This window comes from Carya illinoinensis, chromosome 11 (assembly GCF_018687715.1).
Source record: "Carya illinoinensis cultivar Pawnee chromosome 11, C.illinoinensisPawnee_v1, whole genome shotgun sequence".
NCBI lineage: Eukaryota > Viridiplantae > Streptophyta > Magnoliopsida > Fagales > Juglandaceae > Carya > Carya illinoinensis.
The window spans coordinates 43,226,239-43,350,733 of record NC_056762.1 but is presented as its reverse complement, the minus strand read 5'-3'; the positions used below and the strand labels follow the sequence as shown (position 1 = coordinate 43,350,733).

At 34.9% G+C, this 124,495-nt stretch overlaps 17 protein-coding genes across 34 annotated transcripts; 10 read left to right on the top strand and 7 right to left on the bottom strand.

The window, feature by feature from the left end:
* Window positions 1-7,239: 7,239 nt before the first annotated feature.
* Window positions 7,240-9,935, top strand: LOC122280410 (3-ketoacyl-CoA synthase 20-like). The gene is made up of 2 exons (XM_043091299.1): window positions 7,240-8,355; window positions 8,904-9,935. Exons 1-2 carry the CDS (start codon window positions 7,633-7,635, stop codon window positions 9,687-9,689), a joined length of 1,509 nt encoding a protein of 502 aa, XP_042947233.1. The 5' UTR covers window positions 7,240-7,632; the 3' UTR covers window positions 9,690-9,935.
* A 12,393-nt stretch (window positions 9,936-22,328) lies between these two features.
* Window positions 22,329-23,593, top strand: LOC122281494 (heterodimeric geranylgeranyl pyrophosphate synthase small subunit, chloroplastic-like). Its single transcript, XM_043093010.1, has one exon. The coding sequence runs from the start codon at window positions 22,493-22,495 to the stop codon at window positions 23,405-23,407; it is 915 nt and encodes a 304-aa protein (XP_042948944.1). The 5' UTR covers window positions 22,329-22,492; the 3' UTR covers window positions 23,408-23,593.
* A 1,038-nt stretch (window positions 23,594-24,631) lies between these two features.
* On the bottom strand, window positions 24,632-25,919 carry LOC122281495 (DNA topoisomerase 1-like). Its single transcript, XM_043093012.1, has 2 exons — window positions 25,691-25,919; window positions 24,632-25,500 (listed from the first exon to the last, which is right to left on the bottom strand). Exons 1-2 carry the CDS (start codon window positions 25,762-25,764, stop codon window positions 24,915-24,917), a joined length of 660 nt encoding a protein of 219 aa, XP_042948946.1. The 5' UTR covers window positions 25,765-25,919; the 3' UTR covers window positions 24,632-24,914.
* A 2,970-nt stretch (window positions 25,920-28,889) lies between these two features.
* On the bottom strand, window positions 28,890-31,584 carry LOC122281491 (ATP synthase gamma chain, chloroplastic-like). 3 transcript variants are annotated; one of them, XM_043093006.1, is made up of 5 exons: window positions 31,432-31,584; window positions 31,259-31,321; window positions 30,745-30,956; window positions 30,298-30,367; window positions 28,890-30,156 (listed from the first exon to the last, which is right to left on the bottom strand). In XM_043093006.1, the coding sequence occupies exons 3-5, from the start codon at window positions 30,775-30,777 to the stop codon at window positions 29,021-29,023; spliced, it is 1,239 nt and encodes a 412-aa protein (XP_042948940.1). In that variant the 5' UTR covers window positions 30,778-30,956; window positions 31,259-31,321; window positions 31,432-31,584; the 3' UTR covers window positions 28,890-29,020. The 3 variants fall into 3 exon arrangements, with proteins under 3 accessions (XP_042948940.1, XP_042948941.1, XP_042948942.1); XM_043093007.1 differs by having other exon boundaries at window positions 31,259-31,314; window positions 31,432-31,548; XM_043093008.1 differs by lacking the exon at window positions 31,259-31,321 and having other exon boundaries at window positions 31,432-31,583.
* A 1,368-nt stretch (window positions 31,585-32,952) lies between these two features.
* LOC122281496 lies at window positions 32,953-37,555 on the top strand. 4 transcript variants are annotated; one of them, XR_006230240.1, is made up of 10 exons: window positions 32,956-33,263; window positions 33,618-33,674; window positions 33,902-33,954; window positions 34,874-34,925; window positions 35,649-35,717; window positions 35,800-35,859; window positions 36,492-36,534; window positions 36,696-36,740; window positions 37,006-37,231; window positions 37,363-37,555. XR_006230240.1 is itself a non-coding variant. In XM_043093014.1 (9 exons), the coding sequence occupies exons 1-9, from the start codon at window positions 33,152-33,154 to the stop codon at window positions 37,067-37,069; spliced, it is 549 nt and encodes a 182-aa protein (XP_042948948.1). In that variant the 5' UTR covers window positions 32,953-33,151; the 3' UTR covers window positions 37,070-37,349. The 4 variants fall into 4 exon arrangements, 3 of the variants coding, with proteins under 3 accessions (XP_042948948.1, XP_042948949.1, XP_042948947.1); XM_043093014.1 differs by lacking the exon at window positions 37,363-37,555 and having other exon boundaries at window positions 32,953-33,257; window positions 37,006-37,349; XM_043093015.1 differs by lacking the exon at window positions 37,363-37,555 and having other exon boundaries at window positions 32,954-33,267; window positions 37,006-37,349.
* A 315-nt stretch (window positions 37,556-37,870) lies between these two features.
* On the top strand, window positions 37,871-47,099 carry LOC122281497 (aconitate hydratase, cytoplasmic-like). Its single transcript, XM_043093016.1, has 20 exons — window positions 37,871-38,659; window positions 39,374-39,478; window positions 39,792-39,952; window positions 40,043-40,135; window positions 40,505-40,690; window positions 40,920-41,081; window positions 41,697-41,841; window positions 41,980-42,122; window positions 42,256-42,321; window positions 42,379-42,458; window positions 42,559-42,634; window positions 43,065-43,250; window positions 43,338-43,405; window positions 43,617-43,735; window positions 44,156-44,277; window positions 44,617-44,715; window positions 44,849-45,328; window positions 46,002-46,100; window positions 46,277-46,519; window positions 46,663-47,099. The coding sequence occupies exons 1-20, from the start codon at window positions 38,347-38,349 to the stop codon at window positions 46,729-46,731; spliced, it is 3,015 nt and encodes a 1,004-aa protein (XP_042948950.1). The 5' UTR covers window positions 37,871-38,346; the 3' UTR covers window positions 46,732-47,099.
* LOC122281493 lies at window positions 47,016-50,799 on the bottom strand. The gene is made up of 6 exons (XM_043093009.1): window positions 50,593-50,799; window positions 50,143-50,267; window positions 49,150-49,319; window positions 48,406-48,483; window positions 47,747-47,891; window positions 47,016-47,642 (listed from the first exon to the last, which is right to left on the bottom strand). Exons 1-6 carry the CDS (start codon window positions 50,717-50,719, stop codon window positions 47,229-47,231), a joined length of 1,059 nt encoding a protein of 352 aa, XP_042948943.1. The 5' UTR covers window positions 50,720-50,799; the 3' UTR covers window positions 47,016-47,228.
* Window positions 50,800-51,449: 650 nt separating this feature from the next.
* LOC122281751 (AUGMIN subunit 4-like) lies at window positions 51,450-59,217 on the top strand. Its single transcript, XM_043093512.1, has 15 exons — window positions 51,450-51,496; window positions 52,904-53,143; window positions 53,324-53,371; window positions 53,476-53,592; window positions 54,304-54,645; window positions 54,813-54,912; window positions 55,231-55,276; window positions 55,559-55,652; window positions 55,765-55,836; window positions 56,143-56,201; window positions 56,584-56,652; window positions 56,736-56,787; window positions 57,263-57,340; window positions 57,421-57,524; window positions 59,077-59,217. Exons 2-14 carry the CDS (start codon window positions 53,009-53,011, stop codon window positions 57,496-57,498), a joined length of 1,290 nt encoding a protein of 429 aa, XP_042949446.1. The 5' UTR covers window positions 51,450-51,496; window positions 52,904-53,008; the 3' UTR covers window positions 57,499-57,524; window positions 59,077-59,217.
* Window positions 59,114-59,672, top strand: LOC122281752 (protein translation factor SUI1 homolog). The gene has a single exon (XM_043093513.1). It carries the CDS (start codon window positions 59,114-59,116, stop codon window positions 59,450-59,452), a length of 339 nt encoding a protein of 112 aa, XP_042949447.1. The 3' UTR covers window positions 59,453-59,672.
* Window positions 59,673-60,151: 479 nt separating this feature from the next.
* Window positions 60,152-65,489, bottom strand: LOC122281748 (calcium-dependent protein kinase 2-like). 2 transcript variants are annotated; one of them, XM_043093506.1, is made up of 8 exons: window positions 64,160-65,482; window positions 62,911-63,054; window positions 62,653-62,805; window positions 61,822-61,937; window positions 61,459-61,626; window positions 61,253-61,380; window positions 60,675-60,774; window positions 60,152-60,593 (listed from the first exon to the last, which is right to left on the bottom strand). In XM_043093506.1, exons 1-8 carry the CDS (start codon window positions 64,875-64,877, stop codon window positions 60,519-60,521), a joined length of 1,602 nt encoding a protein of 533 aa, XP_042949440.1. In that variant the 5' UTR covers window positions 64,878-65,482; the 3' UTR covers window positions 60,152-60,518. The 2 variants fall into 2 exon arrangements, with proteins under 2 accessions (XP_042949440.1, XP_042949441.1); XM_043093507.1 differs by lacking the exons at window positions 60,152-60,593; window positions 60,675-60,774 and adding an exon at window positions 60,781-61,060 and having other exon boundaries at window positions 64,160-65,489.
* A 2,841-nt stretch (window positions 65,490-68,330) lies between these two features.
* LOC122281749 (serine/arginine repetitive matrix protein 1-like) lies at window positions 68,331-73,126 on the bottom strand. 4 transcript variants are annotated; one of them, XM_043093509.1, is made up of 6 exons: window positions 72,968-73,121; window positions 71,981-72,135; window positions 71,603-71,788; window positions 69,791-70,928; window positions 69,403-69,633; window positions 68,331-68,655 (listed from the first exon to the last, which is right to left on the bottom strand). In XM_043093509.1, the coding sequence occupies exons 4-6, from the start codon at window positions 70,891-70,893 to the stop codon at window positions 68,526-68,528; spliced, it is 1,464 nt and encodes a 487-aa protein (XP_042949443.1). In that variant the 5' UTR covers window positions 70,894-70,928; window positions 71,603-71,788; window positions 71,981-72,135; window positions 72,968-73,121; the 3' UTR covers window positions 68,331-68,525. The 4 variants fall into 4 exon arrangements, with proteins under 4 accessions (XP_042949443.1, XP_042949444.1, XP_042949442.1 ...); XM_043093510.1 differs by lacking the exon at window positions 71,981-72,135 and having other exon boundaries at window positions 72,968-73,117; XM_043093508.1 differs by lacking the exons at window positions 71,603-71,788; window positions 71,981-72,135 and having other exon boundaries at window positions 72,968-73,126.
* A 583-nt stretch (window positions 73,127-73,709) lies between these two features.
* Window positions 73,710-77,276, top strand: LOC122280887 (NEP1-interacting protein-like 1). 3 transcript variants are annotated; one of them, XM_043091991.1, is made up of 6 exons: window positions 73,710-73,851; window positions 75,226-75,407; window positions 75,697-75,848; window positions 76,580-76,663; window positions 76,762-76,929; window positions 77,046-77,276. In XM_043091991.1, the coding sequence occupies exons 2-6, from the start codon at window positions 75,266-75,268 to the stop codon at window positions 77,187-77,189; spliced, it is 690 nt and encodes a 229-aa protein (XP_042947925.1). In that variant the 5' UTR covers window positions 73,710-73,851; window positions 75,226-75,265; the 3' UTR covers window positions 77,190-77,276. The 3 variants fall into 3 exon arrangements, with proteins under 3 accessions (XP_042947925.1, XP_042947926.1, XP_042947924.1); XM_043091992.1 differs by lacking the exon at window positions 73,710-73,851 and having other exon boundaries at window positions 75,159-75,407; window positions 76,799-76,929; XM_043091990.1 differs by lacking the exon at window positions 73,710-73,851 and having other exon boundaries at window positions 75,172-75,407.
* A 991-nt stretch (window positions 77,277-78,267) lies between these two features.
* On the top strand, window positions 78,268-81,192 carry LOC122280654 (reactive Intermediate Deaminase A, chloroplastic-like). 6 transcript variants are annotated; one of them, XR_006229973.1, is made up of 6 exons: window positions 78,276-78,575; window positions 78,995-79,101; window positions 79,229-79,402; window positions 79,717-79,790; window positions 79,884-79,933; window positions 80,910-81,192. XR_006229973.1 is itself a non-coding variant. In XM_043091631.1 (5 exons), the coding sequence occupies exons 1-5, from the start codon at window positions 78,386-78,388 to the stop codon at window positions 81,002-81,004; spliced, it is 531 nt and encodes a 176-aa protein (XP_042947565.1). In that variant the 5' UTR covers window positions 78,276-78,385; the 3' UTR covers window positions 81,005-81,192. The 6 variants fall into 6 exon arrangements, 4 of the variants coding, with proteins under 4 accessions (XP_042947567.1, XP_042947568.1, XP_042947565.1 ...); XR_006229974.1 differs by lacking the exon at window positions 79,229-79,402 and having other exon boundaries at window positions 78,274-78,575; window positions 78,988-79,101; XM_043091631.1 differs by lacking the exon at window positions 79,229-79,402 and having other exon boundaries at window positions 78,980-79,101.
* A 1,345-nt stretch (window positions 81,193-82,537) lies between these two features.
* Window positions 82,538-86,911, top strand: LOC122281016 (OVARIAN TUMOR DOMAIN-containing deubiquitinating enzyme 2-like). 2 transcript variants are annotated; one of them, XM_043092203.1, is made up of 10 exons: window positions 82,540-82,687; window positions 82,892-82,959; window positions 83,434-83,515; window positions 83,617-83,662; window positions 84,127-84,235; window positions 85,248-85,339; window positions 85,435-85,497; window positions 85,921-86,033; window positions 86,444-86,519; window positions 86,629-86,911. In XM_043092203.1, the coding sequence occupies exons 3-10, from the start codon at window positions 83,451-83,453 to the stop codon at window positions 86,683-86,685; spliced, it is 621 nt and encodes a 206-aa protein (XP_042948137.1). In that variant the 5' UTR covers window positions 82,540-82,687; window positions 82,892-82,959; window positions 83,434-83,450; the 3' UTR covers window positions 86,686-86,911. The 2 variants fall into 2 exon arrangements, with proteins under 2 accessions (XP_042948138.1, XP_042948137.1); XM_043092204.1 differs by lacking the exon at window positions 82,892-82,959 and having other exon boundaries at window positions 82,538-82,687.
* A 164-nt stretch (window positions 86,912-87,075) lies between these two features.
* On the bottom strand, window positions 87,076-91,758 carry LOC122281015. Its single transcript, XM_043092202.1, has 3 exons — window positions 91,152-91,758; window positions 90,341-90,469; window positions 87,076-89,104 (listed from the first exon to the last, which is right to left on the bottom strand). The coding sequence occupies exons 1-3, from the start codon at window positions 91,581-91,583 to the stop codon at window positions 87,539-87,541; spliced, it is 2,127 nt and encodes a 708-aa protein (XP_042948136.1). The 5' UTR covers window positions 91,584-91,758; the 3' UTR covers window positions 87,076-87,538.
* Window positions 91,759-114,394: 22,636 nt separating this feature from the next.
* LOC122282533 lies at window positions 114,395-114,811 on the top strand. Its single transcript, XM_043094470.1, has one exon. It carries the CDS (start codon window positions 114,395-114,397, stop codon window positions 114,809-114,811), a length of 417 nt encoding a protein of 138 aa, XP_042950404.1.
* Window positions 114,812-117,218: 2,407 nt separating this feature from the next.
* LOC122281703 (heat shock 70 kDa protein 16-like) lies at window positions 117,219-123,549 on the bottom strand. Its single transcript, XM_043093440.1, has 10 exons — window positions 123,391-123,549; window positions 121,686-122,983; window positions 120,836-121,048; window positions 120,229-120,324; window positions 119,986-120,135; window positions 119,381-119,581; window positions 118,468-118,614; window positions 118,259-118,387; window positions 118,038-118,168; window positions 117,219-117,698 (listed from the first exon to the last, which is right to left on the bottom strand). The coding sequence occupies exons 2-10, from the start codon at window positions 122,853-122,855 to the stop codon at window positions 117,608-117,610; spliced, it is 2,328 nt and encodes a 775-aa protein (XP_042949374.1). The 5' UTR covers window positions 122,856-122,983; window positions 123,391-123,549; the 3' UTR covers window positions 117,219-117,607.
* Between the last annotated feature and the right edge of the window lie 946 nt (window positions 123,550-124,495).

The following is a 124,495-nucleotide window of genomic DNA, read 5'->3' as shown; positions in this document are numbered from 1 at the left end:
TTACCAAAAGGTTTTTAAAATCTTTAACCATTTGACATGTAACTCCCTTGTAGAATTTAATGAAAGATCTTGTTTTTCTAAAAAGATCCTTAATAGCCCTGCGGCGCACATGAATTGATATTTTTTTCATATCCTTTTTATTCAAACAGAGTACTCATTTTTCTTTCTTTTTGTTTCAATTTTTTTAAATAAAAAAAATTAAAATGACTTTATTCTTTTAAACAGAAACGCTTTAAAGCATTCTCATTGTAAAATTTAACTTTAAGTAAATTTAACTAATAAAATACTTAAAATGCTTAATATATAATATTAATTTTTAATTTAATAAGAGTATAATTATTATTAATATTTTAATTTGTAGAACTATAAAATGTGATAAAAATAAAAATTAAGAAAATTATTAAATAATAATATTTTATTTTTATATAGAGAGTAAATAGATAATCTAATATGGATACAGACTAATACTCATATTTTGTTGAAATTTAATTTTTTTATCTTATTTTTTGTCTTTTTTAACTTTGTATTTTTTTTAAATAAATAAATTACTATTTTTTTATTTTTTATTTTATTTAAATCATTATGTCAAATGTATCTTAAGGATAATGCACCCGGAACCATTCCCTAAATATGTATATATCTTTATATATAAAAAATGTGTATGTAACGGAAAATCTTGTTTTAAAGATTTTTTATATTTTTCTATTAAAATTAACACTGTTTGTTTAAATTTTTGTGAATGTAACTAGCGTATGGAATGAATACATAAATGACATTCAATGATATAAGATGAAAAGTTACATGTAGAGTATTTCAAGATGAAAAAAGTTACACTACGTTTTGGGGACCAATTCGCATACGAAGTAGAAGTGGCCTGTTGCAGTCAATTTTTTTATATTAAAAAAAAACACAAAGAAGAAGAAAGTATAGACTTTCCAGATCTATTTTTGATTGAACATTATACTCATAAGTCCTATACACTACACACTTGATATTTTTTTATTTTTTTAAATTTTTTTTAAATTTATTCTTTTTAAACTAATTCATTTTTTCTATTTATTATGCATATGCCAAACATTTGATAAAAGAAAAAAATTAAAAAAAGAAATGATGTGTGGTGTATGTACTTATATTTAGAATTTTTCTTTTCAATCACCCCTCTGTCTCCCCTCTCCCAAATCTCTTATTTCCCATATTTTTTTTAATTTCTTTTTTTCCATTCTATTTTTCATGCCCTTGAATAAAATAGATGACTCATTCACTGTCTAGAAACTTAAGCACAAGATCGCCAAAGTTTGCTCTAAGATTCAAGAAAAACCTAACTTCCCAATGGCACTCACGTGGATTTTTTTTTTCTTTTTCTCATCTTCCACGACCTTGATTAAAAAAGAAATGTAAGAAGTCTTTGAAAATTTCTCTTTCATCTTTCTTTGGTTCCTTTTGCTCCAAAAGAAAATTTCCAATCGGTAGGAGGCAATATGCATCCCTCCTTAACTATCTTCAAGAGAGAGAGAGAGTGAGAAAGAGAATTTGTGTGTGAGAATACACCCGTTGGCACCGTTTACGGTGGCTTTTCGTTGGAGGGGATGACTCAAGTTTAATCTTTGGGCATGTTTTCTCTCAGGGATGAACTCTATAAGGGAAGGAGAGATGGTAATTCTTTCTGAAAGAGTAGAAAGGTTGAAATAAGGGGACAAGGTAGATTAAGAAGAAATAAAATAAAAAATGAAGTCATGAGTAGCAGATGAGTAATTCTTTCTAGAAAGGTAAAAAAGGGATTTAGATTTATGCCGGAGGCCGGAGTTTTATTTTTCATCTTCATTGTTTTTCTTTTGAAAAATAAAAAATAAATAATAATGACACCAGATTCGTGCACATTTTGAGTGCACAAGTTGCATGTATGTAGCGGGGCTCAAGATGCTAGTAAAGATAGGGTATCTAAATATATATGGATGGCTGGGTGAACCACTTTGTCTGGAGAGTCATGAGTGATTAATAAACGTACACAAATTTTTAATAAAAGACATATAAATTTTATATAGATCATAATTTTTATATTAAAAAGTTACATGATTTTTATTTATTTAATGTTAGTTTAAAGCCGAGAATAATAACAATACAAATATATATTCTGAATTTATTTTATAAAATAATTTATTAATTACAATAATGAATAGTTTATATAATAAGTAATTAAAGATTAGTTATTATATTTTTCTCTTTCTCCTTAACATATACACATGTATTAGGTGCATAAGATGTGAATCCCTAAGTAAAATACACATGTATTATACGTTTCCTTAACTTATATTATTGAGTATTTCAAATTTAAAAATTCCATAAAATACAAATGTGTTTAATCAAAGTTTTTTTTAATTAATTAATTTATTTATTTTTAATATTAGTATGACGTAGCTTTCACTAAGTCATATTCTACACATGGACTTGCTATGATGGGCACGTGACAAAGGTCGTGATCCTTGAGCTAATCAAGATAGAGTAAATTTGACAAACAATTTCAAAATATATTTTATCATTTATATATATGCTATATATAGAAAATTTTATAGCATAAATTTTATAAAAATAATGGATGATTTAACTTTATGTTGACCCTGATCAACTCAACCAACATAAACGTAAGAATTTCTATATATTCTCTATTGATCCTCTTCAGGATGACACAAATTGATGGGTTATAATACAAATATCAAATGACACATATTTTGAATTACTGTTTGTATTGGACTTTTATTAAATTTTTTGTATGCATCTTTGTTAAAATTATAGATGTTATAAATATGTATTAGATTATATGATATTTCAAACTAATTTTTTATTTTCTCTAATATGTCTTAAATTATTAAGTGAAATTAATTATTTTTATAAAATATATATTATTTTTTATAAATAATTATTTAATAAAATTAAATAAATATGTTTTGCACATTACTCCCGTGTATATATACATATATATATTCATCATCAGTCGCTGTTCCTTCCTTTTCCTCTTCTAATTTTTTACTCAGCAAATATCGATCGATCGTACATGCATGGGTTAATAAATGAAAGTGGCAGCTAAAGTTAGCATGGAGTAGTAAATGTGAACGGTTGATGAGTTGCGACATAATGATAAGGTACAAGTACTAAATATCAACACCGTCGCCTAGTACTAGCTAGCTGGAGCCATTGCTGGTTTACTCTAGAATAACATGTTCAACGCTATAAACAATTTTATTGGGTCTAGCTACTTATTTCTAATTGATTTTACACGAGTAGTACGTTTTCTCTCTTGAATGGACCGGTAACCGAACATTACGTAGATCGAGGTGCATGCATTGATATGAGAATAAGGACCATGCATGCATGTTTATCCAATGACAAGTGTATAGTTTTGACTGTTCATAACTGCAAGAATTAATCAGATATGGTACGAGTGTTTTCTGTATATATAGATAGTGGTTGTTAAGTAGTTGGGTGATTGTGCTTGATCATTAAAACTACGGCATGCATGCCATCTTTTTCTTTCCTGAGTTCCAACATTGTTGAATAATACCTAAGGTGAGGATAGTGTGCCTTGATTATTGTACAAGTACTGTTTGCTTCTTCTAGTCGTGTTCATTAATGTTCAGAACATGCATATAGATTTTCTAGTAATTAACGTCCTTTCCATATATATATATACTGGCCGAGGTTGGCCAGCTCATGATCGATGTCGTTGATCATCAGGACATTTCAGATCATGTATATGTTAGGGGTGGCTTGGATAATGAAACCAGAAGAGACCATTTCAGATGAAAATTAAAAAAAATATTATTAAAATATTATTATTATTTTGAGATTTAAAAATATTAAATTATTTATTATATATTATGTGAGAATTTAAAAATATTATAATGATAAAATAAAATAAGATAAAACACATTTACCATCTAAACGAGGCTTAAATCTTCGTCATCGAACGTCCCTCCTTCAATTGAACCAAGAATGAATCAAATATTTATATTACAATTCTAATCAATATCTTTTAAAATTATTGTCCAATTTTTAAAGCTCTATTTGGTTATGCAATTTAAATAAGATGAGATAAAATATTTTAAATAGTAGTAAAATTTTTGAGTTAAGATGAGATAAAATAATAGTGAAATAGTTTTTACTGTTTATTACTATTTATTTAAGTGGATATTTTTAAAATTTAGATATGAGATATAATATATTTAGATAGGTAAAACTCCTCTTCCTTATATCACCATATGAGATAGTTTTATCTCATTTTGCTAGCCAAATCTGGCCGTAAGAGTACCAAAAAATAAAAACATAAAATAGGCACGCAATATTTATTTAATATTTAATATTACCCGAATTAAAGATCATTACACGACAATATATAAATGTTAGAGAAACTTATATATATGTGTGCATTTATCTCTCTTCACCCTAAAATTGGAAACAAGACACAAAATTACATATTCTTACAATTCGATTCAAAGACGACGACAAAATTAAGTGGATGGAGTACCATGCATGCATAAGTACGTACGCCGCATGTGGTATACAAGCAGTCTGCAGATCTAAACGCATAAACCCTAAAGCAAGAGTAAAATTAGAACAAGAATAGAAGATGCCAGGCCAGTGGGATCATTTCGTTACACACACACATATATATATATATATATATTGTACGGGCCGCAAAGAAGCCATGGGTGGGCTAGGAGGGCGCAGATCGAGATCAGAGCAATAGCTACGGTGCAGATTAGTAGCTATGGTGCAGAACAATAGTAATGGTGGTCGGTGGTACGTTTGCATTCAGATCAGCAGGACCAAGCACGTACATAGCTAGCTAACTATGATGCAACAGCTCGATCCTCGAGGATCTCCTTTCCAGTCAAGTTTTGCAGTCAAGACCCAAAGGGGACGTCAATAGTGATTGAAAGAATTCCTACTTTGTTTTCTTTTTTGCCTTTTAAACGAAAGCTACAATCTAAAACAATATTATCAATAAAAATTAGTTTAATAAAAAATAATGTTACATATATTTATAAAATATATAAATATATAAATATACAAAATTTATAAAATATATTAATATCGTATAATCGTTTTTAAAAAAATAAATTTTATTATCAAAAAATTAATATTTTTTATATAATTCTCTATATATTTATTTTTTTAAATAATTATACGACACTATTATTTCTCTTTAATCAATAGGAGAAACGCCTACAAATCACCCGTTGGTCTCTCTTTAATTTTGGACAGAAGGATCGATCGACTATTTTGATATTGTAAAACAAATTTGGTTAAGAGGAAAAACTTAAAAAAATACATAGATTAATTAATATATAGTCGAAGCAAAAACTACGTGGGTTTACGTACGTCCATACGTGACTACGTCGTCGTTCACCATTGTACTTAATTTGTTTTTATGTATTACACGTTAATTTAGATAATATATATTACTATTATTTTGAATAAACATTTCGTACATTTTATTTAATAACTTTTACACTACACATCATTCACATGATATAATTTAAATTTTAAAATTAAATCTTATAAATCAAATTAGTTATATCATATGAATGGTGTGTGATAAAAAAAACCTTCAAATACCGCTTCTCTCTTTTTACTAACAAAAATTTTATCTGTAATTATTTTTACATATTCATTATGTACTTTGTTAATTATGTGATTGGTTGCATATTTTTTTTAATATAAAATAATTAATACTAAGTTTTGCTAAATTAGTATAGTGTGTAAAGAATATGTAAAAGTAATTACATATAAGAAAATTGTTTTATTAAATTGCACATATATATTCAACCATCTCTATATATATATATATATATGAGATCTAATAATCCACTTAATTTTCAGTCAGAATAACTCATGTATCTGTACGTAGTTATGAGTAGGAAGCTAGGATATATATATTAACATCCTCATGCACGCACGACAGATATTCTAATTTTTAAAAGAAATCTTGAGGTCAATTTCATTGATTGTGCGGAGTGGTGCAACACGCGATGGTCACGACTCACAATTTGGAGTTGGGGGGACAGAACACGTGGATTTAAATTCAAGAGGAGGGAATGGCCGGAATGCGTTTCATGCTTTTGCAGGCATGGTTTCTGGTTGGCCGTTCCGGAATAATTAAGTAGTACTGAAGACTTCTGGGCCATGATTACACACTGTAGACCAGGAAGGATGGTTGAATTGTCAATATCACGTAGAAGTAATTATTTTAACGAAGGGGACATATCAGAGAGTGAAAACAATGGAAATGCTCTGTCCGCATAAATTTTTAGCCAAAACTTTCCACCGACTGACTTGACCCCTATCAGGTAGATTGAAAAAAAAAAATAACAAACTGAAAATCTCCAATCTCCCTCGTCTTCCTCGTCTCCACCTGCGGAGACTGAAATTTTTTCTTCAATCTCCTCATCTCCACCTACGAATCTTAAAAATCGAAAATCCCTCATCTGCCTCATCTCCGTCATCCCCACCTAAGAACCCGAAAATCTCCCATTCGTTTTTACTTTCTGGTGAGAATGAAAAACGGTGAAATGGTCAAATTCCCATTCGTTTACTTCACAAAAACTGCTTTTTTGGGACCGGTGAAAGTGTTCAAAGCTCAACTCGGAGACTTTATCTTTTTAAAGTCAAGTGACAATGTGAACGACATGTTGTGAAATAAAGTAAAGAAGCTTAACAGGCCATTGTTAACAATGAGAAAATTGTTCCTTTTTCTTATTTATTTTTTGGTGAGTTTGTGTTTCCAAACAGATTTTATGTTTTTTGAACACTTCATTTTTCCTAATATTTGTAGATAAATACACTAACATTTAAGTAAAAATAGAGAAGAATATGGAAGAAAAACTACCGTTTGAAAGGAGGGAAAAGCAAGACCGGCGGGAGGCAAGGTCTAGACACACAGGGTGGTGCCGCAAATAGAGATATATATGCTAGTGAGGACTGGAGGAGGAAGGTGGGAGAGGCACCTGTAGCAATATTAGCAATGTGGGGAGGGTGACGATGGCTGGGTTTGCTTTCTTTTTTGTTTTTGTTTTTTTTGTTTTAATTCCCGTGACATGGCACGTTGTGGGACATGTCAGCCGGTATAAAACTTCTGTAAAAAGTTTCGGTGACTGTAGCAGCTCCGAAAACAATATGGCCGAGAAAGGGCGCTAGCCAGTAGTAGTACTAGTACTCCGGGGTTATGGACAGCAGCGTATCATGAAGGCTCTAAAAAAGGCTATAAATAAGGCCCTTCACATGATTCCAAATGCATGCATTCTCAACACTTGCGTTTCTCCATCTTGTACTCTCAACATCTGTACGTTCTCTCAGAATCTCTCTTTTTCCTAGCCTCCCTCTAGCTTCCTTTTAAACTTTTTTTTTGCAAATCCAATATTTGTTTAGAGGCATCTTAATTTTATAAGCATGTTAGAGCTTTGGTTCTTCGGCTAATCTATTTTGCATGCCATTCCAACAATACAAAATCAATCGCCAGCTTGATTGATCCTTTTCAGCTCAACTTTCTTTTTTATTGACCCAAATTAAGTTTGTGCCATTAACTCACCAAAAAAATAAGAAAAGAAGGAGAAGGGTAAGTTTAAGTTTGTGTTCACAATGGGGTATGATGAGAAGAAGCAAAAGCTAGATATGAAGCAACCAAATTCAGTCAGCTACGGGAAGCTTGCTTTTCACTACTTAATCTCCAATTTCATGTACCTCTTTCTCGTGCCACTAATCACCATAGCTTTTGCTCATCTATCTGTCAAGGATTTCGAGCATTTGTTTAGCCACCTTTATGAGCTCGATCTCGTCTCAGCAACCCTAGTCACTGCAACTACGGTTTTCCTTGCAGCCCTTTACTTAATGAGTCGTCCTAGACAAGTTTACTTGCTGGATTTTGCATGTTTCAAGCCCGACCCATCTCTGATGTGCACCAAAGAATATTTCATTAAACGATCTGAGCTTACTGGGAGTTTCTCGGAAGAAAGTTTACTGTTTCAAAAGAAGATAATGGAGAGGTCAGGCTATGGCCAGCAGACGTACGGATCAAAAGCGTTGATGGAAGTCCCGGCGACAGTGAGTGTCGAGGAGGCTAGGAAGGAGGCAGCGATGCTGATGTTCGGAGCCATAGACCAGTTGCTAGCAAAAACCAAGATAAAAGTTAAGGATATAGGCATTCTTGTCGTTAATTGTAGCGTGTTCACTCCAACGCCGTCCTTGTCCGCCATGGTTGTGAACCAGTACAAGCTCAGAGGGAATATTTTAAGCTATAATCTTGGTGGGATGGGCTGCAGTGCTGGCCTTATTTCCGTAGACCTGGCCAAACGTTTGCTACAGGTTTGTGTGCATGTTATGCAAAGCTTTGGGATAAATTTATCTTATTTTTCCTTTTACTTACTAAATTGAGGTGAAAAACGAATGGATATATGAGCCCCGTTAAGAGTAATGTATAGTAATTAAGTTCATACTCTAGTTTTGCCTGTTAAACACTGCTGTGCTCCCCTATTTTGCACGCACAAAAACTTTCTTATACTTAAAATGGCCTTGGCCTACGGAAAAAGTTCTTAAAAATTACTTGCCTTTTCTGACCTGGTTGAGATCCTTTAATTTTAATCATTTAAATACAAGCATAACATTAGATGTCCAGGTGGATTTCATGCTGCCGGGAAATTCAACAAAACAATTAACTAGAGATGCATGGTATAATTTATTCCCTTTCCTCTATCTTTGACTCATAGGTACTACTGATGGATAAGCTTGGATTATACTTCTTTCTTGACAGTACTAACCATATAAAGTGGTCTTATTCAAAGTGTTTTTGGCATTGGTCTATCATTGTACAAACTGAAATAACCATAGCTTTACTCTCGATCGCTCTGTAACAGAGCCTGCCCAACTCCTATGCGCTATTAGTGAGCATGGAAAGCATGAATCTCAACTGGTATGGTGGCAATAACCGCTCAATGCTCGTTACGAACTGCCTCTTCCGTCTGGGTGCGTCCGCTGTTCTCTTGTCCAACCGGTTATCTGATCGCCGGCGTTCAAAGTATCAACTGATTCACACTCTACGCACCCACAAAGGCGCAGATGACAAAAGTTACCAATGTGTGTTCCAAAAGGAAGACGAAGACAAACAAGTCGGGATATCACTGTCTAGGGATCTATTGCCGGTTGCTGCTGAAGCCCTTAAAACCAACATCACATCTTTGGGGCCTTTGGTCCTTCCCATGTCTGAACAAATCCTATTTCTCGCAAATTTAATAGGGAGAAAGGTATTTAAAATGAAGACAAAACAATATGTTCCGGACTTTAAGTTGGCTTTGGAGCATTTCTGCATCCATGCTGGTGGGAGGGCAGTGCTTGATGAGCTAGAGAAGAATCTTGGGCTGAGTAAGTGGCATATGGAGCCTTCGAGGATGACTCTTTATAGGTATGGGAACACTTCTAGTAGTTCTTTGTGGTATGAACTTGCGTACTGTGAAGCCAAAGGAAGGATAAAGAAAGGTGATCGGGCATGGCAGATTGCATTTGGGTCAGGATTTAAGTGTAACAGTGCTGTGTGGCGTGCATTGCGCACCATTGATCCAGCAAAGGAGAAGAATAATGTTTGGATTGATGAGATTGATGGGTTTCCAGTAGATGTGCCTGCAGTGGCATCCATTATTTATTAGATCCTTCGATCAGCTCAAGGAAGATCAATATGCATGCATGCAGTGTCTTATTTAGTACGTTTATGTTTCTATTTTATCCCTAATTCCCCGCTGAAAGTGTCTCTTCTGTTTACGAAAATGTAATAAGTTCGCATCTATTGGGGCTTAATCTGTTCGATCTGCAAGCTCAAAATCACAATATATGGGCTCGATCGAAGGTCTTTTTTCATCTGAAGGATAATATAAGTACGAACCACTACTTAATTATTTTCATGCATACATGCAATCACAAGCATCCAAACAAATAATTCTTTCGAACTAACAAATGAGTAACTCGACGGCACTACAAGAAAAATACTTATTTATTTTATGTCAAAATAAGTTTATTCTTCTCATGAATAGTCATTTTTTTCGTAAATAATTTATCATAAATACTCTTTTTATTTTTATAAGGTGGAAACTTAAATCTATCATTTGAACGCATGTCTATCGGCCTTAATCTCAAGTACTCGTTCTTGGAAAAAATCCTGCCCTATTCCAATGTGACATGCATACCTAATTAGGATCATTATTTTATATATATATATATATATATATATGCATGGCAGCCTAAAGCTATTGGAAAATAAAAAATAAAAATACAATTCATCATCGATATATAAATAAGAGATATTAACCAATCATTTACTATCATTTGAACGATGAATAAACAAATGAATGGCGCATGAACAGTACCTTTTAAAGAAAAAGTATCTGACCAAAATGAGTTGATTCCATTTCGCACGGTTTTCACTTTTATTTTCAAAATGGCCGGAGATATAATATTGCAGGAAACCGAAATCACATCATGAAATTAAACCTTTTGCTCTCAAATCCAATCATATCTTAGGTCATGTGTAATTAGTTCAAAAAGTAGTGTACTGTTAGAATGATCTGCACCACGTATATGTCTTCTATCTTTTTCTTTTCCTTTATTATTATTATTATTATTATTATAAAGGAAAACTATATAGGACCAGGACTCCTTTATTTCTTAGTATATATAGAGAGAGAAAATATCAATTAAATTATATAGGAATGTGTAAGCCGGGATGAGTTTACGTCACCCCCCCCCCCCCCCCCAATTAAAGCAAGTAATTCATCGAATTGATCATTGTTAGACGGTTTTTTTTCCCAAGCAAGCAATTAAGAAAACTTAATTTAAAATAAAAAAATGATGCATGAAGAGAAGGTAGGATTTCCCAACAAAATGCTTCAAAACAATAACAACAATGTGAAGTGTTAGAGGAAAAAAAAAAAAAAAATAGAACCAATTTCTTTTATCTCTGTCCACAGTGACGGACCTATTAAGGCCCTATGGGCCACTCCCAAAAGTTTGAAAAAAAATAATATATATTAATATTTTCTGATTTAATAAGATAATATTAATTTTATCTTGTATTAGCCCATTCTCTAAAAAATTAATTTGGCCCTCCTTATAAAATTATTTTGATTTTATAGATTATTGACTTATATTTTTTTTTATTATCTTAATGATATATTGTTCTTAACACATGATATATTTTTATTTAATACATAAGTTGTATTAAACGTATTTTATATTTATTTTAGATCTTATTATCTAATAGTTCTATACCGCAAAAAAAAATTGCATAGAAATAAAATAAAAAACATATTATTATACTTTTAGCTTTACTTGACCCTCCTGAAACATATTTGTGATTCTGCCACTGCCCACCCATGTCCTACAAAGAGGACTTCGTCTCATAAGATGGAAATAAGCTGTTTGCAAAAATATGCAAACAATGGAACCACCGCTGGTGGTGGACCGCCACTGAAAGTGGTGAAAGTGGCTGGTGCACTATTTATTTGTTGTCTTGATATGATTTTTAGAGAGATCCACGATCTATTTTTTAAGATCACCGGTTAGAAAAAATAATAACATAGTAGAAAACACGACATCGGGTGAACTGATTTGTGGCCATTCATCTGTGTTCCCTCACTTTTGTGATGGCGCATGACAGCCATGAATTGGTGCAATGGAGAATGGGTAGGCCAGATTTAGAAGATCTCGATGTGAGGAATCTATTGGTATGGCATGTGTAACAGTTGGAGGCATCAGGGTGTGATAGCACGTGAGGACCACGCGCCGAGCTTTTTGGCTCGACTATATGTCATCCTAGTAGATTAGTAGTTTCAGGATGCGATGGTGGGGCACGTATCGATGGATCGCAGCAAGAAAGTAGCAGATTTAACCAAAACAGAACTAGTGAAAAGGGAAGAGAAAAACGCTAACATGAAAGTGTATACACAGCACAGAAAGGGAAAGAGAAAGCTCCAACCTTCTCTCTGGAGACAACACTCGAAGTGATGGAGTTTTCTAGAGAGAATAAGGAAATTCTCTTAAATCGTGCCTAATTACTAAAAAAGTCTCATAAATATTTTTTTCTCCTTTGGACTGTGATTAAAAAGTCTCATAAACAGGAGTCCTCAATAACACCACCTGAACATAGAAGCACGACGATCTCTGGATCGAAGTGATGCCATGTCTCGTCGTATTCAAATAATTTTACTGGATCGTCGCATTAATAGTAGTATAGATCGAGAACTCAAACAACACATTCTGAGCATACTTGCATGGCAGGCAGCCGAGGCTTTAATACTTGTACTGTGATCGAAGATTTTCGGAACTGGTGCAAGAAATTGTCCTATTAATTAAATAAGATATTAATGGGTACGTACGTAGACGGTGAATTGAGGTCGATCATTTTGCTATATATTGACAAAATGAACCAGTGAAAGCCTCAAAGGTACCAATTAGAAGGACGTGCTATATATACTTATAATCGAGACAAGAACTTCAGAGTCAAGACTGGCAGTTGAGGAGCAAAAGGTCAAATGGTTTTCTCCATTGATTTTTGAAACCAAGGAAAAGCGATGACGACGAAGTTCTGCTACAACGCTTTTGCTAGCCACATTAATTTTTCTACCAAGAAAAAGTAATGATGCCGAGTGCAGAGCAACATTGAATATTTGATGCTGCATGTAAGTACTACTGCTCGCGTCTCCTTGCAATTTAAATTTTGCTGGACCGGAGAGAGTAAATTAGGCTGAGTTACGCAGGTTTGGATGAGAGCTACGTTGTAAGATAGCAGTGGCTTTCTTAATTTCGGGATGTTGGAAATGAAAATATTGTCTGCAATCACATGGTTTGGTTGGCAATTCTGGAACAGACATTCAGAGAAATTAGATATTCCGCAGGAGACAGGTGAAATACATTGATGATCATCCGCAGAAGGATGGGTGAAATAGGAACTCATGATCTGCATAAATATATATATATATATATATATATGATTTTAACAACAGCAAGCAAGAAGCTGGACCATATTTATGTAACTTTTGATACATTTTTTTGGGTTTACGCCTTCTAATTAATCGTACCTTTATCTTGAATTTAAAACTAATGATTGACTATAAATCATGAACGAAACAATTAGTACGTGCAGGCGTAGTTAAAAGTGGGAAAAATAAAAAATCTTTAAAAATTCCGAATCCATGCAACAGTATTGCAGGACTTGGACATAACAACACGGATAATGTTATACAACATATTTTGATCATTATATTTTTATCATATTAAGTAAGATGTGAAAAATTCATCAACATTAAATGATAAGAAAACATTCAATAAATAATAATTCAATAGTTATAAATGCGGTACATCTTATTTAATGGGATGAAAGTAAGATGGTAGTGTGAAATATATAATTTTCGTTAACACATATACCAAGCATATATATAGCAATAATATCGATCCCTATGGAACTTGTGAATTAATTAAGCAAAAACATGTTTATTTCCCTTTTCGGTATGAGAAATTATTTGTACAAGTTCTAAATAGACAAGCATCATGCAAACCCATGTAAAAAAGTGGACCACACTTGAAAAAAAATGTTAAAAAAAAACAATTATTTGTTAGTAGGATCAACTTTTTTACAAAAGATTTGTATGGATCTTATGATCTATTTAAAGCTTGTACCTAACTTACTCTTTTGAGATTCTCACCCGTTTATGCTCAAAGCCACTTTGAAAGAGCTTCTAGCTTGAATTAATGGAGGAATGAAACACACAAAGAGGAATTAATACTCATATTCCTCAGGAGTCAACACAATATTCATATTCCTCTGGAGTCAACACCAAACAATCTTATACATATACCATTAGTTGCTCGATCAGAATTTTCTAAAATTCTCCATTAATTCACCATTCGAATTAAGGATATAGATGTCAATAACTCGGTATGCATACAGACAGTATTTAATAAGATTTTGTCTATATTTTTGTTTCCTTTAAAAAACAAGGTAAGAGTTATGATTCATGTGGAGTCTTTAGTCTTGCCTTCTAACTTCTACCTCCACCCAATTTCTAAACTTTTATGTGATGTCTATGTGATAAGTGATATATGCATTAATTTCCAATTGGTTTTGCCAGCTACACGCGATGTATCAGTAGACTCTTCACCCTCCAATCCTTCAAATCGGCATGACCCCACTTCCATTCTATTAGCGCGTGGTCCTCACGCGTCACTACAGAGGCGCAGGTTGGCTATTCTGCCACTGCAAATCTACTCTTTCGATACGAGTTTATTCAGATTAATGCTTTTCCTAATCGGTAATTTTGTGAAAGAGACTAAGGACCTCATCAACAAATACTTCAAGACTTTCAACTGTAGTGCTTCCGCTTGCACCGCCTCCAGAGGTGGCTTACCTTCAAAACGTCTTTGTAGGGTCTGGGTAGAGATTAAGAAATTGGTCGCAAAATCTTTTTTTTTTTTTTCCACCTCGTTTGCATTGTGGTGGTTGTTTTGAGGTGTTTTGTCGGGGGAACCCTACCCTCTTTAACTTGTATAATATTTTATTTTAATGAAATTTGCTTGCTTAGAAAAAAAAAATTAATACCACATTTATTGCATTGAGAATTTGAGATGCAATATTGTGTCTTTTTTGGATTGTAGAAAATATTTGGGAGTAGAAAATTTTAAGAAAATTCAAATAAGGGATAGTTTTCGGGAATGTTTAGGCAATGACAAAATTTTTAAAACTTCTCAAAACTTCATTTTTCAAATATAAAACATCTTACAATTTCAAATTTTCAATTTTTTTTTATCTAATTATCATAACATTTACAGACTTTAAAAAGAATATATATATATATATAAAAGATACAAACTTTTCAAACTTCAAAATAAAAATAGTATTAAAAAATAATTTTCAAATAATTTTTTAATTTTATAATAATTTTATTCAAGTTTTACTCTCATCTTTCAAAATTCAATTAGATGTGTTAACTTAAATCATTTTACTATTATTTATGTAAAAAGTGAATTGCACACTTGTACATGAATTGTTTTTTAACATATATAGAGTTACAAAGGTGAACGGATCATTTGGACAACAATGCTATGAGTTGTATAAAGCATAGAAAAGGAATGCACAGCTGCCACCTTTCTAAACTAACCAACATAAACTATGTACAAAGAGATACAATCATGCAAAAGAATAAAATATATAAATGGAGACTAGCAGTGACTACAGTAGTGATTCATGGAGTGATTTGCAAAATTTTGTCTTTTCATGCCCCCCCTCAAGCTTAGGGTGGGACAGGGGCAACGTAGAGCTTGTTGCGGTTTAGAACAAATTTTGAATTGTTGAGGGATTTTGTAAAGATATTTGCTACCTTATTCAAACTAGAGACGTGGGCAAGTTTGATCATGTGTCGAGCTACTTGTTCTCGCACAAAATGTACATCGATCTTGATGTGTTTTGTGCAATGGTGAAAAACGAGATTCTTTGCCATACTCAAAGTACTAATATTGTCTAAATGTAATGTTGGAGGAGGAAGATCATAGCCAATATTTTTCAACAAATGCATGTACCACATCAGTTTTGCCATAGTGGATGCCAAGGCTCCGTACTTAACTTTGATTGTGGATCGAGCTATTGTAACTTGCTTCGTTGCTCCTTAAGACAACAAGTTATTTCCCATAAAGATAGCGAAACTAGTTGTAGAGCACCTGTCATCTCTTGAGGCGGCCTAGTCGGCATCACAAAAGCCATGTAGTGCAAAAACTGGTGCTTAGCTGAAATGAAGGCCAAGGTTTAGAGTCCCTTTGAGATACTTGAATATTCTTTTAACAACAATCAAATAAGGTGAACTTGAAGTTTGCATAATTTGACAAACTAATTTTACAGCATAAATAACATCTGGGCGAGTCAGTATGAGATACTGTACTACTCCCACCATTTGTCTATAAAAAGTTGGATTGGAACGTGGTACACCTTCATTGATAGAAAGATGAGTACTAGTAGCAAGTGTGACGCCCCCAAATTCCGTTTGGGATCGGACGGACATTTGAAGCGTCGAGACATGCAACACAAGGTTACCTGCCCCCGTTCATGACATATAAGATGCAATAATCCTAACATGCATCTAACATTATGCAATATTCGCAGCGGATAATTTTTTTCTTTAGCAATACTATGCACCAAACTGAAAATATCCCAATACTTAAAACATGCTTCATACATAAAGATCCATTGAATAACTAAGATCACAGCACTATTCCAAAATAGTTATGATCCAAAAGTACTGGAGATGCAACTCCATCGTACAAGTAGTAATTTAACTACTATATTAATATTAACGACGCTCCGTCGTTCAGTCGACTGTGTCTAGTTGGTCAGCTCCTGATCCTCCTTCAGGTCCTGTAACAAGATCTACCATTCGGGGGGAATGGTAGTTGGGACTACCACAGTGAGATTTGATTACAAATCTCAGCAAGTTAACAAAAAACTTCCATACAGACTAATGATGCATGTATGACAGTAAAAGCATAAATGCATAATCAAATTCATAAGTAATTAAAGCATAACTTAGCGTACAACATAACATAATTGACATAGCTTAAATTGAATCATGAACTGAACTTGACTTGACATGAACTTGATCTGAAACTTGACTTAGCATGAACTTGCTCTGAAACTTGAATTAACATGAAAAATACATACTCCACAGTTGTTGTGGCTCCATGTATTCTACGTGTAAATACATACTCCACAGTTGTTGTGGCCCCATGTATTCCACACAAACTTGACTTAACATGAAAAATACATACTCCACAGTTGTTGTGGCCCCATGTATTTTACGCATCACAATTGTAGTTAAATACATACTCCACAGTTGTTGTGGCCCCATGTATTCTACACAAACTTGATTTAACATGAAAAATACATACTCCACAGTTGTTGTGGCCCCATGTATTCTACACAAACTTGACTTAACATGAAAAATACATACTCCACAGTTGTTGTGGCCCCATGTATTTTACGCATCACAATTGTAGTTAAATACATAACCAACTTGAGATAGTAACATTTCGTAACATGGCATAACATATAACAGACAACATATTTAACATGACATATTTGTAATGTATAGTAATACATGACAGAATATATTGTGTAACAGATAAAAATTGATGACAGAATAAATTCTGTATAATAGACAATTACATGATAACTTGGCATGGCATGACATATATGATAACATACATACATACACTGTAATTCTTTTACTTAGCACACATACACAGTAGACTGCTAGTAAGTTAAAAGCTAACTTACCTCGATTTCCACGTTTCTTATAAAACCTCAAGCGCGATCACGAGGAACTGTAATTAGTGATTCTAAAAGTTAGAACTAAATCACTAATAATTTGAAATATGGAAAATACTAACTTAAAGAGTAAAATTTTTATTTTACTCTCTACATGTGGGAAAATGACCGTTTTACCCATAACTTAAGGATTTTGCATACTAACTCCAAAAGTTTCCAAAATTTACATTTCTCATGTAAATTTTGTCCTAAATTTAAATATCAACTCAGAAAAATTTAAAACTAATCACAACTATTAAAACTCCATAGGGCCGAAATTCTCATATGCTATTTCTATTGATTTTTGTTTCCAACTTGTTTTGATCAACCTTTTGATCTATGACTTATAAATATGTGATCTTCAAACCAAACCATCACATGGTTTAAAAAGATGTCTTAAAACATATATAAGCTTCTAATTCAAGATCACATGGTTAAAAATTAACCAAAACATAAATTTAGCCAAGAACATTCACACTTTGACTTATCTGAATATCTCTTTACATAAAATTTCATATCTTTGAAACTAACATCAAATATCTTCAAAATAATAATATAACATGTATATAAGATGCTTAGGATCCTCCAATAAAATTATCATAGTCATTAGAATAGGTTTAGACCACCAAAGAGTTAAACTTTCTCAAAACAGAAACTGTTTTTCCTCTTCCAGTTTCTAAGTTTCTAAATCTAAGAAAATCTTTCATCAAAACCTTTAATCATGCAAAAATCCTCAACCAATAGTCATATATACATGTTAACAATACTCCATAAAAATTTCGGACCAATATCTATCCATTAGCTTGGTTAAAAACTCCAAACTATAACATACTCTCCAGATTCACGCCCAGAATGACCTTTCCATGGTTAAAAATACTTTTGACTGACCAAATGACCATGGAATGATACGAAAAATACATCTACGGAAACTAGACTCAAAGAGGAACAACTTATATGAAGGAGACTTTATGATAAAACACTTACAAAAGGTTCGAAATGGGTGTGCAAAAGAACTCCTAAAAGCTGTCCGAGAGAGAGTGTTTGGTATTCTTTCAATGGAAAGCATAAATGAAGATAATTTCGTGGGGAGGGGTGGCTGGAGATACTTGTGGATAAGATATAGAAGAGATGAGGCTGGAGTGAGAGTTAAGTGTAGGACTCTCTTACCCGAAGTGAGAGTTAAGTGTAGGACTCTCTTACCGGAGTGAGAGTGGAGTGTAGGACTCTCTTACCTAATAATATCTACAAAAATTAACTCAAGATATTTTTACCCAATAATATCTACGAAATTAGCTTAAAATATTTTCTAATGTGGAGTAGACTTGGAAGAGTAAGGTGGTTAAAATCTTTCCATGTGTATTTTAAATCTATGTTCTTAAGATATTTTCCAAATGTGTATTTTGCTTAGGTGTCATGATCTCACACCTTGATTTCCTTCACAATTCCATCTAATGGTTTCTCTTTGTGCTAAGTATCTAATACTATTCATTATGTGTGGTTAAGATCTTGCCAAGTATCCAAATAAAATTTCGCTAACCTAATTTGGACATTTCACACTGTGATTTTGAAAACACTGCATTTAGTACGTTTATCGAGATTACTATTCACTCCAAAAATAAACGTAACAAACTTAATACTGAAAAATCCTAAATATTCAATTAAACCTAGTGGTGTAGACTATAATGTATTCTGACACTTCTAACTATCTCAAATAATTAAAATCGCATTTCTGGCACCATAGTGAGTGATAACACTAACTATGTTGACAGGCTAAAACCTATGCGATTAGTCGATTCATGTAAACTTACGGAATTTTCACGAGGTTCTTAAGGTCAAAAGAAATTCCACAATTGAATTTCTAGCGGGCTGTTACAGCAAGTGGCGTCGAGACTAGTTTGACCCCTTCAATACCAAAACGTTGTAGCAAAGGCAAAAGATATATGGTTTGTGTGAGGGTTAAAAATGCACCAGTCCAAGCAACTTGATCGCCAAGAAAATAATGCAAATCTCCCAAGTCTTTCGGAAGGTGGTAGACAAATGAGAAACAAATTTGGTGACGGACAATGCTAACGTTCCTATAAGAATGATGTCATCTACATAAATTAATAGCATTAGTATCTCAAATCCATGGAGACGAAAAAAACTAGGATGTGTCATAGGGACATCGTTGGAAACCTATTTGTTGAAGATAGTTGCTAAACTTGAGATACCATACTCATGGGGCCTGTTTCAAACTATACAAAGCTTTGTGAAGGTAACAAACATAATCTGGATGTTTTGAGCCTTCAAAACTAGGTGGTTGAGTCAAATAGGCTTTTTTCTTGCAAGTCTCCATGCAAAAAGACATTATTAATATCTAGTTGTTTAAGGGACTAACCATGAGATAAAGCCAAGGTGAGGACCAAGCGAATTGTGGCTGGTTTGACAACGGGACTAAATGTTTCATTGTAGTCAATACCTTGAAGTTGTGTAAAGCCTTGTGCCACAAGGCGTGCCTTATAAAGTTCTACCGAACCATCAACACAAGTATTGACTTTAAAAACCCATTTACTAGTGACTAAATTCGTGTTTGGAGGTAAGGAACAAGACTCTTGGTGTTGTTTTGATGAAGAGCACCAATCTTGAATTGCATAGCTTCTCGCCACTTAGGATCTTTCTGGGCCTGTTTATAGGTGTTGGGCTCAATTGGAATTTTAGTCAAGGCTGCCACAAAACAAATGGGGAGTGGATGCCGTGTAGATAGAAATATTCTGGACCTTTGTGTACCATCCTGAGAACGGGTGACCATTTGGTGTGTGTGTGTGTTAGGCTGGGATCACTTGGAAGTTGAGAAGGGGCTGCAGCTATAGGAGTTGGTAAGCTAAATGGATCCAGACCAGAAGATGACAAGCCCGTTGAATTTTTGTTCAAAGTAGTTGGGTCCAGGGACGTTGAATTTGACAAAGCAAACCCAGTTTGTAGATCTTTAGGAAGGGGCCGAACTGAAAATAGCTTCATAGCTTCATCTTATTTGAGGAAGCAGCCTGTTGAGAAGAGAATGAAAAATTATGCTCATTAAAAATAATGTGCCTTGATATATACACACATACATATATACATCCTATATTCAAAGCCATGCATCGGTAGCCCTTGTGATTTGGTGAGCAACCAATGAAGACACACTTAGTAGATTTAAAATCATGTTTGGACTTCCCAGACAATGTAAGATGGGGATAACAAGCATATCCAAAAACTCTAAAGAATGAATCATTTGGAAGAGAGTTAAAAGCAAATTCAAATGGAGATTTTCCTTAAAGAGTAGGAGTGGGCAATTTATTTATGAGAAATACAACAATTTGGAAGGTAGCGGTCCATAATTTACTTGGTAGTGAGGAATGTACTAATAGGGTGAGACTAGTTTCAACAATGTGATTATGCCATCTTTCAGCAAGATCATTTTGCTCTGGGTATTCTAGGCAAGATAATCGATGATTAATTCCTTTGGAAGCAAAATAAGTCTTGGGAAAATTATTCACAAATTCTCCACCACCATCGCTTTGTATAATTTTGACACCCGTATTAAATTGATTTTCCATCAATTTAAGATCCATGAAAATAAATAAATAACATCGGATTTTAGTGCCATAAGAAATAACCAAATATATCCTAAAAATTCATCAATAATCACTCGATAAAAATGAAATCCATCATAAAAAGTAATAGAGGCAAGACCCCACACATCAGTATGAATGGTGTGAAGAAAATGAGGAGCATGAGTGCTATGAGCTTGAAAGGGTAATTTTGCTGATTTTCCTAATGCAACTTTGACAAAAAGTAATATTTTTATTTGAAACAGAGACATGACACTAGAGTATGAAGTGTCCGAGCATGTGGGTGGCCTAGATGTGCATGCCATTTATTTGCATATACTTTAGTTGCCATGTATGTAGCTGGATAAGTAAGATGTAGACTTGAATGCAGAGGATATAAACCATCTTGAACTCTTCCTATAAGTAGCACCTGTCTCGTCTTCAGATCCTTAATGAGAAAGCCCCATGGGTAGAACATAAAATAACAACCATTGTCAGTTATAATGAGATTAAAATATCTTGCTATTCAAACCAGGCCTTAGTATCTCTTTGTATGTGACATTTTAGGCCCAAGTTCCAAACCTTTGGATACACTGGATAAAGGGATTGGGCTTTTGACTTCCTCACTTTGTTGCTCCAACAGCAAGGCCTTGGACCACATATGCAGCCCAACTATGGTAAATTTAATTACATTTTAAATAATATCAAAGAGTTTTATAACCCATCTAGAAGAATCTGAAAAACGTTGGTATTTAGTAAAACCCACTATTAAATTTATCAACTTTCTTTAGGGGAAAATAACTTTTTAAAATCCATTTTTAAGTTGCATGTGAGAAACATTATACAAATGCTAAATTTATCAAAAAAAAAAAAAAAAAAAACAGAAAGTTTGTTACTTGACAGTGGGGAAGAAATCTCATGCTTGATTAAGAGATATATAAACGGTTTCATCCCATCTCATCATTTTAATTTTTTTAAATTTTTATATAAAATATTATAAATAATTCAATTTTTTAAATTTTAAAATAATAATTATATTAAAAAATAATATTATAATAATATTTTATTTAATTTTAACTTTCATTTAAAATTATCTAATTTTACTGTTTAAGCACGCGATACACATGATTAACAAATAAATAAAATAGACATATGCAAGTCTTCATGCACATGGGGGGATGATTAATTCGGAGTCCTGACACGTGTATTTTGTCCACTTGTTACCAAATCCACGTGAATCGTGTGGTCAAGATTTATTTTTCACCTTTTAAAATGGGGTCCATCTGAAAACTAAACATGTTAAACGGGTGACCATATCTAACGAATAATAACAAGAAAACAAATTGACTTGCAGACACACCACCTCCATTCACGCTATAATTGCCCCCTATCATTTTTTTCAACTTTCCCTCACTCACCTGGCTCGGCATTCCACCTAACCCCTCCCCATCTCCTCCCAAAATTAAAGAAAAAGTAGCTCCATTTCTTTCTTCTTCCTCAGCTAGAACTAGCTGTTGTTTCTTTCTTCTTCCTCAGTTCCATGGCTGTGGCTCTCCTCCACCACCTCCTCGATGGCAATCAAACTCTTCATTTTCTGTCAAAATCAAGTGCTTGCAGACGGCCATTCACTCTCAGGCCTATAAGGGTCACCATGTCCCATAACCAATCTTATTGGACCTCCATCAATGGTGAGATTGAGGCCCATCTCAAGCAAACCATTCCGCTACGGCCTCCACTTGAAGTCTTCGAGCCCATGAGACATTTTGTTTTATCAGCCCCTGAAACCACTGCCCCGGCACTGTGTGTTGCTGCATGTGAGCTCGTCGGCGGCCATCGGGACCAATCCATAGCGACGGCCTCCGCACTCCACCTCATGTATACGGCCTCGTTTGTTCACGAGCAACTTCCATTGACAGACAGGCCTAGGCCCAAGTCCAGGCCCATGACCCACCATACTTACAACCCAAACATAGAGCTTCTCATCCCGGATGCCATGGTTCCTTTTGGGTTTGAATTATTAGCTAAAGCAGACGACCCGACCCAAAATAACTCGGACCGTATCTTGAGGGTGATCATCGAGATTGCACGTGCCATGGGTTCACAAGGAATGGTTGAGGGCCAATACCACGAATTGGAATCCTCTTCTCAATGGGACAATGAGGAAGTAAGCAACATTGCATGGATTGAGCATGTGTGCAAGAAGAAAGACGGCGGATTACACGCATGCGCCGCCATGTGTGGGGCAATCCTAGGAGGAGGAGGTGAGGAGGAAATAGAGAAGCTGAGGAGATTTGGTCTATATGTGGGGATGATAAGAGGGATGTCAAGTGGTATTGGAAAAAAAGAAAAAGGATTAGTAAGAGTGGTTGAAGAGCTAAGAAATTTGGCACTCAAGGAATTGGACGAATTCGAGGGAGGAAAATTCGAGGCAATTTCTAGCTTTGTTAATGCTTGAGATGAGAGGTCTTGATGTTGATTTAAGGAAAGAAGAGGAACATATGGGACAGGGCATGACATGGATTCAAACCTCACAAGTTGTGTCAAACTTGTTTATTTCTATGTCGAACTTAGTTTTGTCGTGAAACATGTTTGGCCATGATTGTAATTTTCTGAGAATTTACTGCGATTGGTGACTATTTCACTTCTTGCCCTTATAAGAACCTGTATCTATTTGGCATCATGTGATCCCTTGAATATATGCATGATTTCCAAAATGTAAAAAACGAGCATATACAGTGGCACGCACTTCTGCATGTGGTAGACAATGCTTCTTTATTTTTCTCACAGAAGAAAAAATAATAATAGTAAATGCCTAAAAAAAAGTGGCCAACAATGGAGAAATTTTAAAAAATTAAAAGGATTCACTTCAACTTGATTAATAAAAAGGGTCAAGAATGGTATGCTGATTAGACAATTGAAAACAAAAATCATTGAAGGTAGAAAAAAGTTAAAGGAAGCTTGTTGTTTTCTAGTTAAGCTTGTCTAAAATATTGCAAGGAGCACTGACAATCAAAGAGACTTATTGTTGCACTTGTATTAATATATACAAATGATGTTGGTGGCAGTCTTTTTCAATTGTCGAATAATTTTAGTATATCTTTGGTTTTGCCTTATAGATGCTCTCTGGGGATGCACCCAGTAGCTGAAAAGGGGAGAGCTTGGCTAGCCAGTTTATTAAGCCCAGGTCCAGGCATCGGTTCTTTTTATTACAACCATCATCATCATTGATTCATTTCTTAGTTGTTTTAGTCTTCTACATAATTAAAATTGATAATCAGGAACCATCATCCTCATAGAATAGCTGTGATGTTTTTTCTGATTTTTTTCTGATTTTTTATTTTTATTTTTTTAGAGACAGTGGGAGAGTTTATAAACGTAAATTTTGAATGAAACTAGATCATGATAATGGATAGTCTTATTATCAAGCAATATCTACTTCGACCCATGATATATAATCCTTAAATAATCAGTATATTGTTGTCTTCTTTCAATGCCTTAGCCGACAATCAAGTTAGGGAAGTACTGATCCTTCACTTCAGCTATCACAACACATACCAGAATGCAGGGTTCTGTCGAGATTTGAAAGGCAATGACCATGAATAGACCGACCTTGAAGTTAATTTCGTGTCCAAAACCGTCAACTGGTTTGCAGGGCTGTATTTTGTGATTTACATGATCATTCCTCCTAATTAAGATAAGCATTACTACATCTAATATTTTTACATTTTTTGGTCCCTCAGTAGCCCCTAAATTTTACTACAATCAAGCTTATCAAAGCAAAGGTCACATGGGAGTGGGGGACCAATTAATTGCTTTTTTACATCAAAATAAATTTCTCACACTCTGAACACAAACCAGAAGGACACCTCCAAAGACTAAAGGAACAACCACAAGCTACCATACCTAAATCTTTGAAAAACAAAAGGCACATGGAATCATGTTCATGGAGACACCCTTCCCTGTTATTCAAGGAAACCAGTTTTTGTTAGAACAGCATTCCTGACTTTGCTAAGATCCCTCCCTTTAAGGGTCCTCCCAGCACCTTCAAAAACAGAAAAAGAGGATATGTGACTTCTTGCAAGCCTTTTTGCAATGAATTCATGTGGAGGTAACTTGTAATTGTCCTCATCATCGTCATCATCTTCATCGCTGCCCTGGCCATCATTCAAATCCCCGTCATCGTCGTCATCATCATCATTACCAACCCATGTATCATACCTAGAGATCTTCTTTGACTTTTTTCTAGAAATTTGTGACCAGTCAGGAATGTTTACAGGTGCTGAATTCTGAACAATTTTGGCTTCATGAGAGGAGCTATTGCTACTGCTGCCGCTGGCTGTAGCTCTTGGTATCATTCTTGAAGCAGTTGGAAGTTGTCTAGGAACAGAAATAGAGGGTTGCTTGGGTTTGCCTACCATGGAAGTAGAATCTGTTGTATTTCTGAGAACAGCCCAGACTTCCTCTTCCTCAAAGTCTCCATCTCTCAAGGACCTCCAGAAACCACTGCTCTGCCTCAATAAACCATATCTATTCTCCATCGATGATTGCCTACAAACCCAAATATCAAAACAAAATAACAACTCAAAGCTGCTTCTTTTCACACATGGGTCTCAACCATTTCCACGGTTGATTACACATAAAGGAATTACAAGCTGAGACATACAGAGATTCAAAGATTACTCTAACTAGTTAGCAAATTCATGTTGGGGGAAAACTAGCTGAGAAAACAAGGATCTACCTTTCTCTGGAATTGGATTGAGAACTTCCAAAAGTCGCAACTTTGGTCAGATTCTGAAGCGATATCTGCAGCATGGGTAAGGAAAGTTTAAGGAAGACGGTTTATTAGGTCTGTCACCACTTTCCTGGCTAGCGCTGTATTTCTATATCCTCGTCACTTCTTTCTTTTTTCCTAGGATGTTTCTCTTAATGATGTGGTCGATTTTATGGAGCCAAATTACAAGGCGCCCTCAAGGGGGAAAGGAATAAGACGGGACTATTTTTCTTTTTTGTCTTTCTCGAGATCTCCAATGTGACGGGTATTCATTGTATTTCACTCTGGGAAATACTCACTTCTTTTACTAACTCCAGTCACTCCCTCGTAGATCCGAATAGTGGTTCAATCTATTGGGATCCTCCCATTATACGGTCATGCACAAACGCCACTTTTATCTGCCTCATTGAATCAGAACAAATGTATTTCATTAATATATATTTAAATATAAAATATATTGAGATATATATATTTTTAATATAAAAAATTAAAAACTTAATAAATCTCGTCAATAATCAATTTAAGATGAATTAAAATTGTTTTGACAAACAAACACAGTCTTAAGAGTGGCCAAAGTAAATTAGGCTATGTTTAGATAGTGAAAATATTTCATTTCATTTTTTATTATTTCATTATTATAATTTTTTTAAATTTTTACATAAAATATAATAAATAATTTAATTTTTTTAAATTTCAAAATAATAATAATATTTTATTTAATTTTTAACTTTTATCTCAACTCATCTTATCTCAAGGACACTTAAAAAGGAAAGGAAACATGGGAGTTATGATCATTGATCGGCCGTCCCTATTTAGTATAATAACATTGTTAAAAAAAAAAAAAAAATCAAGTCACAGTATTTTTGGGCACTAAGCCCTTGCTTCCTAGATTTGGTTTCCATTTTTTCCCATTATATTAAACTCTTAAGTCTAAACCCTACTTCTGACTGGAACGAGCATGTGCAATCTCAGTAAATGTGTACTTTAATGTTTATGTCAAGTATTTGATTTTCCTAGTGAAAGAGGTAGAGTTAAACTTATGCTAATCAAGCAGATTTTGAAAAGACTTATGTTGGAAGAGTGTCTGTGTGCGCGGGTACAGTGTGTGTTTGGCTAAGTTTACAACCTGGTCTAGCATTCTGTTCATATCTCCCGGTGACATAATTGTTAAAGAAAAGCACTCTTAATTCAATGTGTTTGTGCCAAGTTGGGATATGATGGCACACCCACTTTCCTAATATTCACAGCTCATAGATCAGTTACTGTCGTGAAAGCATATAAAGTGGCAAGAAGATTGAAGCAAAAGGACAACAGTAAAATTTAAAAAGAGAGGAAGAATGCAGTGTACACAGTTAAAGGGATGCTTTTCCATATTTACATGTAAAAAAAGGAGAGAGAGCATGCAATAGAAATACATTACAAACAATGCGAGAATCTTAGTACTCCTGATCAAGAAAAAGTCCTGTGGCAAGAACACTTTAGATACGACAAAGTTGCTGTGTTAAACAAAAAGACAGAAAAGTGAATAGATTTAAAGACAAAGTTGCCGACTGAAAGGGATTTGGTTCCTGGAAGCTCTCATTGCCCGGCAATGTGACGCACATGCAACAATTAGGAAGCCGTCATTCATCGTATTCGGCTATCAAATTGTGCATTATAAAACAAAAAACCAGACAAACCGATCAGATTTTTTGTTGCTCTCAGCCTCTTGGATTACTTCAAAAAACAAGCAAGAGAATCTTGGTAACCCCTTGGGATTCATTCTACAGAGGCGGGATAGACTTTAGAGTATTAGCATTTGCTTCATCAAAAATCTAGCTAAATATAAAATATAATAAATTTCATCAAATTAGAACTGCATTAGATTAGCTAAAAGGATGAATGGGGGAAGATATGAGCTACAGTAAAACTTGTGGTTCCTTCAAATTTGAAGTTTACTGTTCATCAAGCAAATGTCTTTTTTATTCAATTTTAATCAGTGGATTTTCTTGATCTTTTTCAAGTGTTTTTACAACAAAAATTAGTTATTTCTTTTACCTTACTTTAAATGTTACATAACAGAAAAAATAAAAGCTACATTTAGTTGAAGGTTGATACTTTGTAGAAGGCTCTGGTCATGTTTAAGGTATACTATGGGAGATTAATGTTTTTTTTTTTTTTAACTAGCTTTTGTGAATGTGCTTTCTTGTCAGCATTAAATGATCATAGTAGGGACTACTATTATCATGTTAGTGCACATATAATAGCACCCTGGATGTGCAAAATAATACCAAAGGACTAATTTGCATAAATTGAAAGAAATGCTTTGATTTGGGAATCAATAATTTAAGTATTAAATTAAATTATTAATGTGGTTAGTGTAATTGTAAAATATAAAAAATAAATTAAAAATATTATTATTAAAAAAATATTATATTATTATTTTGATGAATTTAATGACTAATCTAATGTATAATTATGGATAAAAAAATTTTAAATTGTATATTTTTATCAAATTTTAAAAATTACTTTAACAAGCCAATGTGGTGATCATAACCTTTAGCCTCAGGCGTGCACTCCATAAGTGTCTACTCATATTGGCCTCACTTTCCGGAAAGTTCTGACCAAGAATCAGAAAGAAGTCAACTGGTTTCAGTGATATACTTTACTGGCAAGTATTGAATTTTTCTATGACCCTTTTCTGGGACTAATTTTTCTTGGAAAGAGAAGATTTCCTTTGAATGAGCATTGATGGGTTAATAGGCTCGATTCACATCAACGAGTTAAACATTTTTTTTATAAGGCTTAAACTTCTGGTGTGCATTGCTTCAGAAAGGCCGCAATAAAGTTTGCGGTAGCTCCTTGACATTATATGGCCGACACCCTGAATATATGATCAACAGCTACCCTTGTGCGTGAATCAGCTTGCTAGACTACCATGAATAACAACATTCGACTAATGTAATTTTTAGCTTTTTAAGCAGCATCTGACTGAAGTAATATGAAACAGAATCCTGGATACTGAGATAAAGCTAGGAAAAAGTAAACAATTTGAATTCCGATGAGAAATTCATGGTTTTTTTTTTTTTTTTTTTTTTTTTTTTTTTTTTTTTTTTTTATAATTTAATGCGTGGATCAATCAATTAACAAACGAAATGAGGTGATATAATAAACAAAAGGCACCGTATTGTAGAAGATCAAATGTAACGACTTCCAACTTAATTCCATATTCAAGATCTCAATGTGTATTACAACTCAGGATATCATTACAAGAAAAACTGTCTATGAAGATGTCGATATTCGTTACAAGCTTGACAGTCAATCAAGCTGTGTTAGTGCCTCAGCTCCTGCAACAATCTCCAATAACTCACTAGTAATTTTTGCTTGTCTCCCCCGATTGTATGCAATTGAAAGAGTCTTCTTCAACTCCACTGCATTATCCGTTGCATTACTCATAGCATTCATCCTAGAGGCGAGCTCACTTGCCAGTGATTCCTGCAATGCCTTCAAAATCTGGCTATTCAAATAAAGAGGCATCATGGCATCAAGAATCTGAATTGGATCCTGCTCAAACTGCATCAGTGGCGATAACTCCATCTTTGCCCTCACACTATCCCTCTCCACAAAAAACTTCCCCTCCTTAGTTGTCAACCTAAAGAACTCATCCTCCATGGCATCAACACAGTTTCCATTCACATCACACACAACTCCTCTAGGGGACAATGGAAGCAATGTATGAATCACAGGATCACTCTTAACCAATGACATGAATTTAGTATACACTAGCTCAACCTTATCAACCTCTTCACTGACAAATAGCGAAAATACATCATCTGCAATCGCTTGAGCTTCTTTCACCGTAGGGAAACTCCCTCCTTCAATAAACCTATCCACCGGGATGTTATCCCTACGCCTGAAATATGAATTACCCTTCTTGCCAACACTGATTACAGTGTAATCCAATCCAAGATTCTTTAATTCGGAGAGCCGGGTCTCAGCCTTTTTGATAACTAAGTTGTTGAAATTGCCGCAGAGACCCCGATCACCAGTGATAACCACAAGGGCAACTTTCTTGATAGGCCTAACATTTGTTAAAGGAACATCTATGTCTTCTAATTGAAGCTGCTCATTGATATGGTATAACATTTCTACAAGGGTCTCCGAGAAGGGTCGGCCATTGATGACAGCCTCTTGAGCTCGTCGAACCCTTGCGGCCGCCACAAGCTTCATAGCCTCAGTGATTTTATGGGTATTTTTGATAGCATCAATCCGCCCTCGGAGTTCACGAACACCACAATAAACTTGGGTTGTTTGCGAAGATTGAGATAGATCACATGGGAGAGAGATATGGGGTAAAATGCGAAATGGTTTTTGGTGGGAATTAAAAGAAAGTGAAGAAATATTAGAAATTGAAGGTTTTGCAGAGACCCACATAGCTATGATAAAACCTGTTGCTGGTGAAAAAGAAAGGTGTGGGGGAAATGGAAGGATTTTAGCAACTTATCCTGGGGTTTTCTACAACAACATAGATATTTGAGCTTTGAAGATTTTAGGTTTTAGAAAATGTGATGAGAAGGGAATCTGAAGGTTCTTACCCGGAGGAGACTGGAGTACTGGTTCTGCACTCCCCGGCAAGACTAACACACCAATCTGTGTCTGGACAGTCTGATCAATTTGAGGGACTGTTTGGTTAGCGTGATAATCCAGGGCAAAGAAGAAAGGAAGGAGGAACATATATTGACAATAACTAGATAAAAATGCATCTGAACGGCATTACATTTAAGTAACAAATTGAAAGAAGAGTAATGCTACTTATCATCCTATGATGTGGCATTAGATAATTGGAAATTATTAATTACATTTTACTCGTGAACCTATTATTTAATGCCACATCAAATAGATTTTTCCATAATTTTATCAGTTCTGCTAGGGAGCAGCTGAGATTTTAACACACTGGCCACACCGGCCTGTGTGTATAGTGACATGTCTTTTTTTTATATGAAAAATTAATGACAAACCGTAAAAGGGTGAAAAATGCTTACCGAGAACGAAAGAACCACTACTGAGGAGAACATGAATGAGCCACTACCTAGAAACGAACGAAAGCCATTTCAAAGGAGTGAAAAAGCCCCAAGCTCTGCATCTTGTTCCCAAGCTGTGAGCTCACCGTGAAACGTTCCTAAGGCCACCGACGTAACTGCTCCGTGCTCACCTCGCCGCACCGACGTCCACTGTAAGTTTATATACTTATACACTACAATGCACAAGCAATAATCAGACTGTCATAAGCAACAACTAGATGAGAGAGACAGAAAATGGGCCTGCCAAATATTGAAGTGCAAAATTCAAAACCAAATTCCTAACATAAAATCTATTTTCCTTGTTGTCCCTTTTGGTTGCAGAGAAAAGTATAGAACGCCAACTGAAACAAAGATCCTGACAACTTAACCTTCAACCCAATGGAAGTTCCCCAAATATCAAAATTTACCAAAAGTCCTCAGCAAACAAATAGACTAATAACCCAAAAGGAAGAAAAGTTATAAGTAAAGAACTCACAGAAAAAGAGTCAGAGAGAAGTTGGCTTTTCAAACGAAGAAATGTGAGCCAATGAACTGCATACTTGAGATTAGGATATAAGGGAGATAAGCACGAGTTCAATAAATCATAGAAACCCTAAATCATAGAAATCAAACTAAATCATAGAAAACAGTTTAATAATAGGAGCTCACGGCAAGTGTTGAAAATGGGTGCCGGCGAGATGGACCTCTGAGAGGAACGCTCCAGTGGGTGACATTGCCTTCGCGGGAACGGGAAGGGGGAAGGGGAAGGTCACGAGAAGAAAATTTGGGTTTTTATTACTGGACCTCTAGTTTGGTCATTTTGCATTGAGTTTTGCTACATATAAATACAATCGCGTATTAATATGTGTACCAACACTGATTTATTCATACTTAAAATTTAAATTAACACTGTTTTCAATAAAATTTACTTTTTGACCAATCACATCATATTGATACACAGATTAGTACACAATTGTACTTGTAACTATACTTTTCTTTTTGCATTGTGCCAGCGTGACAAATGTGTGCGGCCACGGTGCATTAAAATAAGAGTAATGTTACATACAGTCATTTTTGCGCATTCTCTGTGCACTCCACTGATATGATTGGCTGGATTAATTTTTTTAATACACAATTAATCATATCACTAGAGTGCACAAAGGAATCTACAAAAATGACTCCATATAGAATTTTACTTAAAATAAAGGCTTCAGATAAGAATTATCGTAATTTTATTGAATAATTTTGAACGGAGAAATGCTTAGTAATAAATTTTTAATTAATATATGATTTATCTTTTTAATTTAAATATAATAAATTAGATATTAATTTAAAAAAAGCGCGTGGGAAAAGGCTTTAACCTTGAATTTCTTTGATTACGTGATAAAATTAAGAAAAATATTATACGTCACATCATTATTTTATTTTTATATTTTATTATATAAGATGCAATTTAATGGTAACAAAATTTTTTTAAGGAAAGATTAAATTTTTTAGTATGCGACATATTGACATTTAAAAATTATAAAAATATCAATATATGTATAAAATTAAATCTTGATAATTTGTAATATATATGTAAAAATAAAATTTTAAAAATAAAATATTTTAATATACATTTTAAATTTTTGATGATAATATTTTATGAAATAATATTTATCTATTATTATTTTTATAATACAATATTTAAAATTTATTTACTTTGTATAAACTATCAAGCGATCTTTTAGAATATTATATTTTATTTTAATATATATGTAAGTTAGTTTATTAAATTTCATGTAAATTCTAAATATTTTCATATTATATTAAGCATATAATATTATAATAAAGACTTTAAATAAAATTTTTCTTGTTTGATGAAGTTTAGAAAATAAAGCCTCTTAACTACTTTTCATATAGATCACCAGCCTTAAAATGTTTTTTTATTTTAAATTCTAAATTAAGAAATCTAATATTGTATAATAAAAACTTTTGGATCTATATTAATAAGTTTATTATTATTTTTAAACTTAATTTTAATTTAATTTTGGGGAGATCTTATTCTTAAAAATAAATAATATATAAAAATTATATAAAATTTTGAGATCATAAGATAAAAATTGAAGATATATTTTTAATTATATTAAAATTTTATAGAATATAGAGAGAGTATAAATTTTTTACTGATCTATTAGTATTTGGAGGGGATCCAAGTTGTCCAGTACTTTAAAGTAGTTCGTGTATTTTTCGGACAAACAAAACCCAGGTTCTCCCCGTAACCCTGCAGACGACCATATTCTTTGCACAGAGAGTTCACCGTTTGGCCCCCGCTTTTTCTCCGTTCGATTAGCATTTTCAGAGGGCAACGTGGTATTAGTGGGTCCCATTTGAATCTTTAAAATCAGATATGTCGAAGCTATTTGCGAGGATTGTTGGGTACTTCGGCAATCGGAATCTGGTTGGGGTGGACAAAGCGGGCAACCGGTACTTCACCAGAAAGGAAGAGATTGATGGTATCAGTAAGTGGGTCTCAATCCCAGCCCTTGTTTTTTTTTTTAATGTCCTAGTACTATTTGGTTATTGTTATTGTCCTAGTACTTATCAAAAATGTATTTTCAGTTTTGCATCATGCTGTATCTTTGTATTCGCCAATTGGGTTGTATTGTCTTTGTATTGATTGAATGCTTCACTGGTTTCTTTGTTCTTTGATATGAAATACTGCAAGTATTAAGCTTACATTTTGGTGGTGAAAGGGGTTGTGGTTATATATTAGGGAGTTTGCTTATTGAAGATATGTGGATTTTTATATAATTTATGTGCATTTATTTTTTGTTATGTGTAAATCTTATGCTTTTAATTTATTTACGTGCTAGTGAAAGAGAAAAGATGGGTTCTGTTCAGGGGAGAGGAGGATTCAACTTCTATTCCAGGTGATTATTTCTAGACTTCCTCTAAGTTCTAAATTCTTTCCTACTCTCTGCTTCAACATTATCCCTAAACTAACCATATGGCATTTATTCCTGTGTTTGATGGTTTAGCTGGAACATCTGCTCACAACTTATATTTGAATAGAAAGGCATCTTGTGTGGATTTCTATTGTACAATAAGTTACCTTTGTTTCTTTACATGATGGTTGATTACCATTTTCTTGCTGTAGTTGAATGGATATGCTGGCTTAATGGGCAGCGCAAAATAGCTCCAACCCCTGAGGTAAATTAGAAAGTTTCTGTTAAATTTTCCTTTTTTCCCCCTTCACCATTTGGGGTGAAACCAACCGAGTCTTCAAGATTTCAGATCATCGATTGGTTTGATTTAGATTATATATTGATTACTTTTATTTTTTTGAAAAAAAAAAGAAAAATTTTCCTAAAATTGCTTGTTGTGGAGGAAAATCATGGAGAGTGACTTTGTGTCCTCTCTCTCTCTCTCTCTCTCTCTCTCTCTCTCTCTCTCTCTCTCTCAATTATCTGGAAAAGCAACCTACCAATGATTGCTTCTTCTGAGTGACCTCTATCTTTTTCTGGCCACTTTGATTTCCAGCTTATCAGATATTTTCTTTCTAAAAATTTGTTTGCAAGTTGACTAAAATTGTCAATGAATTGCATTCATTTCATTCTTTTGAGTGCCTCTCAAGAGTTTCTTATTTTTATAATACATGATCCTCAATAAAATTAATGTTACACCACAATGTCTAGGCCATGAAAGTGAAAAGAATGAGTTTATGGAACCTTGAATTCAATTATGTTGAAGTTTCTTGGCATCGATCAATCTGTAAGATTTTCTTCAGTGAACTGATAGCATCGTCTTTCTATAGTTTTCTTTGACAACACTGGGCGTTTTTTGAATTTTGATTAATCTGTTGACCGGTGAATCTTGTCCAATTTAACTTATTTAGAATTTGGCTTGATCAAATGTTTTGTAATGATCAAAACTGTATGATATTGCTTTTTAATTTTCTGCTCCTCTTATTTTGGCTTGGGGGAGGGGAACATAGAATTTTGTACCAAATTTCTGGTTGATTCAAAAAGTTTCTTTTGATTAGTGATCTAAAACTTGGACGCCCTTGCTGTGTTAGACACACATGCAATAACTCTTGCTTAAAGAGACAGAATGTTGATCCCTTCTACAGGAAATTATGGAACTGGAAGCTAGGCGTGAACGAGTTCGACAGAATGTTGCTCGTATGGGTTACTTCTGCTATCACTTGACTGTTCTCCTTTGTTTCTTGTGCTACTCTACCGCAAATGATCTCCTTTATATTTTGTGACGACATATTTTCTGGTTCATGGAATAAGTCAAGTAGCTGATTATTCTACAATGAACTTTTTGCCAATATCAGTCTTCAATTGGTGACTTTCTTGAGTGTATCATTAAAAATTTAGAACCAGATGTGAACATCTGCAAATTTGAGAGTTTACTTTTCTTGTTCTTTTATTGGAAGAATTTGGGTTATGTCTGAATTCTTTGAATATTAGTGAATAACGATCCTATTTTCACCCTTTAACTACCAACCGTTTTACATTTTGCACCCCAAATTACCAAAATTTTGATATTGCAGCCTCTAACCATAAAAAACTGACAAATAGAACTCTTATTCAATTATAGTCATTAACATGGATGAAAATAGGTAATGTGACACAAGCTTGATGGCAGAGTGCAGAAAATACTATAAGGTTAGGGTGCAGAATTGCTATCAAGAACTTTTTTTGTATACTTATCAAAAAAAAAAAAAAACTTTTTTTGTATAAGAAGAAATTTTATTAGAAACGAATGTATAGGTGAAGCCCGTGTACACAGGCATATAAAGGAAGTATACAGCTATCAAGAACTTTTAAGTTGGACTGCTGTACTATCACTTTTCAGCATTATACAAAGACCTTGACAGAGGTTTTTATTTCACAAAGGTCTCAAGAAAGAAGAGGAGGAGGAAAAGAGAGCCAAAGAAGGGAATGCTCGCAAAACCAGCATCAGTGGTCAGCTACTTACCTAAATATTTGCTTGGTAATTGTATGGTGATATTGATTAATAACTTATGCATACACTCCAAATGTCTAGGTAAAGTTGGAGGTCCAGACTTGAAAAGTTTCATTCGACAATTTCCAGATGCATTGGAAGGTATTGGAATCTTTCACAAATTGCTCAAGTGATCATTTTCAATAAACACTCTGAAGGATTTAAAACATGTAAATTGTGTCAAAGTGACAGAAGTTATAAACATATTTTATAAATTCAGTTATCTGTTTAAAGTTTAAACTCAGAGAAATATTATGAGATGAGAAATAATATTTGTAGTTATAGAGTGCGCATGTGCCGCATACTCTTTTTGAGAAAAGTGTGTAAATATGGGACCCATATGAAAAAACTAATTTTTTAATAGTAGACCCTACTCTTTTTAAAAAGAGTGAGCAGCACTTGCACAGCCCATGACTATATTTAGCATTAATTGAGATGAGATATAGATGGATTATCACATGCTGGGTTCTCGACTGGACATGTAATGTTATGCATCATTTCACATGTATGTTTTATAGTTGTTACCCATTTGGACTAATGTTACAACGGTAGTCTGATGCATGTATGTAGGCAAGTTTGTTTGTATTATTAAGAAATGCAAAATGCTAGATAACACAGTCTGTCCACAATTTCTGGGTCATTTAAGTCTTCTCTATTGTTAAGAAATAGGAACTAGATTTTTATCTATGCTTTTGGTTCTCATGATGTTTCCATTATGGTAATTGCTATCAAAGGTGGCAAAGTCAAGGAAGCTTCTGATGCAATGGATGGCACGAGGTGGGTTAGCCCAAATTTTTATTTATAATAGTACCAAGATAAAGTAACAGTAAAGCTGCAATTTTTCAAAGCTTAGAGCATTTAATGTAATGCAGTGTGTGTTTTAAACAATTTTCCTGCGTCTTTGATTCATTTTCTCACATCATATGTTTTGCTTACAGGAACTCTAAAGAGAGAGCGACAGAGAAAGCAGAAACAGAGCAAGAGTAAGTTCACTAAACTTGGGCCCTAATACTTGGAACTGCCAAGACCTTGGAGACATGAAATAACAATGAGATGGAAATGCTTTCGATGTCCCTTTTTCTGTCAATAAAAATAGCCAACACCCAACTAAGAACTAAGTGTCACTTCACTGGACATGTCATATCAAAGGAGGAGGAAGATCGGGGGCGGTTGGAGAGGTTTCATTTTTTCCTTTTTTTTTTTGGTGCAACGAACTAATGGTTCTTCATCTTTAAACCTTATTCTCAGGTCTTCGGAACCTACCGGATCTGGCGCATCGTTTAGGCCAGGGACATGGCAACCTCCATCATGAATGATCTCATGTTCAGGGGCATTGTTCCATGGAGCTAATGTTTTTGGCATACTGCTCCATCTATGTTCTTTAAATCAGTCTTCTCTACAATTTCGGTAGTTTTTGTGTGCAACAGTGCAAGTGAAATTAGGATTCGAATTTTTCTCTTCAACATACAAATGAGTACGTTTTCCCCCAACCTGAAATTACAGTTTATTGAGCGTTACTAAAGTTCCTTGCCAGATGTGATTCTTTCTGCACATATGTTGGAGAATAATAATAAAGAACTTTTTCCCATTTTCTTCGATGTGCAGAGAGAAACTGTGTAACTGTGTATGCTTCTTGAGGAGTTCCTGCTGGAGGACTGTCCGAGTACCAGATAGCCCCAGATGCCTTACTATAATACCATAACCAACTCATTCACAATATTTTATTTTATTTTTTGAGAAATTTAGATGATTCCTAAACATTAAATTAAAGAATAATGTTAGATATAAGTTTGTGCAAGTTTTGCTCACACATTTTTAAAAAAGTAGAATTTATTATTAAAAAAATTATTTTTTATGTGAGTTTCAGACTTATTTATTTTATTTTTTATTTTTAAAAAGAAGAGTGTATGGCTTGCACATTCTATAATTATAGATATCTTTTCTCTAAATTAAAACGTGAAAATCCTGTAATTTTTATTTTTTTTGAAAAATTAATTTATTTACATTGCCAAATATGAAAAGAAAAATAAATATTAGGTTAAATCAATTAGAACATGAATAATATATATAATATTATTTATTATTATTACATAAATAATAATATATATTATAGATTATTTTATTATATTGATCTATAATATAACTTTATATTATAGATTAAATCTATTTCACAAAATATATGACGTCAAGATACTGTATTTTTTATATCAATAACTTTTCTACACGAGAAGGCCACCCACTTTTTGGGGCTTTCCAGAAAACTCGCAGTCCGTCGCGAGCCCTCGATCATCAACGTTGCTTTGATAAGGATGGTCAAACAGAATCCAAATGACCCCCCACGGAGACGGCCCCATCTATCACCCCTCCACTCCAATCCAACGGCCAAGATAATACCAATCCACAAGGTTCGTTCGCGTATTTACACGAATGCCACTATGCCAGAAGCCTCTAGCTAGTACTGCATGGTAGAAAGAGAAGAAGACGCAGAAGTAGATTCCCCCGCCGTGTTTTGCTCGCAGAGCTTCCTTCTGCGTCTGTCTGTCTGTCTGTCTCTCTCTCTCTCTGACTTTTCATATTGATATTGAAGCCATGTGTATAGTCACCTCAATGAAGTCATCGTCTTCCTGTTTGTTCGCTGCTTCTCGAGTCCGCTTCTCCTCGACTCTCTCCAGGCTATCTTCGACGACGGCCTCGACTTCTGTTTTCTCGAGAGCGTCCGTTTTGCTCGCCAATTATAAGCATAGGTCTCTGAGCTTCAATTCGTCGCTTCGCTCGTTGAGATGCTCGGCGCCGCGGTTGAGCCACGGTCTCATCAACTGCAGGTCCCCTCTCAGTCTCCGGTCGGAGGTCCGAGTCGCCGCTACTGTTATCGAACGCCTCGAGCGAAAACTCTCCACTTCGGGTCTCGTTCTCTTGCTCTGACTTATATATGCAATAAAGACACTGATATTGATGCATGCATGTTGTTGTATGCGTGCGTTCCGGGGAAATGGTGGAAACTTGCAATGGTTACAGTTTTGGATCATGTCTGATTACTGAGGAAATGGAAATAATCATTTTAGTACGCGACGTTCAGTGATTTCGCGAACTTGTGCTAGTCTGGTACTATGACTTTTGACTTGGTAGTTTCTTTTAATATAAGTCAATGGTTTTATGATTTTTTTTTAGCTATTGATGTTCGAGTATTTCTGAGCTGTAAAAAATTTATCTGGTTTGTTGCTTGTAAACTGTGGAAAAAGATCAGAGTCGTAAATGGTTGAAAAGTGAGACCTGTGTGTTTATTGGTTGATTTCTTGGTTTTATTTTTTTTAGCTATTCTTTTGTAAGATTTTTAAATGACATTGCATTCTGGTTTTGTACGTAGACATAGGCGAAAAGAAAAGAAATTAATGTTCCACCTTGTTTCTATGTCTCTGAAAACAGAGAGATATGGAATGATAAAGTGAAGCATCATAGAAAGCAGTGTGTATTTAAGCTTGGTAGGAAATTTGTTTTGGTTCGGTAAATTCACTTGATGCCTGTCATTGCGATGGATTAAGAATTTCTATGTATATTTTTTTTAGCCAATCATTGTTGCACAAACTTTTGATATTTTTTCCCCATTCAATCTGTTCAGCTTCTGAACATGCTTTCAAGAAAATATTGACCGGTCTTCCCAAGCCTGGAGGTGGCGAGTTTGGAAAATTCTATAGTTTGCCTTCTCTGAATGATCCGAAAATTGGTATGCAAGTTAAATGTACGCTAGGTTATATTTGCAAATAATGTTTTAATTTTATGCTTTCTCTTTATCCATTTCATGTGTCATTCGGAATCAAGTATGTTGATGGCAGAAATTGGTACGAATGATTTCCTAGTAAAAATAAAAATTTTATTTGTGAATGAATTACATTCAATATATTTTAAGTGGATTTGTTATTTTCCAATTTCCTGGTAAAATCGATATCTTGGTAAGATCATATTCACTATTGCTAGTTGTACATGTTTCTATGGTATCTAGATAAAATCGCATTTGTTCTAATTTTCATCTATTACAGACAAGCTTCCGTACTCTATAAGAATACTTTTGGAATCTGCCATACGTAATTGTGATAACTTCCAAGTTACCAAGGATGACGTTGAAAAGATTATTGACTGGGAGAATTCATCTCTGAAGCAAGTTGAAATTCCCTTCAAACCTGCTCGCGTTCTCTTGCAGGTTCATGGCATGCCTTAGGTGTTTTTTTTTTTTTTTTGTTAAATTTAGAGACATATGGTCCATGTTGTGAAGCTTGGCTTGTGTTGACAGGATTTTACTGGAGTGCCTGCAGTGGTCGACCTTGCTTGCATGCGGGATGCGATGAAGGAGCTAGGCAGTGATCCTAACAAGATCAATCCATTGGTTTGTAAACTTTCCATCATTATGCTTTTTTTTTTTTCTTCATATTAAGTACCAATGAGTTTCATCTGCTGGGATTTTAGTCATCTATGTGTTAGTTTTGGTCTTTATTCCTATCCTCAGGAAGTTATAAATGGTCAGTAATGGAAATTGTCTTTTGATAAATATAGCTTTTGTTGCAAAACAGAGTAATTCTTGCTTTTGTTTGTAGTCATAAATGATGATGTTTCACAGAACATCGAACCTTTTATATGCATTCCAAAATTACAGTACATTTTGCGTGTTGGTTTTCTCATTACGCCTTGCCCATCTTATATGAGTCATCTAGGGAAGTTTATTTCGCATGTCTCAACAATGTGCATTCAAATCCAGGTTCCAGTGGATCTTGTTGTTGATCATTCTGTTCAAGTTGATGTGGCTAGATCAGAAAATGCAGTACAGGCTAATATGGAGCTGGAGTTTCAGAGGAATAAAGAAAGATTTGCTTTTCTTAAGTGGGGATCATCTGCTTTCCATAACATGCTTGTCGTTCCTCCTGGTTCTGGAATTGTTCACCAGGTAAGGAATTTAACATAATATTTAGTAAGAATCCTCGTTTTACAGCTTGGTGAGTTGATAGGGTTGTGAGGTGTTTACCAATTGTGCACCATATCCTTTAGAGTGCAAAATTTGTGGTGCACTACCATGCCTGCCTTTCAGCTCTTAGATAGGTCTTGCTTGCTGTTAAGCCAGTCACTTTGCTTATCAAAATTGATGGATTTGGAACCGCTTTTCTAATGAATTTTAGGTTAATCTGGAATACCTTGGAAGGGTTGTTTTTAACACCGATAGCATTCTCTACCCTGATAGTGTGATTGGTACTGATTCCCACACAACTATGATTGATGGGTTGGGAGTTGCAGGCTGGGGAGTTGGAGGAATAGAAGCTGAGGCAGCAATGCTTGGCCAGGTAAAGTGTGCTGAATTAACAAGGCATTCCTTCTGTCTTGAAGCAAACTGTTATGAAATCTAGTAATCTACTTGACGGTACAGAAAAGCATCAACGTGGCATGTTCTTATTTTCTATGAAATGCATTCCATGGTGGATGCTAAAGAAGAACTTTATCATGCAAATATGTCAAGATTCTCATACTGGATGCCATTGTTCCTTGTTCATACTGTGACCTTTCTAATATTTACTGCTCAGATTGTGAAGTGCATCCTGACACATATCTGTTTTCTTTTTACAGAACGGGTCATGTGCATTGGGCTATCCATGCTTTTCTTTTCTTTTCTTTGTTTCCCTATTATTATGCTGGACATTGTTGTTGGATCCTCTTGAACATGTCTATGAAGAAAAAACATGTGGCTCCTTGTTCGGGTGTTACTTTTGGGCACTTTTTTGTTGGTGAAGATGATTAACCTATTCAATCTACTGTAAAAGAAAAAGATGCCTACACTTTACTGCTTAGGTTAATCTGGGAATACACAACCTGACAATCTTTAATTGACACACACTCGATTTCATTCTTTGGCTAAGATGTGTGCATAATTGGCTCCTCACTCAGTATTGCAAATTTGACAGCCAATGAGTATGGTGTTGCCTGGTGTTGTTGGATTCAAGTTATCGGGGAAACTGCGTGATGGTGTTACCGCTACCGACTTAGTTTTAACTGTGACCCAAATGTTGAGGAAGCATGGTGTCGTTGGCAAGTTTGTTGAGTTTTATGGTAAGCTAATGCCTCTGGACTACAGAATTCTAAATTTCAATGATTGAACTTCATATCTATGGAAGTTAGAAATTAGAGTCATTGGGCATTATTTCTCTACTGTGTATATAGATGTAACTCGTTTCCATATGCATACAGGTGTGGGTATGGGCGAATTATCACTGGCTGACAGGGCCACTATTGCTAACATGTCTCCTGAATATGGGGCAACCATGGGCTTTTTCCCTGTAGATCATGTCACATTGGATTATCTCAAATTAACAGGAAGAAGTGATGAGACAGTGAGATTCTTCTTTTTTCTAGTTTTGGTTTTTTTTTTTTTAATATTAAATTCTCTTTGGAGGGAAGAGGTGCTAAAACTATTGCTCAAATGATGGAATATTATTTGGAATGACCATTTTTTTCCTTTTATAGGTGTCAATGATAGAATCATATTTGCGTGCATGGTCCCTTGCTTCAGGTCAAATTCATTACAAGATAGTGAATTAAAATGAAAGTCATAGATCTGAGGCCATGGATACTATTTTTGTGATCTAGCCTGAACAAGAGAGAGTATACACATCTTATCTGCAGTTGGACTTGGCAGATGTTGAATCCTGTGTTTCGGGACCGAAGCGGTATGCTCTAATCAATGGTCACTTTCTTTTTTCCTCCCTTTTAATTTATATTTATATTTTATTCTTCAATCCATGATTTGCTACTTGTTAACCTTAATAGGCCTCATGATCGAGTCCCATTGAAAGAGATGAAGGCTGATTGGCATGCATGTCTTGATAACCAAGTTGGATTTAAGGTGAGTGCAAATAGACCTGATCATGTGCCGAGCCAGGCTGGGCTTTGTTCTGCCTGTGCTTTATAAATGTGAGAGTAAAATATTGAGGCCTGGGCCTAGCCCAGTCAGCCTATAGGTCAGCCCTTATTTTTCAGGCTATATCCTATGTAAAATTAACTCTTAACTTGTTCTATTTTCTGAAAATCACTTGGACCACTAATTAGGATAATTCTAGGATAGACACAAACTAACAAAATTAATCAAGAAATGCAAAACGTGTAATAGCTATACAAACTATGCTCATTTTATTCAAGTTATCCCCTGAGCTGTATATGACATCATGACAGTGGTGGAACAAAAAATGTCACACTCTCTGGTTTTGTGTGTGCGTGTACATGTTTTAATTGATTATTTCTTATGCATGTATATATGATCTTTCTGTTCCTTTCAGGGCTTTGGTGTACCAAAGCAAGAACAGGATAAGGTGGCGAAATTTCCTTTCCATGGACAACCTGCTGAACTTAAGCATGGTAGTGTGGTCATTGCAGCTATTACAAGTTGTACAAACACATCAAACCCTAGTGTCATGCTTGGTGCTGGTCTTGTCGCAAAGAAAGCCTGTGAATTGGGTTTGCAAGTCTGTTTTGGAATCTGAATTGCACTTTCTATTCCTTATGTGGCAGGTATATTTTTTTGACGTTGAATTAAAATATTTATGAACCAGGTTAAAACATGGATTAAAACAAGTCTTGCTCCTGGTTCTGGAGTTGTTACGAAATATCTGCACCAGAGGTGTGCCATTAGTGTCCTGTCTGCCTCTTGATTGCCTGATCAATATATTTGACTTAATTGAGCCGGCTCCGTTTGCATTCGAAAAGCGTTTTATCTCATTTCATCTCATCATTACAACTTTTCCAATTTCCACATAAAATAAAATAAACAATTTAACCTTTTCAAATCTCAAAACAATAATAATATCATTTCTTCCTGCATGTGCTTGTAGTGGTCTGCAGAAGTACTTGAACGAGCAGGGATTTCATATTGTTGGGTATGGATGTACAACATGTATTGGGAATTCTGGGGAACTTGATGAATCGGTGGCTTCTGCAATTTCAGAGAATGGTATTACTGGAACTTTAATTTTCATTACTTCTCAGAAATATGAATAAATGAAAATTTTATAGTTGTTTTGTGTTAGAACTTTAGAATTTGGTTTTATTAGAGCCGTTAAATATCCAGGTTGAAAGCTTTATGGATATATTTTAGTCAGATGACACAGCTGGTCACTTCATGACCAATATTGACTGCTAAGATCGGCCATCTGCCGTTTCTATGAACTTCTACCATAGCTCTTGTTAGCATTTTAAATTATGCTTCTCTTTTACCTTTTTTGGTCATAAGCACCGACTTGGATTGCTTTTTATCAATCTCTAATTTGAAGTTGTAAAAATTCTATTTTGCTTTCAGGTCTTTAAACTTTATTAGGTTTCCAATCTACTTCATTTCTCTCTTCTATGTAAGTACCTTCATTTACCTTTGCAGACATTATTGCTGCTGCTGTTCTTTCTGGAAACAGAAACTTTGAAGGCCGTGTTCATCCGTTAACCAGAGCTAACTATCTTGCTTCACCTCCCTTGGTTGTTGCCTATGCACTTGCCGGCACGGTATACGGATAAATTTAACTGATAATGGACTTGTTTTTTTACTTCTTTTTTCATACCTGTTCTGAAGGAAGCTCCCTTTTATTGTTATCAAGATATCTTGCAACTGTTCGACAAAACTTTATCAGCAGTGTCATTTTGCATAAGAATGCCTATGTTCACTTTATCTGGTCCTTTAAAGATCGTTTTGCATTCTCATACTGTTTCTACTCCTGTCTCTTCCAGCATGCCCCCTTACCATCCCAACCCTTGCACACACCCACCATACCAGAAAAAAGAAATGTCACTTTTTTCATGTATGGCTATTCAATCTCAATTATCACATCCTTTTGATAATTTCAGGTTGACATTGACTTTGATAAAGAGCCAATTGGAACTGGGAAGAACGGAAAGAATGTATACTTCAAGGATATCTGGCCCAGTAATGAAGAAATCGCAGAGGCAGATATAACATTAAACTTCGATAGTTTAATTTTATAGAAAGTAGTTATGGTCAAAATTATCTAATAATTTTTTGTAAGTAAAATTACCTAATAATTTCATCCCAATGAATGTCAAATGTATATCTTTATAGGTTGTCCAATCTAGTGTGTTGCCTGGTATGTTCAAGAACACTTATGAGGCCATCACAAAGGGCAACCCCATGTGGAATCAGCTGTCAATCCCTTCTTCAACTCTTTATGCTTGGGATCCAAATTCGACCTACATTCATGAGCCACCATATTTCAAGGGCATGCCTATGGAACCTCCTGGTCCTCATGGAGTAAACAATGCCTACTGCTTGCTCAAGTTTGGCGACAGTATAACCACTGATCATATATCTCCAGCAGGGGCTATCCACAAGGATAGTCCAGCTGCAAAGTATCTCCTCGAGCATGGAGTTTCTCCTAAGGACTTCAATTCCTATGGTAGTCGGCGTGGCAATGATGAAGTTATGACAAGGGGTACCTTCGCCAATATTCGTCTTGTCAACAAGCTCTTGAATGGAGAGGTGGGCCCAAAGACAATTCACATCCCGACTGGAGAGAAGCTTTATGTGTATGATGTAGCAATGGTGAGTCTCATTATATCAGCTTATTTTATCTTCTATTCTATCAAATTGATACCTGCTTGCGTGCATAAACTTACATACTTGGATTTTCTGTTTGGTGAAAACTCTATGTGACTAAGTTAGCATGTCTCAAACAATAAATAAGATCACTAAAAAATTTTCAATGTTAACCTTATCTTCAAAGTTTTGGTTGATTTTCAAACCTTGCAAACTTCGCTTGAGCGTAGGGAGTGACTAAAACTATTTGTGCCAAGGTAAAAGGAAATGAGTTGAGAAAACAAAAAAGCATGCATTACAAAAACTAGGACTGTTAAATTTGAATAAAAATTAATAATTTAACTAAATATACCATTTTCATTTGATACTTTTAAATAAAATTTTAAATTTAATTGGATATCTTTTTTTTTTTTTTTATATAATCTATAAATTAACTTGATAATATACATCATATGCTAATATCACAATTCGCAAATGAGGAGTTGATGATGTGGCTTAATAGAACTAATTGTTATTTGGTAACAGTGGGGTAGTTGATGAAGTAACTTCACGAGAGCAAGGTTCTATGCTTTGAAAATTATATAGGTATGTGGATAGTGAACATCCCTGAGTGTAGCATGCCAGACACTGCACAAATATGTTCATTTCTCTCTTGTAACCGTAAGCATCACATTTGTAGAGGTACAAGGCTGCTGGGCAGGAGACAATTGTCTTAGCTGGAGAAGAGTATGGGAGTGGCAGCTCTCGAGATTGGGCTGCTAAGGGTCCAGCGCTACTGGTGAGTTCAAATTTGATGCTCCCCAATGTCTCTGCCAATAGTGCATTGATTTTGATCCACAATCTCTCTCTCTATCTCTCTCTCTCTCTCTCTCTCTCTCTCTCTCTCACACACACACACACACACTGAATATACATATATACTTGGTCCCTTATTAAGTAAAACTTATGTATTAGGGAGTGAAAGCTGTGATAGCAAAGAGCTTTGAGAGAATTCATCGCAGCAATCTGGTTGGAATGGGGATCATTCCACTTTGTTTCAAACCTTGGGAGAATGTAGACACTCTAGGATTGACGGGTCATGAGCGGTACACAATAGACCTTCCAAGCAAAATCAGCGACATAAGGCCAGGCCAGGATGTTACTGTGACAACTGACACTGGCAAATCGTTCATGTGCACTGTCCGCTTCGACACAGAGGTTACTTGCTCAACACTGACTTTTTTTTTTTTTGCTCCGCATGAGAGAAGGGATAAATGGAGTTGGTGTATTTATAATAATTTTGGAGTGTTATTTGCTCACATGCGTTCAGTGTTTGAACTTAAATAAAATTGCTTATGCAGGTGGAGTTGGCATATTTCGATCACGGGGGCATTCTTCATTATGTCATCCGAAGCCTGATCAAACAGTAAACAATCAAACTTCTTTATCACCTATCTCGCACCTTGCGAGCTTCTTTCCATAGGAATTTCCTGAGGGGTGATGCCTATCCTCTCTAGACATCATGAATTGTGGGAGCTTCGGATTTGCTCATTGTTTACTTCCAAATGTGTTGGTGTCATGGCAGTTGCGTGCGCATTAGTTGGGCTTGATATGGTATATCGTTAGGCAAAGCATATGGACGTATCTCAATCAGTTGTGCTGATATTTTCGGTGTAACTTTTGCATGTTATTCTACTCGTTACCGACATTCTTGTGAACAAAAGATTACGCTACTTTCACAGGCAATGGTGTATACTCTCATGGACCTGAATAATAATTGTTTATAATTTCTTTTTTACAGGCATCGCAGCATGCTTATATCATCGACGTGTAAAACTCTTCATATCAACATGAAATGATGTAAAAACAAATTACAAGCGGTCGTAGGACAAAGCTGACACACACGAAGTAACACAGCACAAGAACATTAGTTCCGACTGTATAGAGATTTGCTAACTTCTGAGGCCAGGGCTAGGGCCTTGGCTCTTGTACTCATCGTCATCCACTCCCTCTCGGCACGCCGCTGATGTTGCCTTGCATTTTTTGCTCGCTTTGGGGCTAACCGAGAGTCTCTCTCAACAAACGCAAGTCTAAATTTTTCAGCAATAGGCATTTCAGCTGGGCTTGGGAAAGATGGAGCTATAGCCCTCGGAGTAAACCCACACACTGCCCACGTCGAGGGATTAATATCTTTGACAACAAGATCATCCAGTTTGATATTTGGTAATGCTTCCCTGGGAACTGCAGCTCCCCTGAAACCAAAGGGTGACGGCTTGGGATTTACCATAATGCGTGGGCATTCAGAGGACAAAATCTCCAAAGAATCATTGTCGATCTTTTGCTGGAAAGAGAGTGGAGATTTTCAGTGTGTTTCAGAAGGAGATAAAAATAAAGCACTGGTAAGCAGGAAACGAAGAGAAGAATTATAGAGTAGTTAAGTCATACCCACACAAGCCACCGCAGTGACTCTGCCCCACTCGCAATTTCAGAGGTATCAAGTTCTTCCCATGAATCACCATTCACATCATTCAGCTTTGGTTTAAATATACCCAAGCATCTACGTGCAGTATAGTCACTCCTTGGGGAACCTCTGCAACATTAACTTCAGTTCATAACCTGTTATGAGGTTTGTATCAAAACCCAATATCCTGGGCCAATTCAAGAATGCTCTATGAAATCAACAGCTAAAGTAAAGCTTTATAGTTATGAAATCGAGTGCAAAATTTATTTTTTGTTTATTTCGTGAGGTTAACTCCATACAGAAGGAACTAAAACAACAAAAAATTTGCCTATTTTCTGTTTGTATAATGCTGCACTGACGAAGTACTAAGAAATCACTCTCCGTCAGTATATTTTACATATAAAACTTAATAGAGATTTTCCTTAAAAATAGGTATGGATATATCTCAAAACTAGATTTGAGTATGAAAGTACCTTGGAGCATGTGCTAAGTTCAACTAAATTACTGATGGAAATTTAAGTTGGCAAGAAAAAAAAAAACAGCAGGGGAAATAAATTACATCATAAGGACTGCAATCAAACTCAAATTTTAGAACTAGTGAAAAATAAATTCAGAAGGCAAAAGTTCAATAACAAGAGTGTACCCGCATCTTAATGTCTCTAATGAATGGCAATTCTGCACAAGCTCGGAAAAACCCGTGATGGTTATTTTATCGCACCGACTGTGGGGATAAAAAAGTGGGTTAAAATAACTGAAATCTTCACCAAAATAGAAAATTGATTGCATAAATACTCTGATTCTAATAAGATGACTTAAGAATGTCAAATAAACACTAAATTTATGTGATGAAGAAGGAAAAAGATCTAATAACCGCTAATTTGATCTTGGGAAGTCTAATAGGATAAAGGAGTATATAAGAAAAGTTCATGAGACCTAGCATTTTCAAATTCCACAATCTCCATCGATGAGCCCCTGTGATTAACTTTTCCATCATCCAGCTTATCTTTATTATTTTTAAAAATCATCACATTATCGATAAAGATTTATTTAAGGAGAATACAGCACCTAATTCAAATATCATTTTAATGCACAAAAAAGTTTCGTTGCTGGTACATTTGCCCACCATCATTTGTCCTATCTCTGATGGTCTAACCTAATGTGCCAAGGTTAACTATTATCGGACTCAAGCATTCCCATCCCAACATAACCAACGCTAAAAGCTATAAGCACATTTCCCTTTTTTTTTTCTTTTCTTTTTTTTTTCCTTATAAGCACATTTCCCTTGACAGTCCACTTCCCTGCAAATCCATCCATCATGCCATAAATCTAATGGTCCATATAATTGAAAGATATGAATATAGATGGAGTAAATTTCATATTTGCACACCTAATATCCACAGCTCGGAGAGATTTGCATACTTCCACCACTTTCCCTAAGCCAAGATCAGAGACATCGGAACCAGAAATGTCAAGAATTTCCCAGGAACCATCAGCCAAAGAGACGACGACGTCATCATTGAGGAGCCTTCTCCTCCTAGCAATTGCTGCCATTGCCATCTGTCATTCAATGACATCAGAAGAAGACTTTTTATTTTGATATGTGACATTAAAAAAAAAAAAATTATAAATCAACACGGGGTTTCTTCAAACATTAGAGTTAGATGCCAATCTCGTGCATATGCAACAACTGAAAACCTCAAGGAAACTACGATTATTTGCCAATAATAATAAAAACCAAGACTAGTAAAAAGTGTCACTGTACCAAGTGCACTCAGCCAGGTGATGAGACTTGATGCAGGCCATACCCACAAGAAGGTATCTCCAAAAAACATCTGAGCCAACAACTTTTTTGTACAGATCTGTAAAATTATCTAGTTATAAATCATATGACTTACAAACTTTGAACTTTGACATGCACATAGTTTAATGTTTAGTTTTAACCCGAAGAGTTTGATTGAGATAATGCATACACAATTTAGCTCTCTCTCTCTCTCTCTCTCTCTCTCTCTCTCTCTCTCTCTCTCTCTCTCTCTCTCTCTCTCTCTCTTCAAGTTTCTTGAGAATTTTGTATTATACTGTCCCAGGCTATAACCTGTAGATAAGAATGTGTATTAAGATGTAAAATAAATTATAAAATCTACCACTTCCCATCAGCTTAAGCTTTTGGGATAAGTGGTGATTTTACAATGTGTACTAGGTGTCATCAGAGTGCATAGAGATCTTGCCAACAGTCTTAGTAATTTTACGTTTTATAACAAGGAAATAAGCATAAGGAAACGAGGCTTCTCATAATGAGCTTGCGAGTGACATTTCTTCGTCTAGAGATTAATAGTGTCATGAAATCAACAAGTTAGAAATCGAGAATGCTTCAATGCGCAACCTTAATATCTGCTGGAAAGTTGACGGCAATCTCACTCAAGTCTTCGATGATATCCTCCAAATGCTTCCCGACGAGTCCAAGGCATAAGCTAACCAAACTTGGAGGCTTTGTCTTCTCAGGTAATCCTGTCGTGAACCAATTCAATAAGCAAAGTCCAAAGTAACATGTAATTCGCAGTTTGAAAACAGAAAATAAACCTTGAATCGCCATTTTATGGAGTACCAAACCATAATTGTAAGAAGAAAAACATACACACGCGCATATGCAAGAACGGAAAAAAAAAATAATTAATAACAGCAACATCCTAAGCACGCACTATATATCCAATTAACATCCAAAGGCACTATATGATATCAGATACAGCCACTGAATAGATTTCTAAATACATATAGAGATGCGCATATCGAGAGAGAGAGAGAGAGAGAGAGAGAGAGAGAGAGAGGCACATACTATAGTATTGGAGGGTGGAGATACTGGTGGTGGTAATCTTGGTCGAAGATTTGGAATTTGGATATGCATTCAAATCCAGCTTCTCCAATGATTTTGTTACGGCCTTTACGGCTTCGTCTTTTTCCATCAAAACCCAAAATCGGAGGCAAATCCCAGAGAGAGAGAGAGAGAGAGATCGATCGATCCGGGATGGAAAGGCGAAATAAAAATCCAAGGATTTCGGGAAGCTAATTACGGTTTTGTCCTGACACGTCACACCAGGCTCTCGTTTTTAATTTGTTTAATTTTTAATTTTTATTCAGTTGATAAATTATATTTTATATTTATGATATCGATCTTTTTTTTTTTCTTTTTTTTTTCTTTTTTCCAACAAAGTCTACTTCTATTAAGAGAAAATCCACATTACAAACTATTAGTACCTATCAGTAGGCACAATATTTTAATTAATACAAACAGACAATTGGATCTTTTTCACTATAAAAATTTAATAGACAAGAAGGTACAAACATTAAAGATATCGATCTTATTATTAAAGGAGTACAAAATTGAATAATCGCTAAATAACAACAGTGTTTTAATAATTTTTATTTCATCTATTTGTATTCATTTTCCTTTTAATCAAATATGTTGGATTCAAAAAGGAAAAATCTTCTGAACCTCCCAACATCTCAATACCTTATTTTTTTTTAATTTTTATTATTTTATCTTTTATCAAATATTTAATATATAAATAATAAATAAAATAATTAAATTAATTTAAAAATAATAAATTCAAAAAAAATATTAAAAAAATATTAAAAAGTTGAAAAAAAGTGAAGTGTCAGCGTGTTGCTTAGAAAACCCATTCAAAAATGATTAAACAGGTCCCCGAAGATGATATTTTTTTAGAAGAAATGGTTATGATTATGAATTACAGCAGTGCTAGGTACAACCGGGGTATATCCCCGGTGCGGCCTCGCGGCTGATGTGGCTTGCCATGTCAGTCGATAATATTATATTATATTAAATTTATTAAAAAAAAAAAGAAAGAAAACAAATGCAGAAAGCGGGGAAAGAGATTTATTTTGAAGAAATATTTCGTGGGAGGAAGTCATCTGGGTTTTCATCGGGAGGGAGGAAGGAAAGGCATTCATCTGGGTTTCGTTAGTGACAACACTCCAAGGGTTAGATCCCCCTCCCTTAATACGAGCCAAAAAAAGGTCCTCCCTCTTCCCACCGATTTCACTTTGCAATAAAAGGTCCAGAGCTTCTTCCGCAGGTAACATGTTCATGGGTCTTGACGAGTCAAATGTTCCTTTCTTTTGGCCCTAAAGCTCAACTCCTTTTCAGATTCACCCCTACAAACAAACCCCATCACAATTAATATCAAATACAAAAAGAAATATTCGCAAAAAAGTTATTTTGCTATAAAATAGAATCAATTGGGAAACAGTTGGGATTTGATAACTAACCGAACTTGTGAAATCTGTTTGGTGTTGGGATTTTTGGAGGTGCCCTGTATCAAAGAGATAGCAAGAAAAAAGCTTCAATAAAATTGATTCCTTTTGATTATGGCCTTGTCTATATTTCCTTGACCCAACAAACAAACGGAAACGAACGAAGCTTCAAAATGCCGAGACCCTTTTCTCGTTCCTTTCTGGAGTATCCTCAGCAACCAAACAAGGGGTTAAGGATAAACACGAAATGGACATCGGAAACTAAGCTGGAAAAAAATGCTTACTACGTCATCATGGGGATGAAACTTGTTCTGGCTCTGTTTTTGTTGTTTTCTCGCATCTTTTGTATGACCAAAGCAAACAAGAAAGCAACCCATTTGAGAGGGTTTTGGGAATTTGTGGGAAGGGGATTCGTGGTTTTGTTGGCTCTGGTTCGAGGATGCGGACTGGTTCGTGGCCTTGTGGTTGAAGACGACGGGGATGGAGCTTCTCGGGATTGTGGAGAAGAGAGAACACAGATGGAAATCGAAGGAGAAGGAAATCTTGAAAGAGAGGGAAATCGATTTCGCGGGGTCGAGGAAAAGAGGGAACACAGAGGGAAATCGATGGAGCTTCAGTCTTGGAGAAGAGAGAACACAAGGAAATCGAAGGAGAGAGAGAGAGAGAGAGAGAGAGAGAGAGAGAGAGAGGAAAACTCAGGAAAACAGAGAGATGAGAGGCACGAGAGAGATGAGAGGAAACACAAATGCGGGAAGGGGAAAGCCGAAGTCTGACCAATGGGATTCCAAAATGTAAACGGCATCGTTTACATTATCAAGCCACGTAGGCAACGAGGACGCAACGGGGATAAACCACGGTTGCGTTAAGAATTTTCCTATGAATTATTTTCAGAATAGTGTAGGCACGGCAGCCAATTCCCTAACAACTTCTCTGAGAAATTCGACATCGATTCGGATCTGCAGAACCGAGCGTCCTTTCCAATGGTGAAGGGACTGCTGCAAGGAGCGCAAAATCTGCCGTCCGACGTGGTGCAGGTGATCGATCAGCTGGAACGCCACTGCTTGGCGCCCGGTGGATCACTCGTCCCCAAACCCGCCTCTTACGATCTTCAACTCGTACTCTCTCTCTCTCTCTCGTTTCTTTTGTTGCTAAGAAAAATGTAGTTAAATTTGGACAAAAGTAACTTGCATTTGATTGGTATGCGTCCAAACATGACCTTTTTTGCTTGTTTGAATCGATAGAATTACTGAGAGTAGATAGATTTTCTCTGATTAAACTGACTGAATAATTTGTAGGCCAGAGAAGAAATGTCGAGGGAAAGACTGCGATACTTGGAAGCCATGGTTTGGTCTCACACAATTTCACCTTTTTTTTTTTCCTAAGAAGTAAAAAATGTGAATTCTGTTTGTTCTCGGTTATATGTTTTTTACAGTAATTTTCAATGTAGGCAATCTATTGCGAGGCCATCGCGATGATAGAGGAGTATCAGCAGGCGGTTTCAGTGGCTAACCTGCGTGATGTCCAGGGTTTATACCCGCAGCTTGGCTTGAACAACTCCCCTCATGTATGAGTTTTCAATTTTCTTCCTAGTGATCACTTTTGAAGTCTGATCTTTTGAGCAGGTTCTTTTGATAATAATAAAAAAAAAAAAAAAAAGACACACACACACACACACTTATATCTTCTATTGATTAAAAACTAATTCATGTGGATGGGGAATGCCATACAAACTACTGAAGGGTAACTTGTGTAGAATTACTAGTCCTGAACTCATGCCATGACGTTGGATACTAGATAGATGCACATGCTGTTGACAAATAACGGTGCGGTTTATGTAAATTTTATATGGATTGTCCTTATTGAGAAATGGATAATGCATTTTTTTTTTATTTGTAGCATTGATAGAAGTGTGTCCAATAGGAACTGAATGGCCCTGTTTGCTTGCATTTCATTTGAAGGACAACAAAAAAGAGGGAAGGGGGAGGGGAAGTAAAGTAAATCCACCATCTATAATTACTGAAAAAAATTGGGATTGGCATCAGATTATATGGGTTTATTTATAGTTTTGCTTTCAATTTACTTATAAAAAAAAGTTTTGCTTTCAATCATTTCATCATGCTTTCTTTATGTTAATTACTGAGTTACATGAAACAATGTACAAAAGACATCAGGTTTATATATAATGACAGCAGGGCGATTCAGGTTATGAAGAACATACAGATGTGCGTATGCTATAATTAACAAGCACGTGATTATTTTTTCTTACGGATTTCAGGTATACAAGGCTCTAGAGCATCGAATGATCCTTGCAGAAGCAGCTCAAAAGTTGAGGCTTCCTCTTATCTCCAAAGATGGTGAAATTCAGGAGGATGACATTGAAAAACTGAGCATAATGTCACGAAGCTCCCTTGATAGTACAAGTACTGGTCTCACAATCAGCTCAAGCTCCAACTCAACAAATTATACAACTGCAAATAGTACCACTAGTGTGGCTAATAATGCTGTTAATGCCAGTGATATGGTGGAACCTGGAGTTGGCGGTGTTCCTAATCGCTTTCTTGGTATAACACCTGTCTATTTATGGCAAAGTCAACTCCAGCAAACACCTTTATCCATGGTATGATACCCCGCATGGAGATTCAGGCAACCTACTGCATTTCTTTTCTTCTACTATTATTGTGTGATGTCAACTAATATTGTTTTTAATGTTTTATAGCTCTAAACTCAGAAGCATTTCATTATTAATTAAAATTTTTAGAACTTATTCTGACTTCACAATTGAAGGATATGGCGGAATACCAGATGTCTCTTTCTCATGAGATTGAGGCTCGTTTGAAAGCTAAATGTGATAAGTTAGCCGATGCCTTCATAATGGATGATGTTGGTAAGTTTTATTTGTGCCTATCTCTCTGTATACCAACTCAAAATAGGCCTGTCATGTAATCAAAATGGCATATTTATGATATCCTTGTGAACAATTGGTTTTGATCTGTGGAAAACTGGTGATTTCTGCTTTTCCATTTAGTGATATGGGCTGCCAAATGGCTGGATTAGCTTATGTGATCCACAATTGAAATTGATGTTTTCTGTTTCTTTTTTCTTTCCTTTTCTTTATTTCTTTTTGGGAGGTGTGGTTGTGGAAACCTGAGAAATCCTTTGTATGATGATTGTGCAATTTTTTTGCTCACTTCTGTTGATGCAGACTCATCATCTGGGCATCAAACTTCAAGTGCCCGGCTTCCAGAAAGGTTTGAGCTCCTCTTTTACTGATATTCTTTACAGCATTTCTTTTCCACCTAAAGGGATGGTATCTGCTAACAATTTGCAGTATCATTTGACCAATAATAATAGATTTCTGCTCAAGCTTCTTTTACTTTTTATTCTCTGTATGCTGTTCCTGCATCATCAGTTGGCGTTTTTATGCATTTCACATTGTAATAATTATGCCTGTTCCAACGGCTGGAACCAACATTCTTGATATTGATGTAGACTGTAGCTTACTGTGCTTACATAACTTTCCAAATTATCAGGGTTAAGTTGACAATTGAGGAGATTGAAAGGGAAGAGGAAGCTTTGAGGGAGGATCTCTATTCTGCAGATAGAAAATTTGCTGAATACTATAATGTATGTGAATAAGCAATCTGTGTAACATTCAATAAATAATTTTCCCTTTACCCTTTTTTATTAGGAGAATATTCATGAAGATAATCACATTTTCCTTTCTTGGCTCAACTAGGTCTTAGAGCAGATACTTGGAGTACTTATTAAGCTTGTTAAAGATTTGAAGATGCAACACCAACATAAATATGTAAGAATGTTGTTGCTATATTTGATGGTCAGTTTCTTTTTTCTTTTCTTTTCTTTTTTTTTTAAATATCTGTGGGTATCCGAGCCAGTTTGTGCGCACCTCGACTAATCCTATGGGGCCCTGAAGTTAACGGCCAAGTAAACCTTAGTGGCCCTGAGGGGAATTGAACTGGTAACCATTGGGGAGCAAACCCAAGGCCTGACCAACTGAGCTTATCCTTCAGTTTTTGTTTGTACACTATTCCTTCATCCTGTTCTTATCCTTTTTAAGGGGACCTTGAACTCATTGTATCTAAATCATTTTCAGGATGATTTGCAAAAAACTTGGCTGTGCAAAAGGTGTGAGACCATGAGTGCAAAATTAAGGTTTGTCACACCATTCACTGCAATTTGATATTTTGCTTAGAAACTAAAATGATGTGATTCTGATCCCTTTTACCTACCTTTTTAATTTGACTTTTTTTATATGAACTAATGCATATGCTGACATACATGCTGACTATAAATTTTGAAAAATGACGTACTTTCATTTTCTCCACTTTGTTAGTGAACACAAGCATTGCTAGTCATTGATTGTCTGTATTTATCTTCATATGTTTTCCTTTGATATTACTCTTAGGTATAAGAGAGTCCTTGTATGCACAACAATTGCTTCAGATTGACTATTATTTCTCGAAAGTTCTAAGTCTTGTTGTAAAAATGTGTTGATTTATCTGTGATGAGTATGATATACCCCATCATTTCTCAGGGTTCTGGAACATGTTCTCCTTCTTGAAACTTATACTCAGGAGTCAATACCAGCCCTTCATAAAATAAGGTACTAAATAAAGACTGTTGATTGAATTGGGTCTGCAGATTTTGGTTCAAGGTAAAATATTGATTATTTATACTCGTTTTTAGGAAGTATCTTCTCGAGGCTACAGAAGAAGCTTCTATTGCATATAGTAAAGCGGTATGTTCCTCCTTTTGAGATTTGCTCTTCTAGGAAATTACTAGGTATTCAATTTCATTCTAATTGATATTTCATCATGAGTTGGATTCCTATTTTCCCGTCCATTGGTATACATGAAAAATGTTAAAGCTTTAAGGATTAATCACTGTCTCATACCAGTTTATTGAATGTCGCATGAATAAATATTTTGGTGAAGGGAAATGATGGCAGAATAGCTTATTTATTTCCCCATTATAGTTTCACTGTAGTTGCCTTTGCCAATTAGTCGAGATTGCTAATCTTTGTACACACAATGAAAAAGCTATCAATGGACTTGGCTTTCATGCTTCAGATGAAGTTATTATTACACAGAATTGTTGAGCCGCCATTAATGGGGGCATGCCTTGAATTTATTCGTGCTTCTCATTATGTTTATAACATTTGGATTATCTTTTTCCTGTTCTATAATTTCCTTATGATTCAACTTCTTAACCAGGTGACACGTCTTCGCGAGTATCAAGGTGTTGATCCTCACTTCGATACAATTGCCAGGCAGTACCATGACATCGTGAAGGTAATACAGCTATACTCAAGTTGTTCTTTTTTCAGTTCCTTCTGCAAATGGTAATTCTAATAACTATCCTTTCCTTACAGAAATTGGAAAATATGCAATGGACAATCCACCAAGTTGAAATGGATCTTAATCGCTTACCAGAGCACCAAACCACATGAACTTTTGGCTCCCTTCTCTCTCTCTGGTGTGTGATATAACTACTTTGATGTATCATGACAAAGTATTCGATTCATTTCTTCAACAACCAGTTGGTTTTTGTGCATCATATGGTCAAGGCTAATACCAAAAAAGAAGTCTGAGATATGTTCCCCCTGGTGGGGAGATACAGCTATATTTGTGCCTGCATGGCCACCATCCAAACCTACGATCAAGTTTGGGGCATAGGATGAGACATAAAATTCTCATCTAATATTATTTTATCTCATTCTCAAATATAATTCAAATATAAAATTTTCAAATTAATCGTTACAATTTTTTCAAACTTTCAAATGAAAAATAATTCTGATTTTTTCAAATTTTCAAACAAAAATAATATTATAAAACTATATTTTTACAATATTTTACTTTTATAATATTTTTTATTCAACTTTTTTTTTCTCTTTTCTCAAAACTCAAAAAATACTCAATTCAAACTATTTGACTATTATTTACAAATTATCTTATTACTATTTATAAAATTCTCATTTCATCTTACTTTGCAAATCTGCTTTAAGGCCCCTAACTTACCTGAAAAGTGTTAGGTCTATAAAGAACTTTTTTTTAAAAGTAATTTATAAATTGACCCAGTTTAAAATAATAAAAATTTTATTTGCCGTCGCTTATGTATATTTTTTTATATATTTTATTGATATGATTGGTTGTGTATTAAAAAAAATTGATGCTGTCAATTACATAAATGGAGTGCAAAGAGAGTACGTAAAAGTAATTGTACACAGTATTACTCTTAAAATAATACATCATATCTAATATATAATAAAAAGTATTTTATAATCAATGTACTAAATAGGCTTATATTAGTTTATAATTAATTTTTAATAAAATTCATGTGACCAATTATTTTTCATTTATATAGTTTTGCTGTATATTTTATTTTATTTAGTATTTTCTTGAACATTCTTAAGTCTTATAATTAGGTTTAGAAGATAAATTATAAATTAGGTATATGATAAGGCATTCGAATAAAAGGTATTGCGAATAAAAGCCACCGTGTTTCACTTTTCTCCCGTCTCATCGCGGAGGGGCTGGATTCTTCCCACAACGCATTTCTCACCATGTTTGGATGCCAGTCTGGATGCGTTGGACGTACGCACTCCATCCAATTATTTAAAAAGAATACGAATCTATTAACAAAAAAATCTATTTACCAATTTTCTTTATTTATCATCTTTTTATCACTTTATAATATAATATTAAATAATAAATTCACAAATAAAATAAAATAAAATAAATAGTACCAATCATTCTTCCAACTCATGTTTAGGATTGGTGGCCAAGAAACCGCCCCCCACGAGCCCGAAGACACCCTATAAATACCCAGCAGTCGCACATCACCAACAGTCCCTCATAGAAAGATCCGATAACCGTCTGTGAGATTTTCGCCTCCAACTTCCGTTAGTTACCTCCCTAAAACCCCTTTCTTTTTCTTCTTCTTCTTCAATGATCTTCTAGTTTAATTTCCTTGTGTTCTTGCATACTTTTATTGGTTGATTAATTTTCTTCTGGCTTTCTTGATTCAGCTTTCGTTTCTTTCGGAGTTTCGATCAAACAAAGTACATGGTTGAACTAGAAGTACAGATTCCCACTGCTTTCGACCCGTTCGCTGACGCCAAAGACTCGGATGCCCAAGGAGCAAAAGGGTATGTGCATATCCGTATTCAGCAAAGGAACAAGAAGAAGTGCCTGACTACGGTGCAGGGTCTCAAGGAGAACTTCACCTACGAGAAGATACTCAAGGACATCAAGAAGCAGTTCTGCTGCAACGGTAATGTCGTGCAGGACAAGGTTATGGGCAAGATAATCCAACTCCAAGGCGATCAGCGCAAGAACGTTTCCCAGTTTCTTGTTCAGGCTGGAATTGTGCAGAAGGAGCAGATCAAGATACATGGTTTTTAAGGATTTGGTTCGGTAATAAGATAATAAGATAATTCTAGAAGTTTTTTTTTTTTTTTTAATGATATTTGAGTGCTTGTGGGCTTGTAAGCTAATAAGATAATTATCATTGGTGAAGCTTTTTAAGCTTCACATATTTTGGTTTGTTTTCCCGCTTAGATGACTATGTTTCTCGTTCGATTTCATGTTTTCTTCAATGGGAATTTCGGTGTATTATGATGAAGCTGCAGGTACTGCTTTCTGTTCATTCAAAATCTTTCTCTCTCTCTCTCTCTGTGATTTGGTTTGTTGTCGAAGACGAACTAGCTTCGACAACTTGCGATCGACAAGCATTAAACGTGCAGAGTATGTACACTCTCTTAGCAGCGATATTTGTTTAGGAATAGCTTCTCAAAGGTTCTTGCAGGTTCTATGCAGAAAACGTGGAACAATATGCTCTCCAGAATGTCTCGAATGATGTGATTGATTCGTAGCGAACATCCTTGACCACATAGCGGACCTGGGTGGCATAATTGAATTTTGAATGGCGATGGGGTGATAATGATAGAAGAGATGACTTTTATTAATATCTAGCATTCTGCATCCAATAAAACTACAGAGATCTCTTTCTATGGCATATGGGTGCAGTGACCGCTTAGGATGGCTTTTTAGAACTATTTATCCCGTAAGAACATTTTCAGAATAAAGACTTGTTATCATATCACTCAGCAAACTGTAAAGGATATATTATTATTCTCTCTCAACAGACACTGATAAAAGTTCAGACAGTCTATCCTCCAAAATATCAAACGAGTTACAGAATTACATCGGGAAAAAAAAAAATCAGGAAAATGGTTGATTACTTATGCACAACTCTTGCACCACTCAAAAGCAAGAAACAAAAACAAAAACTAAAAAAAAAAAATTGGAGTCCTTAAACGCTTTAAGGAGCGGGTATTCATACTGGACGGGAATTATTATGAAAGCAGGTATCACCACCAAAGACGGCTCCAAGTCGTCCTCAATCTACAAAATGTTATCTTTTTCAGCAGGAGTTCTTGGGTGTAGCAGAGCAAGGAGAGCTGTTTATCTAGAAGAGCTTCCCCTGCTGTTGGGTTCCACTTTTCATCATGGTACAGAACTCATCGTAGTTGATCCTACCATCCTGTAAGTCCAATAAAATTGAGTGCTAATGCTTTATATTGCACAAGAGTGATTTGCTAGTGAGAATGTCATATCTACTTACATTATCTGTATCAACTTCTGCTATTATTTCCTTGATCGTTGTGTCATCACCCATTCCATATTCTTTCATGGCCGTCTCTAGTTCATCTCGGGTAATAAACCTGTCAGACAATTCCCCAAAAGACCTCAACATATCGATTCATTGACTATCAAAAGTCACATTTATAATTTGGCTGATTAAACTTTTGATCGTTCCTGGACAACTATTTGAAGTCAATTATCGCCAAACTATCAGATTTGATGGTGCCTCAATCAGTAAGCCCTAACCAAATCAGATATGATACCGTATCTTAACACTTATGGACCATTTAAAGGTTTATATGCAGGTCGATGTGAGGTTGTACATATCCTGATCTCAAACTCGATTACTGATAGAATATGGACCTCCTGCAGTTAGTAACCCGTGAATGTATTCAGACAGATTGTAGTACTTATTCATTTTTGTGCATTATTAAGCAGTAAAGATGAAAGGCTTCAGCTGCGCTTGCAGTAAGACTGTTAAAAATCAAGCACGGTACAATCAATTTTCTGGTTACAAGTACCAGTATATTGTTTTAGAGTTTTAAAGAAAAGACTTACCCACTATTATCCGTATCAAAATATAGAAAAGCCTTGAAAAGATGTTCATCCCTTTCTAGCTTGTGTCTATGCATTGTAGCAGTGATAAATTCAATGTAGTCAATTGAACCGTTCCCATCAACATCAGCCTAATCACAAAACCAAGATGTCAGTAAAGTTCGACGCAAAAAGAGTGAAAACAATGAATTTGGAATTCAATATCATACAGCTTCCATGAGTTGTTGGACTTCAGCCTCTGAAAGTTTTGAGCCTAGCCGAGCCAACCCCGCCTTCAGTTCATCATAGGTGATTGTGCCACTTCTATCGGTATCTAAGTTTGTAAACATTGCCTTAAGCCCTTGGATTTCTTCTTCAGAAAGATTCTCAGCAATTACCTATAATTATCAGGATTGTCACTTGGTTTATAAGATAAGAAGCAGGGTCAGATGGGACTTAGAACTGGGCTACAGAATACTGGAGCATCCCAAAATAAATAGCAATTTCTGATGCACATTTTCATCCATACAGATGATCATGCATCACATGAAAGCTTAAAAGTCAAGAGTACGCTGAATTCAGGATGTACACACCTTCAGTGCGAGTTTCTTTAGTTTATTCATTGCTGTGAATTGCTTCATCCTGGAAAGGACAGCACTATCAATTGGTTTGTCCGATGCTTCTCCATCTTCTCTAATCCACGGGTGCTCTAGATAAGCCACACAACTTTTAAGTTGGATTTAGAAGAGAAACGCACAGACAAAACAACTAAAGAATATTACTTTACCATTAGCTGTAGGACAAAATGACAAAATAAATGCATGTCCACAGAGTTACAATATAGAATCATTAGCAGGTCTTGTTAGTGAAGCAAGACAGATGTTCTCAACATTCAAATCATAGAGAAAAAACAGGAAAATGAAGCTGAAACTTTTGAGAACCCTCATTTCAGGTACTTTCAGTCACTAAAGAACTCGAGTTTTGCAAACGAGAAAAATAAATAAAGAAAAAACAAGACAAGAAAAGCACAAAAAGACAGAACAAAAACAAAAAATAAAAGTAACTTTTCAAAGTACTCAAACATATTTTTAGGCATTTTAATCTGTGAAAAAAAAAGGGATTTTCATATATAGCAGACAGACACTCCATTTCTCTTGAAAATTTTTGTGGATATGACATTTAAATCCTCAAACTACTTATATACTTTAAATAAATTATAGAGATACGAACTGACTTTCTGAGTTCAGTAAATTCTTATATTAGCCAACCTTAAAGACTGTATTCCTACTTATGTACATATGAAGGGATTTTCTATAGAAAACACTATTTATATATATATATATATGAGTCAAGTTACCCTCAGGAAAATTTAGTCATGAGATGGCTTGCATCTTATGCCATAATAACCAAAAAGAGCTGCATACCTAGAACCTGAATGGAAGTAATCCTTTTCTTTGGGTCCTGTGTTAGCATCTTGCGGACCAGGTCCTTTGCAATGCCTGAAATAGATGGCCATGGTTTGCTTTCAAAGTCAATTTCTCCTTTCAATATAGCATCGAAAATCCCCTTCTCTGTCTCTGCAATGTAGGTTAATTATAAATCAGTAATTCGACTAAGAAAAGCAAGTGTTTATAGTTATAGACAGTATTAACTTTGAGCAAAAAAGTGTTATCTATTTTTACCAGCCCAAAAAGGAGGAACCCCACTAAGTAATATATACAAGATAACTCCGGCACTCCAAATATCTATTTCCTTCCCATATCTGCGTCGTAATACTTCAGGAGCAACATAGTAAGCACTCCCAACTATATCCCGGTACACCTTCCCTGGTAAGAGTTGTCATAAAAAACATCTAAATGTCAACACTTCAAGTGAAAGCATATAAAGTATAATGAACTTGCTTTTAAATCAAATACGGTCATCTCCAATGACCAGCACTTGGAAGACATACTACAAGTGTCTTCTATGGAAGTGTATAGAAATAAATAGCACATGCCCTTTTATAGATTTAATACAAGAAGAAATATGAAAAAGCAGCAATAGGAGGTCCACTTTCTCTATTAAGGAAAACAGTTCTATCTCAAAATTTACTTCCACGATGTCACTGCTAGGAATTTGCAGGATACTTGAGTAGTGTCTGCAAATGTATTAAGAATTCGCGTAGTCTCAATGGCAAAAGTAAAAACTAGCTTCTATACAAAGTGGGTGAAATACCAACCATAGCTGCAGACATTAAAATGACGAAAATGACTGTAAAGATGAAGGGTGCTACCAAGTTTAGCCGAAACATGTTTAGCTACAAGCAAAAACGGTGCTATAATTTCAGAACTAGTGAAACAGCTATGATTAAAATATTTTTATTTGCTGAGGAAAAAAAGCTATAATTAAATTGCCATCTTCATTCCCAGCCGAAAGCTAGCAATTTTTTTTTTGATAGGTCGAAAGCTAGCAATGTTGAAGGTCAAGGTTTCAACTTTCCCAGTCAGATTTGACCAAAAGACCTAGCAACCGTCTGAATTGGCAGCTAAAAGTTCTCCACATTATTCTTTACTTATTGATTGAGAAAATGGACAATTGACCTTGCTCTTCTAATTAGCTCACCATCAACAACCTCACGAAGACACAAAATTTTGAATAAACTTCGAGCAGGTGCTGGAATTGTTAATCAATAATTATTTACCAGCAACAAAAGTCCAGACGAAGATATTCAAAACAGAAGATATATGCTATAAGAAGAACAATCCTGAAAACATAACAATTCGACCCCCAATTCTCTGAGCAAGAAAAGATTCAATGCCTTATTCAGGACCATGAATTTTAATATCCACATGAAAAATAAAAAAAAAACTCCAAGAAAATCTTTTCATTATTCATTCAAATCATTAAATCCCATGACCACATGATGGAAGATTACAACAAATCAAAAGTTACCTTCTTCAATGAAAACCGACAATCCAAAATCCGTGGCCTTCAAAAGTGCATTCTCATCCTTACTAGATAGCAAGAAATTCTCAGGCTTGAGGTCCCTATGCATCACACCCATAAAGTGGCAGATATTCACAACATTAACAATTGCCCTGCATATTGAAGCAGCAGCCCTTTCACTATAATGCCCCTTAGCAATAATCCTGTCAAAGAGCTCCCCACCAGCACATAGCTCCATAACAACATGAACTGATTGCTTATCCTCATAAGCACCCTTAAACTCGACAATATTGGGCTGCCCGCTCAAATGCTGCATAATTTGTATCTCTCTCTTTATATCCTCCTTGTCGTTCTTACTAACAAGCTTCCTCTTCGATATAGACTTGCAAGCGTATTGCCTGCCTGTTGAATTCTCAGTACAAAGATAAGTGACCCCAAATTGACCTCTTCCTAATTCTTTACCAATGGTATAGTACTGCTTGACATCTTCATATGCCTTGTCAAGAATTGCATCTGGCCTGAGGACAGGTTTTGGGCTTGGAACCGGCACAGACGGATTCAACGCCTGCTGCGCTGGCAAGTGGTATGGTTGTTGGGTTGGGATTTTTGATTGGTGAACCACAGGTTCATGGGTTTTTTGGTGGTACATATCAGAACCACCTATTGATGTATAACCATTATATCTTGGCTCTGAAGTTTTGCCTTTGCTTAGGCAAGTACCCATTTTTAATAATAGCCAGATACAGAGACTGAAACTGAATTTTAAGGGAAGAGAGGAACTCCGAGGTTCGAACAGAAACTCAGTTAAAGTTTGGGAAAAATATGGAAACGGAAAAAGACCCAGATGAAGAATCGGAAAGACTCTGCAGATATACCGAATATTCAGAAGAAAAGTGGAGGAGAATTTTCGGATCGGGAATTTCAGAGCTGAGCTATAGATTGAAGATTGAGGTTTTCAAGGAAGAAGTGGCTATAAAGAAAATTTAGATGGGGATACAACGGGATGTTGAAGAAACCAAACTCTGGATTGAAAATTTTGGGAGGGTGTAATAGAACTGGATCACTGTTTCGGATTTGAAGTCGGGGAGCCTTGAGAGATGTTTAATAAAGAAAGGATAAACCGGAACTTGGTCAACTTTGCAATCAAGTAGGGAGGTTAACTTGCAGGACTTGCAAAGTAGAACTGTAAAGAGAGAGAGAAATTACACTATAAATAAAGCCAGCAAAATGACAAAATCTATTCACAATTTTCTCCATGGTCGGAGGGGGGCAAAAAAACATTTTCTTCATAGTTTAAACTTTAGTTTCTATAGATGCCGAGTGGATACTGTTCGGAAGACCTGAGGTCCAAGGAAATGATCTTTGCAATTCATGAACTTGGAAGCATTCATCTAACGTAGTATACTGTATACATACATGCATGTGGAGTACATTTCTTGTTCTCCATTTTACTTAAAAATTGATATTATTTATATGGATGATGCTACTTAGACCGACGTCCCAATCAATAATCTGACTAATAAATATAATTTTATTTTATTTTTTAAAAATATTTTGTTAACATTCTTAATTTTTATTCTTTTTACAAAAAATACATAAATTCAATAATATTCAATTTTTTAATCATTAAAAAAACTTATAAAAAAAATCATCTATCAAAATCATCTGTTCAAAGAGCATTGCGTGTGGAATTAAAAAATTAAAATCTAGTCTCAACTCCCAAATGCATTTACTTGTTGGTTAAATGCACAATTTAAAGGTATTGAGAGTTAATGATGCTTCCATAATGAACTGAAAACAACAATTTTAAAGATCAACATAAACTTGGAAGATGATCAACAACAGGATCTGTGCTTTGGGACCCAAAATCCACGTAAATCACACACTAGGCAACGCACGAGAAAATTGTACCAGCAAGGTATTGGTATTCATGGCGCATGGGACACGTTGCCACTTATGTGTTTGTCGTATAGTTTGTGCGGATTTTTGGACATCGACTTTTTCTCCTAAATCACCTGCTAATTAGACCTGTAGGCTGCAAAGCCTACGCGGTTTTTGATTTATGTGACACCACGCGTTTTTGAAACGTCTTAATTATGTCAAAATAAATAAATAATAACTACTACCGTTCCTCATAAGCAACAGCCACTGAAACTTCTTGAGGCTGGCCGGATGCTAACATCTGAGGGCAACTCGATCTTTGTCCTGCTTTTTGGTTCTTGTTGTGTAGCAGTTTGATGAGATCCAAAGAAAACGTGAATTTACTCTCAACTTTTATGAAGCAACAGGGACCTAGCTTGTAAGAAATATGAAGCTTTGCCCAGCAGAATGAGCTTTTTCAAAGCTACTTTTTTGCTTTTGGTTTTTTCTATCGTGTTTTACGTGGGAATGCGTTGAGTTTTTTTTTTTTTGTGGGAATGTGTTGTGTTGTGTTGTGTCTTGACTGGATAAGGTTCTGTTTTCTGTGGCATATAGCGATGGTTTCTTTGAATTCCTTCTTTGTTGATGTCGGCTCAGTTTGAAGTTTAAAATTATCTCAATTTATTTTATTTTATTATTATAATTTTTATATTTTAAAAAATAATAATTTTTATAATTTTTATATAAAATATAATAAATAATTTAATTTTTTTAAATTTTAAAATAATAATAATATTTTATTTTATTTTTAACTTTTATCTCATCTCAATTTACAATATCCTAATCTACCCTAATCTACTGAATCTGTAATATTCAAAATAATAATAATAAGAATAAAAGTTATCTTCTTCCACTGAAAAGAAAGATATTTTAAAAAAATCTGCAATATCTTTTCAAGTTGTCATGGTAAAGCTTCCTGACAAAAAGCGTGTTACCAAATTGACTAAAGGTTCTTGTTTTGGGTGGGTGGGCCGTCGAATCGAGTATTTATCATTTACAATTTAAATAATGTTAAGTACAGTCATTTTTATATATTTTTTACATATTATATAATTAACTGAATTAATTTTTTTTTAATACACAATTAATCATATCATTAGAATGCATAAAAGAATTTACAAAAATAACTGCACATAAAATTTTTGTTACAATTTACAGTTATGTAAGAAGGATGATGCTTCAGCAGGTGGCTACCACCGGAGTTATCATTAGGTAAAAACAGTTTTTTGTTTTTTTATTTTTATTTTTTAAATTATTTTTTAATACTTTTAAACATTTTAAAAAAATATAAAAAAAATTATAATAATATTAAAAAAAATTTCTTAATCATTAAGAAAAAAAATTAAAAAAAAAAAACAAATTTAGGCCAGCTGGAGCCACCAGCGGTTGCCTTAGTATTTTCCATGTGAGAATTGAGAAAGAAGCGGGGGAGAATACTTACTTCCAAGAAGCTTCAAAGCTTGGATCAAAAGAAAATATTCAATTTTTTTTTTCCCTATATTTTACAAACATGAATGTTTACTATGTAATTAAATCGTGCCTCGAATATAGGATCGGTTATGAGAATTTGTTCAGAAAATTATGGATTTTAGCTGTGAAAATACAGACCTAGTGCCACTTAATATTTTATTAAGTGCATGCTGCAAGAGTTAAGAGGACAGGTAACCTGGTTGGTAGGCGTACCTAAATCACTAAATGCAGCCCACGCTCTGTTTCATATAGTTACATTAAGCCAGCATTTCAACCCAAAAACAGAAGGTCACTAAAAAAGTAATCATCAATGTTTAATATGTAAGTTGTCTAGCTTCTCCAAAACATATAAGCATTCTCACAAAATAAATGTTCCTAGAAACCAAACACCTCTAGCCACCTGACTACTTCACGTTTACATTATTTTCTCAAAACTGGATCCCACAGGCCTGAACTCTTACCGGAGGGTCACGGGTACACCCAGTCCATCCAGAGATGGAGTGTCTGAGCTATTGACCAGAACTTTTATTGGCTCCAGGCTAGCTACTAATAAACTTCTATAGATTCTTAACTTGTACCAAAATTCGTATTGGATTGGTTTTATGAAGGATGTACCTTGCACTAGTGAATGCATGCCTCAGAGGTAGTTAACATATAATTGCCTGAGTAAAAATACTCCTGCAAACGTACTCCACTAGAAGAAGTCAGGAAGGCAAAAAGGAAATAGAAAGAAAACAAACAACAGAATGAATAAGAAATGCACGATGGCAATAAGCTTGCACCCAAATAACACATTAAAGGATTTGTCTTGTGGTCGAGATAAAATATTTTCATTTAGGTGAAAGTCACATACATAGAGAATTTTGTGCAAGAATATTGTGCGATAAAGAAACAAAATTCAACTGCCGGACAAGATTTCAGCAAGTTCTAACTTGATAACTAGCATCCTAATCATAAGCTTGTACAAAAAACTTCGAGGCCCTTAAGATTTTGATTTCTCCACAAGGATAATCCGCCCATTCCATTCAGTCTCATCAAGAGCTCTTATTGCTGCATCTGCATCTTCATCCCTTTCCAGAGATAAAAATCCAAATCCACGCGAATCCCCAGACCTTACACGGAAAAGAAAAAAAATCAACTCGCAGGAGAACTTTAAGGGTGCAAACAAACAATCCATGTTAGATATTTGACAACAACGCTGCATGCCACTCCAAAAAGGAAAAACCAATTCCAACATGAAGGCTGCAGAAATAAAAGCTCAGGCATCCCTTAACATTTAACTTGCAATAATCACTCAGAATATAAAAGGTTAGATTAATAAAAGTAATAAACATATTTATTCACCAACTGATTGCAGATACTTCGTTTGCATACTTTCCAACTAGGAAGAATCTTCAACATTCAAAACCAAGGGTATGAAAACCTGCTCTCCATTCTATGGTGTAGATTAGATAATAACATATAGAATCATTCAGTTTTAGTAGCTATAATAAATGCAGTGGCATCGATTGTTTGGCCCATCCCATAGATCCAGCTTTTTTACTTTCTTCTCAATGCCATTTTGGGGCTAAGATAAGTGCTTCACGAAAATCAACCTATATGATAGCTCATACTTAGAACATCAACCCATGGTTCCATCCAGAGAGCATCTTTTGTAGCATAAAACTTCACTTGGTATGTGCAAATCAGACTTTAGACTCCCACTTGCTGGTAAGCAGTACAATTGAGCAAACATAGGAATGTGCGTAGTGATATATAATTCTACAGATGAGATATGAGAAGAAAAGAAAAAGAAAAGAATTGTTCTTTTTAGAATATCTAAATTTCAAAAAGAAAATAATGAAACATCGCATACTCACCTCTTGTCTCGAACAATACGGACATCTCGCACACGACCAAACCTAGAAAACTTTCTTTCCAAATCTCTTTCCGTAGTCAAAAAGCTAAAGCCTGCAATAAATAAGTTTCTACCTGGTAACCCTGCTCCAGTACGCCTATTACGAGGTGGAGACCAGGGTCTCTTCTTTGGGGTCCGATGGTGCAAATGATACCCTAATGGAGGAGATCTTCGCCGTGGTGAAGGCCTTCTCCTGTTAAAGGAAAGAATGTATCATTTTGATATAAACCCAAACTCTCAAATTTCAGATTTCTAAAGATTCTACTTCTCGAGGGAACAAGACTGTTGAGTAGTGAGATTAATAAACCTATGATAAAAAAATGTTATCAAAACTGGAGATGGAAACTCACCTTGGGGATCTATAACGAGTTCTTGAATATGGGGACCTCGATAAAGATCTGTCACGATAATCTCTCTTGTGATCTCTTCGCTGAATGGGTGACCTTGACACTGATCTGTCCCGTCTTTTATAGTTTGGGGGTGAGTAACTAGTTTTTTGTGATGCAGATATTCCCTTCTGAGAAGAATCATCCTTACGCCTGGAACTGTGCCGAGACATCAGCGGAGAAGTAGAAGTTTCCCTGGCAGAAGATATATGATCCTGGGATTGAACCCCTTTATTCAGGCTACACCTTTCAGCTGAAGAATGTTTATGCCTTTGTGGCCTGGGTGAATATGATGAGTCTCGAAAACCTTGTTGAGAAGACGATGCCTTCTGACTATTGGCTGAGTGGTGTGCGTAAGGAGACCTTTCAGGTGAAACCAGCATCTGTCTCTCCATCACCAGTGAGGTTGATCGTCTATGCGTTCTCTTGGGAGATTGCATACCAGACTGCATGCCCAGCTTTTTGTTCTCAGCAGTGGAGTTTTTGGAGTGGTATAAACTACCATTCTTAGGTTCATCTTTGCACCAGGGTGACCTTGGAGAAGGTAACAACTGTGCTGTATCAGTACCTCCTCCCCCATCTATTTCATTACAGATAGATGGCCTGCCTAGGCCAGAATCGGTCTCCATTTGTTCTCCTGGGTTTTCCTCAACCATCAGAGGAGACTCCTGTGAATGGGCAGAATCTTTAGTTCCCTTTTCACCACAAAACTTTTGTGCCTTGAACTGAGAGGAGTTAAACAAATTATTGCCATTCAATTCATCCATCTCACCTTGGGAATAGTTGCTCTTGACTGGAGACTGAGTCCTCTCTTGATCACAGTCAAATTTTGTATTTCTAATATCATCAGGATCAAATTCAGCTGGCACAGGATAAGATTTTTCATGAGAAGATTTGCCATATGAGAAATCTACAGGCAGTGAAGGGGAACCCAGTTTCCCATGCTGACTTAGATCCACTTTCAAGTCATCACTGCTTGCTAAACTATCATCAATATAGTCTTGAATTTCATTTCTTTTATCAACAGCAAAGTTAAGGTCAAATCCTCCAACCAAACGATCACTCATTTTAATTCCCTTCTTGGGAGAACCCAAATTAACTCCTGCATAGAAATCCCACTAGAATAATAAATACATATTGAACATAGTCTGTGTGTGCAAGGAAATAATGTTCAAATTCCATCATAGTATCCTCTAGACTATCTCAATGCAATCTTGAGCTTAATTAAAGACGAAGATCGTAGCAACCAATATTAGGAAATCCAGAGAGTTCCAAGTCAAGATCTTGACAATAAATATGTAATCAAAACAACAGGATTTAAAAAAAGAAAAAAAAAGAAAAAAAAAAAAGAAGAAGAAGAAGAAGAAGAAAAAAGACGACATTCAAATTGAGAAGTTCCTTCATGCAGAAAAGCAAAATTCCTTTAGAATGAGTAACATTAAAGAAAAGGACCGCTTCTATATCCAACCCATACAAATTATAGTGGCATCATCTTTCCTTTTGACTTGAACCCCTCAGCTAAAAAGAAAACCAAGAGTTTCCTGTGTATCACACAACTGACAAGTTGAAATCAGGCTTTATGGGAGGTCTGTATAAGCTTTTCCTTCGATAAGGCTTCTAAACGCACATAACCAATTAATTTAAAATGAATTAAGGATAAATCCTCACTCATTGTTCGAAATCTTTACTAATAAATTTTTTTGATAGGTAATCAACAAGTTTTATTCATAAGAGAAGGCAAAGCCCAAGTACACAAGATGTATACATGAGAAGTACCTAACGAAATATTTACTAATAAATACTTGTAACATATCTCAATATGAAGCTTTTCACCAAATCTGCTTTTCCAAGCAGTTAAGGCGAGATTCAACACTGCTGACCCTGAAATTGCTGCAAACCAAGGCACTAAAGCGTCATGTTGATACCAAGATTTAGTGAAGGGATGAGCAGCATCAGCTAAACCTGCCACAAAAGCAATTATTCTAGACGGTGACAGTAATCATATTCATGCAGTGGCAATGAAATGTCTTGCCCTCGTGGCTATAGATGAGGCTCAATTAGGAGTCTGTGAGTCCCCACCCACTTAAAGGCAGCACTTCTCAGTGCACCCATAGAAAATAAAATTAAAAGAAGAGTTTATCCTGACTGGCAAACCTTGATACTACGACCTTTCAAAATCAATGAATCTTATCTCAAATGACAGATGGGCAACTAGCAGCGTCCACCCAAGCCCTTAAAAACGCTCTAACCCAGTTGCCTATTTTGTGACTGCATGCTATAATTGTGCTCTTGCAACTGATCTGTTGAACCTACAATGGCACATTATTAAAAACACCCAACTTTAATAACATGGATTATGATGTTACTTGCACTCTAGCATCACCATTAAGCACAAATACAACAGGATAAATTTCCTCTCTTATCCATCCATCCATCTCAAATTTATCGTCCTACACATTGATAATTGAGTTGTGACTCCATCCCCCGCCTCATTCTTACAGGAAGAAGTAACATTTGACAAGGCCCTACCTATCCTTTTAATCTCTTGATGCAACCCAGAAACCTTTACATTGATAATAACAAGACCCTATCCTTCTACTAGTTTCAATGCAGGACCCTTCAAAAGAGTATTCTGACTTGAAGATGAAAATAAAGGCAACTTCCATCCACACAAGGTGATCCATTCATAATTCATTGCATACGAGTTACAGACAAAGGTTTCAGAACTTTCTAGCGCAAACCTTAGCAGATTCATTTACGTAAATGTATGTAGGTCATATCCTAAAAATGTATCTATTATGTAAATCTATCACAAAAACCAACAATATTATACGTCCTCAGTCGGTGATTACTGCACAACTGAAACCATATCTGCAAAGCCCAGCTCCAGGGTATTATACGCATTAAACCCAATATATATACAAAACATACACGCCCTCACCAAGGACGCCGCTTGAACAAAGGTATTCCTTTTTAATGGAATTGAAATCAGTTTATAATTATACTTTGGAAGAACAAACTAAGCGCTTAAGCATCGAAACATCAAGAAAAATGTTTTCCCATTGGAGGATGACAAAAATGATAAATTTCTTTAAAAGAAAAAAAAAATCCAGGCAATATTAGTGGGGATAGAGAGATTACCCTCGCTTTCTTTTTTCTCGACAAAAGTATGCTTCCCGCAGTTGTACTAGAGATTGATTTCACAAAGGTCGTTAATGGATTCGAAAGAATTGCAGAACGTAAAATGTGAAGGGAAAAAAAGGGAAAGAAAAGCTGTCGTTTTGGGTTCCTAAATTCCATTAACGTAGCCCCTCCTATCGATATAATGGGCTGCATTCCGAGTAATAAAACCTGGACTGGCTAAAGCCCAAACTATATAGGCCCAAAATAATCAGAGAGAATTGTGGAGACAACAATAGTCACGGATGTCGTCCATTGGACAAAGCTTTCGAATTTCGTTTTAACCTATGTAAAATGATCTTAACATACTTTAATGATAGAAAAGAAAAAATTACTTAATAATTAAGAAAGTATTTTTTTAATGATATTATTAATTTTTCTAAAAAAATCTATTTAAAAACATTAAAAAAATACATGAAAAAAATTAATAAACATCATTAAAAAAATTATTAATCATATCATATATAATTATTAAATACTAATTATAGGTCAATATTTTGTACTAATCTTTGTCATCAAGTTTTATGGAACACCCACAAATGTGAGTAGTAAATAAAGGGAACACTAATGAAGGCTGTTGTGATATTTTGGGTTGGTAAACTATGAATGTAAGGAGTTGGGGGGAGTAATGAGGGGAGGAGACTCTCCCAAGTAGGCTTCAGGCCAATATACATATATATATATATATATATATCTCTCTCTATCAAGATATGGCATCTGCTCATTGATTACTGGAATTAATGCTACTGGCAGTCTGGCACAATGCCCATATCTTTCAATTTTTATTAAATTTCTCAACCCACTGAACAGAAGAATCAACCACCATTTTTGGAGAAGCAAACCAGGTAAGGCACTGGTTGCCTAAGGATAGAGGCATGCAGCTTAAGAATCATTTAGAACTTGTTTAATAATTACATCATTTTGGTATTGTTCTTTGTAACTGTTTTTCGGTTTATAGGATAGTCTTTGTTGTAGATCAATTGTATGGGGTTAAAAGTGGTAGATTTATTAGGATTTTTAGACACTTTGGTTTTGGGTTTTGATGATTGTATTGTTTTGATGTAATCACGATTTTTTTATTTTTTCGGTTATAAAGATATTTTATAAAAATAAATTTATAAATTAACGTATTCTAATATGGTACATTATATTATAAAATTATTTTTATTATAAAATAAATAAGTTATTTCAATTTAAAAATTAATTTGATAGAATCTAGCTATATCACTTTTTGGTTAAACCACCGTTCTAGCACGCGGGTTTGTTCTCCCACTTCTCTTTGGCCTCGGTGCTTCGTTAATTGCTAACAGGCAAGAGTAGGGTGGCTGTATTGAGTTTCAATTAATACGACTTTGCCTCCTATTCTGGAAACGCAGGCCTTCAGTTAGCATCTTTGAAGGGGCAACCCACCTTAAACATGCTAGCCTAATTTAAAATAAAGAAAAATAATAATTAAGAAAACAAAAACCATGCTAGTCTAATTGCTTATCTCCCAGTTTGGAGCTTTGAGCTCTTACCGTGAACCAAATCAGAGGTCAGTGAGAACTAGGTGAAGAGACAGCTGAACCCTTTCAAAACATGAATGTTCTTGCAATTTATTTTATTTGAGTATGCATTTTTTAAAATGACATGGACGGGAAGGCTTGTGTGACATACAACATATGATTGTATTTCGAAGAAGGATTATCTTACATCTGTCTGCATTTGACGGAGTCTCTGTCATATCTTTATATATTTGATGGTTGATGCGCATAGCATACTGATAGGCATGATTCTATATCCTGTTTTAGAACTCACCTGCAATACCGAAGTAATCAACAAGAGATCAAGATAAGGTTTTGGGTATATGTTGATTTTAGACTAGAAAATGTACTGTGAATCCCATCCCATATAAGGGCAAAAAAACCAAAAAAGTATATAATTTCCAACATTGTATATGCATGTGTGTGTAGATAAGAGAACGTGACTGATCCATCATTTTTACTGGGTTGCTCAAGTTTTTACCCTCCATTTAGCAGCCGCTTATTGCTCTAAAAATCCTACCAAATCCTGTATAGCCTCAAAAGGTGGACTAAGTCATGTATCTGCTGCAGTGATGCATGTGGGTGGGCCTGAGGTTTAGCCCTCTTAAATGCCGATTCTATTTCTTTGCTTTTATAAATGCTAGCTGATCGTCCAACTTCACTCATTCACAAAGTCAAGCTCTTGGCCCTTTACAGCTAATTCAAACACATCGCACCCTCGAGCTTCTTTCCAGCAATGGAGGGCGGGTGGTTTTCTGGCATAACAAAGGTCGCATTGAGGTCTAAAGAGGCTGCAATTAGTGGTTTTAGAACTGGGTTTTTAATCAGAGTGATGAAGAGAGTAGCTTCTGCTATATTCACCTGCATTTTTGCATTGGGTACGTTTGCTCTTGCTTCTTCATTTTAGTAAAACTTGGTTGAGGAACCCCTAGTGGTTATAAATAAGTGGTTTTTCTAATAGTCACAACCGTTCATCACATAAAGCAGTGCAAATCCAGCCCTACAAACTCGAAACATGTAACATTATCTTCTTGCGGTTCATTTAGTTTGAAGAGTCAAGACCATATCGGTTCTGACAGCTAATTTATAGGAAATAATCAACATGTAAAAAATTACTATTTTTCTATGAGTAAATGATGGAAACTCAAATGCATTTCGGTTTTGTAGGAGGTGCTATGGTGGGAGTATTTATTGGAGTCATCAAAGGCCAGACCACAGAAACTGGGTTCCTAAATGGAGCAGTGATAGGAGCTGTGACAGGGGCCCTTTCAGGCATTCAACTATTGGAATCAGCAGCTGATTCTGAGTCATTGTCTAAGGTAATGGCATATGGGCTATTCAGTTGACATTATGACATGTAAGCAATAATGAGATGCATTATTATTCTGCATATTTTGAAAAATGCACAACATAGGCACATAGCATTATGGCTATGATTCAAGGCAAAGTTGAATCATAGCCTCCCACCCCACCAAACGCCATCAACTCAGTTTTGATATTGTTGTCTGGAATAAATTTCCAAAGGCTTGCAGTTGTATGCCATGATAATCAAAGCCTTCTCTATGGTTGGACCTCTAGAGGCCCACACAATGATCCTAGTGCAGGAAAAGCAAAAGTAGTCCTCTTTACTGTCAAGGAAGTTCAAGTTCTTGGCCTGGATAACCTAATCCCAGAAGGCGATTCTTTAGATAGATGGAAACAGGAAACATAGCATTTCATAATGATGGCATATCATATGATTGGAAAATTGACTCAGTTCATAAAAGACATACTCTCAAGGGCGCACTTGCTCGTGGATAACAACAAAAGTTCATGAAAATGTCCACTTTGTTTTGTTGCACACGATCTTGCTAGCCACCTCACATAACATTATTGAAATCATTCCCATCACAAGTATCCCATCCCCCCATTTTCAACCCTGAATTTGTTATTTATTCCCTTAATCCCTCACTTTTTTTTTTTTTGTTTTTTTTTTTGTTTTCTTCCCTTAATCCCTGATACTATACCCTTTTAACGGTTGTGTTGTATTGATAATTATAAACTTTGACAGACTGCTCTCCTAGTTAGTATAATGAACGGGAAGGTCTTCATGGAATGGGTATGTCCTGCAGTGCTAAAAGCCTATCAGTGGCAAGTAAGTATATCTCTCTCTATGTGCTCTGCCTATATAAGTTCAGTCATTGGGAACTGTTGCCCAATGTTTACTCATGTAATAGCAAACTCAATGAGCAGGATAGGACCCTTGACACAACTAATCGAGAAGTTTCAGATATATATGATATTGGTGGAGTTAGAGGATTATCCTACTGCTGCATCCAAACGTTTCCCATGCATAAGTTCCATTATTCTAGCAAGAAGATCAAATCCTGTCCTGATTTCTGTTGCTCCATTTGCATACAGGTTAGCACAAAATAACCACTTGCCCCCATATTTGGGAGCTAAAACAACATATATATGTATATATATATATAGTTATGGGTTCTGTGTTAACAAGGAAATGGTGTTGATATATGCAGGATTTCAAGGAACAAGACCCTGTGAGAGAACTTCCCAACTGTGGACACCTCTTTCATCAGTACTGCATAGACAAGTGGCTAACCCGACAAGGCACTTGCCCATTATGTAGAGAACATGTTTCTGATGAAATCGATGCATTGTAAACTACTGGGGCTTCACCCTTCCACCAGATCAGAAAAAGGATGATTGGTTTGTAGAAACTGCGAATATAATGCTAGTAGTTGTCTGTCTGTCTCTTTGGGATGAATGCCTGCAAATTTCAAGTTATCTCTTAAAGCTACCAGTATCAGCCTGGATTACACGGTTATACAATTCCATGTGAATGGAGATTGGGTCGACACAAAAAATTAAAAATTAAAAAATTAAAATAAAAAATTAAAATAAAAAAATAGAAAATTGCCTAACAATAACATAAACTCGATGCATCCAAATCCCAATAGTTCGAAATGCTCACTAAAATAACTGGGAACTCAAACATAAATATTCAATAAAGTTGGCTTGGACTCTGGCCCATGCTTGATCTAGGCTCGGTTAGCAGTCTCGGGTACGAGGTTATGTTAAGGCCGAGCCCAAGCTTGCAGCCCACCAAACTATATTTTTCCTTTTGGAAATGCCTAGACCAAAACAGTTTCTCAAAATAAAATAAAAAAACAGTTTATGTCTTGAAGGTGAGCTTAAAGGGAATAATGATTCGGACGTACCGAGTAGAAATAAGAGCCAAAAGAGACTCTTTTCTAGCAAGAAAATTGACTCAAAATATTGATTTTATAAAGTATTTTTATTATTTTATCATAAAGTAAATTTACTTTATCATATTAAATTACATTAGATTATAAATTTATTTGTATGAAATTGCTACTCTTTTTTATATGTTTTTAAATTTTATAAAGAATGGAAAAATCTGATCTGTTTAATTGAATACTTTAGCTTAGGATTAACTTATAGAGGATTTATTAAATAAAATTTAAAATACAAACACACAATAGTGAAGAAAATTTAGGATTTTTATTTTATTTTTGAGGATTATTTTGTATAAATTAAGGAAGGGTCGCATTTCTCAATGTACATAAAATTAAAAAGAATTTTATTATATATAAATATAATTGCGTATTAATTTATATATTAATATTAATTTATTTATATTTAAAATTTAAATTAATATTATTTTTAATAAAATTTACTTTTCAACTAATTACGTGAGCTGTATTTTCCCAATTAGAAATAGAAAAGAATCCAAGCCCGACGAACATCTTCAATTACGGGGTTTGTATAGGGGCAAGATTCTGCCGAGTACTTGCACTACTAGACGAAAAGCGAGACAGCGTGTGATCAGAGAGAGATGGCGTGGTGTGCGGCGAGGTCAATGCACGTACCGATGATCGAAGTGGGCGCACTGCGCAAACAGGCTCATTTCGCCGGCGGCATAGGCTTTGTCTCCGTCGCAGGCACCACCCTGGGGCGCTCTTCATGTTCTTCTTCCAAGCGATCCGTGCACCCCTTTGCTTGCTTGGGCCTTTCCACTGATTCTCGTAAGCTCCCTTCATTTCGTTTTAATTTGATAGAGAACTGTCTCGGGAAGGAAACCGAAATCAACTTTTGGATATGGAACATTGTTCTGGTTTTACCAAAAGTTGGTTCAAGTTGTTGATAATGTGGGCCGAGTTTGAGTGAGCATTTCATTTGCTGATTAAAGTTCGGATTTTATCTTAACCTAGAGTTGAATGATACGGCGGGGGTCTTAGTTCCTCTTATGAAAGAGATTATTTTTTAAACAGATTACTAAATATTAACGTTAACTAAATTCATAATTGTTCTTTACGTCTTGCTCATAAAAAAGGGTTTTCCTCAATGTGTTTTCCCAGATGTTTTTTTATTAGCTTTTAATTTCATTGTGTTTCACAATCCCTGAACATCGATGCTTTTGATTTTCCTGATTGCAAGCATAAAGGAAGCTGTCCAAACAGAAAGGCTCCGGCAGCCTTGGGACCATATTCTCAGGCCATCAAAGCCAACAACTCTCTCTTTGTGTCTGGTGTTCTGGGACTTGTTCCAGAGGTTTGTCGTATGACCAGGATATCTTACGCGCTACTTTATTTTACCATTTTTCACGTGGCTTTACATGCGCACTTGAGTTTACCTTGGGCATCTATGCTGATGATATACAATTTCCACGTGCATACAGACTGGGAAGTTCATCTCGATATGATAGGGATATATGTTGAATCTTTGAGCATTAGCTTGCATAGATTGATATTTATTTCCTAAAGAGAACCATCGGTGGGCATGAAAGAACCATTATCGCATCACGCAGTGTTTGGGATAGCTCACGTGGCTTGAGCAATTGTCTCTGATGAATGTAAGCCAAAGTGAAATAGAAATTTTATTGTTAAAATTGCTGTCTTAGATTCTTAATCAATCCCCTCATAGACCTATAGAGACATACTGCTGCGTACTGTGGCTTTTGCATTGGGATGTTACTTCACTTCACACATTTTTATCATCTTTTAGATACAAGTGTATTGTTATGTTCAGTAGAAATTTGTAATCCTTGGCCTCTTTACCTAAAAATGATACTTGCTATATCAACTTTTATATAGCCCTTTTTAAGCTCGTTTTCAAATTGCAAAGCATTGTGTTTTAAACGCATTCAAGCTAATGGGAAAATTGCAGGTTCTCAAAAACATGGGGGAAATCTTGAAAGCTGGTGGTGCAAGCTATGCCTCAGTAGTTAAGACAACAATTATGTATAATTTCCTTGATTACTTTGCTCTGTAGCCCTGATCTCTGAAATCAAGCATTGCAAAATAAATGAGTTCCTTTATTATTTTCTGCCGCAGGTTAGCAGACTTGAATGATTTCAAGAAAGTGAATGAGATTTATGCTAAATGTGAGTTCTGGAATTAAAATTGCTGTTTCTTTATTTCTTTCCTTTTTTTGTCATGGAAAAAAAAAAAAAGATGTTTCTATGTCAACTGAAGACTTGGATTTGACTTATCAAAAACAAAATGAAGACTTGCATATTGTGTTGAAACAGACTGAAGACCTACGGGTGGGTAGCCCAAGTGGTAAGGGTAAACTTGTGTGCATGTGCCCCATGTCACAGGTTTTGGGATGAAACTGCGATTTAAGTGGGAGGTCATGGCAGTGGGTTGTTGTGCTAGTCTCTCCGGTGGTTTATGTTTCATGAGTGAGTCCCACGGGCTCTGCCGTGGGGTAGTTCCCTCGTCATTAAAAAAAAAAACAGATATGCAGTCCACCAAGCTTGCACCACGTATATTGTGTTGAAACAGAAAATTGGATATTGTAATCAAGAAATCCTCAGTGCAGGGTATCTAGGTTACAGTATAGCTTGGTAGTTGAGACACTTGCTCGCAGAAGTCGTTAAACAAATTTGAGTGGACTTCAGTCTATAGTTTTGCATAGGTAACTTCAGTATACAATTATCAAGATTTTTTTTTTTTTTTGGGGGGAGGGGGGGGTGGTGTGAAAACCCATGCTGTTTCATGGCTCAGCTTGCGGCCAGATTCGTCTGTGAGTTTATGGTTGCAAGTATGAATAGTGTTTAAACTTACCTATAAAAAATTATTGAAGTATGAATGTTCAAACAAAAATTGTATTTTGCTTGGCTGAAACTTTCTTATCTCACAGCTTTATGTGTTGTTTTAGATGAACTAATCTAAATTTAAACATTCATTTCATATATAATCTATGTATCTGTAATAGAGGTGGCCTAATTTGCTTCTGCTCACAAGGGTCTACTCTTGTAAAAAAGTCTTGAACTTCAAATGCAAATAGTGACAATTGGGATTGCTGTTAAATCTTCTAATGGCCATTGACGCCTGATTAAATTGTTTGTTTGGCAGACTTTCCTTCGCCTGCCCCAGCTCGTTCAACCTTTGAAGTTGCTGCATTACCATTGGGTGCCAAAATTGAAATCGAGTGCATTGCTGCAACATAAACTCCTTTGGCGAATGGCATCCGCTTCTTCAGGCAGCTTGGATTAAGACGGGAGGGGTATGATCATGATTAGGAGTTCTAACTTTGTCTCCGCGTGGACATAGTTGTTATTTTGAGAATGTCATCTTGATGAAACTTGTAAGGATGTCTAACGCAGTGTTCAACTAAATGGTGAGTGCATTTGGTTCACTTGAAGTTTACGTATGGGTTTGGCAGTGTTGGACGGTAATACATACGCAACTCTTTAAGACCTATAGTATCCGGGAAAAAAGATTAGAGGGGTGCCAATGCCATAGTCTATGCATTCTTCAAGGCCTCGCTCGTTCTTTGCAAGAGATCTACCCCAACCACGCCACCATCATTTTCTTTTTATTTAAAATTATTTAGCGAACCATGTGACAATCTTTGCTTAAGTAGCTCACGTCTTCTTTGGTGCTTTGGTTGTCTAATGGCTCGTTTGGACATGAGAGAATGTCATCATTCTGAAATTGTTTCAGTAAAAATATTTTTATTTAATCTTGAAAAATAATAGAAAAAAAATTGAATAAAAAAATTATAAAATTAAAAGATATTGCAAATATAATTTTTTAATATTATTTTTATTTTAAAGTTTGAAAAAAATTAATTGATTTTTATATTTTATTTTAAAGTTTGTAAAATTTTTAATAATCAGATCAAAAAGTTAAAAATAAAAAAATTATATTTAAAAAATACTTTTTAAATTTTTTAATCTTATCTTATTTATCCAAATTTCACGTCATCCTTATTAAATTAATAATATTATAAAGAGTCATAAACTGCACATAGGTAAGTAAAAAAAATAATAATCCTTTCCTCCCTCACCATTATGGGCCCCACATCACCCCAATTTGGGCCCGCAGAACATTTTTGAGATTAATCGGGCCTTATGACATGAGCAGATCCCACCAGCATTCACATTCAGTCTTTCAAAATACTGAATTTCTTATAATTTAAAAATTATTATAGGATTTTGAATTAAATAACCCTCACATTTAGATCTTTATTTTAGGAAAAAGGTTTAAAAGATGAATAGAAATTTACTGTTCATATCCTAAATAATTTTTATCAATATTTTATTTTAATATATAAAATAAATATTTTTATAATCATTTACATTTTCTCTCATATTCATTTATTATAGTTTTAAATAATTATTTTAAAAATAATTTAATTAATTACGAAAATATAAAAAAAATTTAATTTTAAAAATATTATCATATCTACAAAAAAAATAATTTAAATTTTTGTTTAAAATATTCACTAAAGTAATAGTTCAAAATATAAAAAAAAATATTAAGTAATTAAGTTTGTAAATGGAAATGAGAAAAAAAATAATAAAAAAATAATAAAAAAATAATATTTTAATAGAATATAGAAAGAATAGAAAATAGGATATAAGAAGTTTTTAAAAAATTAATAAAATTTAAGAAAAAAATTAAAAAAATATATTTTTTAATTAAATTATAAAAAATTTTACGGAGATTAGGACGTGAATCTCGAATCAAGCACAGCCAATAATTTCCAAAAACAGTGGATGGTGGAGACACTCGCGCCCGCTTTACATAAAAGCAAGAATGCCATTGCCGGCCGTAGTTCTTACCTTTAGCTAGTAGCCCAACTATTCATCTCAGATGCTCCTTTCCTTCCCCACAAAAACAAAAAAGTAAGATTCCCCGAAATTCGTTCGTTTCAATGTTCCAAAGTTCATTCTTTTCTTGCATATGATGAAATTCTAGGTCCAATACTGGATCTAGAGGTTTCATTACTTTTTTTTTTCCTTGTTGAATTTCTGGGTACAATTTATGCTTCTGGGCTGAGATGCAAATTCTGACGTAAATTCGCTTTTATGTATTTTTCTATTCTGTAGTAGTATTACTCGTGGGACTTGCACTCGGATTTGATCATATTTTGATTTTCAACGTATTTTCTACCTAGGTATCCATCATAAACTTTCTTCTTCTTCTTTTTTTATGTTTTTGTTCCTCGTGTACTTAAATGATGGTCTGGTACATGTGTTGAATCTGGTTGGTGTTCCTAGTCTGTGAAGTTTGAGTCTGGGGGAGTTCTAAGCGTTCCTCTCGCTGCTGTTAGCTTTGAAACTAAGCATTACAGAATTCTTTTCATCTATTACAGCTTCTAACGAATCTATTGCTTTAAATTGTACAATGAGTTTCTTCTATTTCACACAGTTCTATATATTCTTTGTGGTTCCTCTTCCATCTAAGCAAATGGATTTCCTATATTTTTGTATTGCACTTGCTGGCTTTGGATTCCTGCGTGTTTTGCGTGCATTTCTGGCTTCTGCGTTCTGATTGTTGATGAACTCTTGTTTTGAGACAAATGAAATAGAACTTTATTCATATTTCCATGTCATTCCAAAACATCCCATGTGATTGTGTTTGTTTTCAGGGTATACCGATCTTATCATGGAAGGTATTGTGGTGAGAAGGGTCATTCCCTCGGACAATAGTTGCCTCTTTAATGCCGTTGGGTAAGCTTAGCTTTCAAACACCAACTCGCCACTATCAATTGCAAAGAAGTGAGTTCGGTGGTGGTTATATCTGATCTCTTTTCTTGTCTCTTGAATTGCAGGTATGTCATGGATCATGACAAACACAAAGCTCCCGAGTTGAGACAGGTTACAATCTATAGCATGTCATCTTAGGTGCCAATATCTTAGTACACCTCATTTTTCTGCTCTTCAAATTTCATTCATGTGGGATTAACTGGATTAGTTCGATTCTAAGATTCTAAATACTGTTCTTTTTTACCATCGACAATATTTGAATATGTTATTCCGATTTAAGATTTACATTTTGATACATTGCAGATTATGACTGATCAAGTTTCATATTTTTAATTTAAATCTGAAAATTATTAATGTTTTTCATGTTCCTTTGTGATGCTTTAGTAAACTATGTTTACACACGTGTCAATATACCGTGTCAGAAAGCTTTCTATGTAAGCAATTTTTAGGAATATATAATTGCCAATGCTTTACATTTGTCCTGCACTGCTTATATTTGCTGCTCGAATTAATGGCATCCTAGTTACTTTATGTAGGTGCTTATCCTTTCATTTTCTTTTTCAATATTTTTAAAGGTTATAGCTGCAACCGTGGCTAGCGATCCAGCAAAATATTCTGAAGCATTTCTTGGAAAGCCAAATGAAGAGTATTGTGCTTGGATTCTTGACTCAGAGAAGTGGGGAGGTTTGTTGAACTTTCCATTCTTAATCAGGAGAGGCATCATTGTCCATAAGATGTAGTTGAAACAAATGGGTCGAAGAATAGCTGTATCTTGCATTGAAATCTCCTTGAAAGTGATACTGGTTTATGTTGTCTACCAGTTTTTAGGGGCTGTGTATGTTATGGAGGTTTATCTTTTTCAATGAACAAAGGGATGCCTACTTTCGTAGGATGATAGTGGCTACATGTCTAATCCTGCAGCTGGGCTTGGTGTGACATAGGATTAGTACACAAATCACCTTACAATTTGAACCTACTGCTCAAGGGTGCCCCGAGGGAAGTATTCCTCCTACGTCCAAGTCAGATATTAAAGAAATCAAAATGGTATAATTGAAGAATAATCCAACTTTTCTCTTTATCAATCGCTTAAAATACAAAAACCTAATTTTAACGAGGGCAAAACTTACCTTGTCGAAGATTTCAGCTTATATTGCTGTCTGTATAATGGTCAAGTTACTGATCTGCTAACATCAATTTAGAGTTCAATATCATATTGTGATCAATATACTCTGTGGGTTCTTCGAGCCATTTAGGCTTGAATATCTTCATTTACATGGAATAGCATGAATAAGTTTGTTGTAACTTGTATGCTCATAGGCAGGTAATCTATCAGTGGTGTGAAGCGGCTTTGCCCCTTTCCGTGGGTTAATTATTGCCTGAATGATATCACGATTCATTTCCACTGTAATTGACAACTCAACCTTTTTCTCCTTCTCTTCTTGTTGCTTTATACCCAATTCCTTTATTCTGTAGGGAGGATATAGATTCTTGAATTAAAAGCAACTTAGGTGGTTCCTGTACCTCTTGAGTTTCAACTTGTTGAGAACATTTTTTTTCTCTTAGCTGCTTATAAAAATGTTGTATGGCAAATGATTCTATTGATGAGTGGATTTCTTTGCTTGGTTGGGTTCTCCTTTATATGTAGTCAGCATTCTTGCTTTATTCTTCTAACTTTCTTACTTGATTATCTGTGAAGGTGCCATTGAGCTTTCAATATTAGCTGATTATTATGGACGTGAAATTGCAGCATATGATATCCAGACTACACGATGTGATTTGTATGGTCAGGTCAGCATTAGGAATATGTTCTCTTTGCATCTGAATCTCATCAACTTTCCATTGCTGAATGTGTTGCTTCTCTTTTTTGGGCTTCTATTTGGCAGGAAAAGAAGTATTCTGAAAGGGTTATGCTGATTTATGATGGGCTCCATTATGATGCTTTAGCTGTACGTGGATCTAAATATTTGAATAATATTTTTTTTATCTTTATTGTTGTATGTATAGAGGAATATCAAGAATAAATCAGAAATTACCCATATGTAGAATATCTAGATTTCTGCCATCTTTTTAGCCGCACTTAGGATTCACCTTTCAAGCATAAACCAACTGGTTGATCTTAACCGTGAATTTTTCTTGCATGCTTATTTGGTTCAGAAAAAGAAAAGTAAAAGAAATTAAGAGAAGACTGTGTACTAGGTGGATTTGATACTGATGGTCAGAAAAGTTAACAGTTTGTTGGGTAAACAAATGGCAGTATCAGCACCATCGGCCACTGGAATTTTGTGGTTACTATTTCTGTTGCCTTTGATGTGTTCATAGTTTCTTATGTATAGTCTCCACTCATGAGGTGCTTCATTTTGTATTAATAGATGTCTTTTGAGGGAGCCCCAGAGGAGTTTGATCAGACTATTTTTTCTGTACAAGACAGGACCATTGGTCGAGTTGAGGGCCTTGCTCTTAATTTTACTAAGGAACAACAAAGGTAATAATTGAGGTCTGATTGAGGCTTCATGGTACAGGGCAAGTACTTTTATCACAAGTTGCTTCTCCGGGTATAAAGTTGTAGGCACATGAAATGCCCTTAGCCAAGGTCCACAAATTTCCCAGAAGTCAGAAGTTGTGGCATAAAGTTGCCTTGTCAGATTACAAATAATCAACCTGGTTTATAAATGTAGAGAGTCTGCATATGCATTTGCTTTGACCACTGCATGATCTTTTGAGGCATTGTTCTTGATTAGCATTTTCCTTAATTATTTTAAATCATTTTTCAAGAAAAGTTACTTCCGCTATTTTCTGCTCCTGATATTCGTCTCTCTTTGTAGAAATACTTGCATTGACTGTGATTAATGAATGGTGTGTGGTCATGCATTAATTCCATCCTGTTATTTTCAGGAAAAGGAGATACACTGATACTGCTAACTTCACTTTGCGCTGTGGAGTATGCCAAATTGGAGTAATTGGACAGAAGGTCATTTCTCATCATTAATACATATTTATGCTTGCTCCCCGTTTCTCTCCTTTTTTAACTTACCTTACCTTAGAATTCTGAACCTGTTGTGATCGTACACCGACAATAGGAGGCTGTGGAACATGCACAAGCAACAGGCCATGTCAACTTCCAAGAATATAGATGAGGAGGAACTGTGGGAATTAACATGGCTGTGGTGTGGCCCCATCTTATCACTGAGCTTCTCTGAACTTGGAACAATAAGCTGTGTAACTTTTGATATTGAAAAACCGATACTATTTTTATGTTCTTCCGGAACTCTTTTAATCTATAACATGTTGTACCTATGGGAAGATCACATTAATATCTCTTTTTATGGGAGAAATGTAATAAGATTGGATTCGGATGTTAAATCTCCCTTTGTATCTTATGTGGTTGTGCTGTGGTTCTGGTGCATTAATTTTCTTTCCTTTGATCAGTTGGACTGGACCTTTTGTTTTAAATATGAAGTACCATCCTCGTCCACCATTATCTATATATAACATATTCGAGGTAGACATCTCCAAAAGCAATAACATAAATTACAAAGGAGAATGTAATCATTTCAATCTCTAATTTGCATTTGTTTTCCCTTAAATAGTGTCTTGACTTTAAAATTATACATTACAAATAGCATTGTTTGTTCTCCGGATACTTGCAAGGGGAATCCTGCATCCTAAAGAAGCGAAGACGCGGCTACTCATGACAGAAGATAACCTGACTGTTCCTTTTGAAAATCGCTTTTCCCTAGGGTTCTGCGGGATTACGAAACATAACTTTTCTGGAGAGGATGATCAATTGCAAGCGAAGACTGGAGAACCAGAAAATGAGAGTTTCCGCTTCGTCAATCACATGCATTCATTCACCTGCTCCTGCTTCGGCTCCCTAAAAATAACCTCTTGAGCAGTTTCAAATGGGTACCTACCAAGGTGGCAATGAGGCTACTTATTTCCACTTGGCTTTGTCAGTAACCATGCCAAGCAAGCTCCCTGTTGTCCTGTCTAAATCTTCTGTTTAAGAACATGGCGCAATTGGACCTTCTGGCTTTCCATCCTTGCCTCCAAAAGCCTTGCCTTCAAACTACTCTTCTGTGTGCTGCGAGGAATGCACCCTTTCATTCCTTTAGTTCCGTGAGGATTCCCATACTCAGGAGAACTCCACTGCCCCGCCAAATCTGCAGGACTAATCCCGCCTTTACCTGAGCCCCTATCCGGAGATATGATACTCCCATTGGATATCCCTCCATTTGAAAGTCTACCATCCGTACCCTCTACAGAGATGATCTTGTAATTTTCACCATTACTTGGGCACGATCTCCAAAGTCGTGCTATGGATGAAACCTTCTTCAACTGCCTCGTTGGCAATGAGCAGACTTCACTGATTTCGGTAATTGGTGTTTCTTCACCAGCATTTTCCTCCCATTCTGTTCCACTCCTTGAGACATTGCTGTCTCGATGATTCTTGTTGACAGATGGGGCACTCCCTTCTGGTGAATAACTTGAGCCCTGATCCTCAAGATGGCTTACAGTTTCCCACCCACTTTCATCTTCTTCAATGTCACCATTCTCATCAACAAATGTATTAGAATGTCTCTGAATGCTGTCCTTGTTAATTACATTAACCTCAGGACTTACGGTATGAATTTTGGAGGCGGGGCTGGCAGGACTGAAAGCAACACAAGGTTCAATCTCCCTCTCATTGGATTCGGCAAAATTAACATCTTCAAATACAGAAAAAATATCATCTGGATTGGGGGGTTCATAAGAAAACTCCTTGATATCTTGAATATTCACAGAGGCAGCAGCCTGTCGAAGCATCTCCACTTCTCTCATCTCCTTCACATCTGGACTTACACTGCTTGACCTCAGAAATTTCTCTAGCTCAGCTACAAGCTTGCTCATCTGTGAATACTTCCCATCAAGGGCCACCTTTGCATCGACTAGCTTCATCTGAACACGTTCTTCACGCCAGACCTCAGCCATCTGCAACATCCTCCTTTCCTCCTCCACTTCCTCTCGGAGTTTCATGGAATCTCTCTTTAGAGCTTCAACTTCAGCCTTGTCATCCCCAATCTCCTTTGCAAGCTCATCGCATACTTCCTCAATTAATTCTCTGGCCTTTCTTTCTTTTTCATATTCCTGCATATATCGCTTCGCTGATAATTTGGCATCAGCCAGCTCGTTAACCAATTTGGAATTCATAATTTCAAATCTCTGGCGATTTTTCCTTTCTCTGCTCAATTCAGCTTTCAGGTCATCAATAAATGCACGGATTTTCTCATGCTCCCTGCTTCGCCATGAGGCCCTTTCCTCACTGACTTTCCTCAAGAAGTGCTCTAGTTTCTTTTTTGAGGATCGGCGCTCAGTCTCAAGCTCCTGAATGCGGGCTCGAGCACGCTCTAATTCAGCTTCAAGTGTAGGTACTACCGAAACAGCACTTATTTTTTGGTCTAGGAGCTTCATGTGACGGTAAATCTGTTGCGCTTCATCTGATGTATTAAAGCAGACAGGGTCCCACTTTGTTGCCCCTTCCATTGCAGAGTTTGGGATCTGAAATGAAGGTTCCCGCTGAAAACAGGAAAAGTGTCGAATATTAGATTTAGAATAAAGAGAGAAAAAAAAAAAAAAAATACCGGGGGCCAGGTATTCCAGTAATGCAACTTCATTAAAGCCCATAGGACAGTCTGTTTTTTTTGCTATACAGCTTTGCAAAAGGTTTTTGCTTCACGTTTTTTGTTATTTTATTGAACAATGCTATAAGTGAGATGTACCCAAGGTATTCCTTGGCCAAAAGTGAGGGTTTTTCTTGATAACATTATGGGGTTCCATCCTCTTTTAAAGAAAAGGCAGGCCCCTTATCATTTAACGTGTATATTTAAACTTCTTCTTCTTCTTCTTCTTTTTAATTTTTTTTTTTTTTTCGAACTACAAACAGGGCATAATATTTCCTTGATTGAAAACTAACATTACTCCAGAAACAAAATGCTTAATGAAGTGTGAGAGTACTTTTTATGCTGGCCAATAGATCCAGGCAGTATTCAGAATTTCAGGAGGGCCATCTCCAGGCTATCACATAAACTTTAATAACCTAAAGGAATATTTGTAGAGAAGTTGGTGAATATAAATGGGAAACCCCATCTCATCTTCCATCCAGCACAAATTGCAACCTTGTTGTCTCTATTCTAGCTTGTATCAGATTCCATTGATTCAATTAATAGATTTTAGTCCTACCAAAGAAACCAATAGAATTTAAACCAAGTAGATTGGTCTGAACTGTTCTGGCAAGAAATTATGCGCTATTTCCTTTCCATATGTGTAAATTCTAACTGAAATAAATAAAACCATTATAAAGAAATTGTATTCTAATCGAAGCTAAAACTTCAGACCAAAACTAAAACAATGAATTTGTCCATAAAGGAAATTGCCTAAAAAGGATGTAGGATGTTCCCTAGGCCCTGCAAGTTAGTAAGACAAGCATGCAGCGGTACTGAATGTGTGCCACATGTGCAAGAGGATAAAATGGAGGGAGTTTCTCTAAAGCCACTCCACAATCCTCTCACAGAAATCTTAAAATCCAACATGCTATAAATAATTTACTTTCATTTATTTTACTTATCAAAAAAAAAAAAAAAATTACTTTCATTTAAGGAACTGAAGTAACTAGGTCACAAGCACAACACGACAAAGCGGACAAGTTATTCTGGAACAGCTTATAATGAGTGTTGCTCAGTAGCCAGCGAATCTGATAGGTCATTACTTATTAATAATCATTGTTCAATTAAAGAACTTGCAGAAGTACCATACCTTGCACAAGAATCCATTCTTGGCACCAGCAATGGAACTAGGGTTTTGTAAGAGATCCTTTGCTTCAGAACCATAAGCTTTGCCAGTAGGATGATACAGAAAGGGAATGTTCACATGACCAACACCATGCTGCATTAAGGAACACCACGGTGAGCTTTTTCTTTTATGACAGGATTGAGTAAATTGGAAACTATCGAGAATTGACGACACAAAAATTTGTTTTGATCAAAAAATGTTTACCATAGCCAACCACTCATGATTGTCATGAACAACAAAGCCAACAAGACATTAAGAAACACCAACTTTCGGAAGTCATTTAAGGACATATACATATATAGATGTCTAGATAGAAAATCACTTACATCACACAATTAAAACATTCAGATCAATTTGTACTACTATAAATCTTTCTTTGCAATGTAAGTTTACATTATAAATTTAAAATATTTTCCCGGAACCAAGAACCATTTAAGAGAAGATGCAACAACCCAAGAGGACCCTTTTGGTCCAATAGTTCATTCGGCCAACTACCATATACACCCCCACAATGCTAACTTTTCACTGGCACCCAGAGAATAATAAAAAAATCAATTTTAGCATCACAAAAAACAAACATATTCTCACACGTAAAACTCAATCTTCAAAATCGAACAACAAGAAAGTTCAACATAAAGATGAAACCTCGATCGTATCACACCGAAGCCTATTCACACTTCTCAGAATAAACCTAAAATTACAGATCTTGATATATCATACAAAGACGAAACTAATATGGATAACGAATAACGAATAACGAAATAGGATAACTCACCTGACGCCCTAGCTGAGCCTCGCCCCGCAAGACACTGTCCGTTTCGCCGGCACCGGCAGCAACCTCGGGAAGCTGCAACCGCCAGAGTCCCGCGGCGAGCTTCCTTGCCGACACGGTGACGTCCTGACGTCCCCTCCGGCGACTTCTCCGACGACATTCTCGTAACGACGTCTGCTCCTCCTCGGCTCGCTCGTTTCGCTTACCGTCGACGCCATCGACTTTCCACCTGAGCAACGGGGTCTCAGGCCGGCTCCTACGCCCGGACGGAGCTCCGTTTCTCTTCACACGGGTCGGACTCCCTGTTAGTCGCCGGGAAGGCTTGCGAGCGATGGGCTTGTCTTGGAGATCTGAGTGCTTGGACGGGTTTAGGGATTTGTACGAGAGGTTCGCCGGGAATGTCAACGGGAGTTGCGGCTTTCCGGTAATCTTCATCTCCGCCAGCTAGATTCGCCCATTTAGAGAGGAAGATAGAGAGAGAGCAAGAAGATGTGGAATAGAGATAGTACAAAAAGAGCTTCAGAGAGAGCAGGGAGTGAGAGCGGGGGAGGGACAGGGTCAGAGCCTCACTGATTCTGCCGAAGAAAATGACGCGCACGGCACAGGGAGGAACATACATCAATATGTATATGTATACGTATCTACGTATGTATGCTTATGTGTCTGCACGGATCTACATGCCCGGTCAAAGTCCCTCCCTGTACAAGTATTAATTAGCCGAGTTGGAATGCACAATGAGTGTCGAATTACCTTTTTTTTTTTTTTTTAAATGTATTTAGAAAGTCTTAATTTTTATACCCATGTTAGAGCACCCTCATCCGGTTCCCCATATCTCTCCTATCCTTAAAATTTGGAGAAAATTTTAGGGTTTAACCCAAATACCTCACTCCATCCGGTTCCCCATTATCCGGTTGCCGTTTACGATCTGTACAATGTTTCCCCATTTTTGCGATTTTACTGTACGTCCTGTGACGCCCCCAAATTCCGTTTGGGATCGGACGGACATTTGAAGCGTCGAGACATGCAACACAAGGTTACCTGCCCCCGTTCATGACATATAAGATGCAATAATCCTAACATGCATCTAACATTATGCAATATTCGCAGCGGATAATTTTTTTCTTTAGCAATACTATGCATCAAACTGAAAATATCCCAATACTTAAAACATACTTCATACATAAAGATCCATTGAATAACTAAGATCACAGCACTATTCCAAAATAGTTATGATCCAAAAGTACTGGAGATGCAACTCCATCGTACAAGTAGTAATTTAACTACTATATTAACATTAACGACGCACCGTCGTTCAGTCGACTGTGTCTAGTTGGTCAGCTCCTGGTCCTCCTTCAGGTCCTGTAACAAGATCTACCATTCGGGAGGAATGGTAGTTGGGACTACCACAGTGAGATTTGATTACAAATCTCAGCAAGTTAACAAAAAACTTCCACACAGACTAATGATGCATGGATGACAGTAAAAGCATAAATGCATAATCAAATTCATAAGTAATTAAAGAATAACTTAGCGTACAACATAGCATAATTGACATAACTTAAATTGAAACATGAACTGAACTTAACTTAGCATAAACTTGCTCTGAAACTTGAATTAACATGAAAAATACATACTCCACAGTTGTTGTGGCCCCATGTATTCTACGTGTAAATACATACTCCACAGTTGTTGTGGCCCCATGTATTCTACACAAACTTGACTTAACATTGAAAATACATACTCCACAGTTGTTGTGGCCCCATGTATTCTATGTGTAAATACATACTCCACAGTTGTTGTGGCCCCATGTATTCTACACATCACTATGCAGTTAAATACATACTCCACAGTTGTTGTGGCCCCATGTATTCTACATAAACTGAATATACTCAAGATGCAACGTGACTGGAATATGAAAGGACTGAAGCCCTGACGTAACATAACGTGACTTGAACATAATTTGAAATACATAATCAACTTGAGATAGTAACATTTCGTAACATGGCATAACATATAACAAACAACATATTTAGCATGACATATTTGTAATGTATAGTAATACATGACAGAATATATTGTGTAACAGATAAAAATTGATGACAGAATAAATTCTGTATAATAGACAATTACATGATAACTTGGCATAACATGACATATATGATAACATACATACATACACTGTAATTCTTTTACTTAGCACACATACACAGTAGACTGCTAGTAAGTTAAAAGCTAACTTACCTCGATCTCCGCGTTTCTTATAAAACTTCAAGTGCGATCACGAGGAACTGTAATTAGTGATTCTAAAAGTTAGAACTAAATCACTAATAATTTGAAATATGAAAAATACTAACTTAAAGAGTAAAATTTTTATTTTACTCTCTACATGTGGGAAAATGACCGTTTTACCCATAACTTAAGGATTTTGCATACTAACTCCAAAAGTTTCCAAAATTTACATTCCTCATGTAAATCTTGTCCTAAACTTAAATATCAACTCAGAAAAATTTAAAACAAAACACAACTATGAAGAACACACTATGGTCGAAACATCCATAGGCCATTTCCCTTTATTTTTGTTGCAATTCCTTCCAACTTCTTCCAACTTCAAAACTCATGCTTAAACCAAAATTTTGCAACAAACATCTTTCAATCCTAAGTTCAAAACCATACTTAAAACATCCATTTAGGAAAAACTAATAATCAACACCAAACTCTTTTGTAAAAAATCCAAGCACTTGAATCACAAGTTTTGACCTTAAATCAAAACATCTCCAAGAATTTCAAAAATCAAATCTTACTTCTAACATATTCATAATATCATCCTAACATCAACCATGCTTTAAATCATCAAACTAAAGTCACCAAAATCACAAAATAACATTTGGAGTTTTTTGGTTTTACACTTAGTCCAAAAACATAAACTTTTCCCTCAACTAGTTTTGATAAATCTCTTGATCTATGACTTATAAATATATGATCTTCAAACCAAACCATCGCATGGTTTAAAAAGATGTCCTAAAACATATATAAGCTTCTAATTCAAGATCATATGGTTAGAAATTAACCAAAACATAAATTTAGCCAAGAATATCCACACTTTGACTTATTTGAATATCTCTTTGCATAAAATTTCATATCTTTGAAACTAACATCAAATATCTTCAAAATAATAATATAACATGTATATAAGATGTTTAGGATCCTCCAATAAAATTATCAAAGTCATTAGAATAGGTTTAGACCACCAAAGAGTTAAACTTTCTCAAAACAGAAACTGTTTTTCCTCTTCCAGTTTCTAAGTTTCTAAATCTAATAACATCTTTCATCAAAACCTTTAATCATGCAAAAATCCTCAACCAATAGTCACGTATACATGTTAACAATACTCCATAAAAATTTCGGACCAATATCTATCCATTAGCTTGGTCAAAAACTCCAAACTATAACATATTCTCCAGTTTATCTCCCAGAATGACCTTTCTATAGTTTACACAATATTTGACTGACCAAATGATCTTCAAATGGGGCAAATAAGATATCCATGTAAACTAGACTCAAAAAGGAACAACTTATATGAAGGAGATTTTATGATAAAACACTTACAACAGCTTCGAAATGGGCATGCAAAAGATCTCCTAAAATCTGTCCGAGAGAGAGTGTTTGATAATCTTTTATTAGAAGGAGTAATTGAAGATAAGTTCATGGGTGATGGCTGGACACATTTATGGACGAGATAAGGGAGGTGGTAAGGCTGGAGTTGAGAGTTAAGTGTGGTTTTCTCCTACCCAAAATATCTATAAAAGATTATCTTATAATATTCTATCCAATAATATCTAAAAAAAATCAACTTAAGATATTTTTATCTAATAATATCTATAAAAATCAACTCAAAATATTTTTACCCAATAATATTCACGAAAATTACCTCAAGATATTTCTTTTTATCCAATAATATTTACAGTTTTGAACAGACGTTTTGTCCGAAAATATGAAAAAAAGTTATTGCGCCATAAGACTTTAAATAACCCTCCGAGTCTAATGGCACAAACCATAATACATTTTGACACTTCTAACTATCTCCAATAATCAAAAATACACTTCTAATACCATAGTAAATAATAACACTAACTATGTAGTTAGACAAAAACCTATATGATTAATGGATTCGTGAAAACTTATGGGGTTTTCACTAGATTCTTAAAGTTAATAGAAATTTCACAATTGAATTTCTAGCGGGCTGTTACACGTCCCCATTCCCAACAAACCCCAATCGGTTTCCCCTTCCCCCCGCGTGTTCTTCTCCATCGGTTGGCCCCCCTTTTCCGTTCGCATCTCCATCGGTACGATAGCTCTCCATCGGTTGTAAGTTTCCGTTTAATTTCTTTGTGGTTTCCGTTGATTGTTTATCTGGTTCTCTATTTGGGATTTTCTGTTGAAATTGGCCACGACGCCATGACCGATTTCTCTTCTCCTCAAGTCTGTGAGGGATCTTTTTCAAATTGAAAAATTAAGGACCGAGGTAGATATTGGTCTTAGCCTTCTTTCACAGGTATGAATCTCGATCAGTGGCATGAAGATTTGGGGTTTTTTGTTGCAATGGCCGAATTCCTTTATCCTTGGTCCGAATCCTTGCATGATTTTTGATGTTTTGGAGATTTATTTGATGGAATCGTTTATGCTCTCTATTTGAATCGTATTATTGCTCCTTATTGCGTTTGAATACCTTGCGATTTCTATTGGGTTGTTGTTTTGGTATCTCTGTGCATTTTCTCGGTTATTTTCTCGGTTGATGCACATGTATCTCTGTGCATTTTCTCAGTTGTTTTCTCGGTTGTTGTTTTGGTATCTCTGTGCATTTTCCATGGTTGTTGTTTTGGTATCTCTGTGCATACCGATTGTTTAGTTTTTGGTTAAGTGTAATTGTGAGATTGCTATCTAAATTTGGGGAAATCTGTTTGGGACTTTTGTGATTGTTGATACAAATATTTCTAATATGCAAGAATTTTTAGAACACTGCTATGTAGAATTATTACTTATTTTTCCATTAACTGTCAATGCAAATTTTTGGTTGAGACAATGCCACAATTGTCAGCTATTACCACGGGAGTCTTGCTTGATTTCTATTTTGCATATTTCTCATTTTATTGTAAATGTACAAAGATAGATCATCAGCTATTGCTAGGACAGATCTTCTTTGAGGCTCCCCCGTGGGCCCAAAATTGTTTCTTGGTTGAAATTTGAGTAATTTGTATAAATGTTTTCATTTTTGTTGTTCTCATATTTTCCCTTAAAAATTGGTATTGTTTTATTTGGTTTGCTGCCATTGATGGCCATGAGACTGATTTCTGTTACAGGTCCCATTCCCAAAACTGTAACAAGTTTGGTTATTAAAAAAAATCTGCTATGTACTGTGATGTATAGACATTGAAAGAGGCAGAAAATTCTTTTAAAGGATCTTCCATATCTATGATTTAATGATAGGCCCATATACTATTGTGTATGGAGCCTGTTTTTTGTACTTCTTGGTTGGTATTATTTTGCCAATAAGCCATTTAACATTTTAAAGAATATTTCAATATGGTTTGAAACTAGTATAACACATTGGTTGTTAGTATTTAAGCTTGTGTGCACTGCCTCATAACAAGGTTTTCAAAAATAGATTATTTTATGAAAATGAAACTTTATGAGTTGGTCTAATCACATATTCATTGGTCTAACCTTTTGTCACTTTGCTATTCCTTAACTATAATATTACCATTTCTGATTATTGAGTAATTTATTCGTTTTTGTTTGGTCATTTGCAGTGTTTCGTGTCATTCGGGGGAGGGGGGAATATAATTAGGCTGTGATGATAGGGTTAATTTAGAAGTGTAATTAGGGCTCCATCGATATGGCGGGGTAATCGTTACTCGAATAGGCCAAGTTGCAGTTTGTGGTACTCTCCATAAACTGCAATCGGGGTTCGGGTGATTTTTGCAGCCGATCGATGCTAGACTCCTAAATTACCCATGTTGTCAATATTTACACCATTCTGAGCCACATTTATTGTCTTATTCAATATGGGGAACCGGATGGGAATGCTCTTATTTTGTGTTTTGTGATTTGCATGCTATTTGGAGGCCGTTTGTATTCTGTTGCGATAGTGTAGTAATGTGTAAATTAAACCCCCTCGGCAGTGATGATGACAACCGCATGTGAGGGTTAGGGATATTTATGGCCATCTCCTCAATGGTTAGGTAACCCGGACGGCCAACAAGTCTTGGCAACCGGTCGTTGCCACCATGAGGAGATGGCCAAATTTCCATAATGCCACCATTCGGTTCCTGAGCCCCGACTGAACCCCAAACTTCACAGTGATAGGAATTTGATTGACTTTTTCCCTATTTTTTTAGAGATGGATTCCCAAGACCCTGGACACATGTACTTCACCAATCTCCTTAGTCAAGATCCGCAACTCGACCCCACTTATGGTGGGCAAAGTGGAACATCTCCATTAACTGTCAATGACTCTCCACCCCTACCCCCTAACGAGCCTATCGGCAATAGGAAATCAGTGCGGGGTGCGAATTTCACTCCCGAAGAAGACAAGTTACTTGTCTCCGCATGGCTAAATTGTAGCCTTGATGCCGTCCAGGGAACAGATCAAAAACATGCTTAACTTTGGAAAAAAATTTCTGAATACTTCCAACAATTTAAAGAAACCAGCCATGAGCGGACAATAAAATCTTTAATTCATCGGTGGTCAGTTATCCAAAAGGCGACAAACAAGTTTTGTGCGAAACTAGCCCAAGTTGAACAGTTAAATTAAAGTGGCATGACCGACCAAAACAAGGTAGAATTTCCAAATCCTTGTCTCTTTTACTCTAAAAATTCTTGTCTCTTACATTGGTTTGACATTATTTTTTTTTTCCATGCAAGTTTGACAAGGCCAAGGTTATGTATCAAGCGCTAGAAAAATGCTCCTTCCAATTCGAGCATTGTTGGCACCTGTTGAAGGACCAACCTAAGTGGATTTGGCGAGCCACAAAGGATGATCCAAAGCGAAGGAAGACGATGTCGCCATCCCCGACCCCAACTCGATGTTCTGGCGCTACAGTTGATTCTGTTTTTGATATGGAGGCGGATAATGTCATGGAGAATGAAGTGATCGAATTGGACAGACCAATTGGAAGGAAAGCAGAGAAAGGAAAACGAAAGGCCCAAGGCAGGCAAGCAGAGGAAAATTTCCAACTCAGGAAGATGAAGTATACTCTTTTGGAGGAGTCACGCGCTCAGGAGAAAGAGTTTTTTCGAATGAAGGCCGAGAAGATGGAGTATGACAAGGAAAAAGAGGAAAAAAAATTATGCCTTAAGGATGAACGACTGAGGTTGGAGGCCGAGAAGATGAGGATTGAAGCTGGAAAATAGCAAAATAGAATCCGTCAAGAGGACGAAAGACTGAGGTTGGAGGCTGAGAAAGTAGAGCTTGCGAAGAAGGAATCAGATCAGCGCATTATGATGATGGATGTGAGTGTCATGCCAGAAATGCAGCGGTTATATTTCCAGCAACTCCAGAGGGAAATTATATCCAGACGCAATACTTCTAAAGATTGAACATTTTTTTGATAATAGTGACATTTGTGTGGGTTTATATCTTATTTTTGGGACTTTTGATAGATGTATAAAAGAACACTGCTATGGTTATTTTCAAGTTGTTTTATTGTCCCTCAAGTTGATCATGCAAGTAATATGTTAATATAATTTTAAATTTGATTAAAAATAACACTTAAATCATCATATAGATTGCAAATATTGTCCCTCAAGAAAAGGCAATCCAAGATCGACTTTTAATAGTAACATAGTCACTAATGACACGAAGAAAATACAAATGCAAAGTAAATCAATTATCATATAAAAGTAAATAACACGAAGGAAATACCGATGCAAAGAAAATTAAGTCAAACATAAATCTTAAATAACATGAAGGAAATACAAATGCAAAGCAAACTAACTCAAACATAAATTCAAAGAACATTATGGAAACTCGCTCATAGTTTGAATGCGACAGGGCTAATGTTGGGAATATAATAACCATTGATGTTCAATTAGATCTTCTTGGAGCTGATGATATGCCGAGCTATCTCTAATATGATGATGACGCTGGATGAAGTCCGTAAGCTTAATTGTATGATTGCGTGACAATTCTGGGAGATTATCATCAAGTTGATCATACTCAATGTTCAGACTCTCACTATCATCACGTTCGTCTTCAATGATCATATTATGTAAAATAACACATGCTTTCATAATATTTGTTAGGTCCTTCACTTTGAACATTCGGGAAGGTCCACGAATGATAGCAAATCGTTGTTGAAGTACCCCGAATGCACGTTCGACATCTTTTCTTGCGGATTCTCGTGCTTTCACAAAATTTTTCTTCTTGTTCCCTCGTGGTGATGGAATTGTCTTCATAAAAGTTCGTCACTTGGGATAAATACCGTCCGCAAGGTAATACCCCATAGTGTAGTCGTTGCCATTGATAGTGTAATTGACTGCAGGAGCACGCCCTTAGGCAAGTTCCGTAAAAATAAAAGATCTCTCTAGCACATTAATGTCGTTATGTGAACCGGGCATACCGAAAAATGCATGTCATATCCAAAGATCATATGAAGCAACTGCTTCTAAAATAATAGTTGGTTCACGGATGTGGCCAGAGTACATACATTTCCAGGCTGCGGGACAATTTTTCCACTTCCAATGCATGCAATCAATGCTTCCGAGCATTCCTGGGAATCCTCGCTGTTCACCAACCAGCAGCAATCGGGCTATATCATTAGCATTTGGAGACCGCAAATATTCATCTGAAAAAACACTTACTATTGTCTCAGTAAATTTTTTTAGGCTCTCCATTGCGGTGCTTTCACCAATACGTATGTATTCATCCATAAAATCTCCAGTTACCCCATACGCTAGCATTCTAAGTGCTGCGGTTATTTTTTGCATAGAAGATAAACCGAGTCGTCCGGCATTATCTCTTCTCTGGACGAAATACGGCTCGTAAGACTCTACCTCATTTAGAATACGAAGAAATAGGGGATGACTCATCCGAAATCTCCTTCGAAATAGATTCAAGGGATATACTGGATTCTCTGCAAAATAATCACGAAATAGGCGCTCGTGCCCCTGGGAATGATCACGCCGAATAAACCTACGTGGGTGCCTATTTTCACGCTGCCTTGATGACTGTCCATCGACCTCCTCAGTATGAACATCGCTATCATCTTCAGAGGATACGTATGTCAATAATTTACGAAAGAAGATACGAGCCATTTGATGAAGGGAGTGGGAGATCAAAGGATACAATAGAATTTTTGTTCTATAAATGAAATGAGACTTGAGTTTGTGAGAATGTGAATGTTAGCAATATGCTAATTTATAGAGGAAAAAGTTACCATTACACTACAAACAAAAAATGTTACCGTTTGAGAGAAGATAAAAAAAGTTACCGTTAAGAAAAAGACAAAGAATATTACCGTTGGAAAAATGACAAAAAATATTACCGTTGTAAAAATGACAAAAAATATGACCGTTGGAGAAAGGACAGGTAATATTACCGTTACAACCAATTTAAAAAATTATATTATCAATACGTGACTACGAATCCTCATTAATCTTTAATTGATAAATCATCTCTTCTAAATAAATTTTCCATCACGTTAGAAAATGCATTACTTTATTAATAAAATTTACTATTTTTATAATACAATTAATGATTTCAAAAAATACTATATTGGGTAGTCAAAATCATATAAATATTTAGTAGAAATTGATATTTGAAAAAAAGATAATAAGACAAAAGAGTTAGTAGTTAGGATTGTAAATGGAAGAGAGAGAAAAAAGTAATAAAAAAAGAATAGAGAAATATTATTTAATAGAATAGAGATAGGGATGGGGAATGTGATGTAGGAGGTTTTTAGAAGATTAATAAAATTTAGGGATAAATTTGAGGAAATGTGATTTTGAGTTAAATTATAGGGATGAGGATGGGAAACCGGATGAGGATACTCTTAATTATATTAAAAAATAATTTAAATTTTTAAAAAATATATTATTTATATTATATTTTTTAATTTATTTATACGTTTAAAAAAATATGAATTTTAGAAATTTCTTTACCTAACTTAAAAAAAAGGTATATATTTATATTCATTTTACATACAAAAAATGATAATTATATATATTAATAAGAGTTAAGTAACACTTTTATCCAAAAAAAAAAAAAACAAATTAAGTAACACAGCGTGATTATTTAAACATTTAAGTTTTTCTCATTATAAGGCTTAATATAATATTACAAATTAATAATAAACATTAAGTTATATAAATTTATACTCGTATTTGAATAGAATTTTATATAAGTTATATAGTTTAATAATTTATCATAATTTTTTTATTTAAGAACGAAACTCATTTAATAAAACAGATAAATTAAATTTTAAATTGAATCAAAAATTCTATTTATATTCACTTTTACATATTCTTTTATGCATTTTAATAATATGATTGGTTGTGTATTAAAAAAATTAATATAACTAATCATATCAATAAAATATATAAAAATGACTATATATAACATTATTTTAATTATTATAATTTTTTAAAATTTTATATATAATATAATAAATAATTTAATATTTTAAAATTTTAAAATAAAATTAATATTAAAAATTATATTATAGTAATTTTTATTACTTTTGCTTCCTTCTAAAATGATACGAAGAGATGGTACAAAGATTCTTACTGATTTGTGATCAAATCAAAGGGTTAAAGTGAAATAAAAAAGCTACCTAAAGTTTCAATATTTTTAAATATTTAATACCATGCAAGAAACTAACATTGAATATTATAACAATTATTAGAAAATAAGTATTTCTTCATTATCTTTGTAACTATTATTTTCTAACGTGACATTGAATTATTAGAAAAATATTTATTCTCATTTACGTATCTTCTAATTATTTGGTACGTAAAGAGATAATATAATAATGTATTAAAAAAAAAAGATATATACATAGTCATTCCACGTTAGAATACTCACTTAACGTATATTTTCATTTATTTCGAATTATGAATTTTAATTCTAAATTTTGACTAGGGTTCGAGAGCAAACCCTATTCCAAAGAGAAATGAGTTAAAATGAACAGTTTACTGGGGTTGGAGCTTTGATCTGATCTATGATCTCCATCTTATTCTAGTGGTGTCCACCAATGTTTCTAAACTTGGCAAATGTATTGAACAATACACGCATGAGTAAATTAGGAACCACAAGTCAGTAAAAATAAATACAAATCAAGAAATTTAAGTGATCATCAAGGAACCACCAATGTGGCTGTCTAATTGGCAAATTTTAAGGAATCATCATTCTTCCTGCTTTTATCTAATGTCGTAGGTTCAAAATAACTTATTTTAGAAAATTTGACGAAATAAAATTTTGAATGTCTTTATATGTAACACTTTGGTGACATTGGAGATTGCGGTAAAGTGATGGATTCCTCCACTCAGAATTAATAACTATGGCTCAAATAGAATATAATGTATACTTCATATATGCTCACTACTTGAGAAAAGGAAAAATATAGTTGCAAGCATAGTTGTGTACTAATCTGTGCACCAATGTGATGTGATTGGTCAAAAAGTAAATTTTATTGAAAACAGTGTTAATTTAAATTTTAAGTATGAATAAATCAGTGTTGTTACACAGATTAGTACACAACTGTGTTTGTATGTAGCAAAACTCTTGAGAAAAAGCTATACTGACCAATCTTCCCCCACTTTGAAAAAAAAAAATAGGAAAGTGATCATCAAGGTGGTCGGTCTTTAATTTACTGTACGGACCTGCCTGCCTGCCCTGTTCTGGCTTCTAGTACCACTGCAAACAGCTTAATTAGATTCTGTGTCCTCCTCGGAGTCACGTACGTACAGATTTGCTTGTTTCCAGCTTGCATTATTTTGATGATCAGAGCAAAGGGAATCCGAGGGACTTACCACGTAGCTTATTTCTATGTTCTACACGTGGCAGAAGACACCTGTGTACATGTCAGCAGCTAGCTGCACGTATCACATATTCCCATGCAAGTTGCAAGGCGATGAAATGCACCCCACATGGGGTTGGCCTTGTACTATGGGTCTAGCTTAGCTTGTTTTTCGTGCCAATGTATATTATTTTGTAGGCTTCAAAGTAGGTTTAGATCTAATCTGAATTACTTTAATCTCTCGTATATACTTTCTATACTCAAGCTATGGAGGTAGCTGGGAAGTCTAATCCAAATTAACCATATACATCAAGGTCGTTGTCGTATAATTTGCTGCAAATTGCTTAACGGCTAGTTTGCAGCAACTAGTTTCCGACATTTATAAATAAATCTTAATCCTAGAATTTTCTTTCTTTGTCGCATCTTTTCTCAATTTCAATTTATAGTTTCAGGTATAGGTTGTCAAACAAAAATGATAGTTAATTAATTAAGGTCTCATCTGGTTATTAAACTCAACTGAGATTAATTTAGTTCAATCTAATTTTAAGTTGAATCTAACATCTAAACACATAACTCTCAAATTATTAAACTCATATAAACTCAAAACATCTCTATACGCAAGATCCACAACTTTTTTTAACTTTTTTATAAATATCTCTAAATTCATATTAATATCTAAATATATTTAAATTCATCTTAAATGAGTTTTATATAACTCATTTTACAAAATCAACTCATTATTATTAATAAAAAACTCAGTTCAGTTCATCCAAAAGGAGCCTAAATAAATCATAATCAATGATACTTTTAGTTTAAAACATGCATGCATGTGTATAGACAAGAAAATCTAGCTGGGTCATGAACTATGGTGGAAGATGTTTGATAAGGTCCGAAGAAAATGAAAGGTAGATAGATGCATACAAGCAAACGTGGGTCCAACATGGCCATAATGGGGTCCCAAATCATTGTTGTTTTGGATGAATTTTGATAATCCATAATTTTTAACAATACAAAGGATAAATATTATGAGCTGCATGAGTGTTGGTTGTTTCTAGCTAGCTTCAAAATATTGTTGGTACTGAATTCTAAATTTCTATGCATGATTTCGCTCTCCAAATTATATATAGGTACTACTACGTACCATCTGTTAATCACTTCTTCAAGCTAGCTAGCCTTGATCGTATATCATTTATGATTTATCAGCCTACAAAAATTAAAATAAAAATTTTAAAAAATATATGTATTAATTAAATATATGCTTAATTTGGTATGATTATAGTAAAAATTTTACGACGTATTTTTTATATATTTTATTAATGTAATTGACTGAATCACTATTTTTAATATAAAATAATTATTTTAATTAATTATATTAATAAAATATATAAAAATTACGTAAAAATAATTATACTTGACAGAATTATGATGACATATTTTAACATTGTTCACATGTGAATTGGGATTGCATCTTAATAAGAGCCCATAATAAAAAGCCCCATAAATCTTCCAGGAAACTTCTTCAATCGTCCTATTGTCGGGGACAATGAATGAGGATACACACACACGGCATTACTTTTTTCGACCCTTTAAATTGAATCAATATGAATGCTCGTGAACTTGTGACCGCACAATCATAATCAAGAAGAATATATTGTGTCTGGGCCCTACTTGCACGCCCACTCCCACGCCCATGCATGGGGTCGCTCTTTATAATTTTACTAGCGATGCTCCCTTTAATTTACAAGCTGCATCAAGTACTGTGACTTATCTCATTTATGTCAATTATTCTTTGTCCAATTAATTAGATATAATTTGGTGGAGTCCAGACGACTTGCACCCCCAAAAAAAACAAAAACAAAAATAATAATACCCAAATCCTATATATCTCAATTTTATAAAGAGAAATAATGCGCAATTTAATCAAAATTTCATAAAAATAAATTTACAAACTAATATAATATGATATATATATATATATATATATATATTATAAAATAGATTTAATGTATTATATAAAACTATACATATTAATTTTTACATTTATTTTTACGAAATCTCTTTATTTATCTAGCTAGCTTAGTAGCGTACTAAATAGAGATTCCAAAAAATGCATAATCAAGTCAATGTTGTAATAAAAACTGGAATGGACTGACATCTGGAGCTCAATATCTGGGACTTAATATATATAATACGTACTCTGACAGCAAAATAATAAATTCAGTGCCCATGATCTTGCCTGCCGAACTTGGCTAAGTGACCAATCGGTATGGGTGGCCGCAAAGGATCGATACATGCATCTATGTACTACTTTTCCGATCAGAAAGTCATGAAGATCGAGTTTGAGAGGGTACGCAATATGAATTATCACATCAAAGCTGAGTAGGTATGATGTTTACACCAATCTAACCTCATTATGAACGGGTTTGCTATCCATACATACATTATACATTCATACCTATATATCTGGTTTATTAATCATGCATGAACTTAATTGTTTTTGTTCATTTTTTTAAAGCCTTAAAGCTTACAACTTTCATTTATTCGACTATATTGTACGTACTAACTTCATGCGTCGCCGGCCTCCATGTTCAGCAATATTGGCCAGTTTAAGCCCAGTTGAATGAATGATATCTGGCTTCAGCAGGCCGGGCCAGGGACTACTGCAAAACGTGGCCAGGCCTGCATGCATAATTTGAACAGGTCCTAGCTCTAAGTGCATGTATATATGTTTCGTCGTTTTCTACATCTTTCCCTCTCAATTTCTTTCGTTGGGTCTGGCTACACAGCTCTGTTTCATTATGAGCTCTTGGACACCTTTAATTGGGCCCCAAGTGTTTATTTTTCTTTTTTGGTCTGAAGCAAACATTCACCATAGAAAAATATTTTAGTCACAAAATAATTATATAAAAATAATCTTATAAATTAATGTAATTTAATATGATTTATTATTTTTATTATAAAATAAATCTAATAGATCTCTTAAAATTACGTCAGTTTGTGAGTTTATATTTGTAAAATTTTTTTATATATGTAGGCGCACTTCTCTTCATAAAGGTAAGACTAGAAGAGTTTCGAAGCTCTGGTGATCGGTAGGCAGCCGAAATTAATCATAACATGCGAAAAAACCCCATACAACTTAATTGTTCAGTTTCTCCAATATCATGCATTGTACGTAGTTCTCTATTGACAATATTCTAAAAGAATATAAACATGCACGAACCTGAAAAACTGGTTTAGTTTTTGCCGGCGGTACTCTTATAATTTCCCACGAAAATCATGAAGCATGCAGTTGATTATATTCTTGCTATTTCTGTATGGTTACAGTTGATGATGAATTTGGTATGAACATGATCATGATCAATCATCATGATATCTGAATATAAATTAATCATGACATATTGGTATTGAAATTTGAATCTTGATCAAGATCTTCCTGAAGAACGTTTTGCAGCTTCTGGAAGCCAATCCAGCTAAGTAGATCAACACTGCATGCGCATGACACGATAATTACTAGCTAGATAGTTATCTCATGTTTTGCGATAAGGGGAATACTGTTTATTTATTTATTTATTTTTCCTTTAAAACAAAACACTAAAGTCAAACTACTTCATAAATCATGATTTCATTTTCATATTATAGCTTGTCAAACTTAACATGCATCAACATAGTTAAGCGGATGAAAAGTATATATGTCATGATACTTAACTCTTCGAATTTTATTATGTACGACCATTTTTACATATTTATTGTACATTTTACTGATGTGATTGATCAAATTAATTATTTTAATTTTAAACAAATGATGCAGCAAATCATATTAGTGAAATGCGTAAAATAGTATATAAAAGTGACTGCAAATAAAATTTTTATAAATTGTTTATATATTAATCACTACAAGAAAACACTTTATATTTGTATATCGGTTTAAGATCTCATTGCAAATGGTTATTCTCATTGCAAATAACTGATTATCTCAAGTATTCATTTTTCTTTTATTGAATTCATAATTTTCAATTAAGCTAATCTTCATGATGTAAGATGATTTCGCCCACAATTACTTATAAATTCAACGTTTCTTTTTTTTACAATTTCGTCACGGATATTATCATGATCATCATTTGGGCAATATATCAAAAGACTTGCAGTGAGATCTGTTCAAGTTTTGAGGTTGTGTATTGGTCTGAATTGTAGATGTGTCATTAGAATTGAGTTGTGATGTTTGTCCATTGATGAGAGCCATGAGAGCCTGAATTTGACTCTGAGAGAGGTTTAACTGAGGGATTTCCAGCAATCCTTTCTCTTGTCCTTGTGAGCAAACCTGGTTTGCTAAGTGTGCATTAGAGATATTCCCATTTCCATAACCAAGTTTTGGTTTAGTGAACTTAAAGTTAGGTGGAAAACCTATAAGTCTATAGCACTTCTCTCAGGTGAGTCCAAGTTTTTCACGATGGTAACAAGTAAGGTCAGACTTATTTTTCCTCAACTAAATGTTATAAACTGCCAAAGCAGAAGCTTCAGGGGGTCGGCATGGTTAAATTTCTGGTTTGCCTCTATCTTTCTTCTTGTAAAACTAGAGAAAAAGTCTTGTCTAGAGATGGCATAGGACTCATCAAAATGATTTGACCTCTAATGTGTTCATATGACTCATTTAACCCCATAAGGAACTTGAAAACATAATCTGTTTGTTGAACCTCACCCACAGAATTAAGAGCTTTGCATGAACACAAACCACATGAGCAAAAAGGGACAGGCCTATAATTGTGCATCTCTTCCCAAATTCCATTAAGTTGAGTGAAGTATTCACTTACCGATTGGCCCCCTTGCACAATAGAGCCAAGTTGCTACTGGAGATGATAGATTCGAACATTATCAGGTTGTGCAAAGCAAAGCGGGTTTTCAGCTTCTCCCACACATCTGTTGCTGAACTGATATATAGCACATTTGATGTTATTTCCTTTGAAATGGAGTTAAGAAGCCAGGATCAAATGAGGTTGTTGCAACGCAACCAAGGAATGTAAAGTGAATCAATGAGGCTCGGTGTGGGTATGCTTCCATCAAGGAAGCCAAGTTTGTTCTTCATAGAAATGGCCAAGGTAAAAGACCGATTCTATGAGAGGAAATTTGGAACAGTAAGAGGTGGAACAACCACCACAGTGTTGGCATTATCACTGTGATGTAAATAGAATGGGTTTTTTGGATTTTCAGATGGTGAAATGGTGTTGTGAGTAACAACAGGGGTCCCTTCCTCTGTCATTGTAGGGAAAGTGAGTAAGAATCAGGGGAAAAAAAAAAGATAAAAGGATGAAGATGCAGCAAAGCTGTATGATGAAAAGGCTGACTGATTATTGAGAAGAATATTCCAAGTAACTTATATACAACTCTAGCCCTGTTACTCTAACCAATCGAAAGAAAAGAATAACTAACCCTACTGCTATTACTAACATTCCAAAATTATAGTAATAACTAGTTGTACAAAAGGACAACAGAAAACAATTCTAACTAGTGGGGCGAGATGGTGGGAGCAAATTCCTATTTCCTCTGTTGCTTTCATTTCCTCTCCTGCATTGTGTGAGGTCCTAACATTATTTGTCTTTTTTGCATACAATCGTGGCCTCTTGGTTGTACTTATTTGAATTTTGAGATGTTCTTTGAAGTTTGGAGTTTTTTTTTAAATAATAATAATTAATTACGTACGTAGATAGAATTAGTAAACAAAACACTAAAGTCAAACTACTTCATAAATCATGATTTCATTTTCATATTATATATCCAGCTTCTCAAACTTAGCATGCGTCAACTTAGTTAAGCGGATGAAAAGTATACATGTCACGATAATAAACTCCTTGAATTTTATTATATACAGTCATTTTTACATATTTATTATGTACTTTATTTATGTGATTGACTAAATTAATTATTTTAATTTAAAAAAAATAATGCAGCAAATCATATTAGTAAAGTGTGTAAAAAAATACATAAAAATGAATACAGATAAAATTTTTGTAAATTATTTATATATTAATCACTACAAGAAAACACTTTATATTTGGATATCGGTTTAAGATCTCACTGCAAATAGTCATTCTCATCACAAATAACTGATCATCACAAGCATTCATTTTTCTTTTATTGAATTCATAATTTTCAATTAAGCTAATCTTCATGATGTAAGATGATTTCGCCCGCAATTACATATAAATTCAACGTTTTTTATTTTTTAGCAGTTGCGTCACGGATATTGTCATGATCATCATCTGGGCAATAGATCAAAAGACTTGCAAATTAAGATGATCGATCGAGACGACGTACAATAAATAAAATATTAGATAGTTTGACTGCCGGAAAATCCGCCCGCCCCCTCATCATCATATAGTACTTGGCATAAATCATTCTTAATTAAACGATTATCTTCCAACATCTCTTTTATTTAAGAATATCTTAATTAATTAGTTCTTGACCAGTTATCTATAAATTATAATGAACTTATGATTCCGGCCGTTCGACGTACTATATATGCAACTTGGAGAACCATCATGTGTTTCATGTGTTAGCTCCAATCTCATAAAATATCGGCTTAATGTATGACCCATTAATTTATTAATTGTTGAATATCGAATCCCCAATCCGGAAAATAAAAATAAAAAATAAAAAAATAAAAATTGTTGGTCTAAATGTATATTATAAAGATGAATTAACAATTAATTGGTAGTCTATCTTCAATTGATCATATTATTAAATGCATAATGTAGTAATTAACTAAATCAAGTCAAAAGCAATTATAAAACACTAATGATTATATATATATATATATATATATATTATGCATATATGATGCAAATTTGGAATTGTTAAGCTCGAGTAAAAAAATATTTGAGGTTAGAAAACTCCTTACCGAGAACTTATGTAATACTAATAAATTATTTAAACAACAGATGCCAATAAATAAATAAATAAAAATCTTGAATTAGCATTTTAATTCAAGTAAAGTAAATGAATAGAGATAGCAAAAATCTTTTATATATATATATATATATAGCTACTGATTTGTTGGAAAAAAAAATTAAAATAATTTGAAACTCTCTAGTCAACACAGATGGCTGAAAGAACGTCGATCTGAGTACCTTGACCGAACCGGCCGAATAAAACAAATTAAATAAATAATATTAAGATCAAGAAGACAGTCAAAACTCAAAAAAGCTACACGATGACGTTTCCAACCAAATTAATATTCTTTCTTAATTTCCAATTTTCAACATAAATAAATAAAAAATAAATAATCAAGCAATTAGTAGCACTCTTGCTATCTTTGAAGGGTAATTGGATATATATAATAACCTTAATTGCCTCGTTAGTGCACAGTTTTAATCTAAAATATAATGTTGTTTTTAAATACGACACGTAAAATATCTACTAATAAATTCTTTATGATCTAATTTATATATTTTTTATTTGAAATTCTTAAATGAATCTCTTTCCATTTAGTACTATGTATAGACTTCATTGACACATTTGTTAATTAGTATACGTTAATTAACGATTATAAAAGAAAAGTTATTATATTTATCAGTCTTACACCGTATATTTATTAAAAAAAAGATAAAAATTAGTATATAATATAGAATTGTTGAATATAATTTTACGTAAAAGAAATATACATGCACACACTGACAATAGGGTCAAGACCCGATTAGGGTCATGTATGTGTCACCTTCAGGAACCATCAAGATCGATTCTTGAAGGTGACACGAAGGAGCCGACTTAGACCCACCAACCTTCCGCAAGTATTAAGTAAACCCAACCCTTTTGATAATTAGCTAATTCATACGTAATTAAATTTGATTTTTCTTTTCTTTTTTTCTTTTATAGAAAGCAAGGTTGATTAAACCTAATTTATTGTACTTGAGATACGTATGTATATATTATTAAAAAATTTATATATAATTATTTTTATATAAATAAAAATAAACAACACATAAATGATCATCATTTTAATATTTTTATTCATTTTCACTCTTGTTTTATCGGTAATATTCTAAAAAAAGAAAAGAAAAAGAGCAAAAAATTTTTAATTTTCCTTAAAATTAATCTACCCCGACCATAGCCGACGTATTAGAGTTCAGATTCATTGGATATGGCCGTGATTAACCATAAAAAAAATAATAAAAAGCATATTCTAAAAATGTAAAAAGAATAAAAGATGACCAATATATGTGTGCTGATTTTTCATTATACGTACGTAGTTGATTGGTCTTACAGCAAACAGCGAACTTACTGTGTAGTGATGATCATTGATTAGTACGAACATAATTTTTCGTGCGGCCTTTGAAAATAATTATAAACGGGTGAATTCGTACATGTCGATAAAATTGGATAAGATTTGTCATATAATTAATGATAATGATGACGATGATATATAAAAAATTGGGGTTAAGAGGGGGAAGGAGATGGGAAGGTGATTCAATCGTTGTCAAGCACACGTGAAACAGCAGTGGCACCTTAAAAAGACCAAAGATTCCTTCCTCTAATCTGCGTTCACACCTACTTTGAGCTGGAAGATGCCCTCCTCAGCCCCTTTCACACCTCCAAAAATAAGCCGTAGTCTAGCTCGTGGCCGGCTTTGGTCTCCTTTAAACGGCTTGACTTCTTTATGAAAATTCATGGCTTCACATATATTGTTTTGATTTATCAGGGCAGAGTGCTAGTAGCTGCTCAATACGATCTTTTATTTACAAGAACGGCTAAGGATTTCAATATATATATATATATATAATTATATAAATTTTCCTAATTTTAAAAGATTATCCGTTAGATCTATTTTATAAAAAAATAATTTTAAAATTTAACATATCACATTAAATTATGTCATTTTATAAATTTACTTTTATATAATTTATTTATAACTAAATTATTTATTTTTATTTATACAATAGGACTTGTCTTTCAAAAGTAATTTTAAGGGTTAAAATATTTCTAGTATATTATATAAAATCACATTGGATTATATATTTAATTTTATGAAATTTCTTTATTATTAAAACATTTCTCAATTTTAAGGGCCTTAAAATTCTATTCCTAGTACCAAAGCCGACATATTGAAGTTAAGATTCATTGGATATATATATATATATATATATATGATGGTAATTGACGATAAATAAAAAATAAAAACTAAAAAGCATGACAAATGTAAAAAGATGGCGAACGTATGCACGTGTGCTGGTTTTCATTTGTAGTTGATTGGTTATTGAAAGATTTTTCGTTGCAAAAGCTCCGATATTTTAGCTAGCTTTGAGTTATTTTTTTCAAGAAATAGATAACCCAAAAAATTCTAATTAAGACTCTTTCGTGAGATTTTAACTCAACTAATTACATATGAATAATGTTATATATAGTTGTAGACGATGCAAACACTGTATAGCTAGTCGTTTTGAAAAAGAGTGGAATACTTTACTATTAAAAAATTAATTTTTTTTCATATGAATTCTGTATTTATTCATTTTTTTTAAAGTGATTGCGTCTCGCTTGTACACTCACAACTGTAACTATCATATCTTATTATATAGGGCTTTGCTACATACAGTCGGTAAATGCAGTCGACGTGCAGTCGGCTGTACGGAATGAATAAAAAAAATTATAAATTTTTTTTTATATTCAGGGGGACCTACATGAATAAAAAAAAGTTATAAAAATAATTTTTTTTTTCATGTAGATCTCGTATTAATTCACTTTTTTACAGCCGACTACATCTGCCGACTGCAAAAAGTATTTCTCTATTATATATATATATATATGTATATATCTGTGTGTGTAAATCAGTATTAAGTATATTAAAGATAGAATACTTATAATCTGAAATTTATTTTACATCTCTGAAGGCACCTTAGTTAAGACAATACGTAATATGAATATAATTATAATATAATAATATTGTGTTGCAAAATATTTGTAATATTAATATTTAATTAATTATATATAACACGTGAATGGCATTTTAAGTTTCCGTACTTGAATTGCTAAAGTCATGGTCGTACGCAGTACTAATATAATTGTACGCTAGCTTAGCTTGGACAATTCAAAGAAGTTCATCTCGGAGATTTGCATTTCAGTCGACAATTCTTAGTTCATCATTCGCAGCTATTTAAATTACGTATAAAGAAAAAAAAATCATAATTATCAGCACAAATATTGGAAAACATATTATTCAATATGAAAACATGACAAGCAAGCTCAAGCAACTATATATATATATATATATATATGACCATAATTCTATTGCTGCGGACTTTAAAAAAAAATAAAAAATCATGCATGACCATAGAATTATGTATATGTATATATCCTATTTTTTTTATTTCCATTTAATTAGCAACTTTGAACATATAAAAAAAAAATAGAAATGCTTTAGTGATAACAATAAACTCAGAAATTGACATGATTTAATATGATATATTAAATTTTAAAACTTTTTTTATAAAATCGATTTAACATATTATATGAAGTCATGTTAATTTGTGAATTTATTTTTATGGAATTTCTTTATAAGTTTGTAATTGTAATATTTCTCATAAAAAAAAAAAAAAACCTATTCTCATAAAAAAGAACTCTGAAAATAAAACCATAAATTCATTGAAAAAAATATGTATAAAATGTAAGCTATAGTAGCTAGCTCAAGCAACCTGTGCATGAGCTTGACCATGAAGTTAGACACAAACAAAACCTAAATATTGAACATTATTTTTTGAATTAAAATTCAAAGCTAGTAAAGGCAAACCAAGCCGCCATGCACGTCGAATTATATCGCGCGCCCACCAACGGCTGGCTCTCAATTAGTTGCCAATTACGTACGTGGAAGTCATCACAGAACCTTTTGATCAGTTAGCATCAATTGGAAAATGAATCATGCATGAGGTGGTCAAACTCAAACCGGCCCCCAGTCACCTTCCACGTAGGAAATGTCATCTACTACACGTGGCAACAAATTGGGTTTGACCCTTTCTCTAATTTACCTGGCATGCCAATGACCTTGTATATATATAATACCCATTTCCCTTTAAGATCACCACCCACCTTTCCCTCTATATATACCCTTAAAAGTACCCACACCTGTCCATATCCAAAACCCAAAACCAGCTTTCTCTCTCGATCCATCGATCTGAGATCTCCATAAAACAAACGGAAAACCAAAATATATACATAACAGATAATTACAAATTATAAGCAAAAGATCATATCATGGGAAATTGTTTACGGCATGGTCATGATCAGTCTTCCATGCAATGGGGTGGTGACGACTGGGGGTGTCCGGAAAAAGATGAATTTGGCCGGCTTTATGCAGCTGGCCGGGATAAGCGCAGTCATGAGATGGCCGGCGACGACAAGGCCTCGAAGATGGAAGAGAAGGGACTTCTCGGACACGACAGAGGCCGTTCTATTTCTTCATCTGCAACAGCAACAAGTGCCGCCTCTACAATTACCGAGGTGAAGATCAAGATCACAAGGAAGCAGCTGGAGGAGTTGCTGGGTAGTGTGGACATTAAGGATCTGACTGTGCATCAAGTTTTGGCCCAGCTGATGAATGCCAGCGATCAATACGAGACGCATCAACGATCCTGGAGGCCTGCCCTGCAGACTATTCCTGAAGGGAATTGAGAAATCTCGAGGTGTAAATTTGGTAGCTAGCTAGTTGCAGTGATGAATACACATACGTACATGTGGCGGTGGCGGTGATGAGGATGAAAATGATAGATTGAAGACTCTTTCTTTGCTCTGATCTGTTCTTCTGAATTATTGGATATGTGAAGTAGTCAACGTCACGCACGTACGTAGAACTACTGGCCTTTCGTTTTGTAAACAGTAAAAAGAAAGTGAGTGGAAATGGGGGTCAGAAGCAGACTGCATGGCACTTTTTCATAGATTTTTTTTCCACTGTGAATACCACTTTCCTTTCCTTCCCTTCCTTTTCTTTCCTTTCATTTCCTTTTCTTTTAAGAGGTAATATTAGAAGGTTTTTTTTGCTCAAATGGATTTTTCTCTCCCAAAAAGAAAATTTGAATTATAAAACTTTGAGAAGTTCCCTTTATATAAATATATATATATATATATATATATTCTCTTAATTAATTCCTTATCAATTATTTGAGTGATCATTCAGCAAGTGGAATATGGAAATTGCTGAGTCAGTCCGCTACTTCGTGTGTGTATATATATATATGAGCTCTAATCATAATGTAATGATTAAAATTAAAGTGCATGACGCGTTATCAATCACTCTACATTTTTTTTTTTAAAATCCAAAAACGCTTTAATAAATGGGTTATGACTTATGATACCATACGTTTTGTTTCCATTTTATTTACTACTCAGCCAAGGTGGTTTCTATTTTATTTGTTCTTCATTTTGACTTCCAGCAAGATTCAAAACCCCAACGCTGGGATTCATTTGCCTTATGCATTCGAACTATTTCCTCCATGCTCAAAAGCTACCGTTAATGGCAACGAAACGAGACAGTCACTTTCACCGACGAACTCTCTCTCTCTCTCTCTCTCTCTCTCTCTCTCTCTTTAGAGGCCTCCCTCGTGTTGATGAAAGAGAAAAGAAAAAAGAAATGCAACAATCTAAAATCTAAGCTTCAATATCGATTATCTAAGCTCATAAACAGCCTGAATGGTTGTGAAAAGAAGTATGCTAAGTAGTAAATAAGTCTCTGAAAATTCACAAATTCTGGAGGATTGATCATGAAACTGGCAACACCATAGATCCTTTTTCCAATGATGGTAGAAGGAGAGGACTCTAGGGAGTATGTTGTGTGAGAGAGGCATGTAGGCTGAGAGGAGGCTTTTAACATCATCTTCCATTTTTTTTTAACATTTACAATAAAGAAATAGTAAGGGTTCCTCTGATCCCTTGCCTTCTTCAATGTTTGAGAGAGAGTGGTTGGATAAATGGTTTTGTTGGCTGAGAAATGGTCTGCTCTCTTACTTGGGAATAGGACTAGCTCAACGGTAAGGCCATTGAGGCCATTGCCTAAGCCCACACTCTCTGTAAGGTCTCCAAAATTAAAAATGAGATTTTATTTTAATTTTTTTTGAAAAAAAATAAAAACCATTTCATCAAATAAATTTTATATTTTTCAAAGTGTGCAAGGCTCTATAATACTAAATTTAATATTTGATATAATGAATTGTTTATATTTAAAATAATTTTTTAAGATCTTGCTAAAGTGAAGTACAAAATTTGCATTGAAACCTCATTTTAAGTTGTTGTATTATATATAAATAAAAAAAAATTATTTAAAGATTTTAAATAAAATCTCATTTTATTGAAAATATTCCATATAATAACTTATATTTTATGAGTAATACTACATAGAGTCACTTTTGGATATTCTCTACGTACTTCACTGATATGATTGACTGCATTAATTTTTTTAATATACAATCAATCACATAAGTATAGTGCACACAAAAATACGCAAAAGTGACTGTACATAAAATTTTTGTTACCATTAATAAATAGAAGAAGTCGAAAAGTTAAGAATATAAATTATCCAAATTGATTATATATAAAGGCAAAATAATAATTTTAATATAAAAATTGTGTATAAGCTTCCATTTAATCTCAAATAAAAACAACATAAATCACAGCTTAATTTCATTAATTCGAAAAAATATGTGAAAACATTTGGGTGTTTATATTAATTGTTAGAAAATTCAGAAAATTTACTGCTATTTGTGCTATCAATCTTCAAGGGGCGACCATGCATACGAACTGTTTGCATTAAATTAGGAAGGATATATATATATATTTTCTAAGCAATTAAGAAGGATATATATGATAGTACATCAGACATCTATCTCTCTTTCAACTGCCATTCGATAGGTACGTCTGATCCTGGTGATGAAGACGAAGAATTTATATAGGAACCGACAGAAATATCGCCAGAAAATGTCTAGCCAATTGAATGCACTGAGTCTGACATGAGACCTGTCTCGATCTGTCTCTAACCATGGAAAAGTAAGTGAGGGAGGGAGGAAACATTACTCAAGAACACAAGAAGACATCTCACAGTGCTGATGTGGGCAAGCACCGATTGTATATTTTTAGCTCAAAAATGATTGTAAAACAAATACACCACTAAATTGAACTTTCACACAAATTTCAGTCCTATACCAAGAAGCTGCCCGCGGAACCCAATTTTAACCGCAGATACAACTGTTTACATTACCAATTATACAAAAAGCAACAGCAGAGAGACCATGACGTTCACGCAAAAAAATGGGGCACACATTGACTACAAACCTCTTCTATTACTAACACCCATGTCCCGGTTCACAAAAGAGAGAAACTTCATTTCAAAAAAAAAAAATGAAGCTTGATCTACATTTGTCAAGATCAGATGAGGATCTCTAGTCATAACCCTATGGAGGCATCAACACGTCAGATTTCTCATGTGTGACTGGAAGTGTCGTGCTGGCCTGGCCCCGAGTTCTCTGGATTTGGAGGAGAAGCCTTTGTTCTCAGTATATCCTTGCATGTCCTGCAACAAAACATCGTTAAACTCTTTAAAGGTATTGGAGATTAAAAGTGAGAAGAGTGCTAGGATGCAAAATGCATGAAATCATTCTACCCACACAACGTATCATACCCTTCCATACATGACATCTTTTCCCTACCTAAGTCATTGATATAAAGTACAATGCTTAAGCTCACCAATTTGGAAATTCAAACTTCAGTAAAAGATTACGTAATTGGCTAATGAAAAATTGGATCCTGTACTCCCACTTTCAGGTTCTGTGTCTTCTGTCCTAACTATATGGAACAATATTATAACTTGCAAATTTGTGAAATGCAGATAAAAAGATCACAAGAGTAATACGTGTCCAAATCCTCTTTCCTGCTCTGGATATCGCTCGACCATAATACTGGGTCCATGTTCTTAGGCATGGCATCTTGCTGTTGGGATTTCTCTGTTAGCCACTTCTCTGCTTTATTGCACTCATTAATGATCTGAAAATAATGGAAAGTTAAAAACATTGGAAACATCATCAAAACAGCATGAGATTAGTAATAGTCATCATTGGCAATTTCATATCATACCGCCTCTTGATCCTTGGGTGGGATTGAATCAACAGACTTCCTATAATCCACAATGGAGTTGAGCAGATCTCTTCTTGCTTGTGCTCTTGCTGCTTCATCCTTATAACGGTTCTCTATTGGATCCACCAACTATTAAAAACAAAGAGAGAGTCAAGCTAGGGGAAGAAAATTTGAAGACAAACTAATGAATTTAGAAAAGTGAAAATAACCTTCTTAAGATCATCTAGTTTTGAAGTATAAGCAATTTCTGTTTCATCATCCCCATCCTCATAAAGCCACTCCTCTGTCTGCTGTAGACTGCTGGATATGTCCTCTCTCTCATGGTCACTTGCAAAGCTCCGATATGTGTTGAATAGCTATTTATCATACACATGATTAGTTCAGAAAGCCAGTTCATTATTGAAAGACGGAAGTATAAACTAAAACACCCATCTTAATTGTTTCAGCCACTCATTCCATGAGATGGATAATGATGCGAACAGCAAACAAGAACAACATTTTTTTTTTTTATAAGTAATATGATATTTCATTGATAAAAGGATTGGCATAGCCCAAGTACACTAGAGGTATACTAAAGCAAACACCTTTTTAAGAACTAGTAACCGTTACAAGGAAATCATGAAAACTAAGCCCATTTAAATCCAACGCAATCAAGAACAACATATTAACCTTTATCGAACAAGTAAATTCTTTTTGTTGCTTAAGATACTATATATTACTTACATTACGAGGAATAAATATGACCTGAGGATACCAATACATCTTTCTAGCTAAAATCTTGATATAAGATTAAAGCAAGAAGATTATCTAATGCATTAAGATATTTCCCACAAAATAATGAATGTTAAGACTGATGAGTTAATAGCACGAGCACCATGCACTAATACTATAACTCACCCTGTAACAATGAACTATAACCCTCTCTAACAATCAAGAAACTAAGCTGGCCAAAATTAAAAAAAAAATAAAAGAAGTTCAGAAGATAAATTTATTGTATCAGAGCGTGGGCATCAAGTCGTCCTACTTCCTCCATAAAACCAGGTAGCTAATAGAGGTACAGTCATAAAACAAAAGCATATATTTTCATAATTTTATGTGTCAGAATAATTACAAGGTATATACCTTATTTCGCATATCATACACATAAGACTCCAGGGCGTTCTTCTTGTATTTGGTTTGTTCCATAGCTCTGTCCTGTTGGGCCAGCTGAGTTTCTTTTTCTTGGGCATCAGAGAGCTCAGCCTCGGTCATTCCACCATAGATACTTTCGCTAACCAGTATTTCAAGCCTCCTGGTCACTTCATCACTTCTTATTCCCTCGGCCTGCAGGAGGGTTCTATGAGTAAATTTTACATTTCCCACTAACATTTAAATTTTCAGAAAAATACATGAACTTTGACAAAAACATAAATAATATACTCATCCATATGTACTCCCTCAGTATCAAAACCATTTTCCACTTTGAAGATCCATGCTTTATTCTTAAATGGTACTAATATAGAAATTAAAATTTCCTCTAACAAGTACCAGTGCCATGATGAAGAATATTGTGGAGAAGTAATTATAAAGTTAGTTATGCACTTCCGACCCTCAATAATATCTTCTGAAACATCCAAGAAGGAAACATGGTTACTAATTTAAGGACAAGGTCAGTGCATGCTTACAGATAGACACACGGAGAAAAAAATAGTGCTGCACAAGAGGGACGTAATTGATTACAAACTTACAGAAGCATGTGAAGATTTAGACTGTGCACGAGTACTATCTTCAACACCATTTGCAACCATATCAGAAGCAGCACATTCAGCATCCATTTTATCTATATTCGAATAAATATTGCTGCTTGTGACTGTATCATCTACATGATCTTCTATCAACTGAAGTCATAATAAGATTTATACCACATCATAAAATTTCAAATAAAATGACAGACTCAAATAGGTGAAAACAAAACGAGACTCCTCACTAACCCAAGCTGATTCAACACAGACAATTCCATGCAGGTTCAATTGAACTTTAACTTTAACCCTTGCCTTTTCACCATGGGATCCGTGGACACGGCCAATCTGTGAAAGGAAAAGATAGTTGATAAGATAGAAATAATGTTATCATGCCAAGAAAAAAGGAGTAAAAAGTTCAAGGCTGAGAAGTCCTCAGTTCATAGAATGTACAATTGTTGGTACTGTATAGATAGACGCAAACTCTAGCAAAACACAAAGTTCGCATTGCCTCAGTTGATATTTGCAGCTCCAAGTGCTCTTCCCATATACAAATAATCGATAACTCAAATAATTACATATTTGTGATTGTGACAGCTGTCGATGAGCCTAGGAAAATTGTGGTTAGGTATGTCATCAAGCCCACTAGTTTTGATAAACAAACACAGAGCTGGGTCGAGCTTGAGGTATTTGTGAATGGCCTTATTGATTTGCAGCGTACTAAAAGGATGTGCATCAAAATCAATCTACAGCTTATTTTAAAATGAAGCCTCAAATAAGATAATGTAAATGAATAAGATTTCAGAGGAGGAGTTTCTAAAATTTTTCATGTAAGCAAAACACCTCCAAGTATGCATACCATGAAACGACTAATCTTTGGTGAGACACCAGGGGGCAGTTCATGTGGATTGGCATAGAATGCTTCCAAATGGAACAAATTGCTTCGTTGAAATGATAGAACCTTAAGGCTTGGAATTGGTTGGCCTCTAGGAAACAGCACACCATTTGAACCCGTGCAAATTGGACCTTCTTCTGATGAAAATCCTATGGAGAAAGGTATAATATCTTGAACCTGTATGATAAAATGCATAGGGAATTGCTTACAAAATAGAATAAGACTAAACAGATATATAAGCTACTAACTAAGTCAGATCATATGCCACAAGATGGCACAATTTTAGTACTTTGGAAATCATATTATTTCCATTTCGACGATCAACAGATTTATTGCTAGTAACATGACTGACCTGTGGGCCTAATGGTCAACAATGTTTTTTCCGGAACTTTACAATGGATGCGAATGATCCTGTCTTTGTTTAAGACAAACCATAGTTGCTTATAAGTTATTATTATTGTTATCATTATTTTCATCCATAGCATGCAAGGCAGCTGAGCTCAAAACACACCAAAACTAGATACGTAATGCCTAGTAATGCACTTTTTGGAATATATTGTGCATTGCACAGTCAAAGCTATATGATGCTATGATATTCAAATAAATAGAATGATATACTATAGCAGTTTGGTTAAACATAAGCAGTGAAGTATGGCTAAAGATAAACATTATGGCTTAAATGTTTATTGAAGTATGCTCAGAACAGATACTGGCAAGTGAGCAAACTCCTCTAGAGCTGCTGGAGTATGAGTACTCCCGATCGTCCTAAAAAGCAGAGGGGGCAAGAACTGAGAATTCATTTTGAAATACAAACCTCATATTCTCTAACTCGAAAAACTGGACTAAGCATTGCACACTGAAGAGCACATCCACGTGCCACACATTCACTCGCATTCAGTTTCCGGCTGGGTTCTCTCCTGAAAATCGAAGCTAACAATCTGGTAATAGCTGGAATCCTAGATCCTGAGCCAACTAGCTCAACAGAATGGATCTCCTCTGCAGCCAACCCTGCATCAGCCAAGGCTTTGTTACAAGGAATGCTCATCCTATCCAATAATCCTGAAGCTAGCTTCTCAAATTCTTCCCTCTTAATAAATCCCTTGACATCTTTCTCCTCCATCAGACACTCAATATTTAGAGGTGCCTCTGGGTTTGCACTCAACACTTTCTTCAGCTTCTCGCATGCTACCCTCAGCCTGATACATGCCTTGATATTAGAGTACACATCAATACCGTACTGCTCTTTAAATTTTGAAGCAAAATAAGTAAACAAAACTTCGTCAAAGTCTCGCCCTCCCAAGCTTATGTCAAAAGTATGTGATAATATCCTCATATGCCCAGCCTCAAATAATGCAATAGAGACCTGGGTATCACAATGACCAATGTCAACAAATGCAACGTAAGTTGGTCCAGAGCTGGGGAAATCTGTTTTATAAATTCCAAAACTAAGTGCAGTAGCAGTACAGTCATGCATCAACCTCAAAGGCTTTAACCCAGCAATTGTTGCAGCATTCAAATATGAGCGTCTCTGCAAGTCTGTAAAGTATGACGGGATCCCAATTACACAATCTGAAATGGGCATTTCCAAATTTTTCTCTGTTATCTCTTTCAAATGAGCAAAGAGCATTGCCATAATCTGCACTGGTGTAAATGTATGGCTCTCACCCCGGTACGTCAAGCAAATCAAAATGCCCCCATCCGGACCTTCAGAAGTTTCAAAAGGCAGCTTTTTAAGCTCGTTCTGCACATCCACATCTGAGAATTCCCTGCCAATTAGTCTTTTGACCTGAGATATTGTGGATTTCAGGTTCTTCATTGCAGAAGCAGCACCGGCAGATCCCATAAACCGTTGCTTCTCCCCAAAACATACCACAGACGGGGTTTCACGTTTTGATTCATCATTCATCAAAACATCAATACCCCTTTGCTTCACCACGGCAATAACACAGTTCTCGTTTCCAATATCAAATCCCACCACACTCATTTCAACTGATTTGGTTTCAGCGCAAACCGAAAAAAGAAGCAACTTGATTAAGTCCGAATTCTCACTTTCCCCAACCAACCAACTCAAGACTTTATACCTTGGATCTTTTCCACGAACCTTAAGTTTCCCTACAACAATATTCAAAATTTAAACAAGAAAACATAATGGTGAGAATGCCCAAGCCCGTAAACCAATATCCAAAGAAATGTAAACTCACTCTACTCGAACCAAGGAAATTTTCATTGCAAACTAAAAATTAAAGGGTGTTAAAAATTATTATAGCCATACATTAGTAGTGATCACTAAATCAAAATATTCTAAATTCCAAGTTCAATCCGAAGCCAATCAATTAGCATACATCTAGTGACCTCGCAACTATTAAAGCCCAAACAAAAAGACACAGAAACTAAAAAATTTCTTCCCATTGTCGCAGCAGCCAAAAACAAGGCAGAAGTTCTATCTCATAAGCTAATCCATAAAAAATCCAATTCGAGAAGCAGCAGAGAACTTTGCCGGGTTAAGAAGGAAGAATTACCTGATTCAGAGACTATTTTTCGACGAAAATTTCCACGAAACCGAAATGGAAACCAGGAAAATGAAGAAGATTACGTTAGAGGAAGCGATCGGTGGCGGAGAGATAAAACCTGCGGCTTGTTCGCGAAAGCACCACCATTTTTCAGAAATAATAATAAGCGAGTCTGGTGGGGCTGGACCAGAATAATGGTTTTTTTAGTGGTACCCTTAACTTTTGCACATTTATTTTAAAACCCCTGTAGTTGTTGATTTTTGGGTCAAAGAGTCGCGCTCGCCGACCGGGAGAAGCAAAACGACAGTAGTTTGGTCTACAGCTTAGCTAAAAATTTAAGGTTAAGATTTTTGATTCAATAATGTTATGTGTCTTGTCAATAGCTGATGGCCGATGACATATGATCTATTTTTTTAAATAAAAAATTTGAGTTCTAAATTCCCTACCTTCTCCTATTAAAAAAAAAAAAATGAATTTTGTTACATATAAATAAAATCGCGTATTAATCTGCGTATCAATACTGATTCATTTATTTTTAAAATTTAAATTAATATTATTTTCAATAAAATTTACTTTTTGATCAATCACATCAAGTTAGTGTACAGATTAGTACATAATTATACTTACAACTATGTTTTTCCAAAAAAATTTAATAACGTTATGTCTCACTTTCCAGATAATCGGTTCCATTAATGTGTATTGCTAATGCAGTATTGGTAACCTCCCTCACTTGGATGGGTGAATGGATTACCTCATTCACTCGTTATCAAACAAATTCTAAATATAATCAAATTAAGGATTTAACATCACACATTATCCATATGACTATTTGAATGCTTTTATCTCAATTCTCGTGGTCTAGGACAGCGGGTTTACCCGTTATCCTAGTTGTGTGATTGTCCAATCCTCTTTGCTGTTCACACGATGCATGACACTCGGGGGATGACTTTTGTTTTTGGGTCCGTGGCCATGAACTTAAACATTGTTGAATATAGACACGAGTGAAAAAAAAAATATTCAAAGTCGCTTATTGGAATACATTCCCACCCTTATACCCAATAGATTGCAAAGATTAGGATGGGAAAGCCGCTTCTTCCACATGCGAATCATTTGA

Excerpts from the sequence above, each read along its gene's own strand:
- LOC122281015 (XM_043092202.1), bottom strand. The coding sequence starts at position 91,583 with ATGAAGATTACCGGAAAGCCGCAACTCCCGTTGACATTCCCGGCGAAC. Across the intron at positions 90,470-91,151 it reads AGGCTCAGCTAGGGCGTCAG|CATGGTGTTGGTCATGTGAA; the intron begins GTGAGTTATCCT and ends TCCTTAATGCAG. Across the intron at positions 89,105-90,340 it reads AGAATGGATTCTTGTGCAAG|CGGGAACCTTCATTTCAGAT; the intron begins GTATGGTACTTC and ends TCCTGTTTTCAG.
- LOC122281493 (XM_043093009.1), bottom strand. The coding sequence starts at position 50,719 with ATGGAAAAAGACGAAGCCGTAAAGGCCGTAACAAAATCATTGGAGAAG. Across the intron at positions 48,484-49,149 it reads CTCCGAGCTGTGGATATTAG|TCGGTGCGATAAAATAACCA; the intron begins GTGTGCAAATAT and ends TTATCCCCACAG. Across the intron at positions 47,892-48,405 it reads TTAGAGACATTAAGATGCGG|AGGTTCCCCAAGGAGTGACT; the intron begins GTACACTCTTGT and ends TTAATGTTGCAG.
- LOC122281749 (XM_043093508.1), bottom strand. The coding sequence starts at position 70,893 with ATGAGTGATCGTTTGGTTGGAGGATTTGACCTTAACTTTGCTGTTGAT. Across the intron at positions 69,634-69,790 it reads ACTCGTTATAGATCCCCAAG|GAGAAGGCCTTCACCACGGC; the intron begins GTGAGTTTCCAT and ends TTCCTTTAACAG. Across the intron at positions 68,656-69,402 it reads CGTATTGTTCGAGACAAGAG|GTCTGGGGATTCGCGTGGAT; the intron begins GTGAGTATGCGA and ends TTTCCGTGTAAG.
- LOC122281494 (XM_043093010.1), top strand. The coding sequence starts at position 22,493 with ATGGCTGTGGCTCTCCTCCACCACCTCCTCGATGGCAATCAAACTCTT.
- LOC122280887 (XM_043091991.1), top strand. The coding sequence starts at position 75,266 with ATGGAGGGCGGGTGGTTTTCTGGCATAACAAAGGTCGCATTGAGGTCT. Across the intron at positions 75,408-75,696 it reads CACCTGCATTTTTGCATTGG|GAGGTGCTATGGTGGGAGTA; the intron begins GTACGTTTGCTC and ends TCGGTTTTGTAG. Across the intron at positions 76,664-76,761 it reads TAAAAGCCTATCAGTGGCAA|GATAGGACCCTTGACACAAC; the intron begins GTAAGTATATCT and ends CTCAATGAGCAG.
- LOC122281016 (XM_043092204.1), top strand. The coding sequence starts at position 83,451 with ATGGAAGGTATTGTGGTGAGAAGGGTCATTCCCTCGGACAATAGTTGC. Across the intron at positions 83,516-83,616 it reads TGCCTCTTTAATGCCGTTGG|GTATGTCATGGATCATGACA; the intron begins GTAAGCTTAGCT and ends CTTGAATTGCAG. Across the intron at positions 85,498-85,920 it reads TCCATTATGATGCTTTAGCT|ATGTCTTTTGAGGGAGCCCC; the intron begins GTACGTGGATCT and ends TTGTATTAATAG.
- LOC122281752 (XM_043093513.1), top strand. The coding sequence starts at position 59,114 with ATGGTTGAACTAGAAGTACAGATTCCCACTGCTTTCGACCCGTTCGCT.
- LOC122280654 (XM_043091631.1), top strand. The coding sequence starts at position 78,386 with ATGGCGTGGTGTGCGGCGAGGTCAATGCACGTACCGATGATCGAAGTG. Across the intron at positions 78,576-78,979 it reads GGGCCTTTCCACTGATTCTC|ATTGCAAGCATAAAGGAAGC; the intron begins GTAAGCTCCCTT and ends TTGATTTTCCTG. Across the intron at positions 79,102-79,716 it reads TTCTGGGACTTGTTCCAGAG|GTTCTCAAAAACATGGGGGA; the intron begins GTTTGTCGTATG and ends GGAAAATTGCAG.
- LOC122282533 (XM_043094470.1), top strand. The coding sequence starts at position 114,395 with ATGGGAAATTGTTTACGGCATGGTCATGATCAGTCTTCCATGCAATGG.
- LOC122281496 (XM_043093013.1), top strand. The coding sequence starts at position 33,152 with ATGTCGAAGCTATTTGCGAGGATTGTTGGGTACTTCGGCAATCGGAAT. Across the intron at positions 34,926-35,648 it reads AGTTCGACAGAATGTTGCTC|GTCTCAAGAAAGAAGAGGAG; the intron begins GTATGGGTTACT and ends TATTTCACAAAG. Across the intron at positions 36,741-37,005 it reads AAAGCAGAAACAGAGCAAGA|GTCTTCGGAACCTACCGGAT; the intron begins GTAAGTTCACTA and ends CCTTATTCTCAG.
- LOC122281748 (XM_043093506.1), bottom strand. The coding sequence starts at position 64,877 with ATGGGTACTTGCCTAAGCAAAGGCAAAACTTCAGAGCCAAGATATAAT. Across the intron at positions 63,055-64,159 it reads GTCGGTTTTCATTGAAGAAG|GGAAGGTGTACCGGGATATA; the intron begins GTAACTTTTGAT and ends AACTCTTACCAG. Across the intron at positions 61,381-61,458 it reads TCCAACAACTCATGGAAGCT|GCTGATGTTGATGGGAACGG; the intron begins GTATGATATTGA and ends TTTTGTGATTAG.
- LOC122281491 (XM_043093006.1), bottom strand. The coding sequence starts at position 30,777 with ATGTTCTCCTCAGTAGTGGTTCTTTCGTTCTCG. Across the intron at positions 30,368-30,744 it reads TAGTGGTTCTTTCGTTCTCG|ACTGTCCAGACACAGATTGG; the intron begins GTAAGCATTTTT and ends CAAATTGATCAG. Across the intron at positions 30,157-30,297 it reads AGTACTCCAGTCTCCTCCGG|CAACAGGTTTTATCATAGCT; the intron begins GTAAGAACCTTC and ends CTTTTTCACCAG.
- LOC122280410 (XM_043091299.1), top strand. The coding sequence starts at position 7,633 with ATGGGGTATGATGAGAAGAAGCAAAAGCTAGATATGAAGCAACCAAAT. Across the intron at positions 8,356-8,903 it reads TGGCCAAACGTTTGCTACAG|AGCCTGCCCAACTCCTATGC; the intron begins GTTTGTGTGCAT and ends GCTCTGTAACAG.
- LOC122281497 (XM_043093016.1), top strand. The coding sequence starts at position 38,347 with ATGTGTATAGTCACCTCAATGAAGTCATCGTCTTCCTGTTTGTTCGCT. Across the intron at positions 42,123-42,255 it reads CAGGAAGAAGTGATGAGACA|GTGTCAATGATAGAATCATA; the intron begins GTGAGATTCTTC and ends TTCCTTTTATAG. Across the intron at positions 43,406-43,616 it reads ACGAAATATCTGCACCAGAG|TGGTCTGCAGAAGTACTTGA; the intron begins GTGTGCCATTAG and ends ATGTGCTTGTAG.
- LOC122281751 (XM_043093512.1), top strand. The coding sequence starts at position 53,009 with ATGGTGAAGGGACTGCTGCAAGGAGCGCAAAATCTGCCGTCCGACGTG. Across the intron at positions 54,646-54,812 it reads AGCAAACACCTTTATCCATG|GATATGGCGGAATACCAGAT; the intron begins GTATGATACCCC and ends TCACAATTGAAG. Across the intron at positions 55,277-55,558 it reads AGTGCCCGGCTTCCAGAAAG|GGTTAAGTTGACAATTGAGG; the intron begins GTTTGAGCTCCT and ends CCAAATTATCAG.
- LOC122281495 (XM_043093012.1), bottom strand. The coding sequence starts at position 25,764 with ATGCTGCAGATATCGCTTCAGAATCTGACCAAAGTTGCGACTTTTGGA. Across the intron at positions 25,501-25,690 it reads CAATCCAATTCCAGAGAAAG|GCAATCATCGATGGAGAATA; the intron begins GTAGATCCTTGT and ends TTGGGTTTGTAG.
- LOC122281703 (XM_043093440.1), bottom strand. The coding sequence starts at position 122,855 with ATGAGTGTGGTGGGATTTGATATTGGAAACGAGAACTGTGTTATTGCC. Across the intron at positions 120,325-120,835 it reads CAAAGATTAGTCGTTTCATG|ATTGGCCGTGTCCACGGATC; the intron begins GTATGCATACTT and ends TTCCTTTCACAG. Across the intron at positions 118,615-119,380 it reads TGTATGATATGCGAAATAAG|CTATTCAACACATATCGGAG; the intron begins GTATATACCTTG and ends TATGATAAATAG.